Source organism: Zonotrichia leucophrys, chromosome 3, assembly GCF_028769735.1.
Source record: "Zonotrichia leucophrys gambelii isolate GWCS_2022_RI chromosome 3, RI_Zleu_2.0, whole genome shotgun sequence".
Taxonomy (NCBI): Eukaryota; Metazoa; Chordata; class Aves; order Passeriformes; family Passerellidae; genus Zonotrichia; species Zonotrichia leucophrys.
Window position 1 is genome coordinate 29,022,134 of NC_088172.1, and position 144,179 is coordinate 29,166,312.

At 40.1% G+C, this 144,179-nt stretch overlaps 1 protein-coding gene across 2 annotated transcripts; it reads left to right on the top strand.

The window, feature by feature from the left end:
* The first annotated feature begins 15,203 nt into the window (after positions 1 to 15,203).
* LPIN1 (lipin 1) lies at positions 15,204 to 65,745 on the top strand. Of its 2 annotated transcripts, XM_064707734.1 has the most exons (21): positions 15,204 to 15,328; positions 25,140 to 25,340; positions 26,645 to 26,740; positions 27,943 to 28,280; positions 28,638 to 28,757; positions 34,220 to 34,349; positions 36,637 to 36,946; positions 38,387 to 38,480; positions 39,825 to 40,012; positions 40,899 to 40,992; positions 43,312 to 43,381; positions 45,959 to 46,036; positions 46,159 to 46,251; positions 48,872 to 48,945; positions 50,939 to 51,083; positions 53,766 to 53,914; positions 55,556 to 55,642; positions 57,028 to 57,180; positions 59,013 to 59,127; positions 61,244 to 61,347; positions 62,182 to 65,745. In XM_064707734.1, the coding sequence occupies exons 2-21, from the start codon at positions 25,149 to 25,151 to the stop codon at positions 62,339 to 62,341; spliced, it is 2,790 nt and encodes a 929-aa protein (XP_064563804.1). In that variant the 5' UTR covers positions 15,204 to 15,328; positions 25,140 to 25,148; the 3' UTR covers positions 62,342 to 65,745. The 2 variants fall into 2 exon arrangements, with proteins under 2 accessions (XP_064563804.1, XP_064563805.1); XM_064707735.1 differs by lacking the exon at positions 45,959 to 46,036.
* Positions 65,746 to 144,179: the final 78,434 nt, after the last annotated feature.

Consider the following 144,179-nt stretch of genomic DNA (forward strand, 5'->3'; position numbering starts at 1 on the left):
GGAAAGTAATAGGATGTTTCTATCTGATACTAGCAGAAATAAAGCACTCAATGTGTACTTAACTACATTTAGAGGTGTGATTACTGTAGGAACCTGATTTAAATTACTTGAGTAATTCACAAATGACTAACTTTGTTTACAACACCTGTTGCATCAGTGTGATGAGCTAAACACCAGTCAGGTGATGTCGTGAGACTGAGTCAGAAGTTTGAGACAGAAGAGCTGCTTAGGTCACCCTGCCCATCCCTTTGCTACTCTGCTGTGCTTCCCTATAACTCGTTTCTGCACTGCTTTTTTAAATTCAAAGCATTTCATGTAACAGAGTTTTCATCACCAATTTCTGTATTTTTTCCCACTGTGAGATTTCCTTGCCAGGAAAGAACTCCTGAAAATGGATTCTCATTCTGCCACGTCACTTTATCATAGACTAACAGAATTCAAGGCTGCAAGAGACTTAGAGATCATCCGGTCCATCTCTATGCCTAGAGGCAAATTCAACTATAATTAAAACATTTCTGTCAAATGTGTGTTCAGCCTGCTCTGAAAGATCTCAGCCTCTTCCGCCAAGCCATACCAGAGCTTGGGTGCTCCTACTATTATAAAGTTTTCCTAATGCCTAAATATTTCCTGTTTCTTTTCATGCTCACTGCATTTCCACATCTCTCCCAAGGGGGCATGGATTACAGCTACTAGTGCTATCTTTTGCTTGCAATATTTTTATATAAGATATATATTTTTTCTCTAAGTGAGAGTATGAAATATAGACTAATCTGTTCTGCAAATATCAAGCCATACCTGTTATCTCTGAGTCTTCTGTTTTACTTCACTTTCTATCAGCTAAAAGAAATATCTTCATTCTTAAACATTTCATAATTAGTTGGGAAAAGTACAGTTTGGCTTAATGCTAACAGACTGGGCAATATAGGGTCATAATGACTCTTTAGGGGTCAAAGGGCATATTTTGCTTTGCGCCACAAATTAAAGTTTTCTTATAAATATTATTGAATTTTCCCTGACAGTATAGAAGCATATTATTTATTTGAGACATTAGGAGAGCTGTTCAATAATGTCCACACTCCCAGAAGCAAAAAATCTCAGGTAGCTTCTCAGGAGATCTGGATCTCTTGGCTACACTGGTGATACTAAACTAAACAGTGACAGTGCCCATTCTCTGGCTTTGATGCTACCTGGTGTGATCCAGTCACCTCTTGCTATTATTGTTATTAAGCTCCATCAACGCTAAAGACCAGTTGGCCTCCTTGACAGGCCTGTTGGAAATGCTCTGTGCTTGTTCCCAAGCTGGGAGCTAACAGCTGGCTGTGGCAGCACCTGTGCCAAGTGCTGTTTTTCCAGCATCAGGGCTCAGGCCAGTGTCCCAGTGCCTCCACCTGTGCCTTGACTCTGATTGTCTCGTACAGGAATAGCACTTGTGTCCTATTTCACTAGCTTAAATGCAAGGTCATCCTTTCCCCAAATTAGCTTGTTCTCTAAGGTCAGCAGGGTGCCTTCTGAGGCTGGTACAACTAAAGGAAAGATTTAATGCATTGTGTCTGCTTTGAAATCATTGTTGCTCATATAAGTTTGCTTTTCCAAGACTACTAAATAGGAAAGGCAGTTGATTTACAACAGTCACTCAAAAGAATGGACAAAATATAATTCATTAAATTATAAATTTTTCCATTAATTGCAGGTCTGAATGAAAGCTCCTCAGGGTTGTTTTTCAAATGTGAGCAGGAACAAGAGATTAGACAACTAAAAACATCAAATACTTAACTGCAATATTAACTGTACTTTCAAAATGTTGGCAGAGATCCTGGAGAGTCGCGTGGTTGTTGCACCAGTACACAAAGAATGTTTTACAGGACTGTCTCTGATCATTGTTTTTCAGAGGAACTGAATGCACAGGCAGCAGCACTCTTATAAAATTACCAGCTCTGTTGCAACACAGTGTTGACTTTTCTGCTAATGAAATGTACTGTTTGCCTGTGGCAGTTCCTAAAAATCTCAGATGTTTCTGAGATTTATTTTTTGGATTGTGGAATTTTGATTGTTTTTAAGAAAGAAAGAAAAAGAAAGAAAGAAAAAGAAAGAAAGAATGTGTGTTTGCAGCCATGAAAGCCAACTGTGTCCTGGGCTGAATCCAAGGCAGTGTAGGCAGCAGGTGAGGGAGGGGATTCTGCCCCTCTGCTCTGTTCTCAGGAGACCTCACAGGGGCTGGTGCACCCAACTGTGGGGGCTTCAGCACAGGAAAGATGTGGAACTGCTGGAGCAAGTGCAGAGGAAGCCACAAAGGTGATCAGAGGGCTGAAGCACCCATACTCTGCAGACAGGCTGAGAGAGTTTGGGTTGTTCAGCTTGGAGAAGAGAAGGCTCTGAGGAGACCTTATGGCACCTTCCAGTACCAGAAGTGTAGTAAACCCCTCAGGTTTAGCCAGGGCCCCTTGGAGAATAGAATGCTGACACAGCGGCAAAGAAGTTTCCTGTCTCCAGGGACATCCGCCTTGTACCTTATCCCTATAGCCATGTAAGGCAATATTGTGTTAAACCCTACTATTGGTCACTTATGGTCACTCTAACACCTTTGCCATTGGTCAGGATTGGATCCAGGCCAAGGGTATAAAAGTAGCATACTGTACCCCTACTAACTCGGAAGAAGAAGAGCTGAGACCCTTCATGGACCCCTACAATAAAGCCATACTCGTGGAACAGCCAGTGTCTTCTGCTTCTCCTCTCTCTACCGTCTGCTGGAGCCTTAGGCCAAGGGAAAAGCTACCTAGCAAGCAAAGCTGAAATCACAAGAGCTGCCTAATCACTAAGAGCTGAATATCTCCCTGCTTGCTAGGGGCTAACCCGCGGCCTTGGTCTGAGAGCGAGCTGGCTTCTAGCACCCAGTCCCCTTGGGGACTGAGCTCTGGAGCTGTAACAGCTTGCATAGGATAAGACCAAGCAAGGCTCATTTACAGAAGGGACAACAAGAGAGCTGGAAAGGGACTTTTTATGAGGGCTTGTAGGACAAGAGTGAACATCTTTCAGTTAAAAAGCAGTTTCAGTTTCAGTTGAAAGAAGGTAGGCTTAGATTAGATACTAGGAAGAAATTCTTTACTGTGGGGATGGTGAGGCACTGGAACAGGTTGGCCAGAGAAGTTGTGGGTGCTTCATCCCTGGAAGTATTGAAGGCCAGGCAGGATGGGTCTTTGAGCACTCTAGTCTCATTAAAGGTGTCCCTGCCCATGGCAGGGGAGTTGGAACCAGACGGTCTTTCAGGTTATTTCCAACCCAAACCACTCTATGATAGCTCTTAAACACAAACAGGCACATGCAGCAGGAAAATGCAATTATATTGAATACAGCATTTGCATACAGCATGCATCTGTATTTCAATTATTAATTTAGCCTGGAAGAGTATTTCTGATCATTTAATTACTGGGGCAACAGTACCAGTATTTTTATTCTGCTTCTGAGAATAGAAAAGATAGACCACTTGTTAAAATAATGGACCATGTGGAAAGAGGTCTGTTCCTAATTGAGATGCTAGTAGTCCTTTGTAATGCCAAGTAAGTCATTTAATCAGTGTGTATTTCAATTTCTTAATTTGATAAATGGAATTTACAATATCTTCTGGTCCATAAGGTTGTTGAGAGACTTGGTAAATTCTGTTTGAATACTGTGGTGCAATCCTTAGTGGAATGTTCCAAGTGCAAGACATTGTCATGAACAGAGAAGGCCTATGTGCCAGACCACTGTCTTCCTCTGATTGTGCCACCTCAAACTTACTTGTCACATCCCCCACATGAAATTATATCCTAATTACACATGTACCAGAGTGTGTGAGTGTAATTACCAGTGTAATTAACAGTAATGGAACCCTTAAGAACTGGACGTACCAGAACTAGGTGAATTTCTTTCTGTAGTGCTTCTTTTGCTATTTCTGATTGCTCCCTATTTGTAATGGTTTCATAGTCCTTATTCAAATGGAAGAAAATTCAGAAAAAGTATCATTTTATACCTTTTCTATTTGCTCAGTAGAATTCCACAGAGTATTCTGAGTGCCATATAACTTGAGAATTATAGAGAGCAGAATGTTTTTCCTTTTTTCCTGATAAGCATTTTTGTTTGAAAAATGTTGAGATTTGAATATGAAGGAATATGGGTGTTTTGAGAACACACCGCCAGCAAATCTGGCCATAACTTTTCTAGGCAAGAAAAAGAAATCTTTCAAACCTTGTTCATATCATCATCATCATCATCATCATCACCGCTGTATTTATTGATATTGTAGAGTTAGTCCTTACAGAACAAAATTTCACTATGGAATAAGAAATATTATAAAATGCACTTCAGAATTTCTCCTGAATAACTTTTCCTTTTATTTATATGTGTCCCTTCATCTCCAGCAACACTGAAAGCTTACCCTACTTAGTGGGTATTAATTAATGTCAATATATCTTGCAACTGTGGCTTCTTTAAAAATGAAATCACCGTTCACTCCTACTTCTGTGCATTCATAAAGAGGTTGTCACAGCAATTGTCACCTCAGCTGAGGGCTCTGTCTCTGAAAGTCACAGCAGTCACACTGCTGAGGCCTCTGTGCTGCCTGTCTGCAGAGGAATTACTCATGGAATGTACTCATGCCTCTGCTATGCAGACCCTGAGCACCAGGCTGCTTCAAAGGGGATGAAGTGTGCTCCTCTTGTTCTACAGAACTGCTTTTCCTGCCCTACTGGGTACTAGAGGTCTTCCTGTACCATGAACACATCTAGGGATGATGACATATGAAAAGATCTTTGGCATCCCCATCCTGCAAAAGAATAAACAGACACTGTTATGGTCTATGCTTCTTCAGAGGTCACAGAATTTGCCAGCTTCCGAGTTCTCTCCCGCTCTACTAGCAGAGGACTAAATCCTTCAGCAAAACCCCTGAAAACTGAGATGGTGGAAAAACAATTGAGAAAATTTCTCGGTCAAGATAAAAAGTGAGGATGACACAAAGGCTTACAAAGGAATCTTAGGAGAGATATTCACTGAAGCTGGGTTTCAAGGACCATGATTGAGGTCTGTATATATTAACTTCTGTGCATGGTTAATTAACTACATTATTTTTAATTTTGTTTCTTTCAGATTCCATTGATGAAAGATCCTGGTTGGATTCGAAATGTCTGGACACGCAATCTAAATGTAGGAATTTAATTGTTCATTTGCTTTTTAACTCCCATGCCTTAGAGCAGGCCCAGCTTGAAGCCCAGTGGTCTTTGGTAAAGCAGGATGAGGAGTGGTTAATTCTTGCCCACGTTCTGGTACCCAGTGCAGAGTGTCCAAGTGGCACTCTTTGGACACTGTGTCACCACTATAATGTGATGTTATTATTCCTGTGAAAGGCTGGGTAGCTCTGTGAAACTGGTGGCCCTCATATGTGGGCAGTGCTAGCAGGATAAGGATGGAAAAAACATAACAATTTGGAAATTTGGCACTTGACCTGGACAATAAGTGCAGAGTGATGAAGCCTATGGCAAATGTGAGATGCAAGACATGTCCCAAGCCAGGGAAAACATGCCCAGACACCCCTGCTGCTAATCTCCTGGAAGGCAGAGAGCACATCTGTGAGGTGGTGGTCTTGGGACACAGCCATGGATTGACTGGAGAACGACTCAGGAGAAGGAATGAGAGGGGGAGAACAGCACTTCCCATCCCAGTTATAGAACTGCCACTGCTGAATGATTGGCTGAGGAGGCAAAAGAGGCAGATCCAGGGAACAACCTGATGCTTGTCTAAGTGACTCAGGACTCTATTCCTCAGAGTGACCTACTCTCACAAGTGATGGTGGGGCAGAGTATTTAGAGGCTGACTTGATGAAATCACAGGTAAGTCCACAGCGTTTCTACCCAGCACCAAGCAGAGCTGTGCAGTCACATCCGCCTAGTGAGCTACTGGAGCCACTGTCCAGCTCTGCGTAGGCTTCACTGAGGCATTAGCCTGGGTGGAGTGTGATGTTAGCATAGCTACACTGCTAGCTCATGTAAATCCCACCTGGGGCTTCCAGACAACCTACACAGTGCAATGTAGGAGATTCTCCATGCTTTCCAGAGGAATCTTCCTGATCCAGGAGCCTGTGGAGACTTGCTTGTAGCTTGTTGGTGTGGGACCTGGTTGGCAGAGCCGGGCAGCCTCTCAGTTGGGTCTGGCAGACGTAGGAAGGTATGTCAGCTTCAACAAACTGAGGATCTAACCTTCATGCTGAGATTGATATTAGCAATGTCACGCAAACTGGACAGCTACATAAGCCAAACAGGCAGTCTGAAATTAGGGATTGCTGTTGGCAGGAATTGGGTTTGGACATGCAATTCAGTAGCTGTGCTTTGCAGACATAAAGGTATTTGGGCGTTGAAAATGCCAGTAAAATAAACAGAGAAGGAACTCCAGTTAGCAAAGGACAGCATAAAATGTGAAAATTAAACACATGTGAAGTGATACTACAGATGTGATCTTTTCATTCCAAACTTTGGGAACATTCAGATCTGCATTCAGGTGAGATTCTGAAATTTACAAGAACATCTGCTGGGCGATCAAAACATGCCATGTAAACTTGTGATGCAACTTCGAAAGAATGGAGGATAATACATACCTGCAGTAAGATCATACTTTAAGAAGGATCAGGTTATGGGTTATTTGGGCAAAATTTTTAATTTTTAAAAATCTCTCAGTACTATGGTTTTTGTCCTATATTTCTCATAAGCTAGTACATAAATACATTAAAAAGAGGAGGAGGAAGAATTTTGTAATTCTAACCACTAATGATAAAAAAAATCTTAGAGATTGTGCAAATAAAAGAGGTGTTTGCACTAAGCTGTGCCAGTATCTGCAGAGAGTATCAGCAGTATGAAACAAAAAGTGAGAAAAACATATCAGGCTGAATTTGTCACAGGAAGCAGAATTACACAGAACAAATAACAACTGACCTGGACAAGGTAGATAAGCAATAAGCATGATCCCACGCAAGCAACATAAAAAACATGCAGGGTGAATGAACTGGGCTGTCATCTAGGGCTGCAGGGGAGTGACATCTGATATCACTGGGATGACTGCACAGCGAGGCTTTTTGTTAGTGTCCAATTGCAGTGTGGGGGTTGGAATGGGGAAAACAGTCTCTGAAGAGTTCACATCAGAAGCAGACATGTACCTTGACATGACTCTGACCTACCTGTGGGTATGACTTTGTTTTTTATTCTATTAAATAGGATTATTTTCTTTGTTTTCTGACCAGTCCTTTGTCTCTTCTTGTACTATGGCAGAGCTTGATAAAAGCCACTGCTTTCCTGTTCCTAGTCTTGCTTTTTAAAAAAAAATCTTCACCTGTTTGGAAAAATGAGCAAACCCTTTGCTTGTGTAATACAGAGTTCACTGGCTTGAAGGGGATTATGTTGCTCTGTCTGAACTGAGCACCAGGACTGATACTTTCAGACTCTAAACTCACTGGGGTGGGAATTCTCTTTGTGCATGATACGACCAACACAATGTGGCTGATGTGTGAGTAATAAAACAAGCTGATGTTGTTTTTGTGGGCAGAAGCTGCTGGCTTTGAGAGACTGTGCATGGTATGTAGATTTGTCTGAAGTAGATATGAAATGAGGGTAGCAGGAATGAGGCAAAGTACCTGATGAATTCTCACATTTGCATAATGGAATATGGAAAGCATACAGGCCACCAGGACAAAGGTTTTCTGTTCCAGGACGTGCTGTACCTAATGAAATGGATTTCCCTAATTTCACCAAAGTATATTAATTCCATAGAATTACACAAAGTCCTTGTTTTAACACACAGTTCTGCTGTATTTAAGGAACAAGGCTAAATTATTTTCACAGTGTGGTAATTCTTGAATGCACCTATTTTCTTAAAACAACTCTGAAACATAATGTTTTTAAACAATTCTTGCATATATGCACAAGAGGTGGTAAGCTTTATTCAAACAGTGAAGAGGAATACACGGAGACAGAATTGACCCATTTATGTAAGGGCAGGATCTAAAGAGCTACATGTAGAGCAGGCAGGCTTGATAATACATTCATTTATAGTATCTTTATACTGGAATAACTAAAATTGGCTCAACTTTTTCAGTTCAACAGTGAATTACATTTCCTTCTGATGGATCATTGTCTCTTGAGAGCTATTCAAAACACATCATACTTTGTGACCTTACACAGACCTAATAAACACCCCTTTAAGACAGATGTGTTTCACTTGCAAAAACTGTTGTGCATTTAGACTTCAAGACTCTTTTATACTGAAGTTTTCATTAGAGTAAAATTCTAATTTTTGCTCAGCTTTTAACATACTGGCAGAAATCAGAGAAAAAAACTTACTTTCAAACCACAGACTACAGTTCCTCCTTTGGTTAATATACCCTTTGTCACAGCGAATCTAAATTTAATTTTCCAAGTAATTATTTTTAGACTGATGGAGATGAAATGTTGTTTAATTATAGCTCTAAAATAACATTCACTACTCTGTTCAGGGATTTTAGTGCTATAACACTTCTGGAGAGACTACACTCATTTAGACACTGTGAGTATTTTGAGGGAAGGATTTACTGAATTACCTGGCACACTTCTACCGCTCATAGAAATTTGAACATGAAACTGACATCAAGTACCATTTTCATGATTTTGCAAGCTAAAAAAAATTAGAAATAAATTACAAAGTTCCTGCTTTAACATAACTGACTTACAGGTTCCAGCTGGAGTTTTATACAAGTTCTCAGCCTAAATCAGGAGAATGATGTGCTCAGATAAAAGAAAGAATACAGTATTTACTGATTAATTACCTACGCTTCATGCAAATAATTAAAGAGAATTTATTGTCTTGTGATGTGCAGGATTTAATTCTGTGCCTCAGCTTGTTCCTTCACACAATTTTGATTATTAAATTTATATATATAACAATATATTTTTAAGAACAAAAGAGATAACAACAATAAGATTGCCAGCTTACAACAACCAAGACTGAAAAGATTATTTGCTTAAGCAACATATGTTTTTAAACATTGCAATTGTTCCATTTAGCTCAAATTTTGCCTGATAAAAATTTATCAAAAGAATTCAATGGATGGATAATTTTAATTCAAAACAAGCAAAGTGGCTCAAACTGTAATCACTAATGTCCTCAATAAGGTAATTAAAAGGAAAACACTTCTAAGACAGATTATCCTAATCCAGTATCTCACCTCTTCCCTCAATTTACCCAGTTCAGAGCCTTGAGGTTAAAGATCAGAGAGATCTGAAATCTGTGCTGCCACATTAAGGTGTCTTCAAGTCTGGCACAGAAGAAGGAATGAGGGGACAGTGTGCAAAGATCTTAGGGCCAAGCTCCCTCATACCTCCCTGTTACAGAAAGCTGTGAGAAGGGAAAGCAGGAGCCCTTCAGGTGGGGCACAGGACTCACACCTGCTGCAGAGACTGAACTGGGAAAAGTACCTTTTTAAATGTTACACACAGTTGTTTTAAAAAACCTAAAAAACTGCTCTAACCTGGTTATATTGTCACTTCAAATGTTCAAGAAAATAGAGCATTAGTGAGAGAGAAAAACACTAAGTAGCACGGGGTTGCATTTTCTCACTTTTTTTTTACAGCAGAAATAATAAACCTTTCTTTACTTTGGATGAAGGGATGAAGATGTGAACTTCTGGGCAGTACTTGCAGAAGCCTTCCCCATCAGTTCACTGGTGAGGGAGACAATAGCCATAGTCTTCCTCTCCTCCTGACAGGCTGTTCACAATCCTCCATCTGCCTCTTTCTTGAAGGGAGAGTAAAACCCTTTTCATCCAGTTTATATGACACCCAGAACTAATTACAGTGCCTGGGAGGATACAGAATTATCTCACTTCAAAGCCAAGCAAACCTGCTTCTTGTAATGCCAAGGCAGGGACAGAGAGCCCCTGCATTCACCAGGAGCCACAGATAGCACAGCCTCCCCTCTACCCTGGTCTGCACAGAAGTGAAGAATTTTCTCTCACAGAGAAATGGCTAATATGGCTACTTGTATTATAATACACATTTTAGGTACTTCACTTTCTCCGTGGAGTTATAGAATGAACTTCAAGCTGACCTTTATTAGCACTTAATTCTTAGCCCACCAGAAGAAAAAGCTTTATACACAATATCTATTAATCCTCTTATTATCATAAGTGCAGCTGTTACATCTTTGCTACCTACAGTTTCCCAGTAAGGTGGAAACAACACAGTGTACTAATAAAGATGTCCAGTTTTGCAATCCCCAAGTGATAGCTTTCAGAACTTATTTGCAAGGATAATTTGATATTGGTAGGCACTCTGGTCTGGAAATTTCAGAAATGAAGCTGAGAGAAAAGCAACAAACTTCTCAACAGGAGTTAGTTTCCAAATATCTTTCTCCTCTTTGGGATTAAGATTGCCATTTTAGTTTCTAAGCATTGCAGGTACTGTGAAGAAAAGATTACACCCTGGGAAACAGACCAGCTTTGTTTGAAGTACTCAAAGCATGTTTTGTACTATTTTGTTCTGAACAAATAATACCAATGATTTTGGTTTGCTGTGCTTTGAAAACAGTATTCTGAGCAGAAGCTTTGCTAGCCATATATCTTTGCACAGATATATTGGACTGATGAAAAGCTAGATTTTGGGCTGGAAAGAATTTTGTCCATGAGAGGATGGATGAGTTCTGTTATGATCTCTCATTTCTTGTATGCATGTGCACTTAGACACCAGTATGTATTTTACCTGAGCAGGATACAGGTCTGTGCTTGAACAAGCATATGCAGGAATTGTGGTCTTGGCTGAACAAAGAACATGTTGATGATTTCACTGTTATATCCTTAACCTCACATTGTAATTGCTTTGCTTTATCAGGGCTCAAGCTTTTCTAAGCTTTTTAAGATTATATTTAGAGAGCTCAACTGTGGCTGTTTACAGATTTGGAGCTAAATTGCTTTCTGATGAGATTGGACTGGTACAAGTGTAGCTCCAGCAGGGTTGATATATTTAGCCTCTCTTGTTCCTAATTTAAATACTCCTACACTCTTCTGCTTTGATGATATTTGGATCATAGGAGTCAACAGAACTTTCTGTTTCTCAGTAGCCAAGTATTTTGTAGCAGAGAAATTACTTTTGACTGGGGAAAGAGATGCTAGGTTATAAAGAAAGCATTGAGGTTCTCATGGGTTTGCATGGTTAGATATGGATCTAGAGAAAAAAAGAAAGGCTTTTCTGAGAGCCTTCACCATCAAGACTTGTTATATTCTGAGAAGCAAAAAAAGACTTCTCAGTGGTTCATTTCCTAGACATCCCCTTTCCCCCTCCCTTTTTTTTTTTCAGTGAGGGGGAGGAAAGGGTGTATCTGTCACAAAACCAAGTCCAAAAGTACTTGGTTCAAAATCAAGTTTGGTTATGCAGTGCACACAGTGATGGCACGAGTGATGTTATCATTACAGATGAGCATTTTGGTACATGATCAATGCTTCCTGCCCTGCCTCTAATTCCAGCTGCAACAGTTCCTGGGCAATTGCAATCCCATATTTGATCATTTGAAAAAACAATCCTCTCAGTTTTGCTTTTCACTGGTCACTGCCGTGCCTCATTATTGACTGAAACATTATTCTACTTCCTCCTGAGGATGATGTCATCATCTCACCTCTTAACACAGAGGTCAAAGAAGAAAGGTAAGAAATTATGTCAGAAGTGTATTCGTTGTGCAACTATCTGCAAATTATTACAATACGCAGGAACTGTGATGATACAGAAACCAAAATCCCAAAGTTAAAGCTGTCAAACTGCAAGGACCTCAGGGGGACAGATACAAAGCAAAAGCAGCAGAACAATCAAATCTGGCAGCATGTCAAAGTCAAAGGGGGGAGGGAGGGAATGTTTTAGAAATCTCTGCAACTAAGTAACATCTAGATATACTTTTAAAAATTGGTATCCAATCAAGCACTTAGAGGCAGATTAAATGCCAGTATTTACAAGCTGCAACAGCCTGCATTACTTTGCCTTCAAATGAAGGATGAATTGAAGTAGTAGATAACTGAACTAGAAGGAAAAAGGAAGAGAAAAAGAAAGGGGGGGAAAAATTCAGTAGCTTATCAGAGGCAGCTGTAGGTACTGTATAAAAATATCTATTCATGTTAGGAGAGAAATTCCTTTGTTAGGATGGTGAGATGTTTAATCAGGTAATTACAGAGTCAGTCAGGCTGCTTTTTGATGTTTACCCTGGAATAAAACTAGACCAACTCTTAATTTACACTACGTGAGCTACTCTGAGTTCATTACTTATATAAAGAATGTCAGCACGACTCCAGAGCCATCTTTGCTTATGAGTTAATAATAAATTAAAAGCTAAAAGCTCATCTTTTCTATTTACTGAGTAATTTTTACATGCACATTGGGCATTCATTAACAGTTGCAGTCATTCATAACCCAGGTCCTGTGTGTCTGAACATCAACCCTAGTTTTAGTGAGGGAAAAGCCAGACATTACTGCTAATGCACAATGGTTTGAATGGTTATTTTGCTCACTGGCACCAACTTTGCTAGTAAAATCTAGCATCCTAAGATAGAATTGAAGGTTTTTGAAGGCCTTTTTCCCCCGTGCATGGACTTACATTACTTTTTCTAGGAATCTGTTCTTGGATTTTATTAAACTCTTCTGTGCTTGTCAACTCTTTTTAAACCCAGTTTTATTAATTTAGAAGACTACACAACTCAACTTTCTTCATAAGTGTGTTTTCATAGTAACTATAAGCCCAGATCATAAGCTAGAACTCCACTGTGCCAGAACTATACAAACACAGAGTCAATATGTAGCTTATAAGGTCTTTGAAACAAGAATAAGAGTTAGGTAATAATGAATTAATGTACATTGACCATCAAAGGAATGGAAAGAAAAATGTCCATGAGCAGGTCCTTCAAAATTTTGTGGACAGTTTTAGATCAAACCTTGGTAAACAAACATCTGTTGACCAACACAATGCCTCCAGAAAGAAACCTGTCAAAGGTGAAACCTCTCAGGAAGAAAACAATAATACTTCAGAACTTCATCATTCCTGAGTGTGTTTTGGAAATGACACTATCAGGGACTTTGCCCTTTCTAGGGCTATACTCCCTCTGCCAGCTAGTCTGTGGGTAACTCCAGATTATTTTTTAGGAACCATCCCTGACCTATACTATCCTCCAAACTCTGCACTGGGCTGAGTTAAATCCAGAGCCATGACCACGCTAAGGCCTGGACAATATCAAAGTACTGGTTATGTACCAGTGCTTGGTCCTCTAGATAGAAATAATTGGGAAGAGTTATGAGCTGAAGTGAGAATTTCAGAATGAGTTGGCAGAGGTTGTTCCAGGGAAGTAATCTGAGGAATACCACTCTGTACACTGGTTACACCATGAACAAGAATAGAGTGAAAAAGCACAGAAGGATGGTGCCCTGTTGTTAAAGGAAGCTCACTGTTGCTGTGCAAGCATTTGGCACTTCCCACATCTTGTGTGTATTGTGGCTGTATTTACTCTGCTCTGTAGGAAGAGAAAACATGACCTTGCACATGGAATCATTTTAAATGTAGAGTATTATTCTGTGGGCTATTACATCAAGCAGCAGATGGTTGCACATGATAAGTAGCTAAACACAATACAGTACTTCCAAAAATGAGAACCTAGCTTCTGGATTTCTGAAAGAAGCATGGAAGGGTGGGTGTTGTTGAGACTGCGGAAAGACAGTGTTTTTGATTCAGTATGTTATGAACATATTTTGACTTTAGCATAGTAGTAGAAGACCATAGTGGACCAATACGTTAGAGGAGTCCTCCCACCTAACATGGATGGTGATGGCTGGAGATTTCCACTCCCTCAGAGGGAACACAATATGGGATTGTATTCTGCACAAATGTGGTGGGCAGAGCACTAGTAGGATCCACAGTCAACACAGATAAAGCTTCTTGTATTAACAGGCATGGGATTATTTACCAACATTTCTCATTGCCCACTGACTGCCCACTGGCAGGAGATTAGATATGAAATGCCTGGAAATGAAACTGCATTTGTGTATTACTTTCTCTTTGGGAGTAAGTGTACACCTTTCCTTGTCATGCCTGGGCAGGAACTGTCTTCACTGACTTTTCTGTTCTAAACTGAAGTGTACTCATTAGTGAAGTTACCAGGAATGGAGGAGAGAACAAGAGGTTAGGATTGGAGTCTTGAGTTTGTACCAGGTTTTATAACTCAGTAGCTCTGTCTTAGCTGTACAAAGACTGGCCAACGTAGAGAGAGAACTAAGAGAGCTTTAGAAGGAAGATGTGTCACAGAAAAACAATTTGAAGGATTATGATCTGGTGATAACCTAGAGAAGATTCCACTTAGATTGCTTTGGAGTGTAACCAAAAATTTAACAGAAATGGAAGGCTTAATTACTCTAATTACTAATTATTCTTCTCAAGCTTCAGCTGCATGGACATTTTGAGGACTACAACATGGAGATGCTGGAAATCCACCTCTCAAAATTTTTTTTTCAGGCCTAAAACTAACAGAGTGCTTCAATAATGACCTTTTGATCAGGGTTTTTTTTTTGTTTGTTTGTTTTTTGGCTATTTTTTTTTTCTGTGTAATCTTTGTCATCTTTTATTCCTCCGTGTAACTCCGTTTCCTGTTTGTTTGTAATGGACATAGCACCACCCTCTCCTGAGTTCTGTAAACAAGACTTCAAAAAGGCCTGGAAGATTCCTTCATCAGTTTGTTTTTAACATGGACATCCACTTCCCTTTTTAGCTGTGTAAGGCGGTCAGTGCAAAGAGAGGTTACAATACGGTTTACATAAAAGGAAATCACTATCAGGTGGAAAAGCTTTATTTCATCGCATTTATTTAAAGCGATAAAGCGTCTGACGCTGGCAGACGTGTTCCCGATGGCGATGAATGCCAGGCTCTGGCAGCCCAAGCGACGCCTATCGCGGCCGTGCCTTTGCTTTGCCTGAGCCGAGCCCTTTCCCGCTCTCCGTTTTTCCCAGCTAGGAACCTGACTCGCCGGGATCACCCCACACCACAGCACCTCGGCCGCGGGATCACCCCACACGAGCGCGCCACGGCCCCGCCCCGGCCCGCGGCGGCTGCGGCAGCTCCGGCCCCGGCGGCGGGCGGGGCTGGCCGGGCCCCGCTGTGTCCCCGCTCCGCCGCGCCTTCCCCGGGCCCCGCGCTGCCTCCTCCCGGCCCCTCCTCCGGGGCGGCACCGCCGGCCGGCCCCAGCGGCCCCGCAGCGTCCCGCGGCCGCGGCGCGCACAGAGGCGGCGGCGAGCGGAGGTGCGGCAGCCGGCCCGAGGCAGAGGTGGGTGCCGGGGCTCTGGCGGCCTCTGCGGGAGGAGGGAGGCCCTTCCTCCTCCGGCTGCCCGCGGGCAGGGCAGGCAAGGCCGGGAGCCGCTGAAGGCTGCGGGTCCGTCCGGCCTGGGTATCCTGGCGGGGCTCCGGGCGGCTGCCCGCATCCCCTGCCCGCCTTTCCCTGCGGAGCCGCCTGGCTCTGGGCAGTGACAGCGGCGCTCGGGTTGCTGGGCGCATCGCGGCTGGACACTGCTTTGTGCACGGGGTTCGAGGGAAGATGTGATGCTTTCCAGGTGTTCCCTCAGAGGGAGGCACCCTGCGTGGGGATCTCGGGTTTGGGTCCGTCCCCCGCCGAGCTGTGTGGGCTGGTGGTGGCCAGTGCCCTTCTGTGTGCTGCTGCTGCTTCCCCTTTAGCTCCAGGAATTTTGCTTCTCTTTGCCTGGCAGCTGCTCATGCAAATCGCTGCATTATGCCCCTGCTTCACCAATACTTTCCCTGAGCCTGAATAACGACAGCAGTAACAGGACAGAGGGATTTAATGACATAGCAGAGCCTGGCTCGCAGCAATGCAATGGCTACACGGGAAACTAAACTTTCAGATATTTTGTATTTTTTTATGCTAACCCCCCCCAACAGTTTTTATTTTTCTGTTGATTAGAATATCTCCTCTACCTTCAAGAAGCAAAACTAAAAGCAAATGTGTCTGGCGGGGAGGAGACAAAACACTGCAATATTGTTACCCCTGTCAAATAAAGGAATTGTGTAGAGGTAGTATCCCAGTTTTGATATTGCAGATCATTTGTCTTTTCACACGTAAAGTCATAAGCCTTGATACATCTTTTGACCTCTTATTTGGCTCCTAGTCTGGAGGGTGTTTAGAAATGGTTTATTTTCTGGATAGCTTTATCTGTGTCCCTGCCTCTGCTGTCTGAGGAAGCAAACACTGGTAAATGCTTAGTGTACACACATAAGGTTTTGTTGTCATCAGCGCACTGTTAGATAGGTGAACTCCTATTACAGTAAAATGAACCTGCTTCCATGAAGAGAACTGGAAAAAACTGAGGAGACAGTGAAGGCAATCAGATGGAAATTGCTCAGTATAAATATGTTACGATTTTAGGCATAAAGTCATGGAAATAGCTTCTAATAGTTTTAGATGATTTCTGCTTTTCTTATAGCTCCAGGTCGGTAACGCAGATACAGACTACCTGATAATATCTGCTTACCTGATGCAGTGGGGCCTATTTGTAAGGGAGTTGGGAAAGTTTTAGTCTTTGACTCTTTTCCATACCTGAGCATGTGCAGATGCACAGATTTGTTTATCTGTGAGCATATATATACACACAACAGTCATCAAAACCAGCTGAAGTACAGTAAAAGCTTACTTTAAACTCTAAAAATGCAGAAAATATAGATTAGATATAGAGTCTAATGAACAAATTTGTTTTTCAATCCTGCTGAGAGAAAGCATGCCAAGTCACATGAAGTGTCTGTATAGAGTAGAACTGCTGCTGTTTTTCCACTCTGATTTATGTTCCCTCACTGACATCAGAACAGTAGCACAGGACAGCACAATACATGACTTACCATATTTTCTCAGCTACTTCAAAAGTTCTTGGTTTCAAGTATCAGTTTCAAGTATTTTAAATTTGTTGTAAAGTTTGAACTCCTTTATGCAGTGTCAGTCCAAAGGGGCCCAGTCCTTTGTACATTCCCTCAAAGTGTCTCCATGAGGAGGGAAGCACTGCACAGTTGGGAAGTTAAGGTGCAGTGAGACCAAGGGAAATGTGGTCTCAAGAAGTCTCTGGGAAAGGAGTAGACAAGTCTTGAGATACAATTTCAGGACTGCCTGGAATTTCAAGAGGTGTCCCTTGTACTGTGCACTGCTGACTCTTAGTTTCTCTCTTTGTTTGGCAATAGCAATTGTATGGGTATGTGGTGAGTCAGATCATCCCACTGATCCAGCTAGAAATTATTTTTTCTGGCTTTAGTGTTACTTTTCAGTGCTGACAGAAGGGCAAGATTTAGGAGAGTGGGGACTGTGGTTGTACCCTTCAGCTGGCCTTGAAAGAATTTTTCCTGGACTCTTGGGTACCAGTTTGATACCCTGACTGTGGGGTTTAGGGCCAGATCATTTGTTTGAATGTGGGGATTCATTGCAGACAAGTTTTGAGTCTTCAGTTTGAATTTTTGATTTTAGCTGCTCTCAAGAAAAGACTCTGTCCTTTACAGGGACATAACGAAGAATTGCACCGAGCAAAGTTTTAACTAGTTGAAATACAGTTCAATACCAGAACCAGAGGAATAGTCATGTCATATTCAAAGTCCATGTCTGTGAGTGGGTGGTTGGAGGGACAGGCAGCTTGGAAGATAAGTTTGACATTTGATCCATTTCACTCTCTGGCTGTTGTAAGAAGTCACAATTTTTGGCACTGGCCTTTGGTAACTTGGAATAGAAGTCAAATAGTTCCTAATAGAATTAAGCCCAGAATAATCCCAACCCTGAAATATTCTGGAGGTTTGACTGGCAGGAAGCATAATGCTCTTTACTCTGGAGTAGAGCCAACCACACAGTGAATTTTGCTTTCTGATGTGGGACATACAAGTGAGCTGCACCTGTCTCCCTACTGACCAGATGTACTGTCAGATCACCTGCAGGAATGTGGTCTGCCCCATGCAGCTGGGACTATGGAGAAGTTTGGAACAAATGTGAGTATAATTGGACTTGGACAGAGTTTGCCCTCCTATTTACAGAACAACCAAAGTCACACTGCTCAGCAGAGTGCTCTAGAGTTCTCCCTAAGCAGCTTGTCCAAACTGGGGGCATGGCTGCTTATGGTTCCCTTTCAGGTCATGCGTCCAGGTTTCCTTTCCCAGGAGAAAGGAATATGCAAGGAGAGTGTTTGTGTCTCACTTGGGTGAGCTTGACCTGCTGCAGGTCAATCTGCCTGCAATGGGAGCTACACCCTCTGAGATGAAAGCCTCAGTAACTTGCCCAAAGTTTTGAGGGGATCTTAGGAAAGTGAAGCTCTAAACTGAAGTTTCCCAAAGTCCTATGCAATGTCTTCATGGCTCCTCTAGAGAAAGTAAATCCAGGCTCTAATTTTATTCTGGAAAATGTACAACTTTGGGGTTCTGCCTGGGCACTCACTCAGAAAGGTAGGGTGGGAATTTGTGGCAGTGACTTTAGGTTGGATTGATATAGGAACTCACAAATAGTTAAGAAAAAGGCTTTTGAGAGTTCTTAATGATTTTCAGTTTCCTACCTGAAATGGCTTAAAATACTAAGGGATTTGAATGTGATGATCAAACAGCATTAGTGACTTTACCGTGTGTTGACAGCTTACTAATAAATAAAAGTACATATTAAAAAAAAATAGAATTAGAGTTATTAACAGCTTTTATAGTTAAGAAGTCAATGTTACTATGGTTGTAGTAACAGACATGAAGAGCTAAGCTTAATTTTGAAAATATTCATCTACAGAATCTTCATCTGAAATATTTTCTTATCTTCCCTACCTTTTTATCATGACTCTTTTTTAGAACATAACCTCTGAAACTGTTTTTCATGGTAAGGAATATGTCAATAGTAAAATTCCATTAGCTGCAGTAGAGGGATTAAGTTTTCAGTACTGCAGACAAAACTGAATTGCTTCAGAGTCAAGAATAGAAATACTTGACATGCAGTAAAAGAATGTTCATAAGCGCTAAGTTTGAAGTAGTAAAATTTACTTATTTTTTGTAAATGAATAATTTTCTTGAAGGGACCATAGTCTGATTCCCAAATAGTACAGTCTCTCAAGCTTTACATCTTCAAAACAGAAACCAAGGGCAGGTGAGGGGACCAGATGGACCAGGTTTGTAAAATTGTCATAGTTTCAGTGTCAGCAGCAGAGGTGCAGTGATGTATTTTAACTGAACACTGGCCCATCAATTTTTATCTTCCCTTCACCATTTCACAACACGTATGGAAATTCTTACGAGGAAAGTTGATTTGTTTTGTGCCTATGCCCATCACTTCAGCCATGGACCAGGATCTCATCATCATATCAGGTATCAAAAGTGTAGCTGAAATATCTTTCTGTATCTTTTGTGGGTTTTTTTTTTTTGTTTGTGCTATGTTTACCATTGCTGTAAACCTTCCTCTCCCGGCCTACAAAACCAGTCCACAATCATACACAGAGCCTTAGAGAAGGGGCTAAAAGATGTTGTCATCTTATTGCAGGGACTCCATACTGTTGTCTCCTTATCACAAAAGTTTCCTACCTTCTTGGTGTTTCTCCTGGGCAGTGCCTCTAGGCACTGCCTCTTTCTTCTTCACAAAGCAGCCAACTAACCCCAATTCTCTCCTCAACCAGCCAACCCACTCTTTTATAGCACTCTTCTTCTCACTGGTTACAGCTGTGGCCTGGTAAAGTCAGGCCTGTTCCTAATCTTTGATAATTGGTCCACCTGCAACTCCTAGGGATAATATTACTTTATATACTACCTTTATTTTCTTATATTTTGTACCCCATAGAAAGAGACTTAAATGTTGCCAAAGCTCATTCTTGGTGACCAGACCAGCTAGCACCATCTATTCTACAAAGCTCTGTAAAGCTTTAAAAGAAGGTGACTGCTTCTCAACTGGCCATGGAGTAGTGCCCAGTCCATCTTAGCTCTTTAGCTGTGCCTTGGAATTGCTGGGAGAGTGCTTATTGGCTTGAGCCTAAAAGAAACAGATTTTGAAATTTACCAGAAGCAGATTTTGAAATTTAAATAGATTCAGTAGAGATGTCCAGGTTGTAATGGTCAGGTCTGTGATGGGATGTGGGTTGATTTGCTGCCTTGGGCACAGGCAGAGCAACAATGTCTTTCCCAAAGGTTGCAGTTGCTTGTTTTTAAACCAGTCCCAGCAAATGTTTGTCCTGTTTTCAAAATGTTCTGCATTGGAAATTTCATATCTTCCAGAGGAAATGTGGTTTACTTTTTAATTATCCTTACAGCATGCCACCTAAATCAACTGTCTGTTTTTAGAGCATGTTGAATAGCACTTGCATCCCTTAGTAATTTGGATATGTGTGGATATCTAATCTATTGTTCATTAATGTTGTGGCATCTGATGAGGCACCAGGTATTGCAAAAAGTGAAAAGGCATTTAGTTCCTACAATTTTCAGTGTTTTATTTTGAAAATTGCAGTAAAGAAAGATGAAATTGTAAGGAGAGGAGCTGAGCTATGAAAAAATCCCCAGAAAAACAAGCAACCAAATCCATGCCACAGGGGGTGCTATTACTGGCTTTTCCAGTGGAATGAGGACATAGTCTGGTGTACCTGTATGAAAGAAGTGGATTATCTATAACAGTGTGTTTGATCTTACTGTGGCATCCAGCAGAGTGGGTCTTTAAAGAATTATTTATTTTCTTAGGTCAATCTTTGCTAAATTAATAAATCAGTTAATAATAAGGGAGATCACCAGCTATTTACTTTTTACGTATTTTTCCACATGATGATAAATTCTGAAAAATGGCTGCTTGTCTTTAACAATCAAAAGAGTTGGAAATTTTCTAGGCTTTCTGGGAGGTGATGCTAGTTAGATTTACATTTAAAATTATACTAGAAAATACCTTTAATTTTATAATAGATGCAAAATGTAGAGCTGTGAAATGTCTTCTGGCAAAGAACAAAACTCAAACCATTTGAGAATCCTGACAGAAGCAGTACAGACTGTTCTCACTTGCATGCTTAGATCAAAGGATTCTGAATTTTCCCAGCACGAAAAAATATTCTGTGCCGTGTCCACTAGCATGGTATGAGAGCAAGAGTTGTACTAAACTGAGTATAATGAACAGGAGGCACTGGGGTGTAACCCATGATGTAAACTCCTGTTTACTGCTGAAGTTGCAGCTGCCTGGTCAGTAAGTGAAAGACTTCTTGGAGTGGCCAGAGTGAAGCATTGCTCCAAAACCACATCCAGTCCCTCTGGGGTTTGAGGAGTGTTGGTTTCCTGGAGTGCTGACATGGCATGGATCAGCTTTATATTCAGAGTACAAACTCACAAACCTCAGACTCCAAGCAATCTCAGCTTTGGTTGGCATGTATAAAAGGTAGGATAGAGGCCTGCAGCCATCACAGTCTGATTTCTGAACTCTTCCCCATTTTAACTACTGCATCTTTTATTCTCTATTCCCTACATTTGAAAAATAAACCCATTTTTGTAGGTTTCTTGGGGAACTGGGGTTTGTGTGATCAGTCTCCCAGTCTGTCTTTGAATTCCACAATGACTTTGTTGCATATGCCATGTCCAGCCCAGCTTGAGAGGAATGTCCACTACCAGCTCACAGGTGGAATGTGACACTTTTTTGAAGTATAATGGATAAGAGATTGCCAGTGTATGGAAGCAAGCTGTGCTGAGCTGTTTGGCTTCAGAGCTTGTGGATGCTGTCCAACTTTTCTAATTTGTGAGTATGAAAATAATCTTTGTGTCCAACGACAGGGCAGGCAGAGTAGCTAAGACTTCTTGTGAGCAAGAATAGTTGCAAAATTATCTGTTTAGGATTTTAGGAGCCCAGCTGGTGTAACTTGTGCAGAGGATGTGTGAGTCCTCATGTTTGGATTGTCTGCCCAGAACTCTCCCAAATAGTGGGGGTTTATAATAAAGACTGTCCCAGCAGCTCCTTCTCCACCAAGGGAGTCATGACTGTTTTGCACCTAGAAGTTTTGTTACTTCAGCAGACCAGGCATTAACTGGGGTGAACTGTGCTGTGGAATTTTGACCCCAGCTGTGGCTGTATTTGCATTTAATTTAGCTCCATAAGAAATGTGTTTGTTTTTGTGCTTTAGGTTGGAAAAATCACCAGTAAAAACTGAAGTATTTTTCCACAGTAAAGGGGTAATTTTAAAAGTTTGCTTATGTCTGTCACCCTGGAGGCTGAACTTTGATTTGTGTCTGTGTCATACCAACTTTTTTAAGAGTTTACTTGGTGGCCCCCAAGAGAGTTAGGGGGCTAAGACCTAATGACTTAGTAGAAGCAGAGGCCAAGACAACTAGTTTTATTTATTCTTCAGAACACTCAGTTACTTTTTGGGGGGTATAGAGGAAACAGCTGGGATATTAGAAGTGCACAGTGGTAGGACAAGACGCAGTGGCACAAGCTGCTACAAGGGAAATTCAGGTTAGGTATCATGAAGAAAAGGGATACATAGGATCAGGAGAGCAGAAAGGCTGAGAAATCTCCATCCTGAAGACACTGGGGACTCTGCAGGACCAAGGTTGTGGGCAGCCTTGGGCAGATATTTGGACCAGGTGACCTTTAGAGGTCTGTTCCAGCCTCTTGTTCTGTGACACAGCATAGGGTGTGGTGTGAGTTTCAAGTGCTGTTCTCTCTGAAACAGCTTGTCACTAGATTTGCATTCAGGAAGGTGATGTTTCTAGTGTATAACAGGAGCCCAGAAGTGCTGATTCCAGTTCAGTGCTGGAGAAAGGAATATAATTGCCATGAAGTTTTTGTGTATTGCCTTTTCAGTAGGTGGCACTTTCTGGATGCCTGAATTGAGGGCTGTGCAGAAACAGCCCTCACTTCTCCAAACACTGTGTAGGGATTATTCTTCCATTAGTAAACATCTGTCCTGGTTTTGGCTGAGATAGAGGTTTCTTTCTAGTAGCTGGTATAGTGCTGTTTGGGATTTAGGATGAGAATAATGTTGGTAACACACTGCTGGTTTAGGTGTTGCTGAGCAGTGCTTACACTATGTAAAGGACTTTTGGTGGCTTGTGCCCTGCCAGTGACAGGGCTGGAGGAGCCAGCCTGAGAAATTGTGAGGGGACACAGCCAGGGCAGGTGATCCCAGCTGGCCAAAGTGATATTCCATACTGTAGACCATCATGCCCAGAATAAACTGGAGGAGGAAACTGGCCATGGGCTGCTGCTTGTGGAATGGCTGGGAGCTGATCAGTGGGTGGTGAGCAGCTGCCTTGGACATCACTTGTTCTGTATGTTGAAATTCCTTTGTTCTTTTTATTATCATTTATTATTACAATTTCTATTACTTTCTCCCCTTTCTGTCCCATTAAACTGTCTTTATTTCAGCCCATGAAGTTTATCGCTCGCACTTTTCGGGTTCCCTCACCCATCCTGCTTAGGATGGGGAATTGTTGTGAGCGAGTGACTGTGCAGTGCTTTGTTGCTGCCTGGGGTTAAACCACGACAGCATCTTGTACACTGAATACTTAGAAAATTGGAAAAAAAAAAGAATTTAAAAAACCAGATTTTTTTAAAGTTAGTGCCTAGTTTTAGTCTTAATCTTTTTGTGGTTTCATTCCCCAGTTGTCAGATGGGGAAACCGTGATTGCTTTTCAGGGACAATGCAGTGATGACTACCATAAATAATTCTTCCTTCAGAGCACAGTTTGTGTCCTGACCCATGTATTGCAACAGAAGCAGAGAAGAAAGCAAAGCCTCAGTCCACACAAAATAGAGGGACTTTCGAAAAAAAACAGAGGTGTACATTAGTTAATTAGAACAGTGATGCATGGAAGAAAACTGCCTTAATTGTAGCATTTCCTAAATTTCTGATTTTTTTTACTCTAGTGCATTCATGGTATTCTTTAAATGGTCTTTTGTTTATCACTGTAAATCACAGTTACATTTGGAGCCATTTTACAGCATCTCATACATCTTTTTTGTTGTTTATGAAGGGACACAGCTGAAAGAGTCTCTATTGTGGCAGATGCTGCTGCTGTGCAGTGATTGTCTCAGGCTCTGAGCTCAGTTCTGTTCTCATCACCCTCAATGGGAGGGAGTTTCAGCATTGCCTGCCCTGCAACTGTTACTTTTGTTGATGTCCAGGTGCTGTAGTACAGCCTAGCAAAGAACTGTGTGTGGGTCTTATGCTCTATCCTGTGTGCACAAGGACTTTGATGAAACTAGTGCCTTGGAATCTGCAAGAGGGGCTGGAAAAATAGTGAAAACAATAGACACTGGAAGTGTTTAAAACCTATGCTGTTCAGGAAGGTATCTGCTTAAATTCACCCATATTTTGAGAGCCACTGAAAGACTTTCTTATCTTTTAAACATGTCTAAATATGCATGGTAGTAATTTCTGGGGAACTAAATATATTGAACAGGACATGTATTAATAATGTGGAAGCAGCAGACTAAATGCTAAATAAATGTAGGAGCAGGGGAAGTAAAGCAAAGCACTTCAACCATCAACATAAGTGTAATTTTTAATAAAACTGCAGATATTGTTTGAAAAGGCTGTTTGAAACAAGAACAGTAAAGTTGAATTAGGAAACAGTGTTCAACATTAATGCATAACATATCTGAATGCATTGTAATAGCCTTTTAATGGGAGAAATTGCTGTAAGATGAGAAAATAGACTTTGCCTTTAGTGTGGTGCAAAATTAGATATGCTTAAAGCTATTCACTTGCCCTTCGTTTAAAAGCCTGTGGAAATACACAAAAAGAGTATTTCTGGTGTTGAGGCCATAATAAATGTTAGGAGGAGGTGTTATTCTTGAAGTAATGTTTTTCTCCGCAGAAATAATTGGAGTCATTTGAGCTTCAGAGTCTCAAAGTTTGACAGTGGTTTTGAATTGAACTGATTTTAATGAACTTTTGAAAGTTGTTACCATTTTCTGACTTAAGAGGTCCCTTTTGTGTTTCAATATCTCTCTACAAACATGCTGTGAATAAATTAGGTGGGAAATTCTGATTCTGTGCAAAATTGTTAATTTGTGAAACAGGAGAATACCCATTGCAGGATTCTCTATTTCTTAAATGCCTCCAGAATACAAAGCAGGGATCAAAATCCAATTTGTTCCACCTTTTGCCTTTCAGGTCCAAACCATGAATTACGTTGGGCAGTTAGCAGGACAAGTGTTTGTGACTGTGAAGGAGCTCTATAAGGGTCTAAACCCAGCCACACTGTCAGGATGTATAGATATAATTGTGGTACGTCAGCCAGACGGAAATCTGCAGTGTTCCCCTTTCCACGTTCGCTTCGGGAAAATGGGAGTTCTGCGTTCCAGGGAGAAAGTGGTAAGAAAATGTGACAGTTTTTATATGTCCTGTCTGTGAGTTAACTGTAATAGCATGGAAGATACTGAAGTTCTTTGGTCTGCTAGTTGAGGTTTTCTTTGGACACCCTTTATAAAGAGCCTGAATTAAGACAAGCTTCAATTAAAATGATTGTTACTGATTCTTGCAGTTCAGAGCATAATTTGTAAGACATTGACTATAATAAAAACTAGAACTAGTCATCAAATTTGTAATATTTATCTTTAATAAAGCAAAATTTCAAATGTACTAATTTGTAACTATACTAGATTTCATTAGTGACTCACTAAAACCCCTTTTTTTGTTCAATAACATGTTCAATGATAGTTCCAAAAAACGAGATATTAGTGAAGTAGTATTTTCAGATAATAGAACCTTGAGGTTAATTGAAGCTAGAAAAAAACAGTGAGGATCTTGAAATAAAAGTAACTAGGCTGAGTGACCTGCTAGTGTATCAGATGTGAAGTTACCAGTGTGACAGATTATTTTAGAAAGTAATTTTTCACTCAGTAGAGTCTAGGTTCTAATGTGGCTAGAATTTTCAACAGAAAGATCCTAAAGTCAGCATGGATATTGTTCAATTCTTACTTAGATCAGAAAGAAATTCCAATATTTAGAATTGGTAAATGTTGAAAGACATTACTGTGCCAGCGATGTACTGTGTCCTGAAATAGACTTGCAGACTTGTGCAAGTCTCCAAAAAATTTACAGCGAAAATGGAGTTACTGGCAAGCATGGTTGTAGTCAAAGAGAGAGATCTTCCTGAGAAGAAATGGAGGTAGTTAGGGCTGTACAGTGATATGATAAATGTGTGGAAGGAATTTTACATTCAGGAATTGAATGTAGAATTATTTTTCTCATTTGTGCTTCTCATAGTGTAAGGAGAAGTCTCTTTAAGGAATTTGAAAGACAATAAGATAACATATTAACATATTAATTTGCATTTGGAAGTTCTTCTAGCACAATTAGAAAATGGGCTATGAATTTAAGGAGCAAATCGATTTGTTTGGCAAATGAAGTATTCAGAATTGCATTTAAAAAGATTCAGAACTTTATGTATTGACTATAAAGCTTTCTGAGTAGAGGAGCAAGGTATCAATGAGCTGAACAAGTTGGAAAAACATTTTTGTAATTGATTGCTTTGTGAAGGAGTACTGAAAGAAAAAGAGTAGGTCAATATTTCCTGTTTATTGTAATGTTTCCTACACTTCCCTGAGAAGCATTTGCCCAGTGCCAGCAGCAGGACTGTCTGTCTTTCATATAGGAATGTATTTATTTCTTTACAGGTTGATATAGAAATTAATGGAGAGGCTGTAGATTTGCACATGAAACTGGGAGACAATGGGGAGGCCTTTTTTGTGCAGGAGACAGATAATGATCAGGTAAGAGTGAAAATTACTTTTAATTTATTAAAAATCTGATGCTGGCTCTTCAGAGTCAGTATTGATATAACAATCTTGTTGAAAAATATGCTTTTATCCATTTTATAGTTTTGAAAGTTTCTGGACAATATTCTGCTATGGAAATTTAATGCTCTGCTATGACTTCAGAGTTTTTTTTTAATTTCTAAGAATTGAAAAAGCTGAAGATAATCACATGAGTGAAAAGTAAATAATTTGCACGCCAGTGTGTGAACAGAAATGGCAACGACAGAGTTCACATATTTCAAAGTTGTGTGCAAGAGATTAATGTCCAGGGACCTGTTTTTGCAGAAATATTTAATTTGAACATATGCACCAGACTGCCAGTAAAAGTGCACATGCTCTGTAAACATCTGTGCCCACATTAATTCTGGTGCTCCTCATAAACATGATCTCACAACTATTATTCATGGGGAGCTATATTTAAATGAGAATGTCTGCTGTTGAGCTGTGGTTAAATACTGGTCCAAATCAATTATGGTCACAGTAACTTTGAGTAGTCCACATGTAATGTAATGTAAAAAAACTTTTGCAGGCATTTTTCTTCATATATCCCAAATAATTTTTTTCACTGTCTGGAGTAGATGAGTGTTCAGATTTCTGTGCTGAGTATGATATTAGCAGTATCAGGTGAGATTTTGTGAATGTGCATCTCTGTACCTTTAAAATTTTTGTGTGTGAAATTATTTGGTGACTGAAAACTGCTGGAAATACTTCCATGAATGTCTAGAGATGTATATATATGATTGAATAGTAGGGTGTTTCTGTGACCTAATTACAAACCATTGACCTTTCTGACTGCTATCTGTCATCTGTGTTGTGAAGGGGAATTGTATTTTACAAAATGTTCAGGTTCTAAACTAAGATTTTGTTTCTGCTCTGTACCTTACATAAGGTGGACAGAAATGTATGCTGTAACCTGGCCAATATTAGATGCTCAGAGGATGCTGTATTAAGAGTATTGTCCCTGGTTTGTCTAAGGAGATGCAGCTATGGAAAAATTTCCATATGGCATAGAAGCATAATGAGCATCCAATGTCAAATCCTTGTTATTTTTCCAAGGAGTAAATGACTAAAATTTGGGAAATTTGTGCATAGGTTGCTGGTTGTATGAGTGGTGAAAGAGCTAGCATGTTTTATGATTTGAATTTTTTCTTTTTCAGGAGGTGATTCCTTATCATCTCTCCACATCTCCCATTCTGTCTGAGGGGACTGCCTTAATGGAATCCCAGCTGAAGAGGAATTCCATAGACAGGATACGAAACCTGGACACCAATGCATCCTCACAAGTCCCACCCCAAGCCCATGGATCCCAGCCTTCTACTGAAACATCTCCAGTCTGTAGCTCTGTGAAAAAAAGGAGGAAGAAGAGGAGGAAGTCAACTCATAAAATAGACAGCTTAAAAAGAGAAGACACACATGGAGACACATCAGAAGATGAAGACATGTTTCCCATAGAGATTAGCTCTGAGGAAGAAAAAGAGCCATTGGACAATTCAAGGTATCATGGTGGAATTGAGATATGTAATGAAAACCTGAGTTAATGTTCCAGTCCATGCCTTCTAGCAGTAATTTCTAAGTCAGAACATATGGCTGATGAAGGTGTTACTTGAAAAATAAAGCTTTAGGCTAGAAAGATATTGGGAATGTTACTAATTAAAGTAATGAAAATAACATTAAAAATATAAGAATTCTCTGTGGTGTAGTGAACTAGATGGTTTGAGTCAGATAACATTTCTTTATCTCCTTTTAGTTCAGGTTGTACTAATTTTTCTCTGCCATAGGGTTTGTTAGCTGAGGTATATGAAAATTCAGTAACCAAATGTTTTTTAAATGTCACTTCTTTTCCCCTGTTTAGGATCCCTGTTCCAGATGTATTTGTTGATGATGTATCTGACACAAAGGCTCCTGCAGTTTCTGTGCTTTCTCAGTCTGCACCTTACGCTCATTCAGATGGAGAATGGTCACCTCTAAAAAGGTACTTTTTTCTGATAGTACAGTTCTAGATATTACCCTTATTCTAATTTTTCCATTAGTGTCTTCTGTGCAAGTACTATATGAAGTCTCACTAAAGATTTTGATATCAAACATGGTCAGTGACCATTATTAGATGAATACTTCTATATTTTCAATAAGTTAGCCTACCAAAACATTGGGTTGGCTTTCTCCTGGATACAGCAAACACATACATAAAAATGCAGGTCCATAAATTCTGAAGAATATTTTTATCTGTTAATGTCACTGTTGGCATATAAATACTCTAGAGACGAGGAATGTTTTGTGCAATGAATATTTGCCTGATGCACACACCCTGTAAGGGCTTCAATGAATGTAGGTTTATAAGTCTTTAATATTTCAAGTGCAATCCTGTTAAAAATTTCCCAGATAGGAATTAATATATAAAAAGAGGACTTTTTAAAACTAAAATGAGCTTTTCATGTTGCTTTTAACATAGATATGATATATTTACTGTGTGAAAAGAACTTATACAGTAATTTGCTTATTTTTTTCTGCATGTGTATCTGTATGCATGTGAATACCTTTCATGTCAAAACAGAGCAGTTTGGACCTCCCTTTTTGTGTCTGTCAAAAAGGGACAAGTTTTTGCTTGATGCATAACACTATAGTTCCAGTTAGGTCTGTGTGTGTGTGCCCCATGCACATGTGCTCCACATCCCCCATGCAGACTGCTGGAGTGCAGCAATATTCACAAGACCTTGTCCTAACAAGTCTTACCTCAATATCCTGCCTCTGTAGTTGAGGGGCAGAGGAAGGGAGTGTGAGGAGATTATTTCAGGGCAATGGCTAAATGGAGCTGTTTTGAATTGCATTCTGGAAGAAACATTGTCCAGTGCCTGTAAGGCTTAATGGGATTGGCATCACCAGGCTGCTGATAGCATTTGTCAATACCCTGCCCTTTCAATGGCTTTTGGAACTGTGTGTTCTGTTTGTTTCTTGATTGTAGTATCCTGGGTTTTGAAAACTCTCAATGTAAAGTCAGCGTTTGTGTAACTAATACACAAAGAGTTTGTTAATCGGCCCTTGTGAATATAATGACACCCTGTCTGTCTTTTCTCCCCACATGCTCTGCTGCCCAGTAAGGCCATAGATTGTAAAGGGCAAACCACTCTCCTCACTGTTCCTGCAGATGGAGGCCTATCTAACTCTTGTCCTCAACAATCTTCTCACTTTTCTCTTCCAGACAGGTAGAACAGTTGTCCTCCCTCTTTTCTGGACTGCTTTTTAATCCTTTTAACACTTTATTGCATTTTTACCACATTAAGACTATGTGAACTGCTGTTGTATGTATAGCTATACTTATTGCTCACCCGGACATTTGAAAGTGACATTGGAAACCACTTTGTCTGCTTGCTGCTTTGTGTGCATTGAGTAGCAGTAATGATGAACCATGTAGTACCTTGATGAACCATCCATTGAAAGAGAATGGCTGAAGCAAAATTATGTCAGTGAAAGCCTGGGTTAAAAATCAAGTTTATTAAGATGACAAAACCCCCCAAAAGGAAGAACTTAGTGAATTCATTCCTCTGAAGACTGGCATTTCCACATATCTTTTTACAATCAGTGTATATTTTGATGACATTTTTATCCTATGGTTTTCCTGAGTCGTTTGCTTGTGCATAGATTCCTGAAAGCAAAACAAAAACCTCAGAGAATAAGTGAGCAATAAAAAATGCAAACCTTGTAATGGGAGGAGCCCCGTGCCAAAAGAAAACCCTCTCTAGGCCTTTGCAGTAGTGTAGGATTCCTCTTTTCCACAGAGCTAAAAGTGAATACAGAGACTTTCTGTGTTATCTTAAATTCAAGAAGTCTCAAGAGTCTGCAGTCAAGCTCTTTCACTCCATTAAGTCAGTGGAGAGAGGTCACAGCAACGTTAAAAATTTAAAGTAGTCGAGTATGACTTCTACAATTCTCCATTAATGCTGGGAAAGCTTTGAGTAATACATCAGGCTAAATTGCTCATTGCTTATATCAACATAGTTGCCATACTAGGTGCCTAAAGCTGTATCAAAATTGATAATCTTAAGGTTTTCCCAGCTTCTAGGTCTGCCTTCTTTAACCTGACCATGTTGCAGCACCAAGTCAAAGTGAGATCCTGGGATGTTCAAAACTGTTCTCCTTAGCATGATGTCATGGCAAGGAAGGGCAGGAGCACAGGTTAGGATGGAGCAGTGCTGTGCTCTGGGTGGCTTCATGAACTTTGTTCTGGAATTCAACTGTCTCACAGACTAGACAGACATTTAAAGTGCTGTAACAACTTGTCTGATTGAGGCTCTGTGTTTGCAGCTGTTGAAATAAGAAATGCTTGGTGGGCCTTTCAGCATTTTTTTTTCCCTTTATGAAGTAAGGAATGCTATTATGGCCACCTAAGAGGTGCTTCACAGGCTCTCAGTCATTGCTGTGACATTGGCATGATGTAGGCCTCTTTCCTTCTGATCATCTTTTATCACAGGTACACAAGACTGGGCTTTTTCTCAGGTCATATTGCTGCTTTTTCAGGTATCTCTTTGCTTCCAGTGCAAAACACTGCAAAGATCATTGTAGTCTGTTACTGCAGAACTGCCAGCTACAGGCCATGTTCCTTGTTCTTTGTCATTAGATTAGATTAAGTGCAATCACAGCTGTTAAAGAATATATAGGACTGTGATACAAATATTCAGCATCTGTGGGATGTGAATCAGAGATGCTGATCTAAATACCTGAAGTTTCCCTTCCTTCTTGTGTACTGTTGGCAGGATGGGTGGCTCTGGTTTGATCTGCAGTATCTCAGCAATCTGTGCTGAGGCAAGGCAAGGCAATTTCAGCTGGGCTGAGTCAGTGCATAACTTAAGGACACAGGAACTGCAAGACACAGTTCAGCCCAAGGCAAGCCCAGACCATTGGGCAGCAGTTGTAGCAAGAACCTGCACAGAGCAGAGCTCTGCTGCTTTAACATACCCACATGCGTGAGTGCTTTAAATACCCAAGTGCGTTTCTTTACTTTCATTGTGTCTCTGAGAATAGAAATCAGTGCTGAGTAACAGCTTGGGCTCTTCACCACTCAGCTGTGTGTACAAGGGAACTGTATTTTCAGGGAAATTTATGGAGAAGACCATGTTTCCTTCCACCCCAAATCTGCTTTCTTACTGCAGAGTGCAGAGGTTCTACCCAAGCTGAAGCAATAACTCCGTTCTCTCAGGGTGTCTGAGTAAGTGAGCTTGGACTGAACAAAGACAGATTGGAGTTTTTTCTAGATAAATAATAGGTATCTTGGAGGTTAAAATGTTTGTAGTGCACAGGTTAAGAAAGACATGAAGTGACAAGGCTTCCTTACATCTAGGTATTTTAGGCTTAAAGCAGCAGTAGGAGCATTATTGCCTACTGAGATTTTCTGAAGTACTCAGGCTACTGATTTCCCAGGTTTCAATGGCCTCTAAATATGGAACATACTGCAAATCCTACAAACTTTTCAGTGGAAGATTTAGAAGTTGCTTAAAAACCCACTAGGCAATTTTTTAATCCTTAGAGCTTGAAAATACTTCTAAAATTACATTGTATTGATTCCTTTGTCTGTCAAATTATAGGTTATACCCTGAGGACAGATAAGAAATCGAAATTCTTAGGCCCTAAAAAGATGGCTTATAAATTTTATAATTTAATTAGGTAACATAAATATCTGTAGCTAAAATGTCCTAGTGTCTGTCCATATTCAAAGTGTATTTTACTGCATAGTTGAAAACAGTGAATACTGTAGATAAATAAGTTGCTGTTATTTCAGATGTGAATGTGAAGTAATTTTGGCGTGAACAGTGAATTCCCTGCCAGCTGGCTCTACAGAACATTGAAAAAGGGAAACGTCATAACACCTTTCAGTAGCTAAGAAGGAGAGGAACTTTTCACTCGGGCATGTAGGGACAGGACAAGGAGCAATGGCTTTGAGCTGAAAGCTTGGACTTCTGGCAAGAAATTCTTCACTGTGAAGGTGTTGAGGCGCTGGAACAAGTTGCCATGAAAATTTGTGGATACCCCATCCCTGGAAGTGTTCAAGGCCAGGCTGGATGGGGCTTTGAGCAACCTGGTTTCATGGCAGGGTGATTGGACTAGATACAATGAAGACATTACAAACCATTCTATGATTTTACGTTTACATAAATTCCTCATGTTTGATTTATTCTTTATCTTTTCCTAAATATACTGAATATCCACACCAGTTTGGCTGTTTCATAGAACTGTAGAATCACAGAATGATTTAGGTTGGAAGGGACCTTGAAGATTATCTCGTTCCAACCCTCCTGCTATGGGCAGGGACATCTTCCACTAGGCCAGGTTGTTCAGAGCCCCATTCAGTCTGGTCTTCAGGGATGGCAAGTTCACAGCTTCTCTGGGCAACCTGTGCCAGTTCCTCACCACCCTCTCAGCTTTTTGTCCAGAAACACTCTCAAGTAATTCTTCCCAGGGCTGCTCTCAGTCCATTCTCTGCCCAGCCTCGTCTCAGGCATAGCACCATGCACTTGGCCTTGTTGAACTTCATGAGATGGAAGCCTTTTGTTCTTAAGAATGAAAGTAACTCAATCTGCACCTTTGATTTAGGAATGTTGTGGATTCTTTTGTTGCTTTTAGATTTTAAATCAGGATTGGATGAGTATACTGAGACAGGTTACGGCTCAGATAAAAAATGCAAGCTTTGTTCAGGAGGTTCTGGGGGAGATTCTATGACCTGTGTTATGCAGAAAGGCAGAGCAGATAATCTGAATTTTTCCTTCTGTCCTTGAAATCAGTGATTCATTATTTATTAATGACTGACTTGACATCACGTTCTTGACTTGACCACATTAAAAATATGCTATAAGCTGATAATTCACTAATTAATTTATAAATATTTATTATCAAGTAATTATCAAAACAAACTGTTGAATATGTTTCAGCTGAAAGGGCTCAAATTCATTCTGTAGCTCTCCTGCTTATTTCCTTGTAAACATCCATCCAATGATTGAGCTGAACAAGTTAGAAAGGAGTCAACTGGATTTCTGAGATTAAAGTATTACTTAGTCAGGATATGATGTCTTGTGGATGTGAGTAATTTCTGCACTTTGCATACATTATTCATTGCTGCTGCTGCTGGCACCACCTCCATTCTTTTTACCATGCAGAAAACCAAAAACCCTCCTGAAATCAGGTCCAGTGTTCTTGTTCTATCTTTTTCAGCCTCTCAAATACTACTTCTCTGACAGCACTTACTGAAAAAGGGACGAGACCTCTGAATGCCAGTGTAAGAGGATCCTGAACTTTTAAACTATTTTTTCTATGCTTTCGTATCTTCAGTTGGCTCTTGATTATTTCAGTCTTCAATTCCTTGTATTGGTGGACAGCAATTTGGAAAGCACTCAGTGCTTTGTGGTTACTTTTGCTTTTGTAACATTCTTTGTTTGTTTTTTTCTTTAGCCCATCAGACTCACGTCCTCCTACTCCTCAAAGTGACTCAGAATTAGTCAGTAAACCTACAGACAGAAGTGGACTGAAGGATAATCCCCACATGCACTGGGCATGGGGAGAGCTACCCCAGGCTGCAAAGGTATCCAACATAAGTTCTTCAATTCCTGCTAGCATCTCTTGTGCTTTAATAGGGCATGTATGCTTAATCTACTGCAGACTGATGAAGAGGAAATGGATCCTGGTTTTACCTAAAATTAGAGTGTTTTATGTAAGATAATTTAATCCTTCTCCATAGGGGGTATGGGAAAGTACCTTATGGCATGGATATTCTCAATACTGATGATATACAGTAGACAATGAAGAAGTAACTGAGACCCAGTCTTGTAAATGTTAGTAGCTTAAAAAACAGAAAAAATCAAACCCAATGTCCTTTGGTAAATCACTCAAATTCATAAATTATCTTAAATGGAAATTAGATGCCTGGTAATAGCAGTCAGATTCACAAAAATGAAAATGGTCTGCTTCAGTACAAAAGTATCCAGAGACACCTGCAGTTCTGTATCTGTGGATGTGCAGACATGCTGTTCTCTTGGCTGATAGGACTGGCTTGGTGCCCATCTCCTCCTGGAGCCATTTGTCCCAGTTAGGTGAGGTATCTGTAGCCAGCAGCCTTATTTCCAGTGCTGCACAGAAACTGTGGGCAGCTGCCCACACTGCAGGCTGTCAGGTGCTGGCTGGCTCCTTGTGACAGCTCCTAAGGAGTCACAGCATTCACATTAGAGTATGCATGTGCACCAGGGTGTGAGAGGTAGAGGTCAGGTTTCAGTGGAATGCTGGGATAGTGCAGAGTTTGGCACCTCCTGCTGAATGAAGGCTTCTCTGCAGAGAGCTGCAGGAGAGATGGGCTTACACACAGTATTAAGAGGAAAAATTGCTGCTTTGCAGGCCAGGGAAGTGGACATCCTGTTCAGAAAGTCTTCTATGTTCTGGTAATGGCACCAGAATTATAGTGGCACTATTGTAATTTGTTGTAATTAATTCTCTGTTGGTAATTAGTGAAAAAGAGAGTGGGAATCCAGAATTTGTAATTTCTTTAGAGGAGCTCTGGCCTGTTCTTTTAATATATCAGGTGTCTCATCTCCTCTGCCCTAGTCTCTTCCCTGTGTACATTACAAGAAATTTGGGAGCTATTTTCTGTTGCATTACACTAAGTAGTTTATTAGTTGTTTTGCACTGGGTTCTGTATTAATGCACTGATAAGTATATTTGATTCCTCATGGGATTCTCCTCTGATATCACATGATGTTTCCCTCCCCCAAGAAAGCCCCGATGGAAATGGTTTGTCCCAGATTTACTCCTCCCCTCACCCCCTCCTCACTTGTATCCCATTGGCTGTGGCCCCCTTCCTCCTCCCCCCTTCTCCTGAGCTTAAAATCCCCAGGGAGGAGATCCCTGCCTGCTTTTCACCTGGGAAGTCACTGGGACCACCTGGTGTCTCCTGTTTAGGAAATAAAATAGGACTTTGTTCCCAAGAGAAAAAGAGCACTTTCATCTTCTGCTTTTGTCCTGTGTAGGTTTGTAAGGGCTAAGGTCCATAGCTAGCTGGATTGGACCTGAACAGCCCACCAGGATCAATCTCAGGATTTTCTGCTCAAAGAGAACTGATATAAGTGCCTGGGTCCATGCAGGAGTTTCAAATTGGCTGCTGCAGTCTAGAATGGAGGGTTTCCTGCTAGGAAATTTAGGTGGATCTTTCATATAGCAGTCACACACCCTGGTGTGTATTGCAAATCTTACTCCCAGAGGCTTTTCTCTCTGCATTCTCTGTCTGTGTCCCAAGCCATTCTGATCTTGTCATACCTGAACTGGGAGTCATACTTTGGCTTTGAACTTCATGTTTGTTTGATTGCTATGATGTGCTGCTGCTGCTGTAGTTCGGCTCCTCTCTTTCCCTCTGTAAGAACACTTTCTGTCCCACACTCAGAGAAAATCTGGAATTGATCCTATAAAGTGATTTAAATTTGAAATCTGGGGATTAGAGTGTCCTGGTGCTCTGAGACCATTTTGATTTTGCAAGGACTCCAGTCTGCACCACCTTCTCTTGTTTGTCAGGTTTGCCTTCTAAGGGAAAGAAGCCAGGATTTTCACAGGAAGAGAGGAAGGCAGGGTGAGAGGTGGGATTTGCAGGTAAATGGAAAATGAAGACTGTAGAGCACATTGCAGAACAAATTATTCCTGGCCTTGAGATGCAAATGAATTTTGCACAAACACAGCAGAGAGGTCTTTTGCGTATTGTAGTCTCTATCTCAGTGGTGGCTTTCTGCTGTGATTGGTCATCCTGACAGTCTGATCTCATTGGAGTGAACAGAACAGGTTAAACTCTGGCTGTTGTGTTTTTTAAGTGATCTGTTAATTTTTCCTCACAGGCCAGTTCTCTACTCAAACCAAAGGAACCCAGCATGGCAGATGTAAATCCTTCTGAAAGTACTCACTTTCGGGTCATCCAAAGTTCTCCTGTTGAGGAGTTTAACACAGTGTCTCCTTTGCCTGCCCTTGGACAAGCAGATGCAGCAATTGCTGGTGAAAGTGAGCCCTTATCAGCTGAGACAAATAAGCCAGAGACAGAGCTGCCAGGAGCAGCTGAACCCCCATTGCCTGCAAATGAAGAAATAAAGCAAGCTGCAGCTTGCTCAGCCCAACCGACTGGCAAGATGGATTCCCCTTCCAGAAAGAAAGGTAAAGGTGTTGATCCTGCACTTTTATATGCATGACTTTATCTTCAGATTTCCTGGTGATAAAGCATCTTATTGCCATATAAATTAATCCATGGCCTGAAGGCACTTTCAGATCAGAAAAGGAATAAGCCTTCAAAACCCGAGTTATGCATCAAGCTGTTCACATGAGATATGTATTAGAAGATTCTGAAGGTCTGAAGTTGTTGGCAGCTCCATGCATATGAGCAAGACTACAAAACTTGCTCCATTTGACAGATTCTGGGATTTCACTTTTGTGTATTAGCAGACTGTAGTTCTGCTGGTTCACCCAAGTGATGTGTGGCTGGTAATTGTGGAAACTCTGCTTTACTGCAAAGTTGTGGTATGTCTTTTGCACATTGAGCAGATTTGCCATAAAATAAGGTGCTTTGTTTTACATGCTTTTCAGTTCTATGTGGTACATATCCTGTCCTGAATATGTGAAATATAACTTCATCTGTCCTAATTTCTGGGCTCTATTTCCATGGTATTTTATAACATGTGAACAAGTGTTACAGTCTTCACATGAAATTTATTTGCTTACAAATGTTCTGTTTTAGAGCACTGATTATAATTATTCCCTAATTATGTAAGCTCTATATAAGCCTATTTTGTGCAGCTGCCTTTTAATCAGTAAACATACAAATTTCTTGGCCTCTTCCCCATGCATTCCACTGTCTTTGAAAACAAAAAATGATGTGTCTCTCTGCTTACTATTCAGTGCTTGTGTAGATTTTCTGATTGCTTTTGTGATGCTTAGTGTTGGAAATTGAGACAGTGAGAAGTTGTGGGTTTGAGAATGAATCCAAATTAGTTTTTGACCTTATAGCAGTTACTTATCTGTCTACTGGCAACAAGAGGACAGTGGTTGGTCCTAGTGACAGGCCTAAAAGGGGTGTGTTGTCCCCTACAGTGGTGCATGTGCACACACAACACATCAGCTGTATGTGCTTTAAAGTGAGTTGTCTCCATAACGAGCCAGTTATAGTGTGTTAGTGACTATATTTTACTCTGTTGTTTCCCTTTTTCAAGGAGAGGTGTAAGATTAGTTAAAGTTTAAATGTTCTGACTGCCATACTGTGATAATAGGCCTATGCAAATACTTAAAAGGTTTTCCTTTTGCTGTTTTCCTCTGGTGACCACTGACTTCTGATTCACAGTAGTTTTGTCTGGGATAGGGAGTCTTTGGCATGTCTCAAAACTAGTCCTCTGCTGTCTCATTTTGTTAATTCATAGTTTGAACAATGTATATAAACTACTTTTTTGGTATTTTTGGCAGTATCATTTTGTACAAATACAGTTCACAAACTGTTATAACTTTCTGGTTTCTCAGTCTTAAAATTAATAGCTGAACAGTAATAACAGCTCTGTATTGTTACTCAGAAAATATGAATTAATAGGCTTATTTCTTCTGTCATTACAGACAAACGGAGCCGGCATCTTGGTGCTGATGGTGTCTATTTAGATGACCTCACTGACATGGATCCAGAAGTTGCTGCACTTTATTTCCCCAAAAAGTATAAGCCTTTTTCTTATATTTTTACTTTTTAAAAAGCTCTTTTCATCTTCTGTATTTAGATCAAACTCTTCATTGCCAGCCAGATAAGATGCCTTTTTCAGGGTTCAAGCTGAGATGAAGGCAGAAGGAAAGTAAAATTTTCTAGAGAGGAATATTAGAACTTTTGGAAGGTGCTGCATTTTGGCCTGAGAAAAGTGCTTGCAGCTGGTTTTCTGTTTTGGTCAATTAATCATCATATATTGATTGTGGATGGTTATCTAATATATGCTGATGTTTGTGAGTGTTACTCACATGTCCTGAGAGAGCAGTTGGCCTTGGGATATATTTATCCCCTGTCCTGACTTATTACCATAAAGAACATCTCTTACTGTTAACAGTATTAGCAGAAAATTATTGTTCTAATTATTGCTCTAATGGATTTATGTGGTTGATTCACCTATAAATATGAATGTGAGAAAATAAGTTTTGGAAGATGAATGACAGAGTTATATATGAAAATACTGCACCCTGAACATACAACTTCCAACTTGTTCTGATCTTTATTGGAGCCTCTTGCAACATTTATAGTTCTCTTTCAACGTATGCTCTAGTCACTTGATGAAAGTCATTGAGCAACAACTAAAGTAGCTTGTGTACTTCATTTTTCTTTGTTTGCTTGCTTAAACTCAGCTGCTGTAATATTAGCATTTCAATAAAGCTGAGAAGGATTAGTTGTATGGGGAAAATGTTGGATTGAAAATTTCTTTCTCAAATGCATTCATATAATTCTGAAGTGGAAAGCAGAGTTTGATGAGCTTGAACTTTCGTAATATTGATCTCATCAGATTTTAAGTAGGTATAATAATTTATTGTTTCTGAAAATTTGAATCCTAGTAGTTTACATGTAGAGTGTTTTATTTATATACATGACACATAAATACACAAACATACACATTATTTGTTTGGGTTTAACTATCAGTTTATATAGTTAATATAGATATAATAATAAATTTACATGCTTGTTCTTGTTCCTGTGTGGGAATAGTTCTACTAGTATAAACTCTGCTTATTGTATAATTATTTTGTCTATTAAGATTATACAGTTTATTGTCTTATTTTCCTAGCTCATATAAATAAGTGAAGCTATAATTATACATGCCTAGTTTAGACAATTAAGTAGAAGCAATCTAATACTGGAGGGCACACGAGGCTTATATTACTTTATTTTGTTTTGCTGTAAAACTTAAACAAAGGTTGTTTTTTTTTTTTTTTTTCTTTTTTATTCCCTAAGCTTGTACTTGTTAAAGGGAGTGAATTTGGGAATGAACACGTGAAGACTGAATTGCTGATTTTTCTGTTCCAGTGGGGATAATGCCCAAAGCAGGAGCACGGCCGATGTGGGGCCGCGGTCGGCCAGTCACTCTCCGCAGTCTGTCGGGAGCTCGGGCGTTGACAGCGGCGCTGAGAGCACCTCGGATGGAATCCGGGATTTGCCCTCCATTGCCATTTCTCTCTGCGGAGGCCTTACTGAGAACAAAGAGATAACCAAAGGTACAGGATGACTGTGTGAATGAATTGCAGACATGTGCTGGCAGATGGGTTTGAGCTTCCCAGCCTGAGGCTGCAGAGCCCTCCTGTGGCTGTGCTCAGCACTGGCGTGAGAAAATAAATACTGGCCATGTAATGATAAACTTCCTAGAACCTCTCATGATTTTTAACACATTTGAACAATCCACTATATATGAAAAGTTTTGGAAGTATTTTATTGGTATTTTTACTTCCTGATAGTGCTGTGTTTTGTATCACAGTAGTGTTAATGATACTTTTGCCACTTAGTACAGTATATAGCTAGCAAACTCTCAGCTCTTAGAGTCAGGAGTGAAAAAGGTGGCCCACAAATAGGGACATGAGGAGAAGGAGTTGAAAAGTTCAGCCTGATTCCTGCCCTCCCTCCAGTTTCTGGTGTAACTTTTAGATAAATCACAATACTTTGTGCCTTAAACTTCCAGTGGCATAAAGTGAAAATAAATGTGTTAACACTTGCACTTTCTGCAGTAATGTGGTGTCACAAAATCATATGAGCCTGAAGCCACAGGCTGCTGCTCACAAGCTATTTATTAAAATGTTTCAAATATCCTGTGATTTATTTGAGTCATACTCTCATCTGAATCACTTGTAAATTACATAATTTTTCTAAAAGGAGATTTTCCTCCCTCGCAGTTCAACCCCTGGGCTTTCACTTTAGCTTGTATTTTGAAAGGAAACAAAGAAACCCTCATCTTGTGAGATTGAGAGTCTCTGAACAACTTCTATATTGCAGTTAAATCTCAGCACCCTTGTAATGAAGGTGAAGCCAATGTGTGTGAGAGGTTTAGGCTGGCCCATCCCAGGCATCTATAAATGCATGCTTTACAAATGTAACTTCTTTCCCCCACAGAAGAATTCTTAGAACATGCAGTAACATATCAGCAGTTTGTGGACAATCCTGCTATCATTGATGACCCTAACCTTGTGGTTAAGATTGGAAATAAGTAAGTATACTTCATATTACTGTTATAACAAAGACACTTCTTTGTCACTTCAGTGCATTACATCAGTATAACTATAGCTGAAAACCAGATTTTTAATGTTTGTAGCTTGGATTCATCCAGAAAGAGTTAACTCCCTAGTGAATTCAGGTCCTTCTAGTTACCTTTCCTCCTTTGAATTGAAAGTGAAGAGCAGTTTCAGATGCCCTCTTACTGACACAATTTGAATTTCAAGAAGCTGTTATTAAATGCTAATAGTATTCACATTCAATTGACAGAGTAAAAATGAAATACGATATGAACTTGCTAAGGCTTGCCCTGAGCCAGTTTGAATAATTAATATTTACAGGGATACATCAGTCTGCTTCCAGTCACTCAGTACCAAACAATTTTTTAAAATATACTGAATATTTTGCTAATATGCCTCTGTGGAGGCATTGCTTTTCAGGATTTGTCAAACTTCACCCACTGAGTATGAGGCTTCCATTTCTGCAAGGCATTATTTTGTATGTTTGTATTGCTGGCAGCAGGGCAGTGCTGTGATCTAAGCCAGATGCAGCTTTTGGGGGGATTCTTTAACTTGAGAGTTCCTTGCAAACAGAGGAGAGATCATGGCTTTGTGCTGCTCTTAGAGAGATTTGGCTACCCTTGTTCACAGCCATGGCTCATGCAAGGCTGCTGTACCAGGTGATAGTTTATATTGTGGTCAGCCTCATACCTGACCTCAGCTCTCTGTGGTCTGAAGTGAATCACTCATTGCTTCCCTGACACTGTTCTCTGAATCTGTTGGTAGTATTTATCTGCCTGCTGAATTTATTGGGACGAGAGGTGACCTTAGTGAGGATCTTGAATATCATCTTCTCTTAATGTCATGTGAACTTCATCTTCCCTAGACAATGGATTCTCTAATTGTTTTACTGTCTGCAACAAAGGGTTGAGCCATGTTCAGTGTGTAATAACAGGAGCTTGACATCCTACAGACTACAGCCCCTAAGTTTTATGTGGCTCCTTGATGGAAAAACAGTGAAAAAAGCTTGCAGAAGTATGGCTTATGCTGTGATACAGAGGAATATAATAAGGACTGTAGCCGGATGGATGCAGCCAGAGAGCTGTGGTCAACAGCTCTGTCCAGATGGAAGCTGGTGTCCCTGAGGGCTCTGTCCTGGGGACTGATGCTCTTCAATATCTTTGTCAATGACACAGACAGTGGGACCGAGTGCACCCTCAGTGCATTTGCAGGTGACACAAAGCTGAGTGGTGCAGTGGAATCAACAGAAGGAAGTGATACTATCCAGAGGGACCTGGACAAACTTGAGGAAAGGGCCCACAAGAAACTCATGAAATTCAAGAAGTTAAAATACAAAGTGCTGCAGCTGGTTTCGAGCAGTCCCAGATATGAGTACAGGCTGGGAGATAACTCATCGAGAGCAGCTCTGTACAGAAAAACTTGGAGGTTCTGGTGATTGAAAATCTGGACATGGGCCAAGAGTGTGTTTGCAGCCCAGAAAGGCAAATGTGTCTTGGGCTGCACCCAAAGCAGCAGGGGCAGGTCAAGGGAGGGGATTCTGCCCCTCTGCTCTGCTGAGACCCCACCTGCAGTGCTGCATCCAGCCCTGGGGTCTCCAGCACAGGATGGACATGGACTTGTTGGAGCAAGTTCAGAGGAGGGACGTAAAGGTGATCAGAGCGCTGGAGTGCCTCTCCTGTGAGGACAGGCTGAGAGAGTTGGGGTTCAGCCTGGAAAAGAGAAGGCTCTGGGGAGACTTCATTGCAGCTTTTTAGTACTTAAAGGGGACTTAAAAAAAAGAGGGAGAGCAACCTTTTGTATGGTAATAGTGATATGATATTGGGGAACAGTTTTAGATGAAAAATTCTTTATTGCTATAAGGATGGTGAGTTACTGAAACAGGTTGTCCAGGGAAGTGGTGGATGTCCCTGGAAGTGCTTAAGACCAGATTGAATGGGGCCCTGAGCAGCCTGATTTAGTGGAAGGTGTCACTGCCCAAGGCAGGTGAGTTGGAATTAGATGATCTTTAAGGTCCCTTCCAACCCAACCATTCTGTGATTCTGTGATGACTTGAGTAACATATGACAAACACCCTTTCTGCTCAAGGCCTAGCTTCTATTGCATACCCTGAAAAATGTATGTGGTAAATACCTGTGAGCATTCTGTGGAATAAGATGGGACTGTTATTACTAGTGCAGGTCAGAGTTTGTTCTGTGCTTCATGGCTTTAACCTGCCAGGTGGTGAATACCAGGTAGATTGTGAATTGGGGCTTTGGGATTACAAAATGCTGTAATTGTCTCCCTTGCATGCCCAGGTACTACAACTGGACGACAGCTGGTCCTCTTCTGCTGGCAATGCAGGCATTCCAGAAACCTTTGCCAAAGGTGAGATTGAACATGAAGGCTGGTAAGAGGAGGAGTTTTAAAAGGTACCGCTGATTAAGGGAGGGAAATGGGTTGTACAAGAGAATTTGCACATCAGTAAAATCTACCCACATATAGCCATTCATTTATCTTACGTTAAGGACTGAGTTTGGTCTGTGAATAGTGTTTGTTTGCTAGGCTAAATTTATTACAACTATTTTGAAGTAGGAAAACTTCTTTTTTATTTAATTAATAAGGATTTGAAACATAAATTTTATTGACCCATGTTAGTGTTTGCTGTAGCTGCATACTTGGTGTTTGCTTTCTGTTTTATATCTATACTGCATATATTATTAAATAAATACAAATAATCTCAGTGAATAAGGTTTAAATACTAGATGAAGAAGGCCTGCAGCTTGCTAGCTTTTTGTTTCTCAGTTGGTTGTTCATAACCCAGGTAGGTAGTGCCAGATAGCTGTATGACTCTGTGTTTTGGCCTATATAAATGTGCTGAAGAAGTTAGTTCAGTGCCACGTGACCTGGTGCCACGTAGGTGCTCATGCCAGAAATACTGTAAATGTATATAAAGAAGTAGTATAACCACTACCCCTATTTTGTGTCCTGGTTAGACATGGATTTAATAAATTTTTGAACCTAAACTTTCCTCCTGCCATTTGCAGCACTTCACATATCTTTGGGATATGTGTGAATTCAAATGCTATCTCTGTTGCTATCACTGTGGACTAGAATTTTCTCCAAAGCCCAGAATACTCTCTGCCAGTGTTTCTTTCTTAGTGCCACGTTACCTCTATATGCAGTCATGTACAGCTGTGTGGTACCATCCCAGTATAAAATAAATTGAGCCTAAAAATCTCAAATATCTGGTAAACATTGCTTGAATTTCCAAGATGTCACAGAGCCAGATGTTTTGTGCATTACTGCAAATGTTCTGGTAATCATCAAAAGTGGGATTCATCCCATGGAACTCCAATGCCCACAGAAGGTACATAGTTACCCTACTCTATATTTGTTGGGTGCTCACACAGTGTGATTCAGATCTTGATAGGTGCCTCTTGGGTCTTCATTGGCAATAAAAATAACGTAAGGTAACTACATTTTAAATTAAACACTTCAAAGCCTGAGCCAGATGTCTTGGATTTTGCCTAGGATGTGTAAATGGAAAGAAGTGCTATAAAATATTTTTCCATAATGTTACAGCAGATGGCAATTTTTTCAACAGCTTTATACTTATGTCATTATTCATATAGGTTATCAGTTGAGAAAAATCTTCTATGAGTGTGTAATTCAATGTGCTTGGATTTTTTTAATGGTTAATTTATATTCTGAATGCTGATAACTTTCTTGAGAGTGCAGTTTTAATTTAGTGGAGAAGCCAATATTTATAGTTTGAACAATCTGTATGTTTGGAAAGGTTTGCTTGGTTTACTGTACCTCTGAAACTAAAATGACTCATTTATGTTACCAGTCATCCTACTGGTTTTCTTCATGACTTGTTACTTAGAGTTTTGATTTGCTGTAGTAATGAGGTTAAATAATTGAAATACTAAGATACTTTAATAATAAACAGTTTATGAAATATTTGAAAATGGATCTTTATGCAAAAAGAATTTACTGGTGTTCTGTAAAATACATTTATATGCACATTTAATTGTAAGCATGTGAATTCCCCCACTGAGTTTATGGGATATCTGCTTGAAGTTCTTGATGTGGTTGAGATTCCCCTTAAATTGTTGCTGTTGTTCTCAATTGTGGCACTCCATTCTCTGTAGCTCCATCTGCTCCCTGTTTTTTTTTTTTTTTTGTTTGAAAATCTCAACTTTATTTTTCTGTCATATCTTTTTTTCTAATATACTTTAGATGACATAGTGAAGAAAACCTATGGAAAGATTGAGAAAAGGGATCCATTGTGCCACATATTATCTGAACACAGTCTCCTCTTAATTGCTAAGAGTTCTTAGTTTTAAAAATTTTTTTAAAAATCATTAATCAACATCACAACTTTCTTTTGGTGACCTTACTTGCAATGGAAGCTGTCATCTCAGAAATACAGTGTCCAAGCTGGTCTAGGGTGTAACAAACCCTGTTGCCACTTTTACCTTAATATTTTCCCATTCATCTGTTGCTTCTCTCTGAGTGAAAGAATTCAGCTCTCCTTGTTACAATGCATAAGGCTCCAGTCATTATGGATTGAAAGAGCTTTTCTACTGGTGTCTAGTTTGTAGAACCAATGTAAAGTAGAAAAGGTTTATAAAAGAAACTATTCTAACATTTTCAGTCAAGTTCATAGCATGATAATTCATAAACTCATAACTCATAAACTCATAGAAGATAGCAACTTCTTTACTTTTTGCTAAGCTGGTGATTGAATACAAACTTCGTAAATAACTCTTGCATGTCAGTTTGTTACTGTTTTGCATGATGCCTCCTTTAGGAAGTGATTTTTTTTTTAATGTCTAATTTGTACTAAACTTAGAAATAGCAGATTCTCCATTCTAGACCTTATACTAACATCTCTTTATGCTTTTTTTCTTCTTTGATTTGATTTCTTTTTCATTTTCCTTTTAAAAATACCATAAGTATTCATGCTTAAGTTACTTCAGAGCAGCTCTGGATACCATTAGATTTTGCTTTAGTAGAATTTATGGTCCACAGACAGTATGTTTACTTTTATTCTATTTATTATCAGTTAAAACTGTGTGTTTGGCACTTTTTCATTTATGTATGTCAGATTGTCCTTTATTTTGGGCCTTTTTTATGTTACCATCCATTTATCACAGGCAACTGTGGAATCTATAATGAGGGACAAGATGCCAAAGAAAGGTGGAAGATGGTGGTTTTCATGGCGAGGGAGGAACAGCACTATTAAAGAGGTAAGTTTAAGAAGCAAGCTGAGTTTCCTTCTGCTTGCAGTGGGAGGCCTGGGATCTGCATACTCATCCCTCAGAACTTCAGAGGGTAACTTGCTACTCAGTTTGGCTGAGGGTGTGCACGTTAAACATGTTCTGAGTCTGGTTTGCTTTGACTTCTAAAAGCTTTGGATCAGACCCTACCTGAAACATTTGCCTGAAGAGTTTTGATTTATTTTCATTACACAGATCTGAAGCAGTAGTATCTAATGTATTAAATCTCTGTTTGGAAACCTAGAATCAGAGTTGTGCCACTAATTTAAAGTTTTCACTCAGATTACCTACCTCTCAGCATCTTTCTTTCGAAGGTTGAAGAGCAGGCATATTTATGAGTAGAGTGAGCTGTAAAACTCAGCAAAACCTAAGATGCCAAACTGACTATATATATTGGTTTGAAAATATTTTTGAGTTTGTTGTCAGAGCGTTAGAAGTTTGTGATAATAATCTTAGTCATGGATGAACATTGGAAAACTAAAAAATCCAAAGCTTTATGTGAAATATTGTTGGCTAGTAAAACCTCTTCATATTAATTTATACTACTGAAGCATTAGTACTTGAGGGGAGAAAATAACTTTTAATACAATTTTATGGTTGTGCCTCTGTCAAGAACTCCTTTAACCTTGCATGAGCTAACCATTGTACTGATCTGTGGGTGTCGATTTCAGAGCATGAGATTCTAGTTGTTTGAACTTTTCAGGATTTTCTCTGGAAGTATTTGATTATCTCTTGAGCTGTGGTGACTTTAAATGGAACTATGTAAAGCACTATTTAAAAATCTTGTGGAATGACTTTGGTAGTGTTCAGCATCTACTCAAGATAAAAGCACTTTAGCAAGTTTTACTGGATTTAAGATTTAAATGATTCTCTGAAAGGTAATTTGTGGGGTTTTTTTCCTTCTCCCAAGTCATACTTTACTTTCTCAGGTGAAATCTAGCTATTTGAGGTGTATGAATTGCGTAGCTATGGAGTCAATCCCAGAACTTCAACAGTGCTAGATGTTAAACCTGATATCTCTCTACTTCTTCCCTGCAAAACTTAATCTTAATTATTGTTCTGAGTTCTATGGTTGCAGTTTTTAGTTCTTTGTACTGCCTTTATTCTTTAAGGGTTTTAATTTGCCAGCAAACAAAGGAGACAAACACACAGTTGATTTTTACCAAGTCTGTTGTCATGGTTTGACCAGGAAGGAGTGGGAATTCTGGGAAGCTGTGGTCAAACCAATGAAGGTTTTGGGTTTCATACTGACACCTGGTGTAGCCAGTGGGGTTTGGACACACCTCCGAGAATACACAGGGGTTAAAAGCAAGGCACTGCCCTGGCACTTCCTCTTTTGGACATCGTCGGGCGAAGAGGTCAGATCTCTCCCCCGCCCGGCCCGCTGCGGCTGGGCGGGGGAGGGCCAGCCATGCGGTAGGCCTGGGGCCTGGACAGAGGAGGGGGTTGAGGGGGCTTTCAGGATGGAAGGGTGGGGGAGCCCCAAGAGACATCGAGACATCGGGCAGCCAGCCCCACCCCCCCCCTCCCCCCAGGAGAGCAGCCAGCCAGGAGGAGAAGGAGGGAGACTGCCCGGCCGGAGCGGCAGCGTGTGGGCAGCGTGCGTGGGAGTCGCTCCGGGACCGACAGCAGAGACTGGAAACTTTTAACCCTTTCTTGCATGATTGGGGCCTTACAAAAATGCTAATCCTCCTCGAAGCTGAATAAGAAGGGAGATGAGAGATGAGATGACTTGGCCCGGAGATTGTGGAGATGATTGGATGGGGAGAGATGATTTGGAGTGGCCTTTTGGCTGGACTTTTTCTTGTAGCCATGGACTCAGTTGTTCCTGTGACACAGACTGCATTTAGGGGGAGGCAGTGCCTCAAAACCAGGAGGGTTCATTCGTGAGGACCCCCCGGCCCCAGGGGGTTGGAAAAATATGGGGGGGACAGTTGTCCCAAAAGCAGAGACTGTGCCTTTTTGGAGTGAGACAAGGCATCCTTGAAAGACCACCCTAAAAGCAGCTCTGGCCATGTCTCGGTGGTGAGAGCACTGAGCATGGAAGGAACATGTCACAAGCGGCAAAAGGACTTTTTTTTTTTTTTCCCGGGCGGTGCCGAAGTGACAAGGAAGCATCCGGGATTTCAGTGTGTTTCCAGGAGAAGCCTATGGAACAAGAAGGACTCCTTTCCTCTTCATGAACTGCAGTTTGAGTATACTAAAGTGTCGTGCCGGGCTGGGCAGTTGGTGTTTTTGAGAGAATGTATTGGATTGGGAAAGTCAGGTGGTGGGGGAGGAGGAAAATGGTTTTTTTGTAAGGTTTTCAATTCTTTTCTTTTTTTTTTCCCTTATAGTCTCTCCCTATTTTCCTGTAGTTAAAGTAATAAAGTGGTCTTTATGTTTAAGTTAGAGCCTGTTTTGCTTATTCCTGGTCACATCTCACAGCAGACACCAGGGTGAGGCATTTTCATGGGGGGCACTGGCTCTGTGCCAGGCTCAAACCATGACATCTGTACAAGGCAGAATTTGATTTTCAACTATTTTCCTAAAAACATCTACTTTCTGCTCAACAGGAGATGCACAGCTACTCATACTTGTATTTTTACAGGAAACAAAACCAGAGCAAGGCATGAGTGAGAGTGGACTTACAGAAGAATCTTCACAGATGAGCAGGGCAAACAGGTACCCCTCAAAATCATCTGTACCTGAAACAAGCAGTAGTGGTCATTTAAAAATGAAAGCAAGTTACCTCAGCTATTGAAACAAAGAAATACTGTGTCAGTGAAATATTTTAAATTTGTTACTCATTGGACCACAGAAGTGCAAATAGGAGGCCCCTACCCGTGGCAGGGCTGCAGACCTTGTGGGTGCATTCTGGCATTTCTGTGGTTTGGCTGGCAGCTCTGGGACTCACATTCCAGTCCCTTGGAAACACACTCTAATTGGAGCAGTTCTCCAAAGCTACATGTATTTCTCTAGAGTTTTTAAGGGAACATCATAGATGAGCCCAAGCTGTTGTCAGATCCCAGTTGCTTAAATTTTTTTTATTTATTTAGATTTATGGCCTGAAAAATTAATTGGTTCCTGCATATTTTGGAAAGTTAAGGGACTTTCCAGAGTGTTTTTCACAGGCAATAGTCACGGTTTTCTATTGCTTCTTTCCAGGATTGCAGAAGTCTCTTCCTTCTTGTGCTCCTAACAATCACACTGTACAGCCAGAATCTCACCTTTGTGGGTTCCATGGCACGAGTTTTAGCTTGCTTTAGAGGGATGAGTTAACCAGGGACAGCTCTCCTACCTTGTCCCTTTTCTGTGCTATGCATCTTAATGTAAACACATCTTGTTTGTGCTGGCTGCAGTTACAGCTGAAAAGGAACAGATTCAAATACGCTTTATGCTCGTTAAGTGAGGTTCAGGGGTCACCCTCCTGAAACAAAAAGCTCTCATTCTTTCTGGTGGTCAGCAATTGCAGTCCAGGCAAATGTGCTGGAAGGAGGATCCCTCATTCTGTAGGAGATTAGCTGTTGCCTCTCTGAGACTGAGAAGCAGAGTTAATTGGAAAGGTTGATTTTCCTTTTAAGGATGACAAGTGACATATAGGTCTGTTTCTTACATGGTTGTTTAAAAACAAGGTTTAAAGTGGGATTAAGAGTGCAAGCAGACTAGATTCTGAAATTGGTATTCTTTGTTTAAATTTTAGCTGGCCTTAGAAATCTCTCATTAAAAATTTATTGTTTGCAAGCAATATCACAAGTGGGATGTTGAGTAAAGCTTTTGAGATCACATATCACAAAGGATAAGATAGGCTTTTAAACGTTGCTAGTCATGACATGCAGTACCTTGATATTGGGTCAACACTACCAAACATACCTCCAGGTGTGATTGCAATAAAAGGCCAAATACTGATTGTTTTAAAGATCAGATTTGTAGGATCTGAAAGAGTTTTAAGTTACACCTACAGTGACAGGATTTTTTACTGTAGGAAAACATTCTTTCTGAGGTAGAATACCCTTAAGAAGTTTCTGAAAAATGTTTGTAGGAGAACAAAAGTAATTATTCCAATGTGTATTTAAACAGAGTAGTGTGAGGGAGCTCAGGTTTTATGACTTTTCATCATTGTATTCTGAACAGGGTAATCCTGCAAATCCTGGAAATGAATAATCCTGTTATTTGAAGCTGCTCATTGAAAGAACATGAGGAGTTATTTTGTATAATAAAACTTCCATAACCTGCATTTTTTTAAAATTAATTTTTAGATTTTTTGGGGGAGGAGAGAAGAGGGACAGAGAAATCCAGCATACCAAGTGCCTCTTTTGAGAACAGAGGATTTTTAAAGTTACAGTATCTAATGGGTATTATTTTTTCATCATATGAGATTTTTGAATTAATATAATACATTAATTAAATTCAGTAAATTTAAGTAATGAAAACTGTTATAGCCATTCACTTGCCTGTAACAATCCAAGTTTGAATAATGGGCAATGTGTGAATGGAAGTTTGGTACTTCATTGATAAATTAAAACCCATGATATGAATGACCTCCTGTGAGACAGTATTGGTAGCAGAGAATCAATGACTTATTTGGTGACTCACTGTTAATGCATTTTTAATGGCTACTGAGATGCATTTACGGGCATGATAACGGGCATCATTTTCTGTGTGTGCAATGTTCCAGAATAAAAGATGAATCTTCTTCAAGCGATGAAGACCCAAGAGCTGCCAAACAAAACCTCGGGTCATTGCAAGCCAACTCCAGTCATCTCTCATTATTGTCTGGAATCAGTTACAAAAAATCACTTCGACTCACTTCTGACCAACTTGTGAGTTAATTTTACATCCTTGTCCTGAAATGGCATTTCTAACACAACATAAATCTTTACTGTTTTTCAGGCTTCAAAGCTTAATTGCTCTTACATCTTGCATTTAATTCTCTCTCATTATATTTTTCAAAAAAGCCTTTTCCCTTCTCTTTTCTGTATTAAACATGAATGTTGTTCCTTGCAGCAAGTGCTGGGGTTTGGAGGTGGGATCTCATTTAGAAAAATATCAAATTCCAAAGTGTGTATTTGTCACTTGAGTAAGTGTATTGGAACCACTTCCTTCCTTGTAGTATGTGAAATGTGTATATGTTGACGGACCTCTCTTTCTTCTCCTTCCTCTCTATTCCTTTTCTCTCATTTATAGGCAGATAGTCATATTTTGCATGAGTACAGTTTTCTGTTAGTAACTTCTGAAAGAGCTGCTTGTGAATTTATAAGGAGCCCAGGCTATTGATTTCTTTGTAGCTTATTAATTTCTTTGAAGCCAATTCTCTTCCTCTGTGACAGAGGTGTTTTGGCTAATGATGACAAAACTGTTGCAGTTTTGTGTTCTGCACATTTCAATTTGATCTGGAAAAATGGGCTACTATAGGGAAATACTACTTGTCATCTTAGGTACAGATAATTAATTTTCTGAAGGAATCTCACATGAGGCGTACAGCATTTAACAGCCCATCACTCACTGCCTGGATAATTTGTAAGAAATGCAGTTTTTCCCAAGAGACAGATGAGATGTGTTGGGTATTTTCTGTTGGAAAGAGAGAGCAGGGGTTACAAAATAAAGTGGGACTTTACAGTTTCAGAAACCTTGCAGAAATTAGCTGAAGTTAAATCTGCTCTTAAATTAGTTTAAAAGTGGGGGAGATTCACCAGTTACCCATGAGTTCTGCATTCTCACCTCCTTTTCACTTTTTAGCTAATTGAGAAGTTGCAAAGAAAGATAATGAAGAAAAAGATACACAAAGAGTGTTGAATTCCTACAGGTCTTGGGAAAATGAACATCTAGCTTCTCAAATAGAATCAAATCAGTAGCCTCTTGCCCCACATGTCACTAAGTGGCACAGGAGACAGTGAAGAGTAGCAAAGTAGGAGAGTTAAGGATAGTTAGTGTAGGCTGAAGGTTAATAGTTCATTTGGTGTGAGAGATGTATTATTTTACAAAAAAGATAAAATAATGAAGAACACAAATCTCCCTAGCAGAGGTCTTAATTAGAGTTTATGCGACTTTTTCTTACATTTCTCTCTGCATATCTTTCTTTTGGAGTATCTTTGTTTTGGAGTGGGAAGTGCCCATAGATGGTCCCTATTCCATCATTTGTTACTGTTTGTGAACATTTAGGGATTTTTTTTTTAAATTTACATGACTGTGAAACAGAATTTTTTTTGTTTATTTGTTTTGTTCTCTAAATCAATGCCTAGTATACACCACACAGGGTAAACCTCTGATGTTGTCTTTTAGAATACCTCTTCTGAAAGCAATAAAATTCAGTGTGACCAAATTGGGTTGACTGGTTGGATGGCAGGTGCCCAGCCATGCCACTCTGTCACTTCCCTTCTCAGTGGGACGGGGGAGAGAACACAAGGTGGATAAGCAAAGAGAAAAACAAATATATTCTCTGCTTCCCACCAGTGAGGGATGCTCAGCCACTTGCTAGAAAGCAGGGCTTCTGCTGTGGGAGGCAAGCATTGTAAAATAACAAACGCCCCTTGTTCCTCCTCCTTTCCTTAACTTTTATATCTAAGCTGAGGGGACAGAACCAGTCCAGATAACCCAAATACCCTTTGGTGAATTTGGATTATCTGGACTGGTTGTGTCCACTCCCAGGATCCTGCCCACCCCCAGCCCCTTGATGGGGAGGGAATGTTGGAGAGACAGTGCTGCTGCTGTGCCAGTGCTGCTCAGCAGTGCCCAAAACACCAACACCTTTCCAGCTGCCAGTGCAAAGCACAGCACTGTGACAGTGGCTGTGGGGAAATGAGCTCCAGCTCAGCCAGACCTATTACAATTTCCACCCCATTCCTTACTATTTGTATCACACTCAGGTCCCACATAATTGATATGTCTTCTAACTGTTCCATTGTATTTATTTCTCATTATCAAAATCCCTCCTTACCCATAAGATCAACTTCACTGCATTCTTAAATCATCTCTATACCAAACATTCATTTCATGGACTACTATCCTATCCTTTCATATATACATACCACTTTCCCATTCTATGGGCTTCCTTCACCCCTCCAGATCCATGACTTGGGCTCCATTGTGTCAGGATGGATGGTCAGGAGAGGTGAGCAGCATACCTGATTGCTGGCACCAACACTGGTCCAGCTTAGGTGATCATATAATTTCTCTTTCTCCTTGCAAAATTCATTCTTCATGAATTCATGTTGTTGCTGTTAATTTGCTTCCTGCAGCCTACAATTTACACCACAGATTTTTTCCCCTAGTGGTAGATCTCCTTGGGGCACATCCTGGTTCTCCCTATCCTTCTGAATTACCCCCCAAGTACACCCTGGTCTTTGGGCAAAAAAATCCCACAAATGGATTTGACTTTATGGGAGGAGAAATCCATACCAGCTTCCCCAGCCAAAAACAACAAGGCAATGCTCATGTGCAGCTTTTGCACTGTGTCCATTTCACATGCTTAGTTTGTTGATCACCTTGCTGCTAATGTCTTGCAGAAAAGCTTAAAGCTCAAGAATGGCCCCAATGATGTGACCTTTAGTGTTACAACCCAGTACCAAGGCACTTGCCGCTGTGAAGGCACCATTTACCTATGGAATTGGGATGATAAAGTTGTTATTTCTGATATTGATGGGACAATCACACGGTGAGTGCATGAACAGAGAGAGACTTTATATACAAGGGTTTTCTTCTTTAGTTTAAAGGAGAATATAATTAACAAGGAGTGTCAATCACAAAATCTTCATATACAAGTGTTTTGGGATGTTTTGTTTCTTTGTTTTGGGTTGTTGTTGTTTTTTTTTTTTTTTAAATATTTTTAATTTTTACATTTGGCTTTCAAACAATACAACAATCTTTAGTTGAATTCCTAATTTAATAGACACATGCCATATGTACCCATTATTTGTTACCTGTTGGTGTTTCACGATAGTATTGGAGGACCTTCTGCAAAATCCTGACCTTTTTGTTGCATCACACTCATGATGTAGGTAGTAATTAAAAGGAGTAATTAAATATGAAGGAGTAATTAAAAAAAAGAAACATTAATTTTGTTTTAAATGGCATTCCGGGGGATTCCAGTGCTAGGCATATTACTTAGAATACTAGAGACTCCAAAATCAATGTCAGAGCTAGAATCTGATGGAAAGTTTCAAATTAGTACTTGGGGTAAAACTCATAATTTTGGAGTGACCAAAAGGATTTACTGACTTGCTGGTTTCTATTTATTTATTGTATTTAACACTAGGGAAGACAATTGTCCGTGTAACAGGGAAAGCATGAAATAAAAATACAAGCATTGTCTTTTGTAGTGAGATGTTTAATTGTTTTGAAATTAATTTATTTCAAAATCAAACTTAGCTATATCTAATTAGGAAAAAAAAGGAAAAATAATTTTCAAGAACAGTCTGTGGGAAATTAAAATACTTGATTTAGACTGAAATTCTCTTCTTCCTTGTGATTTATCCATTGTATGTCAAACTTCTCATTTGATGCCAATGTAAATTAACATCTCTTCCCATTTAGCTTTCTTAAGCTTCAATAAAGTGAGTGGGATCTATTCTTTCTGCTGTTGATCTGCCCAGAGTTATTGAATCACTTCACCTTACAGTGCTGGTGCAAATCCTTCCTGAGCCACTGCCCAATGTTTCTTCCTCTAAGATGCAAGTTATTCAGGGTGTGAACTTCTTACTGTGTATCTGTACAGTAATTTGTCAAGCAAGATGCTCATTTACACTATTTGTTATTATAGTGTAAATATTTTTCTATCATATAAAGCCAGAAATACATTGAAGCCAGAATGAACATTTGAAAATAGTTTACACCTGACCAACTCCTGGCTTAATGTGGAGAAGTTAGTTTGAAGTAAGCAAAAATGTGACTTACCACATACTTTAAATTTCTCATAAATGTCCGTTATGGGTAGGTGTGGTTTATTTAGAAAACATTTAACATAAATCTCAAAAATTATGTTTAGCATTGGTGGCCTCCTAGAGGTCTGAGTGATGCTTGTGTGCTGTGACTTCTGTATTACCTTTTGGGGCACAAGCTTATCCATCTTGGGCACAGCAGCAATTTAAACAACATGGCCAAGGATGAGCATGTCAGTCTATCTAAAAAAAAAAAAAGGGAAATAAACTAATTCTCTTCTGATGACAATCAGTTCCTTACAGAATACCTTTTACCATTTGCAGCTTCCAAGTAAGTTAGTGGGATTTGTATTAGACTTGACTGTTATTATAAGTATGGGGTTTTTTCAGCTCACTTATATTGTTTTTCCTTTATTTAGGTCAGATACTTTAGGTCATATTTTGCCAACTCTTGGCAAAGACTGGACGCACCAAGGGATTGCAAAGTTGTACCATAAAGTGAGCCAGTGAGTATTCAGTAAATCTGCATGCATCTGTGGCTATTCATTTGCATGTAAAAAATTAAATTTCTCTAGGCTTCTCTTAACCTATAAGGATGTCAATTTCATCAGTATCTTCTTGCTTTAGTGATGCTTACACAGTGTAAATGTCTCCTGCATGATATGCAGAGCAAAACCTGCTTTGTGACAACAAAAACAAAAGCCCTCTATCTGTGAGTTTTTCTTTTATTGCAAGAATGTCAGCTTTTCTTATATATTTAAATTATCATGAATGTGTGAGGAGTCTCTGGTACATGTCACAACTCCCCTCTTAGTTAATCTGATTTGTTCTGTGTACTAGAGTTCTGCTAAGGTTCGTTTATTGCTTTTTATTTTACATGGATGATGAATTATAAATTATGGATATTGGAATCTAAATTATGCCAGAGACACTTTTCTGCATGTTAGACAAACGTGTTCACAGAAAAGACAGGACAGTCTGGGCATTCACATGCTGAGTTTTTTGTACAACCTCTGCATTACATTTGGTGGAAATGTTAATTAATTTTTTTAATTGCAGTTGTTATTTCTGTGCCTACCAGCATTATCAGTTGTTAGGGCTTTGATGATCATAAACATAGGGGAAAAAATAGATTTGAGTCATGTTGGTTTTCAAATTACTGAGTTAATTATGTCGTGGCTATATTACAGCAGAACTCCATATAAATGCTTAATAGTTAGATCTAATGACCATGCGTGTACTGAATACAGTCTGTCTTTGTTTTATGAAAATTAATTTTTCAATAGGAATTGGAAAGTAAGATACTAAGTTGAGCTAATATAAGATAGGATTCTGTTCTAACATGAGCAGAATCAAAGGCAACCTGTGACTTACGCTAGAACTTTCATTTCAGTGTCAGGTTAAAGATTACTTCTCATACTGTGTTGCTCAAGTTGTTCCAGCTTTAGAAAATGTGTTACTGCTGGACATCTTTTTTTTGCAGAGGCCTGAGAGGCAGAAATGCAACACTGTTAATACAGCAAAGGCCAATATACCATTGTCTGCTTCATGCCAAGTGTTTTCCTCTTTGCAGATGGCTTTCCAGTTAATTCTAAGGACAATGGTTCTACCACACAGGAGTGGAAAGATAACCATAAGGAGTCACAAGTCCTGAGAGGAGCAGAGATAAATGAGCCCTCTTCAGGTGTAATCACTAAATGCAGCGGAGCTAGATGGGTTTTAATTCCCCAGTTTTTTGGCATAAATGTTTTTACTTCTTTTAAATTAAGTCTAGGTTAAACATACTATTTAACAGCCACGATTTGATTCATGTAAAAGTAAACCCTCCAAATTATTACTGTCTAGACACCTGCTTTATTTTTAAAGTAGTTTCTTTTATATCTGCTCACAGAAATGGATATAAATTTTTGTACTGCTCAGCACGAGCTATTGGAATGGCAGGCATGACCAGAGGATACTTGCACTGGGTCAATGAAAGAGGAACTGTGCTGCCTCAGGGGCCGGTTTTGCTGAGTCCAAGCAGCCTATTCTCAGCTCTTCACAGGTAATGCAATTTTGCTTCTACAGAGACGGAAGTGGAGTCTGGATTATCAGCTTTTTTAAGTAGGAGTGCTTGAAGTAATTAATAATTTAATTTTTTTTACATATTGGTGCAAAATTTAATTAAGAAATTTTGTTAGAGAAAGACCAAAATTCAGTAGATACTCAATATCTATTTTTGCCTAGTTTATATCTTAGATGTATATTAAGGCACAGCTGTGTTCACTGTTTACCAGTAGGTACAACTTGGTGACTTCATGTGTTTAACATTGTGTGTTCATATTTAGAGAGAAATGTCCACATTTTTCCCGTATTTCTGTGGACGTTTTAATAGCAATCATTCTTGTCTTTACCTGTAAGGTGTTCCAGTTGGCATAAGTATATTTTTGTGGAAGGTTATTTCTTGATGGTTTTTGAAGAAATTAATGTGAAAATGAAATGAACTTTTTATATGCCTGACTGCACTGTGGGATTCTGTGAGGACAATGTTATCTTTCCTAGGTGTTGAACTGTGGTGAGTGAATAATAACAGCACAGATTATGAATATTGTACCTTCTGCCTAATTCAGCAAAGCATGTCAAGTGATTACTGAAAATATTTTAAGCTGTTAAAAGCTGCTGTGACAAGATATATTTCATTAGAATTTTTAATGGAAGGTTGTTCAGATGTTCTCCTGATTGAGTGACATGCTACAGGCTGTCTTACCAGTCACATTCTAAATATAAGAAACCATGGAGGTATTAGAGTGCACTTCTCAGACTGATTAAGTAATAAATGCAGTGAAAAGTAGTTACTGCTATCTTATACTCCTTGTATCTAGAAATGCCTTTAAAATGATACTCCTTTTGGTACCTTGTTTAGACTAAGGAATGCCCATCTTTCAGTGTACACTATTGTAACTGCTGAGGTGTGTAGGCAATAAATTACTTCACTGTTTTATCCATACATTTAATCCTTGTAGGTTTGAGATCAGGTGTGTGTGACTGAGGAAAGGTGGTTTTATTCATCTTTTGCGCATTCTCAGGCATTGATTTATACATGGATCTGCTGTTCCGAAGGGTTGCTTTACTCCTATGAAGCTTCTGTACTATTCACATCTTCCTTGACATTTGTGTTGGTACTAGGATCTTGGATTCTGAGCTTCTTAACTTTTTTTGTGTCGTGTTGGCATCTTCCTATGTTATGGGAACTCCAGACTCTGCCACCTGTTTAGTCCTCTTGCCAAGAGAAGTTGTTGTGAAAGGGCTTTTGCCCAGAGATGAGAACTCCTGTGTTCATTAATGAATTCTCTATTCTGCAAGAAGTAGCTGAAGAGAAATAGAAGATTCCTTTATTCCTTAACTTTTGCTAATCAGCAGTGGTGGAGAACCTGACTCTGATTCTGTCTTAACAGGCTGAGGTGCTTCTATCACATATGGTGATAGCAATCCTTTTAAAAATAAAATTAAAAAAAAAGCACCATAAACAGTGAGGGCTGATATAATCTATGAGCCATTCTGCAGTTCTCAAGAGGCAGTTTACTTGGTGAGAGTTTATGTCTCATAAGGATTGATTTAGCAGATACTCTCTGTAATCCAGTATCCTTGCTCAGTAGCCATCATTGTAATGTGGGCTTCAATAGAAGTTACCTTGTTTCAGAGGATTTATTTTCTGTGCCCATTGTGTAAGCTTGGGAATATTGTTTTGTCTTTATGGGCAATCTGACTTCTAAAAAATTTATTGGAGAAGAGTGGATGCTATGCAGCAATATATAGAAAATGTTGAATAAAGAAGATAACATGGTTTGTGGTGTATTTCATGTGTACTTATTCAGCTTCCCTTTTTTATCTTTTCAGGGAGGTCATAGAAAAGAAGCCAGAAAAATTTAAAGTTCAGTGTTTGACAGACATCAAGAATTTGTTTTATCCTAACACAGAACCCTTTTATGCTGCTTTTGGAAACAGACCTGCTGTAAGTAATAGCTGAATTTATTTCTATTGCAGAGAACAGAAATGTTGCTGTTATTTCATGGTTCTGTTGTATTAGAACCTAGAAGCTTTAAATGAAAATTAAACACATTTTATTAGGCCCTGTACAAAAGAAAGTATTAAGGTTCTTCCTCAAAAATACCATGATGTAGGATTGAGATGGAAGAGCAGCAAAGTAACTAGGTTATATCTGCATAAATTGGCAGTTAAGCTTGTGTAGAAACAGTGATCTCATTTTAATCCACACGGATACAGTGGCAGTGAGGTAACTGTGGGCAGACAGAAAATATTCCAGATTAATACTGGTGGGATTTACGCTACTATAAGTACACTTGACCTCGAATGTCCCATTGAAGTCAAAAGGTTCTACTTTGTATGGAAAGTGATATATTGGACATAGAAAAGGATGGAAAGTGATGTATTAGACATAGAAAAGGAAGGACAGATCTGTCACCTGTTGGAAGACTGGATATTTGGGCTATAGAAGGCTCCTGCCCTGGACCAGAGAATGCTGTTAAGCATCTAGAGGAGGAAACAGTCTCATGGGCTTGGGCTGAGGGGGAACCCTGGCATGTAATTACTCCTTCTTTAAAAGCATCCTGTCAGAGCTTACAGAGCTCCTCACTATCCCATTGCTGTATTGAACTGTTATATTATAGGCAGCTTAGTTTCCATTATCCAGGCACCTTTAAACATAGGATTATGAAATAACATTTTAAAAACTTCTTTGATGTTATATTACCGATAATAACTACTTCTAGTTCCATTTTTACTTGAACCTCAGGGAAACATGCATTAAAATAATGAATTTATTTCAATACTATTTCAAGTAAAACAGTAAGTTACTGTTTCTAAAGTAATTACTGGTAGCTCACTCCCATGCTTGCTGCCAAAGTGCAGGCTTCAGGTGTGCAATGTGCCACAGGTTTTGTATAGCTCAGGATCACAGCTTTCTCAGTTTTCTGCTCTGGGTTTTCTGTTGTTTTTCTATTTCGGTTTTTTTTTGAAGTTGGTTTTTTGTTGTTGTTGTTTTGTTATGTTTTTCATTTTGATTGTTTTTTCCAAGAACAAACTCAGAGAAATTTCTGTACACATGGGTGTTACAGGTGTAGACAGTGTGTGGACTGCCATGATGCTGAATTCTTGAGGTGATGCTGAATTCTCGAAGTGACTGCTCTTCTCTTTTGTTCAGTTACTTAATTTTTTGAACAGTCTTTACAATATAGAAATAATAATAAACTTTGTGGTTTCAGTAATGTTCCAGTTTTTCACCATCTTGGCTTTTGAAACCATGATTTATGTTAGCAAAATGGAAATTGATTTTGCTCTGATCTTCTGGGAGATATTTTCAACTTTGGTTTTGTTGAGCTTTTCTTCAGAGCAGATCAAAACTTATTTGTTTTCTTTAACATTCTGAATTTTGTAGAAGACATTCTTAATTCTGATTTCTAATTGTACTTCCCATAGTTGTATCTGCATTACCTGCTGTGGCTAACTGCTGCTGTTTTAGCATATATTTCTTGCTTTCCCTTCTTTTTCCCTTGTTCTGACATGGAGTATGCCATATGAATATGCCACAAATCTGAACTCAAGAGCTAAGTGATGGCTTTAGTATAGACATATTTGTTATGAATTTTGTGACCTTGCCCTTAAAAAATAATTCCTGTTTTATGTGTCAGTTACATTTTAACCTCTGTGCACTGTTGTAACATACTTGGTACAATGCACACAGGACATTAAATATTCTGTGAAGGAAAAATGAAGGTGTTAATGTGCTCTTACACCAAGTGTCATTAGTTCTTTACTGAATGTTATTATTGTGTCAAGGGAAGTTACTGAAAAAAATGAACATGATTTTGATTAACAGTTTAAACTGAAGTGGCAAACTTCTTATCTAGCAGGAAGTTGTCTGTTTCATGAACATTTCATTAGACTGACCTCATTTGTAACATAATGGAGAATTTCAGGCACACAATAACTAGGTGAATTTAGTACCAGTTCTGTGTAAATATGTTCTTTTGTGTAATATATTACAGCAAGATTACACATGATTTTGCAAAGGCAAAATCATGATTTTTCTTCTTTTTTCTTCTTTTTAGGATGTTTATTCATACAAACAAGTGGGGGTTTCTTTAAACAGGATATTTACAGTCAACCCCAAAGGAGAACTTATACAAGAGCATGCAAAGACAAACATCTCATCGTAAGTAATCTCTTGTCCCTAACACTTCGTGGACTAAATTCACTTGCTCTAACTTATGACTCAAGTTGCCCAAAGATCCATTCAATTTTAGTAATTAAGATTCTTTATAATTCTTCAAACAAAACAAAAAAGATTTAGATTAAAATACAGACTTTTCACTTCCCTTCAGCTAAACTGACAAAAAGATTTTTTTTATATTTAGTATAATAAATCCCATCTACTTTATTAATGTAAAAGATTTAAAAGTGGATGATTTAGTCTGCATAAAAATGAGACTCACTAGTTTGCTGATACCATCTGCCTTTTCAAAATTTCCTTTTCCTGGATCTCCTGTCTAGAAGAGCCAGAAAACAAAATCTGAAGAGAGAGTCAAGTGCTTCCAGGAAGACGCTTAGGCACTGGTAACCCCTAGCCCTGGAATGGCTTTTAGTAATGTTAAGTGTTGGTGTCTTTAATTGAAGGGCAGCCATATGTGCATAAAATATGAATAATCAGTTGAGCAGGGACCTGCTTGAGCCAAGCTGGACAGAAATGGAGAAGCAGAATGTGGTGTTTGAATATTTTAGCAGATGATCTATGTGTAAAATGGCATCTGTTTCTCACTAGGTAAGTATCATTTGTTAGAATGAACAGATTAGAATGAATTTCTTATCCTAACTCTGAATCCTTTCTGGAAGCTGGGCACCAAAATTAAATTTAGTTTTATTGCTTTGAGGAGGGTGACTTGTGCACTTTGTCTGTTTGTAAATGTAGTCATGCCTTAGTGGTTGGGATGTTTAAAAATTCAAAATAAAGATGGTCTGAAGTGGTTCAGCATTCTTTTTTGTTTTCCAGCTATGTCAGACTCTGTGAAGTGGTAGATCACATTTTCCCTTTGCTGAAAAGAAGTAATTCTTCAGACTTCCCTTGTTCTGACACCTACAGCCAGTTCACCTACTGGAGAGAACCTCTGCCACCATTTGAAACTCAGGATGTACATCCAGCCTCATCTTAATCACATCTCCAAATTGTTGGTCTCACCTCAAAGACTGGGTTGGCTTGTGTTGAAAGGACACCACTTGGCTTTTGCTGTTGACAGTTCAGTTGGGATCTGTGAAGTTGTGAGCATTGTATTCTTCTGCTGTGAGCAAACTTAGGAATGCTTTTTCATACCTACTTAGGTTTCCAGACAAGAGGAGTCTTGTTAGGAATAGGAGTTGCTTTTCTAGGTCCTTTCCCAGTTCCTCAAATTTTGCCATGCACTTTCATTATATAAGGTCAATTAAAAGTGCAGTGATGTTGGGGTTGCAGGTAATCATGCCATAAGGTTGTAAAGTGATTCCACTTCTGTTCTGCATCACTGAAGCCATCTTCCATCCTGTCAGAACCCCTTACCAGTAACGGAGCTGAAAGTGCTCACCATTCCTGACATTATCTGGTGGCACAAACAGGGATTACAATCTATATATCAAAATCTTTCTCTCTGAAGGAGCAAATGATTCCTCCTCTCTTCCTTTGCTTGACCAACAACTGTTTAAGAGTTAATTACTGGTCTAGGTCCTCAGCAGATGTAAATCAGTGTAGCTGTCAAAACCAATTGAGCTGTGTTTGATTGATTCCAGCCTGTTTTGACATAGGACACTTCTGAGGAAATAAATTATATGTATTCTAAATAGAAAGTAAATGAAATAGGATGGCCAGATTCTTCCAATCTTTCTCAGTTTGGGAACTATCATACTTCAGGAGTAGCTTTTTGGATCAAGGTCCGTATTCAGGTGGAAGATACAGGCCGCTGTGGATAGTGCCCACCTTACTGAAGTGGGTGATTTTCAGTAAACACATCTTTCCCACACACAGTGTGCTGAGGTTGAAGATTTTTTACTGAGCCAAAAATAATAAGGATTTTGTCAAAATGGAATAGTTTTGTTTGAAATATTATTTTGGTTAAAATGTGAATTTTGATGCTGGTGAATGACACATCTCAGGTTTTTACTGTATGGATGTTTTTGCTTTGTTTTGTATCATAAAGAATGGATACTTTTAGTGCAATTTACTCTCCTTTAAGATAATGAAATCTCCTTTTTTTTTTTTTTCCATATTTATCCAGACACAAGCTGTAGATATTGCTTTTGACAGCCTTAAGACTGAACTGTGTGCACTAAAAGCAATACTGTGGATCAGTTGATAACATTTTCCAAATGGTCTGCCTTTATACAATGTGGTACTTAAAATATGGACTCCAAGTGCCCACATGCCAAATGATTTTAAATATGTTGTAGATAGGAAAGAAATTTTTTTTTCCTTTTGGATTATACTGAAAAGTCTAATTGTTCTCTGAAATGCTGAAAATGGCATCATGGGCTTCTATGTATATTGTATTTCAGTATGACTACACTGGTGGTTCACAAGCTGTGGTCTCTGCCAGCTTGTGATCTGAGGCTATGGTAAGTGTTCTGCAGCTGCTTTCTAGTGTTTTCATTTAAGAGTTTAATAACAGGAAGGCAGAATGGTCCAGGAGACATTTTAAGATGTGATTATGGTTGTTCATCACCCAGAAACTTGGAAATGGCTGCTCTGTTTTACATTTCTTTTGTAACAACAAATTCTAGTTTTGCATGTCAAGAGAGATCTCAATGTAGATAGGATGGGAACTCTCTGGTAGGGATTTTCTAAGTTTTACTGCTGAAGACTTTATCTGGGTTCTAAGTGGGCCAATTTATGATTTCTCTGTGCCTTCAATAGTAATGAGAACATGTGCAATGCTTTACATAGCTGCAGTGTGCAGTGGAGAGCCCTCCAAGGTCTTCCTTTCACATGAACGTTGCTACTTCAGGAACGGTAAATATCTGCTTTGGACATATCAGGATTAGACACAGAGAGGAAGAAATGTGTGTTTGACAAGTGTTTGACAACCCAGAAGTGATTATGTTCTCTTGAAAGTTTAAAGAAAATGCAAATATCTTTTTACTTCAAGGTGTAAGAAATATGGGGTGGATTCTCTGAAAGACAATCAGTGGGGAATGCAGATTGCCAAACTGAGATGGTTGCATCTCTAAATATAGCCACACTTTCCTTTAATTATCTATTAATACTTGTCATTAATCATTGAATAAATGGACAGATGTACTAGCTGCATCCTATTTAAATTCATTTTTGGTAAAGGCCTATTTCAATCCATTTATTATATAAAATATATAAAATAAAACTAACTGTTCTCTTCAGTGAGAGGCTGTCAGTTTTGTGGTTTTTATCCTTAACAGTAGTTAAAATCTATTTTCCCAAGATGGTACATGCAGCAATTCCCACCAGAAAATATGGTCCCTGAAAGTTCTCCACAATTAAAGCCTGTGATATATTTATTTATAACTTAATAAATAGGCAATCTAGAGTTGTTTCTTGCCTTTAGTATTTAAAACAAAATGATAATGTGAATAAGGAACTGTTTTAATTGTCAGATTGTGGCCAGAGTGCAGTGCTGGTACAGGTGACCCTGAGGTGCTGCAGAATCTGTCCCAGAGTTTTTCAAGATTTGATTAAACACAGTTATGGCTGACTTGATCTAGTGTTGGTATCCATCTGCTTTAAGGCTGAAGTTGGACTGCATGACCTCCAGGGGTCCCTTCTGACCAACTTTTCTGTGATTCTGTGACGTTCAAAGCTTCGCTTCTGAGTTGCTGCACCCCCCTTTGTATCTGAAATTGAAATATAGCTGAACACTGTCAGGAGTGTGTGTTGCTGTAACTTTAATCAAATTTACTGACAAAAAAAACCACTTACATGAAAATCAAGGGTTTGACCTGCTAGAAACATCACCATACTTTTCCAGAACGTATAAGACATTTTGATTTGGTAGCTGAATAATTTTAGGGTAATATTTAAACTGGTTTGTTAATTCATGTAGCAGAAAAATATATTTAAAAAGTGCTACTCTTTCTGTGAAAGAAAAAAATCAACCTTGCTTGCAGTGTAATGCTGGTTTTTGTTACAGAAAGAACATATTAACATAAGTATGCAGACACATTAAATCACAGTATATTCTGTTCATACAATACACAGAAACTAGAATATGCAGCAGTGAGGAGTGACTAATGTTTATTTTCTTGATGCTGATGACCACACCACCAGCTGGGTCATGGGAGGGAAAGAATGTTGTACTTGTGACATTAGTTATGCTGAACATAAACTGTTACTGCTGTAATTTGGGGAAGGAGGAGAAAGAGGTATTGGATATTTTTTATTTGTAGATATGGTTGGTTATTATTTGAAAGACTATTTATATACAGTGTTTACTCTGTATATGTATGTGCTACTGCAGTGATAAAAATAGTTTTAACACTTCATTTTGATCTGCTGAATGCAACAAGAGTAGAAATATATATTGTAATAAAGGCAAAAATAAATTTTTTCCTGACTTTCCTATTTTTCTGTGTTCTTTGATAATGGCAGAGTACTTTTGCAGAACTGCTGAATGTGTAAAGCATCGCTTTTGTATCTCCAGTCTCCACTGCCTGTTTCTTACTGGGGCTCTCCAGTGTATCTTATATTACTTTTGCTGTTCAGCTGCAGTGTTTTACCAAGAGCCTTTTAAATCTGAAAGAGTTTACTGAGGGAGATGGGGCCAGGATCTGGGCTCTGGTTGTGTTGGGACATGGGAACAGCACCTTGGAGCCAAGAGCAACCAGACGGGAACTGGAGCAAATTGCAGCAGTCAGGAATCCTACCCCAGCCCAGAATTTTTTGAATCTTCCTTTTGTCTAATTCCTAGTGTGACCTAAGCAAAAGCTGTCCCTCTGTTTTGAGTGGGGATGCTGTCTTCCATCCATGGCAGTGAGACCAGATAGCCTGTTTTGTGGGCTTCTCTTTGACATAGGCCATCCTGCTGGGGAAAAGCCAATAACCTTTTTTCCTCCTGTCCCTGAGAACACAGTGGTGCCTTTTGCTGCCCTGCCAGGTTTGCTGAGCAGCCTCACTGCAGTGCAGTGATAACTGCCAGGCCTGTGAGTGCTGGTATGGAAACAAAGATGTTTGGGGTTGATAAGGCTCTGCGGCATCTCAAGTTCTCTATTAAAAATACAAGAGCAGCCGTATTTGGGCAGCCTGCAGTCACTGCTTCTTCAGTGTTCTCTATCTTCTGTATGTCTCTGCCTTGTATAAACATTTACCCTGGAGCTCTGGAGACTGACTTTGAAATGAAGGTACCCTTTTAATTAAAAGTCAGAGAAATGGTGCTTTTGCATCAGCAAACCAAACTTTATAAGGACGCTCTCATTGCTCCTGGAAGATCCCATTGACACTAAAGATACAGCAGTCTGAGGGAAGAAGCTCCTTAGGAGCAAAGAACATAAAGTTGTTTGGGAGGGCATCTTTTTATGCCATGAGAAAGGTAGGGAATATTTCCTGAATGCTACATTTTCATCCTTATAAATAACTTTAATTCAATATGCATTGCATGTGCCATCAAGTACCTCAGGATAGTTCATTGCCAGAGTCAGAAGATGGTTGATGCTAAGAGCTAGTGCCTAAAAATATCACTAGTGTAACTTGCAGCCCTTTATGAATGCATGAAAAGGTGAAGTCTGAGGGTTGTTCTTAGTTTTCTTTGTTTTATGTTTATTTTTTTTTCTTTCTTTTCATAAAACTCCAGCAAAGTACACTGGTGAAGGGAATATACTCACTGTGCCATGACCTCAGGTAGTCTCACTCTTGTGCTTGCAGTAAAATACAGCCTCTCATTGTGTTCAGTAGCATTTTGGAAATATGCAATCAAAGGGCTACTTGTAAATGGGAGCCAAGAGACGGTGCTGAGGAATTACAGCTGTTGGATGCTGTGGGAAGAGACCTTCATTGAGACCTTTCCAGCCATTGGGAAGTGAGGGAGAAAAATAAAGGTAAAATGGGAATTAAGTTTTTTTTTTTTTCTAAAGGGAACTAGAGAAGGGGAACAAAACCAGAACAAGTGGCCAAAAAGCACCTTCTTGTGCCTACCCTTGTGCTGACCCTGGGTGGTGCTGGGTCGGGCACTGAGCTCAGCCTTGTGCCCCCTAAGTGCACAGCCTGTGATCTCCGTGTGTCTGTGCTGCACAGAAGACATCAGAAGGCCCTTTTGGCTTCATTTGCCAGACAGAAGAGAATAACATTGAACAAAAGGAATTGTATGCTCAAGTGTCCAAGGAGTACTGCTAACAGCAAAACAAACTTGCAATTACAGCTAAATTTTAAGCTTATGTAAGGACTCGGGCTTCTTTATTATTTTTTCATGAATTTGGGAAACAAAGCTTTCACCTGCACTATCTGCACCTCAGTGGTACCATGCATGTATCCTTTTAATGTAGCTTGCTTCAGTGAATAAATACAGACATCATCATTTTCCAGCCTATTTTAGCAAGTGTTTAACTCATCCCTCCCTGTGCTGAAACTTATGCATATTCTTAAACACTTTGCTGGATTAAGCCAACTAATTCCAAGAAAACTCTGTATTGGGGAGACAGAGTTTCTGAGCTGAAGAATTGATCTGACTTTACTAATGGTTACCCTTGGACTGGTTTTTAGCCTCCAGCACTGTCAGGTGTTCTGCCTACTGCCAGCAATCTATTTATTGATACAGGAAATCCATTTTGCCTTGCCTTGCTTTTAATGAGTTTTGCAAGCAAGTGGCCCCTTCCTGTGACTCATTCTGTGTTTTCTGAGCAGGAGATTGTGGTTTTAAGTTTCACATTGGAAAGTAACCGCTGTGTCTGCTTTCCTTGTCTGCTGGAATCTCAACAAGAGGAATACATTTTGGAACAAAGAAATGTAAATGGAGTAGAACAGTTCATGTTTCTTTGCAAAATTGTATAAACATCCTTCTTTTCAGGACAGTTAAAAACACTAGTGAAAAGTGAAAATAAGTCAAGTTTTAAAATAACAGCTTTATCTTAGAACATTACTGTTAACACAGGCAAGAAAAGATATTTCCCCTGCTATCTCAGTATGTGTTGGCCCTTCGATTTATAGGCAATAAATATTTAAAAATTAAACGGTGGAGGTCTTTCTCTAATCTTACTGACACAGGATCAGCTCCATTAGCATGTGGATGGCTGCTCAGATATTCACAGTTATGATTGCAGTCTGAAGTCTGAATAGGGAGTGCTACAGATTTCCATCCAATTCACAATCCCTTTCATCCCTTCAGAATACTGGAGGCAAAGAGGTAGGAGATGTGAATGCATTTGTTTTTGACTTTTGCCAAAATATGGTGGCGGAAGGAGAGAATCCTCAGCAGGCTTAGACCGTTGGCAGTGAAAACTCAGATTTACGTTAAAACCAGCCATAAATACATCAAAACCAATGACCAGGACAGTTTCCATTCCCCATTGCTAGATACAACTATTTATATTTCAAGCTCGTGGCTGTCTGTGCAGATAAATTGCTGCCCAGTGAAGGGTAGGGATCCTTTTAGGCACCCGCACCAACGGGCTGGCTTGGCCGCTGTCCAGCTGCCTGCCTGCTCACAGGGCACTGCTGGCCCTGCTGACCCTCACACTGTGCCCACACCTTGCCTGGGTCAGTGCTGGGGGCCCTGGCTGAGGCCACAGGAGATGGGACAGACAACTGTGTGCCAGGGCTGGGATGCCCTGACACTTCGCTGACCTGTCTGTGCTGTACCTGGGAAGAGCCAGGCCTGGGGCTTGGGCCTGGCAGTGGCGCCTTTCCCCATGCATGTCCCAGCTGACTGGCAATCACATATTGGGACCTCTCTTTCCAGAGGCTTTGAGATGAGCTGAGCTGTTCCTTTGGCTTCATCTGTAGCTCAGTTCAGTCTCAAGAGGAGGCACTCTCTGGTCCTGAACTGCTTTGAGCCTCTGTCTGCTGGGAACTGGGAACCTGGGCAATAATAACATGCTAGAGAAGCTGCAGTTCTGCAACAAGGCCAGAAAAATCTAAAACATTTGTTAGCAAAAGCTTCTTAGACATGGATTGTGGAAAACTAATTGCTTTGGAAAAAAATAAAACAAAACCCTGAGCAAATAAATACATTGGGAAAGCAGAAATTCAGATGATCATGCTTCAAATGTGACCTTCCCGTTACCCCTCTCAATTGTCAAGTTCAAGCTGGCAGAGACAACAGCTGGGAGCAAAAAATGTGAGGCTCAGAAAGTGAAGCAGCTTTATTGGGAGTGTACTGAGAGGAAAGAAATAGGCTCCATATTATCCTGCACCTTTCCTGTAGGGATCCAAATATTGTGTAAAAATACAGTGCCCTGTATTGTGAACTTTTTTCTGATCCATGTATTGTGTGAATGGAAATGAACACATTTCTATTTCTCAAAGTATAGAAATAGAGGGGTGGGGTGGTTTTTGGAAACATTGTTTTGTGTCAGTAACAGATTGTTTGGAGTTACAGTGACTTAGGGAGCAGTTCAGCTGTTCACACACACTTTGCTTTCTCATGCACTCTGCACAACCTGAGAGCCTCCATAGGTATTGCACTTCTCTGCAAAGCTCATTTCTTCTCTTGCTCTGCACTGCATTTCTGCACATCATTGGCATGGGATCACTTCCATTTATTTTGACCTAGTAAATTCTTGTAAATGAGGGCTGTGGTTTTAAGGGTGTCTGATCTGATCTACTGGGTTTTTTTACTGCCTAAACAAAAAAGCCACTTTCCCTATTTTTTCCTCCTGATTCTCCACCCCCAACCCCTTTCTGTACTCCTGATATTTTGTTCTACATTAGGAAGTTACATGGTCTCAGAGGGAAGAAGAATCTTATGCTTCTAAATCTTATGAAACTGTTATCTCAATTTTACTATGGCCATCCCAATTCCATACTTGGCCTCTTTATTCTTACAGTAATCATCATATAATTGTGGGCAGACCTTATAAAGTGACATTCCTGGTGTCCATCAGGGAACTTGAGAGCATGGGATAACTGCATTCAGATGAGAACCTGAATGGTAACACACCACATGTAAAGAAACTGTGGGATCAAAACCACCTGCCTAAAAGGGAAGGACAAATACAAATGCAAAAACCTGGAGCCAAGTAAGGAACTGGATCCAGTCTATGCCCTGGCACAGAAATCTTGTGTTGACTGAGCGAATCCTTCACTGTGCTTTGTGCCTTATGTCTCCATGCAGAAGGAGGGGATGATGGCAGTTCCTCTGTCCCAGGCATGCCCTGAAAGCAAGGCTTTAATGCCTAGAGAGGTTGCTATGCGAAACTGAAGGATCATGCAAGAAACGTATTTGAACCACCAGCAGTGGCTCAGCTTCTGAACACCTGACAGTCAAGTTATATCCTTGCTGAGCAAGAGAGATGGAAGAATACTGTCTCCATTTAATGTCAGGAAACAGAACATCTTGATAGCCTCAGTAACATCAGCTTTCATTTCCTGAGACTGTTGTCAGGGTCCCAGGTGTCAGCCTTCAGTTTGCTCAGAACAAGGATTGAGAGGAAGCAGGGAGCTCGGGGCAGATCCTAATTCATCAAGTAAAAGCTTCTGGCCTTCAAACTCATGAAGGCTAATGCCTTCTGATACTGTGGTAGCCTGTAGGATGCCTCATCATCATCATGTGGTAACAGACCACCTACAAGCAGAGCTCAACTAGAAAAAGAGAACCATCGACCAGAAAAACCCAGAAAAAAAGGTATTGCAAGTATAAGGCTTTTTGGATTTTCTGGAAATGAGCAGTGGATTAGGCTGGTGCAGAGAAGCACCAAATTAGCATTAGTCTCTGTAACAGAGAGCAGTACATACCAGGGCATCCTGACTTGTGTGAGCTAACATTTGCTCTTGGGGTCGCTGCCTGATGTCTGTTTGCTTGCTCGTTATGTCCCAGCTAATTCTGCAATGCGAGTCTAAATCCTTCAAACCGCACATCCAGTTTGTAATTTAAGCCTGCATAATTTTATCTCTCTTTGCTTACACCCACTGTCTCCTGGTTTATACAGGCCACTGCTGGTTTCTGTAAGAATTACTGCATTGATTGATACGTGAAACAGGAAGGTAGGATGTTTTAATGTGGAACAGTATTTAGAGAGATGCAGCATCTGTGTCTAAAGCGAGAGATAGTTACAGGGTTAGACAAGTAGGCCATCAATTACCGGAGACTGAGGTTAGGACCATCTGGCTGTTTGAAACAACACCAGGTGTTAGCAGAAGCAAATTTCCTGTGTTGCAACATAGGAGCGGCAGGCAAGAAGCAGCCCTCCAGAGTGAATCTCAGCCACAAAAGAGGCCGCTTCTCATTTCCTTCTTTAGTGCTGTCTTGTGGGAAAAAAATCACTCCAGGAGCCTGACACACCTGTGTCTCCTGCTCGGTGCCTCCCAGGCTGCTCCGGGCAGTTCCCAGCCCGGGATGGGGACCCCTCCTCTGAGGAGGGCAGAGAGCAGGGGGATCCTCACAGCTTTGGGGTTTGCCAGCTCCTGGCTTTCAGTCACAGCTGCAGCGTGACCCTTGCTGAGGAAACTGAGCACCGAAGTCCTGGTTTGTGTATCCAGGATCCATGGTCTCCTCAGGCCCTCCCTGCTGCCAAACCCACAGGACAAGGGATCTCCATCCACGTGCATCCCTGCCTTGGTGTCCCTCCCCGCCCTGAACTGTCCAGCAGCCAAGGGTGGGCTGATTGCTGGTGGAGTGCCAAGAGGTGCAAAGAGATGACTGTCACCCACAATCTGCTCAGCACATGAGCCATTTCCAGCCATTCAGGGCTACTGGCCTGTAGTTTCAAGTATATACTATGGATATACTTACATAGTATATATATATACTATGCTTATACTATATAAGCATAGTATATGCTTATATACTCTGCTTATAGTATATAAGCATATACTATAGTCAGTATATGCTTGGTATATGCAAACAATATTGCTGCATAGTCCAAGTGTATGTTGTTAAACCTGAAGGAGTTTCCCATGTGGTTGTACTGCTCCAAATTTTCTCATGTATACTTGATAATATTATTATTTATATTAAAAGGGAGAATAAACCATAATGCTAAAATTCATCCAACTTAAAAGTTACATAAATATCAGGAAGCAATCTCCCACTAAAGTTGTACTTACTGTACTAAACTTCAAATGTAGTGAAGACTTGATGGAGGCTCTGGCAAGAGGCAATGTCCCAGGCAATTGTTCCCAGGAGGAATGCCAACTCAGCAATGTCCTCTCACAACAAGCAAGTAAAAGGTTAAAATCCAGGTAAATGCAATCTCAGTAACTCACAGCAGAACTTTAGATCAGTTTTTCCTAATTTCCATTTCTGTCACAGAGACAAAGCTCTCACAAGTTTATTTTAAACTTTAATTATTATACTTTAATTATCAGAGGGACAGAGGGAAAACCCCTCTGATTTGGTTATAAATGCTAAACTTACATGAATTCCTTGATAAAACACTTCATTTAGGGACCATGGCAAAGGTTGCTAAGTGACAGCGATGCATTCTGTATCAGAGCACTTTCAAACCCCTATTGCTGAGGAGAAAATGAAATAGCTGGAGACAGCAGCACACAGGCAGGGTGGGAGGCTAAAGGGCTCTGGCTCGTAAGCAGCCTGGGCCTGTGTATTTTTAGCTACCTATTAAATGCAGGCTGGTTTTCAGAAGCTTTGAGCACTTATGCCATCCCCTGAATAATGGCAACAGTGAGGTGTGCAGGTCACTGGTACCCAGGCACCCTCACGAAAGGGGATAATAAGGTGTTAGCTCCGGCAGGATTTGAAACCGTCGGCTATTATGCAAATCAAGAGGGCTCACACTGTTCATTAAAATGCAACGAGATGAGTGTTGACCTAGGGATAACATTTCCAAAATGTCCTTGTGACAAATAGGGAGGTAGAATTTTGGCTAGTGAAAATTTTAGTGAAAATTTCTAAGCATCACCTTCAAAGAGGGCATTTGGTGGGCAATGCTGCAGATAACAGCAATAACCATTCCTGAAAATAATGCTTTGATTGAAATTTGTACTTTAGAAATTATGGAAAATTTCAGATGTCTGGTCAAAGCAGCTTCCTACTGATTTACCTGTGAAAGTAATTGGTATGTATGAGCAATAACCTCATGCATGACCTTCCATACGGGTAAGCAAAGACTTATTAAATTCAAGAGGTGTAAGCACATAAGTCACATAAGACCTGCCTATTTTCAGGAGCAGAGTAGTAATTTTTGTGTTCCTTTCTTTGGTGAAACATTTTTTTGTATGTGACTATTTAATATTTTGCATTTTGGAATAAAAAAGTCATATTTATTTTAATGTTGTGTACTACAAATACATATTTTAGTCCTTAACTCTTTAAAATGTTTTATAATTTTTTATGTGACAATCTGTCAGTCGTTGACTTGACAATAATTTTACTTTAAAAGGAAATCTTATTTGCAAACCAAATAAAATGCTAACTTCTAAAACTAGGTGAAAATGAGACAGAGGGTTGGTTTGACTGTTAAATGAATGTATAAAATTAACACACAACCACAGGTTTCTAAGATTGGGCTAGAAAGCAAAATATCCAGAAGAATGTATTGGCTGCATCTATCCAGGACACTTTCTTTGAGTGTTTTGTGTGGCTAGGTGCCTATTATGTATTTCTCTGTTCTCTTTAAAGAGATGCATCCATCTCTTTAGCATTTCAAATTCCACTCTCTTCCTCTGTATTTTATCTTTACCTTCCTTATGAGCTGCCTGTTTTTCATGCAAGTCTCAGGACCTGTTTCTATTTCAGAAGGACATGGGCTGGGGATGTGTTGGGCCTGATCCCTCCCATATGCCCATCTCTGTTGTCAGGAGCCTACACTGTGGGGCTGTGACAGGAACCAAACAGCTGCTCATGGCCCCAAGGCCGACTGCAAGGCTTTCACAGGGACTTTACTATCCCCTTGAAAACTGATGGGGCTGCTCCACCTAAACCAACCCTCAGCCTGTCCAACAACCAGTCTTGGCTGAGCAACGATGCACTGGGTTTGTGCAGAAACATGGCATAGCATTGCTTTGCAACAACACACATAAAGTGACCTTTGTAAGGCCCTCACACAGGAGCCAGGGGACTGGCTCCATTTGCAGCTCCAGCCTGGCTTCACACGTATTTTCAACCCCGTGCAAGAGCATTCAGAAAATTTGGCTGCAGACAGCAAAAATATTCTGGTAAGAGAACTGGAGCCCAGTCCAGCTTGGACTTGGCTTCAGTCTTATCTAAGCTGCAGGGTGATGGGTCTGGCACAGACCTGTTGTGCTGGATGAAATGTGAATGCTTGGGCAGCCATCACCTCTTTGGCTTCTCTTGTCACTGCCCAGCACTGTTCTGATGGTGCAAAGCTGAAACTTGCACATTTGACAGAGCAAGGCCCACCTGCCAAGCAGCTCCTCTGCTTGGTCAGGTCCTGTGGGCACGTGAAAACTGGGCTGGCAGTGGTTGCTCCATGGTAGAAAAAGTCTGGCCAGCAGGGATGTGAAGCTGTCGCATCCTGAATGAGCTCCTGCAGTCAAACTGCTGGTGCCCCAGGAAATACTTTGGGATATTTAAATGCTCCAGGCAGTGCTGAGGATGATTTTGGCTCCTTGGCTTTTGAATAAGTTGCTGGGGCTTAGGGGCCAGGGGACTGTTTCAGGTACAGCTTTGGGCTAATGCCTAAACAAGTGCTCTGCAAACACTCCTGGTGCACCTCCTGTTTGTCTGGTCAGGACAGAAAACTTGAAGCTAGGATCTGTGATAAAGCCTCATTTGTAGGAATAGCCAAAAGAAACCAGAGAAAGAAATACTAACACAACTGTCTTTTGATCTGACTGAAAAATGTGTTCTCAAGAATAATATGTGAGAAAGGCATCGGAATTTTTGCCTGTTTAAAATCTCCTATTGTCTTCTAAGGAGCAAATACTTTGGTGTATATTTTGTTTAGCTGGATTCTTTTGCTATGATGGTCTGTCTACACTGACTAAGTTCTTGTGCTAATGGCTCCATGATGCTGCATTTCAAGATTATAATACTTTTTTAGCCCACTGATAAAAAAAAATTAAAAAAATAGAAGAAGCAGCTGTATAAAAGCCAGGTATTAGCTGTTATTAAATAAAAATAATTTACAGCTTACCACAGTCAAAATGAATGAGATTGACTCACTCATGGGCTTTAGGACATTTTCTCTAGTTTTTGTTTTATGAGTCTGTACATGAAGGATGTTAGCTCAGTTGGAGATTTTTTCTTTTACTCCATGCCAAGGTTTTCAGAAGTGACTAATGACTTGGGGTGCTTAACTGGAAACATTGTAATAACGCCTGAATTTCAGAATGGCTGAGCACCCATCATCTGAAATTTAAGTCCTTTTATGGTCGTTTAAATTCAGCTCTCAGGACTGAGATCCTCTAATTCATCAGGAGCTCTTGAAAAGCTTAAAAGTTATGGAAATATATTAAAGAATTTAAGATGCAATTTCCTCCTTAAAAGCCTTCCCACGCCAAATTTTCCATGTCCCAATATGTGTGGAATTAGAAGAAAGAAATTGGCAATTATTGAATGCAATATGCCTTGAGTTTATGGTAGAGAAAACATTGTGTTCATTTCCTTACCACAGTGTGGTACCCCTGCTTTTCTGATAAATTGTGATAACCATAACCTTGTTCTTAAAGAGCGTTGTGTCAGTTCTCTAGATCTTCAGCATAAATCAGTGAAGTGGTTGAGGGAATTCAGCCTTTATTTTGCAAAGCTGGACACAACTTTGTTGTCTTTTTACTGGGAGGAATTAGTCATGGAACATAGTGAGCACAACAGGCTTGGGATACCCAGGAATGAGCATCACACACAGGATGACAACACTCTTTATTTCACAGACTTTCTGGAGCTGTGCTGCCAGAAACCCACATAACCCACAGTTGTATAGTGGGCGCATATTACCTTTATTAACATTTCGCCTTTGCAGATACCATGTCAGATGTGTCTTTGATATCCACTGGTGCAAATAACCACCAGTTAAATTATGGCATCTGACACCAGGTGGTCTTATCATTTCATTGCTCACTGGGAGGTGAAGCCTTCCCTCAGGTAACTGGAGAACTCTGGCTGATCATCTCATAAAAAACAGATATTGCATCAGGCATAGAATAGAAGGAAGTGAATCTTTTAAAGGAATTGTAACTGTAAGCTTTTACTCTGTTTAGCCAGGCTGTTACCCACAGCTTAGATTAGATCTTATCTTTTTATGCTTCCCTACAGGTTTGCTCCGATTGTCCCCCCATTTTCCAATAAACACTCTCAGAGACCACTGGGCAATTACTGAGGGAGTCCCTGGGAACTTTTCCCAGCACATCTGATCCGTGGCATGCACGGTCTGCAGGACTTGCCCAGGATCACATGCTCCCAGACACACAGGGCACATGGATGGCTGTTCCCAGAAGTGGATGCCAAGACTAGTGAGGGGCATGGGAACAACCTTGTGACTGCAGCCCACGGCAGCAGTGGGAGACTGAGAGCTACAGCTCGACAGTGAGAAATGAAGCAGCATGTTTGGTCATGAAGTGAGAAGCCCAAATGCATGTCTAAAGCATATGGGACATCCCTGAGCACCCAGACTTACAGTGACAGTGCTGCACAGAGGTGCTGCAAATCCTTTATCTCTGCCTGACTGACTTTTCATTACCTGGTCCTGAGAATTTAGCTCCAGGCAAGGACAGAAGAGTAAGTTCTTCTTGGCATCTTCTACTTTATTTTTATAGGTTGTAGCAACTATGATTTCCTCCAAAATGCTTTTCCACATCCTACTTCTCTGCCCCTGGCCTGTAATCCTACACTTATTCCTGCACTGGCTCATTCCCTTTCCAGTCTCTGTTTTCTTATAATTTGAGTGAGTTCTCTCCCCACTTTCAGCCAGGTGACCCTCTGCCTTTGTGGAGGACACACTGGAGAGAGCTTCTTGTGCCTTTTTTTGTAACAGTTTGTTTTATTTCCCCTCATTCAGATGACCCTACTCCAGTCTGTTATATTGAAATCCAGCAAGTCACATGGGAATCCCCCAGCGTGCAATCCCAGCTGTGGCCAGGATTTCCAGGACCTTGCTGCCCTCATCGGTTCCTCTTGTTGGGTGGGCTCCACTCTTCCTGACTGTGCCAGATCCTCTCAGGTACAAGGTCTGAGCAGCCAGGCCTGTTGTGCAGCTGAGGCTGCACCATCTATAGCGGCAGCACACAGTTATAGAATCAGAGAATATCCTGAGCTGGAAGGGACCCACATCAAAGTTCAGCCCCTGACCCTGCACAGGACAGTCCCAAGAGTCATACCATTATGTTTTTGGCTTTTTTCTTCTTTCCCAAGGATCACGAGTGATATTTTTTTTTCTTTCCTCCTGTTTTGCATCCTCTGAATTACCAGTCCTCAATGAGGCAGACACAACAATGCCAAGGGCAGCCTAATGCCACATGTCCCTGCATTATTCCCCCTTCTCTCCCTCCCTTCTCATGATGGGATGTGCTGGAATGGTTGCAGGAAACATAAGAGAGAAGCAGGGTTTGTGAAACTTTCTGGCTGCCCAGCTACCCTTCAGCTGAGGGTGAGCAGCTTGTGCTCCTAGAGATACCCAGATGCCCAGAACCTTCTGTTCATGGTACTTGTCCTTCAGCTAAAATATGTGATGTCTGTTCTAATAAGAGCAGACCAGCAAGGTATGTATGTCAGACATCATGAGCTTTGGGACATGAGAGATTTGCAGGTGTAAAATGAAGCCGATATTTTTATTTTTTAAATTAAATTAGTCTAACAGTTTGGACAACAGCATTGCACAGGGGAAAGTAAAATTGACTCTACTTGTACAGAGTTAGCATCCAGACTGGGTGGAAAGTGGACTCTGCAAGGAGGGTCTGAGAGATAAGTCTGGAGGTGTAACCAAATCAGCAACTTATTGCCTGGCTCATCACTGGGGAATAAGGTTTACCTCACTTACAAGGAAGGGAACAGGACGCTGGAGCTATTCCAGAGGAATGTGACACCGCGGTCTGCACCAAGCATGGCTTGATATGACCTCTAAACCTCCAAGGCCACGTGTGCAGCTGCTGAGGAAGCAGAAGTGCACTGGTGAGCACCGTGTTGCTGCAGCCCCACTGGCAGTACCCGGGGCAGGGAGGTCCCAGCAGAGTCACAGCTGCAGGGAAAACCTCTGATACCCCAACCACATCCCACCTTGTTCCACTTCTGCTGCCAGAATGATTTTGGTAGCTAACTAGATGGTTTTGTAGGTCCCTTCCAAAACAAACCTTCCTATGGTTCCATGATAACACTTTTTTTGTCTTTTCTGCCTGTCCATCCGTGGCTGTGCTGTGCTGACAAACAGCACAAAGGTGTCTGCCTGCCAGCTCTGACAACACAATACTTTTGGGACGTCCCCCCCAGCTCCATCCCATCCTAGACAGCACCACCCCCGCTTCCAACATCCCTCTCAGGCACTCAGGCGCCTGTGCCTAATTGAGGCAGCGGCTGGTTTTAATATGAGCCCGGGACTCTGTTTTGGGGTTTTTTTTAGGTCCTGAATTGCTTTCAATGGGATGGTGCATCATTCCCCCGAGCCCGGCCCGCCGTGCCGCGGGAGTGACGGGACAGCCTGTGCAGCCTCCAGAAGATGGTGCCCTGCTGTTAGGAACAATGCTGCGAGCACAGTCATTCCAGTTCACTGGCACAATGTCACACAGAACGCTTTGTGTCTGTCAGCACATTCCTGGAAGGTCACAGTGAATGATGAATGCTCCTGTGTAGGAGCTGAGGAGGGTTTGGGTATTTTTTTTCTTCCCTCTTTTTTTTTTTTTTTTTCTTTTTTTTTTTTTTTTTCCCTTTTCCCCATGAATTGCATCACTTGGCAGTCTCTTGGCTTCATTCATTTGACTCCTGTGGTTACAAACCTTTCCCAATTGTTGTGAGCCTGCTTCCTCCACAACCCCTCTGTGGCCAAAGCAGGATATTCATGACTGACTGCCCTGGAGAAGCTGGATGACTTCCAGCCACTTTCCACAGCAGAGTTGCTCACTTCCCTCCCCCCGAGGGCTGAAATATCCTGTGGTTCTGGTTAGCTTTCTCTCCGGATGCACATCAACTAAGGCATATGCATCATCATGTGATATCCAAGGTTGTTTCAGCACAGCTAATTGTGACAGAGGCTTTATTTAGATGCCATGTATAAAAGGATGTGTATAGCACTCCAGTGTGAAGTCAGAAGGATATTTGACTTGATCCTGAATGAAAAGCTAATTTTAACTGGCATGTAGTATTGGAGTTCTCCATTGAGCTTTGCACATATGTCTAAGATGTTTAAATAATTCCAATAAACTATGATGTCATCTTTGTAGCTCTGTTGCCATTTCCTATGATTTGGTTCATGATTTCTTTCCACTCTGAGTTGCTAATTGCTCATGAAGCTTGTGCAATTGAATGGGGCTCCTCTATTTTTTCACACCCCCTTCCCCCATGCAGAAAGCACGCAGACCTGCTAGTTTTAATTGGGGAAAAACACCTACAGCTAAATTCAGCATTACTTCTCAATGGGAATTGAGCAGCACCTGAGTAGCAGTGCTCACTTGGCACAGTTCAGCCAACCCCACGGAGGGGGATTTTGTTGGCATGGGGAGTGTCTGGATGGGGAGGAGGGGTCTGATATGCCAAAGGGAAATTGAATGAGGAACACCTGCAAACGGTGCTCACAGGCCTGTTCTCAGGCTCATGTGGGCACACATTCTTCTGATGAATGAAGATGCATTCAGTGGTGTGGATATTTAACAGCCTCCAGTACCCCTGCTCTTGTTTTAATGAATGCAGCACGTTCTGAGAAGGCACCACTGGTTCTCCAAGAGTACATCTGTTGAGGACTCATTGTCTGAAGCCATCTGGCAATGTCTGTACTCCTAAACTCTCTCCCTGGCCTTCAAAACAGGGTGCCTGCACCCAGCCTGGCCAGTAAACAGTGCCTGGTCTCATGCCTTGGCTGTGCCTAGGAAGGGGTTGGAGGATGCAGGCCATGCTCAGAAGTGGTCCTGGCATTGCTGTGACCATTCTCTGGTGCAGATGATGGCAATCTGTCCTTGTGTCCTTGCTCTACTGAACTGCCAGGTTGGACAGGTTCCTCTGGGCTGTACAGAGTTCACCTGTAGAACTGGAAACCTTCATTTTGGAAATAAGAAAAACATCCTTGAGCAGGAGAAACTAGATAGGGCCAAAATGGAAAGTCAGTTCTGGGTGAGGAAAAGTGTCTGGATTTCAATAAAAAACTAAATCAAGCAAGAGATTAAAAAAAAAAAAAACAAAAACAAAACCACAAAAAAAAAAAAAAAAAAAAAAAAAAAAACCAACCAAAAAACCCCAAACAAACAAAAAACCAAAACCAAACAAGGACCAAATGAATTTTGGGGAGTCAAAGTTTTTGAACTGAGGCAGTTCTTTTTCCAGAAAACTGCAAAAAAACCCACATGTTGCTGCAATTTCATTGGCATGTAGGGACATATTAATCAAAACATCAAGGGGCTTTTTCAGCAGCAACAAATAAGGACATTTTGCAAAAGCCTTGGTGAAGACAATCAAATTGCAAAATGTAATGGCTGCATAGTGCAAAGTGTGGGATGAAAGGAAAAGAATCCTGAGGATGTTTCATACTTTATATATTTCCAGAGAATTCATCAGAACTTTCAAGTTGCGGAAGAAATATCAGGAAATAGAGAAGTAGAGGTTTTGCAAAACCTATGAGTAATTAAAAAAACCAAAAAAAGTACTTCAGTCAGAAAAAGAAATCAGAACTTGTGTGGGTTGATTTTTGTTTCATGAAATCCCTTGGTTATTATTTCCCAGGTCTGCATTTATAGGATCAGGTTTCTTCATCATTTCCCTTTGTGCAGACCAAGAATTGTTCCATATACAAGCACACAAATATCATCAAATCCTCTGGGCAAGAGTCACTTCAGATCCAGTCAGCATCTCTAGCAACCTGACAATAACAAGTGGAAGCAGGTTGGCCAAGAAACAAAACAGGATTGAAATCACCTCTTTGTTTCCTCTTCAGCATTTCGTGGTGTCACTAAAGGGCATTGCTAGCCAGATCCTTATCCCTGCATTGCTCTATCAAGCCATGGGGAGCTGCCCTGTGTGCCACTTGTGAAAAGCACAAGGAAGTACTGATGTCTGCAGGGCTTTGGATAAAGGGCTGGAAGCACCTAATGCTGTGAAACCACATCTGCAGAGTGTTCCAGAGGTGTGGCAGAGATCCATGCAGACATGACATAACCAGCTGGAACAGCCCAGCTCCACCAGAGGATGCACATGCTCATGCAGAGTGCTGGGTTTGCAGCTGGTGGCTGTAAGTCCACTGTGTCTGCTTTTCATGGGTTGGCTATAGCTCTCTCCATTGTGTCTTCCTGAGGGTGGGAGATCCTTAGGTCTCCTTGCCACACAGGAACTGTGCACCCAGATCCTCTGAGGGGTTGATCACAGAGTGACAGAATGGATAAGGTTGGAAGGGACCACAGTGGGTCATGTAATCCAGCCTGCTTGGTCTAGCAGGGTTATCCCAGAGCACATGGCACAGAAATGTATCCTAAAGTGTCATAAATATCTGCAGTGAGGAGACTCCACAGTCTCTCTGGACAATCTCAATCACTTGCACAGTAAAGTTGTTCTTCCTTATATTCAGGTGAAACTTCCCGGGCAAATGTATTTGTGTATGATGCCAAGTATACAAAAAGCTGTGAGAAGGGCAGCGGTGCTGTCTGCACCTCTCTTCCAGAGCTCTCACAGAGATATTAGTATAATTACTCAGTGATAAGGACTACAGCTCCTCCGACTGCACATGAGAAGAAAGCCTGCCAAATCTGCCTTTTCCATCTGTCCAAGAGCAAACCTCAGTGTGCCCTGATGCAGCCAGAGGAGCCTGTAGCAGAGAAGATAAGGAAAAGTAGTCTGCTGTCATTCTCAGTGCAACAGGGCTTGAGTACTCATGTGTCACTGTTTGCTCTCACCCCTGATTGAAGGGAAATGCCTCCTGATATTCAGGAACTTGAGAAAAGTAAGGGCTCTAAGGGTCTTCTCAAGGTATTTTGATGTGCACACCACATCATTTGAATGACAGCAAAATTGTTATCAACATCTCTGGGGTGACACCCAAATGCACTCATCACTGGGATGAGGGAAGGAAGGATTTATTACATGCCCACACATGTATGAGGAGAAAGGGTTAGAACTTCTGGAGTTCTTCAAAGTAGGTGGCTTGTTCTGCATGCTGGTATTTGACCCATGCAAATAAAAACTTCCTGTCTATTTTGGCTTTTGCAAAAGCCACTTCCATACCAATGTTCTGAGCACTTATTTGGGACTGAGATCTCCCCTACCACAGACAGTGCACCTGGAGGTTCCCTGGCTGTCTTGATCCGTGATGACAGCACAGACACCTTGGAAAGACAACAAGACTTTCTCTGCTATGGTCCATAACCAGCACTGGCAGAGGAAGGCAGCATGGCAGTTGTTTCCTCAGCTTCTTTCGCTGAGAGGATGCAGGTGGGCAAGAACAAACATTCTCCACACGTGCTGTGTCTTGCTCTTGGGTGGTGCTGGACTCCTATGTCCTGACTTCCTCATGTGTTTGTCATAGGTAAAACCCACACTTGGTTTCAGTTTTGTTCTTCTGAGGTCCCTGGGATGGGGATGGCCAGGACACTGCAGGATGGATGTGAAAGCTATCAAACATGATTTTCAATTACCAGTAGAGTAAGTCCAGGCAAATCCACCATTGAAGTCAACAGCGGTCTTTTTAATGGCTTCAGCTGGGCTTGGGTTCTTCCTCTAATGGTGTGCCTATGCAGGGTTTGAAGACTAGGATTCATCCACCTAAATGTAGGTATTTGATGAAGATGTCTGAGGTAGAAGGGTACAAAGAGACAGATGTAGTCATGCAGCAGGTCAGACTCTGATTGAAACCATCCCATGCTGTTAACGGTGAAGAGTCAATAAAGGAGCTTAATCTTCTGATTTGGTGCCTTGAACAGTGCCCAAACCTAGTGGGAAGAACAGGTATCTCAGTACCCAACTGAAGCAATGGGAAAATTATTACATAATTTTCGCCAAATTTACAAAGATGAGGGTAGAAATGTGCACGTGTTGTTGGGTCTGACTGAGGGACAAAGAAGGAATATAATAAATTAGAAAAATTAAAATGGAAATACAGTTTTATTTTTATGCTTTATTCTAATGTAGCTAGAATGTTAAAAATTTATCACCTGAGATAAAAGACTTAATCATTACTAAACCCTTTGGCAATTGTTTTAATAACATTAATCAAGATGAGCTCATTTAGTGCTAATAGGGGTGTTTTAAGTACTTTTATAGGATTTTCACTGAAATTCAGAATTAAATAATTGGGCCATTATTCTAAAGTGTTTTCGTCATCCCTCAGGGAAGTCTCAGTATCCTGGATTTCATCTGCTTGGTTTTATTTCCTCTCAAGCATTAATTCTGATTGCCCTTGACAATTTTGAAGCACCTCCTCCCAGTTATAATTTGACCCTCTTCTGGGCACTCTGAGGTTGGTTGCCCCTGATAATCTATTTTGTCAATTGAGTCATGGACAAGAATGATTTAAAATACCACGTAATTAATGTGATGATGGATGATGAGACAGGAAGGGTGTTGATTGCCATTGACTAAAGGTTCTGATGAGTTGAGTTTTTTCCCAACACCCAGACTGGATGAGCAATTGGCTAATTAATTGCCCAATTCCACCCAGTGTTTCTTTAAGTGAGCTTAGTCTTTACTAGGGGCTGTAGCCTTTGCAATCTCCCACACATCGGCAGTTCTGAAGGCATTATGGAAGGAAGGCAAAGAGTTATGGACTTAGGACACCTGCCTGAATTTATATTTTAGTGCCAGCTGGTGCACCCAAATGTACCTGGAGCACCCATCTGATGGCAGGAGTAAGATAGGATGTAGAATAGACCTTTGCCTTCCCTGACAAGCAGTTAGATGCCATGAGTGATCTGAAACAACACTAAATGTTGTGGGCTGCCTCATTGAGCTCTACAGCTGTGAATTCATCTGAGATTAGGACTCCATTTGTACATTAACCAGGTATCTAGACTGTCACAGTCACTGGAGATCTGGTCAATGCAGTCACTGGCACCCAGCTCATCACTTGGCTGCTCAGCCACTCTCTCTGTGCAGTCAAACACGTCGAGTCACCCTCCAGACTCTGGGGACTGCATGGAGCACATCTCTCTAACGCTGTGGATCTGGGTGCCTCAGGCTCAGTTCTGCTGACTGAAATTAGATGCCTCATGCCATGGTAGATGCCCTGGTACATTGCCCAATCCTGGCTGGCCTCCAGCTCTTTCTTCAGATAGAGGCACGTCGTCTCTGCCAGCCCAACGAGGACATCTCAGACATTCTATGGCACCTAAAAAATTGCAAAATGGCTGTATATGGGCACCAAAGTGCTGCCTTTTGTCACACAGTGCAGGATGCAATGCTCAAAGTCATTTCAATACAAATGCTAAAACTCTCCGAGTCATCTGTATAATAATACATTCATTTATATGACAGTCATATTGGAAGGTTTTATTTGACCTGGTCGAAAACCTTGTATCAGCCATCCCCAATTTTGATAAATCGTAAGAGATGTTGTCATTTCAATCTTACTCAGCAAATCTTACTCATATACCTAGGCCTCAAAAATGACAGTAGAGGCTAACTGTAATACATTTAAACATGAAATAGTGCATATTTTTTCACATTCTTAGACTTTTCATAGTTTTATGACTGCTGCTTTCTATTTTTTGTTTTTTTCAGAATAACTGAAAGTTTCTTCCTCTTCATTTGTCCTACTGATTCAAAATAGTACAGGCTGGTAGATATATGAGAGGGTAAAAAGTGGAAGAAAGCATTCTTACTTTATATCTTGTCTGGAAAATAAGCGCTGAAATATCTTTGAGAAGATTATCTTCAGTGCAAATATCTTTACTCCAATCATTGTATCAAGCACAATAAAAAACTTAGATTACATGCAGCAAAACTTCAGTTCCATAAATCCCATTTTCCAACACTTTTTGTGATAACAAAGATCAAATTCTGTAACCAAAATGTGTGTATCTTGTATAATATACATTTTGTTTGCTTTCAGCATAATACAACAATACATTTAAGACAGACAGATTTAACAATTTCTAATTTTCCATTCACAGAAGGAAGTTGAAAAATTACATCAAACAATATGACTGAGAATACTTATTTTCAGGATAGCTTAATCATTGTGTAGGATCATTAATATGTATTTTTACTCTGTAGAACATCTTTTTTTTTGTGTAGAGCATCTTTATTTTGGGATACTTTGTGATCCCACAGATAGGTCTCAGGTTTTGCAGCACACATTGGACATGGCTTATGACCACAAAGAGCAAATATATAAGGAAATCAGAATCCATGTAAAAATATATGACATGTATCCTTTTTACACTTATATAATTATAATAGTTCAGTCCTCTACAAAACATTGATGCATTAAGTTTTCATTTTAGGAGGTCAGACTCTGTGCACATGGGCGACCTAACTCTGTTGCTGGCTGCAGCTGACATTTACATGTCTCCACTACAGCTGCAGGTTACTGGTCTAACAGCACCTACTGCATCCAGTCCTTGAAATTACTTAATCTTCCAAACATCTAACTCAATTTGGAGTGCTAAGCCAGAATTGACATAGAATTTCAGCTGCAGCAGTTATGAAAAAATGAAGCTGAAAAGTTGACACTTCCTGTGCCTTTAATTCATGGCAGTGTTGCAGCAAACAAAAGCTGGAATAGCTACACTTGGACATACTAGTTGTTCATAATCTGGTGGGCCAGAGCTGAGGAAAAGCAACTTGGCTAATTGTAACTTTTTTTTTTTTTCCATTTAATAGCTTCAGAGATTCCAAGACACTCTGGTTATCTAGTCTGACCTCATGTGGAACAGAGGCTTCACCAGGTGGTTCCTGCACAGTTCTTCCCTGGGCCATAGGGAAACCCTCCAACCAGCTATATCGGTGAGCATTACCTCATGCAATGTATTGGGCTGTATCCTCAGTTCATTTTACCTCCTTGTAAATCCTGAGAAGTTTCACTTGGCAGCCCAGGGATTACATGAATGAAAGAGAAATCAGAATTTGGTTCGCCCTTCCTCACAATATGGTACGCAGTGATAACTTTTCTTTATTCTTCTGAATAAAAAGTGTAAGATACATATTTAGATATTGTGTACATTGCTTTATTCTGAAGTGCATTGTTTTGATGGACTTGTGGATTTTGAGGTAAGTGCCCCCTTGGTCCAGTATAGATTTTGATGCTGTTTAGATGACAAGGAAGAATCTTCAATATTTTTACTGCAGTTTACAGATGTGTCTGACCTTCTGCCTTGTACATTTCATCCCTAATATTGAATACTGAATCCATCACTTCTCATGTAATCAGAGAAAAACCTCCAAAAGACTTAATTTAAGAATCTACCATATCGCTAAGCAGCTATTTTCAAGCACCTTCAGAAGCTCCGTGCCTACCTCCAGAGGAAGAGTGAAAAGAATGACATTACAGATTGAAATTCCTTAATTGTAGTTAGATTACATATTTATCCTTCCTCCTCAAAGCAAAACTAGCATATTTTAAATACAGCTAAATCTAATATGACAAGAAATAAAACTTAATAAAAATTCAAGTGAAGTCACTATTCTAGGTAGTATTCTGATGCTTAGAAAAACTGCATCAGTGCATCTAATTATAACTAAATAACAGAAAAATGCTGTTATACTGTAGTCAGCTGGGAAAAGACAGCTAATGTCTAGGACAGCTAATGTCAATCAGGTTACTGGGTAGATAAATCTGGGTTTCTGCCAGCCCAAACTTTTGGGACCTATATTTGACTGAGATCACCTGTTTTCTCTGACACACTTATTTGCATATCTGTATCTTGCACATTATGTTGCAGATCTTTTCAAAAGAAAAGGATGTAGTTCCTTTAAGGCCTGATTCTAAAGTGGGTATATGAAAATGATCCATGATGCTATTATCCCAACCACACTTCCCGAGTGATACTTTCTAATATCAGAAAAATTTGTTGCCATGGTGACTGGTCTGACCTGAAACAGTTCAGTTGATGCTGAGCTTCCTTTCCCTTCCCCAAAAAAAGGAGCTAAATATAATCTTTTGGAAAGGCAATTTTTCTTTTGATTAGTTAATGGCAATATCTCTCGACCTGTTGTTTGTGCCATATTGGCTTATTAGCGCTCTCAGTTAGAATAAATAGAAAATTTAAAGAAAAGCCAGCTTGAAAGCAGGCTACAGTTTTAACTGGAAATTATCCTTGTCAAAGGATGATGTGCTCACCCATCTCAGGTCACCATCTAATTTAGCTTCCTCTGAATCGAAATGGAAAGTTCAAATGTGACATTAAAATCCAAGAATTCCAGTTCTGGGTGAATTTAGCACTACCTGCCACAAATAAAGTGGACAATGGCATACTAAATGTTACCTTTGATCCCTAGTAACTTACTTAATTTGCCCCATCATCAGCATGCATCTTACTTTAATCCTCTACTGGATTAAAAATTGACCTTTGCATGACCCTCAAGTTAAGAAATTTTTTTCTGAAAATTTTCTTTTCTTTGAAAGGGATGCTGAGAAGGCAGAAAAGCCAGGAGTGGCATCCCTCTGCAGCTCCAGTAGCAGCTGGGACATGCTGCATTAATGGCAAAACAAGGGCTGAAATCCACAAAAGGCAGCACTGAGAAAGAATGTCTTAACAATTTTTAAAGGCCAAGAATGAAAATCACAGGCCCCATAATCAGCACCAACTATGACTTCTCTGGTTAAATTTTCTAGGTACCTAGGGAAAGGCTCCAACTGTTTAGTGTTGTCCAGCTTGCATAAGGGGCGTACCTGGGGTTGGTAAGGGCAGTAGCTTGAGGAAGTTTATGTAAATAACCTGGAGGCGAGGGCAGTCTGTCTTTAGAATGTAGACCAGACAGGTACCTCAGACTTCCTATATTTCTGAATTTATATTTTTTAATAACCTCAGTTATTAAATATTATTAAATATTTAGTAACTTCTGTTCAGGGATATCAGCTGCAGTCTGGGAGTGGAGTTTGGGAAAAGGATCTTGGGACCTTTCTTGCCAGCTGCTTCAGAATGAAGCAGCACTGCCCACTGTAAAGGGATGTTGGGCCTCTTTTTCCTCACCTCTCCAGTCACCTCTCATAGGTCATCCTTCCCACACTAGCATCCTCCCACTCCTGACTTAGTGCTTTTACAATCATGTTCCAGACTTAGATTTCGTCTTACTTTTTCTTTTTGGGTCAGGGCTTTTGCAGGTCTGGTGGAAATGATGTTCTTACTTTCTGACAGGATTTCAAACTGTGAATTTTACCCTGTGCTTTGGAGACAGACTTACTGGCATTTACTGGTGTGCCTTTTAGGAATCAATTAATCCAGTGTGTGTGGGCCTCCAGGTCTGAACAGGGACATGAGGGTCTGAATGCAGCACAGTGAGCTCAAAGAAACACAGGAAGTGTCCCCAGGTCTCTTTTTGGGATATGGTGTATGCCAATGTCAGGAAGCAGGTAACTTGCTCTGTGTTCTTGGCACATCATTTCACCTTTCCAAAGTCTCTTTCACAAACACCAAAAGGCCAAAAGGGGGCTCATTAACTACTGCTCAGAATATGTCCACTGAAACAATGCCTGAATAGAAAATTAGGTCCTTAGCTGAAAGACTTTGATGAAGAACTTCTGCATTGCTGTAAATTTTCCCCTTTTGGATGGAAAAATTCTAAAGCAGAATTGTTTGGCTTTCAGCCATGTTTAGCTTGCAAGATTTTTGCTTTGCTAGATCTTTTTTCAGGAAAAGATCATTCTGAGCACCAATATTTATACAAGACATTTCAGAAACTAGCAATGAAAAATGATCTTGAAATGCAAGAAGCAGTAGAGTTATAACTGGAAGCACAAGCAAGAGAAGATTTGTAGGGAAAATAAAGTTTTTCAGTATATCATCCTATATAATTGGGGGGGAAATATGGGGATATAAACCCCCTCTCAGACCTCACTAACTTACAGAAAGGTCCTAGCTGGCAATAAAGTGCAAAGAAGTATGCCTTCAACTTCTCCAGAATTGCTCTCCAGAGTCTCTAATTGCTCTCTTTCACACACACAAACATACACAAACAAGTTTTAAAACCACTTCTCTTGAACAGGTCTGCAATCTGCCAAATACCATGTTCTCTGAAAGGTTACAAAGGAACATGGGATTCCTCTTACCCCAACAAACTAACTGACTTTGACAGCTAAATTTCCCTTTAAATATGTTTAGAACTTCCTTTATATAGAAGTGTGAGTCATTCTGACAGACCTAATTTGTACTGAAAAATGAATGTGTTAAACTTATTAACCATTCAGGTTAGAAAGAGTGTAAACAGTAGACTGATGACATTTGCACTTGGTGTTCTACACCCTGTGTGCCTAAAAGTGAAATTATAAGTCAGTGAAAGACATGTTAGAAATTGTAGAAATTTGCTAGAAATTGTATCTTAATCCTTTTCTGCTCTTGACTCAATGTTTTCTTGATATTTCATTTTCTATAATGAGGGGAATATGTATGAAAAAATGGGCCGTTTTTAGCAGCGCTGTATTTATGGGAGTTTATTCATATTTCCATCAGAACTAAACAGTTTTTGTTGGAGCTAATAAAATGCTCCACAATAGACCAAAAGATCTGTTTGAGTCTGAAGACCCATAAAGTGATACTTAAGGAGACGTTGAAGTTCCAACCTTTGTTTAGAGTCCTTGACGGCGTCTGAATCTGCCTTGGTTTCTGTGCTAAAAGCTTTCCTGACTTGTAAATAACAGTGAGTGGAAAGGATGTGGTATTCACAAAGTCAAGTGTGAATTACTTGGGAAATCTCTCAATCTCCCTTTGTTCTCAGGTAAGAAAAGCTCTCCAGAAGGTAATTCAGAGGTGAAGCCTATCTCAGGTGCTCACACTCAATGTTTAGTATTCTTGGGTGAGCTTGGGGTGTGAGAGAACTCCTCAGTCCAGCCTGCACATGCCTCTGAGCTGGTATGGGAGAGCTGGCAGGTCCTCCAGGCAGGGAAAGTCAGGCAGGAGTGTTCACGAGCCCTCTCCAAGCTCAGAGCCTTCTGGCCGTACTATTGGATCAGGCGCTTAGGACTCAAGCATTGCTATGAGGGAGTGAACTGAGTGAGTCAGCTTTTGGCTTTGACTGGTCTCCTAGATCACTAACAGGGACACATAAAACTGGAAGATCATGTTTAAAAATTGAATTGATAGAATTGACTTCTCCGTGCCCCTCATAATCAAAGAGTGGACAAGATCTTAGACAGTGAGAAGACGTGCTTATTGTGCTGTGATCTTGGATGTCTTTGGAAACTGGTTGATGGCACTTTGGATCCAAATCGGCCATTGTTTCAGTGGGTCAGGCACAGTGTGGGAGCCACTAGCTAAAGCTGAGGCTAATTTTGTCAATATAGACCTTTTCCTGTCTCCTTTCTTCAACAACTAGCAGTTGAAGAAGCTTTAAGAAGACTAAGCATATAATGTAGGGCACAATATTTAAATTTTCTTCATGTTTATTTTATGGAAAATTCTGTATTGCCAAAAAATTGAAGTATGGGGAGTATTGGGAGATATTTGTAAATTAGAGATGTTTTAAGAGTTTACTTAGAAATCATAGTCTTGTCACTCATACTTGAAAAAAATCTTCATAGCTCATCATCAAATCCAGCAAGTATATCTGTAGTCAGGAAGGAAATGTCTGCTGAGATTATTTTCTAGTGCTATGCAGACCCTCTTCATTTCTCTGGATTGTGTCAGGAGTGTGAAAGAGAGGATAATGAGAATGAAGATTCCCTGTCAAATAATAGCACACTAGAACAAAAGAGGATTAGGGGTGTATGAAAATGAACACTCATCTGATCTGAATGTGCCAGTTCTATGAACCCTTGTACGGCTGACAGCTTTGGTGCGATGTACTCTGCAGAGGACTTTGTTTTTCTTCCTTTGCTGACAAATTTCTGCTGGGAATCTCATGCATTATTATATTCCATGGCAAATGGTTTGCAGCCCATGGAATGAATAGTGAAAATCAGTGACTCATTTGGAGCATTTCATCCTCCTTGTGTGTGTGTGTCTGTGTGTCTGTGTGTGTGTCTGTGTACTTTCAGAACTGTTCCATGTCTTGTGCACTGCATTTGCCATCAGATCAGACTGCAGTTTTCCAAAGGCCTCGAGGATTAGGACTCCTGTAAAACCATGTATCAGAAAAAGATAAAATTTTTATACAGAAAGAGTACAAGCACACCAAGCTCATGTAGAAGTACAAATGAATCTAGGTATTTTGGATATATTTTCATTTGGATATGACTATCTTTTTGGATAGAGCTACAATAAATTATTTGTTTCATATTTTTACTGCAGTGAATCAGAAAAGATAAATCCAAGTGAATCTTAGTGCTCTTGTTGCCCTGGGAATATAAAACTGATTTCATGTGGTGCAGCCTAAGATAGATTGTACCAGAAAACAAAATGAAACCAAATATCCCACCCAATATCTAACAACCCTTAAAAGAACATTTCTAGGGTTGCAGATGCAGAGATTTAAAAAATAACAACATACCAGAATTAATGTCATCTGTGGTTTTCCATTCACTTTCTTAGGTTACAATATTGAATTAAATAGTTACATATGATTTTTCCCACTTTGCCAGAGGGGTGAATCAGACTTGTGCTGTGAAGGCATCTGTTGTCTGTTAAATCCCCTGACTCATTTGTTGCACAAGTTGGAAGATGTGAGATGAATGAGGCGGGGGAGAGCAGGGAGAAAGAGGATTGTCTGGTGGCTGAGGTAGGTGGATGTCACTCAGGAGAACTGGATTTCATCCCTGCCTCTGACACAAAGATCATATGAGGAACTGCAAATCCTTTAAACTGCAAAATCTTTTAATTGTTATTTTCAGCCACAAAGAAGAAGATTGATCTTCCCATTGCACAGATACGGATTTCAGTTCCTTCGTGGACTTCCCTGTTACAGCCAACCAAGCTTTTTCTGGCCCTCCTGCTTTTTCCTTGCTCTAGAGAGCATATTAGGGAGTTGAGTCCCCTCAATTCCATGCCAGCACCTTGGCCTTTACTTTACAGGGTCTTTGGCACTTCCAAAGCTCAGGACAGGGCAGATGTTTCCTGGAGAGGTGAGCATACAGACTGTATGCCACAACCAATGGAGGACCAGTCTCATGATCTTTTCCTCAAGTTTTGGGAAGAAGATCAGATTCTGTTCATATTCAAGAGGTTGGAGCTGATGTCCTCTTCCCAGCAGTGCATGTGTTCTATCCCATGTGGGTAGCTCAATGCTTACCTGCATGAGAATGAAATTGGCTGCTACATGTAACGTGGATGCTAAAAATGTTACACATGTATATTAGCAGGGGATGGGACATAGTCAGGGAAGGGGCTGAACGGAAAGATTTTGAGCTTAGTTTGCAGATCTGAAGATGGTTGTGTTTATATTTCTGCTCTTTAAGCAGAACTCTTGTTGTAACCTGTTTTAGTCCTATTCCAGTCCTGTTACAGTCCCATGCCCAGCTCCTCACTTAACAACATGGAAATCTCTGAAAATTCAGGTATGCCCCATGTGGGGATTCATATCTTTCCCTTTCCCAAAAGATTTCCCTCACCAAATAGTGTTGGTCAGTCAGTGTTGGTCAGCCCTCAGACTTCTTTCCTTGACCTTCATTCTTCTGCACTGGCATCCAGTTTCTGCAATGGGCTGCTCCTCTCACCCTGTGGACCCCTGAGCAGTTTCTTTGCTCACAAGCAGTACCATCTCTTTCCTCAGCATGACTGTGGCCACTGCTTGGACCTATGGCTCACCTTACAGTTCCTAGGCTCCAGCCCCTCTTCCTCTTCCAGGCTTCCCAGTGTGCTAAATTCTTCCCAAAACAGACTTTAGGACAGAATTTTTAGTGGAGCATGCAGCAATAGGACAAGGGGTAATGATTTTAAACTAAATGAAGGCAGATTCAGCCTAGACACTAGTAGAGTGATTTTTTCATGAGAGAGATACCCAGAGAAACTTCTCTGTAGATGACTCATCCTTGGAGCATTCAAGGTAAGGTTGGACAGGGCTCTGAGCAACCCAACCTAGTTGAAGATGTCCCTGCATATTGCAGGGGGTATGGACTGGATGGCCTATAAAGATCCTGTCCAACCCAAACTATTCTATGATTCTGTATTTTACATGGATTATTCCCGGTGTCTATTCCTTGACAACACCTTGACCTAGAGATCTCCTTCAGAAGTCACATTTTCCCACATACTTTCTTTTCCTGACAGCTTTTGTTCTCCTCTTGTCCAGCAGGAGGTAGATATCTCCCTTCTCTGCAATGCTCTGTTTCAGCAGGGAATGGACTGAGAGTACAAGAGATATCAGTTCCCTGGGGCCACATCAAGTGCCCAGGACTGCTCCAGCTCCAGACATATGGAGACAACCATTACAGAGAAAAACTGATTTCATTCCTATAACCAATTCTGCACAATACTATTTAAATAAAAAAAAAAAAAATCTTTTTCCAATGACTGTGAAGCACATATGATTCAGCATATACAGAAACTGTAAGGAGCTGGGACATGCTCAGTGAAGACAGACTGCCTGGGGATTCTGGCTGTTAAATTCTGGCAAGTCTTTATGAAGTATGTGCAAACTACTTGTCAAAGACCTGTACATTTTTAGGGTGTACATGTCTTTCACAGAGAATAAAAATGAGTAAATGAGGTTTATCCTTAACAAAAGCCACAGTCTTCCACCACACAGAATTCCTGCAAAACGCAGAATTCCAAAGCTTTTCAGCAACATTTTTAAAAACATTGTTTAGCAGTTTTTTCTTTTTTTTTTTCTTTTTTTTCTTTTTTTTTTTTTTTTAAGTCTTAGCAACTTTTAAAAAAATAAGGTAGCATGAGAGATGACAAGTGTGAAATCTCAAAAGGTTTCTCCAAACTTCATATAAAAACCTGGTTATACAGAATAAAATGTTAGGCAATCTTAGCTGGGATGAAAGGATAGATATACTGCTGAAGCACAAATGGACCTGTTATGTAGGTTTGTGTCCATTATTGAGCCAAAAAATTGTCTTAGAAGTCAATTAGACTCTCTCTAATGCTTGTAGTCAGCAATCTGACTAAGACTATAGGCATGCAGATACAAACCAAATGCCATCCCCATTCTTCAGTGTCTCTTTTAGGAGTCAGATCCTTATTCCCTTGTTCACTGAGAAGTAAAACACCTTAAAAGGAATGGAAACAGCAAATATATGGTATCCTGCTGCATTTACCAAACTGCACTGGTGGTTTAGAGCCTCTCAGTGGCAGAGCCTGGCTATGTGCAGCCTCTGGAGGGGTGGTACCACCTCTTTGGCATGTGCAGCTCAGTTCTGGGAAGCCACAAATGGGGCTGTTCACATCTGTCTGGCTGTGAAGCTCATCTGAGAGGAAGAGGAGAGGGCGATCTCATAGCTCTACCACTAAGTAATTTTTGTTATGGAAACCTATTTTTAATTTGTTCCATACGAATCTTGGGAAAATGAACCATTCAAGAAGTTTATCATAATTCTAGTCTAGATAAACAGCTCAATAAAGAATGGAAAATATGTATTTTGTCAGAAGGCACCACTAAAAATATTCACATATGGCAATGATTTCCTCAGAATTCAACAAAGGGCTGGCTCAGGAGCCTTCTCCTGCAGATACAGATCAGATTTATCACTGCGGTAATGTCACCTGACTAGTTCGATGTTTAAGCTATGAGTCAGTAGAGCAGAAAGACACAGATCTCCAGCATGTACAGTATTTACCCTCTCCTTTTCCACTCACTGGAGTTGATTTTGTTTTTAACATTATTAAGGAGTGATTCTTCATAGCTAAGGTTACAAATGAGTTTGTCTTAAAAGTTTGTTTTGGCTTCTTCCTACAACATACCCTGCCACTCCAATGCTACAGGAGCTTGGAGACCATAATCCCAACTGAGAACAAGATAATCCATCTTTTAAAAAAGTTAATCAAATGGAAGGCTTGCTGGATTCCATTTCTCAGAAAATGAAAGTGCTCCCACACCAGAAAGAGAAGTCCTCTTTGTTTTGCTGCTTTGTCCATCTTCAAGGAATTAGCAGAGACTTGCTTTATTTCTCTGCGGCAAATTCTGAAGGTTTCCTCATCATCCTGAAAAGAGATCTCCTGTTTTACTCATCACAATTTAAAGACAGACATTGGCTAGAATAAGAAAAAAAAAAAAAAGAAACTAATAAAAAAAAGTGTCAGTGTTAGCTCTTTGAGCTCTTTGTAATGGATGAGCTGAACAGACTGTGGATTTGAGCTCTTAAAGCCTGCAGGGCAGTGATGTAGATATAGATCCACAATTTTTAAGATTTGTATGAAGAAGATGATAAGCCTAAAAAAAATGGGACTAACTAAACAAAGCTTTAAACTGAGGCCACTGAAGTTGCAGACTCCTCTGTTGAGCCAGTGTGGCTCTGTATGTGCTGTACAGCTCGGTACCCAGCATGGTTCCTGCTGGGAGCAGCTGGGATCTGGAGGAGGAGCAGGGCAGAGCAGCAGTCAGGTCCTGCAGGGTCCATATCTGCCAGTCAGGGACCCCTAACACCATAAGAGAACCTGCCTGCTCCTGACACACAACCAGAGCAGCATCCTTCTGCTTTCTCCACTGAAACTGACTGTCAAGTGTGAGGATAGCACATGGCCTTCCTCTACCCATCCTTCCCACATGGAATTGAAAACTTCTCACGTCTAAAACAGAAGTGCCTCAGTGCTGAGGCAGGTCTGAAATCAAAAAAACTTTAAATCTATCTCTCTTGTTGTTGTATTTCCTTTCACCTAGCACTGCATGAAACAGGCAATCTGAGAGGAAAATTATTTTCTGATGTACCAGCATTTATACAAAAATTTGTTAGAAGTTGTGGGAGCTTAATACACATACATCCTATTTGTCATGTACATAAACATTTGCCATTGTGGTAGATGGCACATAAGTAGTTTTACTGGATTGGTTTCCCTGAACAGCATGGAGAACATCCAAATTCAGTTTTAATGTTTAAATATTTCGGTTTAGTTTAGTATATTATTGTCACAAGCTGCAGAGATCTCAGTCTAGGCTTGCAAAGAGTAGGGTTTTCATATCTAAGGGCTGCTCAATCAGCACAACCCTCACATGCACCCCTAACACTTCTACTAACATACCTGGGACATGCCCCACTTAACAGGTGCAGTTCATGGGCAGATTTTGCATAAAGTCATAGAGAATTAGGGCAGAAAGTATTTCAGGAAACTATATATTCCAGCCTCCCAGCCCTAGATCACCCACACGTTTGACTCTTGTGAGTTATTAAGGTGACCTGTTTCTAAAGATGCCTCACAGCATTCCCAGGCAGTCCATCACACAAGGCTCATCATTTTTGTCTTGCTTCTCCTTTGCACTGTCATTTAAGCTCATGATGCTGTTTTCTTTCCTGCCCCTGGACACAGAGAAAAGAATACTCCTTCCTCTTTGCAGCTGCTTTTCTTTGTTTGAACACAGTTGTTCTGAGACCATTCAGCCTCCTTTCCAGTCTATGCAACTACTTTTTTTCATTTTCTCCTGGTAAGCCTGGTAGGCAAGGTCTGACACACATCTTCTGCTTGAAGTAGATCAAAAACCTTGGACATCGGTTAAAAAGAAAATAACATGGCACCACCATTGTGATGGGGTCAGCTGGACACTGCTCAAGCAGAAAACAACTTCAGTTGAGTACTTCAGATGTAATAGATTAATTGATATCAAATGAGGCAGCACTACAGATTTTTAGCCCAGAAAGTGTTATCCTACAGTAGGAAGATTCCCTTTGCAGAAGTGAGAAATGGACACTAACATCAACATTAGAGTTGAAAGTAGTATAGCTGAACAATATCAAAGATAGACCAATTCAAGACATGTCACTGTCTTAAAGTAGTGAGCTTTAGAAATGAGGAAGCATTATTAACTACTCTTCCTTGCCTTTGGTTTGTAAGCCTGCAGGAATAACATAACATTTCTAAGATATCTCCTGGAAGCCTCTGTGAAAGAGACTGAAAACTGAGATACTTGTCTAATCACTTGGCTCTAGAAATAGAGTCCTTGGGAGAACACCAAATGTTGTAATTACATTTCTAGCATAGGTGTCATAACATTTTGTTTCTTTCTGTGTGGAAAATGAGAAATTTGCAGTTGTTGATGAGTTCTTGGATAGGAAAAAGGTGATTCACCCAGGAGCCTGAACAGTCTTTTCTCAAACATCAAGGCTGAATCATCCCTACTCATTGATGTGATGGATTTCAGGTTGTTGAAACAATTGTCTGAAACGAAGCCAATTCACATTGCAACGCTGTGCCATACACAGCAGGCCCAGGGGCATCTTAAGATTTGTCTAGGCAGAGAATCAGCAGAATCTAAGCTGAGCTGAAACATCAGATGGAAATTAATCCTCTGAGGGATATTCCAGCTTATCATTAACTTCCACCAAGTTCACTGTGAGATGCCAGAACCATCAATAGTTAACATGAGAAATATCAGATAACCACTAGCGAGTATTTGTGGGCATGTGCACTGGCATATCAGATTGCTGCGGCACTAACTTAAAAAGATGTTTTGCTTGCTATTGATTAGAGTTTAGAGGAGGGAGAAATACTCAAGACAGAGCTACAATTATGTGTGATAGATCTCAAAGTAGCTCAAATATTTACTTAATACATGATAATTTAAATGAATTAGACATTAGTTTATAATTGCAATCAAAATGTGTTTTCCCTAAGACTTTAGCTGTTCTAATGATTCTTTAAGTGTAAAGAAAAGCCTGCTGCTTGATTGAAACATGTCCAAAAGACATCACAGCTGACAGGAACTTGAATTGGTCTCCTGCATTCATTTCTGATAGCAGAGGCAACATAATCTGACAGCAGATGTTAAGCAGGCAACATTTCTCTTTTGCTCCTAGGAGCAGCTGACAAGAATCTGTAGCCTAACTTAAAACAAATAAACAAACAAATACACCACCACTAAAGTGGTCCAATTAAAACTTACTTCTTTCTTTGTATAAAAATATAATTTAAAAACTCAGCAGGGGCAATTAACTTGTCCTGATAATTTGAAGAAGTGAGTCCTTAGATATTTTGAATTGCTTGATTAATTTTAATATTTCTGTTCCCTCTATTCTATTATTCTTGCTTGACAATTCTGTTTAACTGTGCCAGAATGATCTACAGTTTCTCAAGCTAAGGACCCTGGCAATGTTTTTTCCTTTTAGGCAGAAATATTTGATTATTTTTTTTATCTCAAGAGCCTCCTGAACCACTCTTTGAGCTTAAGTACAAATCTCTATTTACCTCTCCATTGTACAATGATATATTTATAATTGATCCCCTGTAAAATGAGTTTACTTCTAAAAAGGGGATTAAAACCTCTTGTCCCAGTCCTGGTTTACCTCAATAACCAGAGGAGTTGATGGCTTAATTTTTAGAGTTTTTAGCTGTCAGCAGAAGATTTTGCCTTCATCTTAAGATATCTTAAGTGTCTACACCAAGGGGTCTCTTTGTGCTGGAAGAGTATAACTTCAATGATTATGGAAGGACAGGGCTGTAAGAGAAGCCTAAAGAGAAATTTAGATGCCCAGCTAGTACCTGCCTGCTATAGGGTGCACTGAGTAACTCTGCTGGGTGTACTAACAAGCCCTTCAGTGACTACAAAGGGAACTTGGGCACCTCTAGCAGACATCTACTTTCATTTAGGTGTCCTATGCTTGAGTAGAACTCTACCTGGAAGGCTCCAGTCTGTATTTTGGACAAGACACCCACTACCATGGGAAATCTAGAATATGTATGCACTGCATCCATATGGACTTAGAAGACATGATGCAGACCATAGGAGAGAACTCCATCTTTTTGGAGGAACAGCAGCAGTGGCAGCAGGCCAGGTGGGCAGCACTAGATGTCCATGTTTGGGCACATGAGCTGAGCAAGTAGGATGGGATTTCATCACTGAGGTGTAACTACCCACCACTTTTTGAGACATCTTTTTGTGATCCAGGGATCACAGATGAGATGAAACACTTGTGGGAGGCATACATCCTTCTGGAGATACGGGTAAAACTCATGAAGTGTTACTAGGTGCTGATGTCCAGGGAATCAAGTCCTAGTCTGAGAGCTGATTTAGGTAGGTTAATCCCAGTCTAATTCCCATCTGGAGAAGGGAGAACTAAAGCCAGGTTTCCAAGGTCTCCACCCAGAATGGAGTTCTTCAGTCCTAGGAAGAAGGATTTAACACACATCCCTCTCAGCATCTCCTACAGAACTATTTGCAAAGGCTCCCATCGAGGGCCAGCTCTCTGTGGAGCCTTTTCTTAAGCATAATTTGTCATCATCTGCTCTGTGGAGCACACAGAGGCATCCAAATTTGGTGCTCTTTTTACTCTTATATTCAAGAAAAGTGAGGCTTTTTGTTCATTTGCTTATTTATGTACTGCTTAGGATGCAGCTTCATCTTTCTGGTGTCCCAATCACAGGCACAGAATTACTGCATTAACACAGCCACAGTTAATTATTATGAATAGGGGAAACCATGGTACATGAGCCACAATGAGCTTGTGCATGGAACAGAGGACACTTCTAGGATCAGGAGATCAAACCCAATTTTTGAGTCCATACCAGAGATGGTGCTGATTTAATTTACAGTAAATTAAACATATGACTTTGGTTAATATTTTGTTATTAGAACGACCTGTTCCCAGAATCCTGGGTATTTTTTAATTGATACAAAATATTAATTAGCAATTAGTTCATTAGTCAAGACAAGAGTAACAGTGACTACAGGGTACAGGAAGGTTTATTAATATTTTTCTCAACTAAGATCGCAGAGATGTACTTGTCTCATGGTCTCATATTTTTTAGACCTGGTTCAACACCTTCAGAATATGAGTTTTGTCTTGCAACTAAAACAAATTTTTCCTCACCTAAAAATATTTGAAACAATGCAATTGGATTTTGGTTGCAATTGCAACAAAACATTTTTATTTAGGAAAATTCAAACATTATAAATGATCCAAAACAGATTTCAGTTTTCACATTTAAAATCAAAATCACATAAAATAAAAAAAATCTGGCAGAAATATAAAAATCTTGAAATAATTTACACTCTTCCTCCAGGTCCTAAGGAAAATAAAAATCCAGATTTTTCCTGGCTCTCTCTTTGTGTTTTCAAGATGTCAGCACTTCCTCTTCTCTTCGGTTGCAGTGAAAGACTTTGAGCCTCTGAGCAGCACTGAGCCTGGGCCAGGGTTGTTAATGATGCCGCCCTTGCTAGAAATCCCCTTCCTTTGTGCCCTGGGTAATGTCAGAGCACAGAGCAGCCAGGGGGAGCACAAGCTGCAGTTGGCAGAATGCTTCAGTTATGGTTTGTGCTTCTGTCCTGGTGATGCCTGTAGGTACATTGCCCCTGTGAGTTCTTGCAGGAACACTGGATCATTACCTCTTCTCTTAGCTCACCCACTGCCCTGGAGACACAATTTACAGCCCATAATGCCTGCACTTTGGTGATGGAATGACCCAGACACATTAAATATTATTATTATTACTGTAGAGCACGACCATATGAATAAACTCAGAAAACACCCTCTTCATTCTACAGTGACAGATCATGCATTTTGGGTGATTCCTGCGTCCCAGAATCATTGTCTGTAAAAAAATGATGACCAATAGCTGTACAGTGAGCTATTCATTAAAATGCCTTGCTTCATTACTCCACTGCATACCTTCATGTAATTCCACTCCAAAAAACCCCAGACAACCCCTAAACCAGGGTTGCACCCAAACCAGCAAAGCCTGTTTAAAATCTATGGCTCACAGTGCATCCTCAGAGTAATTTTGGGATGGTATTCATGCTTCATTTAGCTCTGCATTTTACTCTCCAAGATTTCTAATGAACATACTCAGGATTTAACAGTTTCCTTTCCAGGAAGGAGTGATATCAAAATAAGAAAATGTTAATATTCACAAAAAAACAATGTCCAGGCTGGCCTCTTTAAGTAAGTCTCGGGTAGCTTTCATGACAATACTGCTAATCTTCATTTAAGTGATCAATTTAAAATATTTAAATTTTGACTGTAAGTTGGATAAAAATGTCTTTGTTTCTCATATCTGTTCTAAGATAGCAGCATATTATCACAACTGAAAGTTGTAATTGTGAAATCATGATGAGGATGCTGGTCTGAAAAAGCAGGGGGTTTGCATTGTTCTGCATCCCTTTCTTTGCCTGTAGAGACTGTACTGACCAGTGATTTATTCCATTAAACCCATCTGAGGCATTATTGCTTAGAAATGGTAAAGTTGTATACATTGTCCTCTAGCACACTGTGCATACACAAAATCTAGAATATTTTTTATTACCTATAACAGTAATGCTCAACAAATGAACAGTGAGTGTTGGGAGTCCTCATTCATTCAGAATGTCCTCACGAACCAAATAAAAAATCAATCCTCTCCCTCTAACAGCAGTCACATAAAGGAAGTGTTTAGGTTCATAACCAACAATAAGAAATGCTTCTTTACTGTAACTATCATCATGGACTTTTCATGGAGAAACCTAATTCAGTGAGTTTTCAGGGAAGAATATTTGAAATGAAATGGCAAAAAAACAGCTAAACACCCCTTCCTCCCTTTTCTTCTTCAAATGTACATCTAGAAATTTCTATGGCTAGGTCATCATATGAATTTTGGGTAAGAGGATAGCTAAAACCTCTGATAAAAAAATGCAAATAGGTCTTCAGTGACTTTATTCAAAATTATTTAGTGGAAATCTGGGTTAGGGCATATCAGACCACAGTAAGTATATATGAGAGTCATGGCGAAGAAAATTCCAGTAGTTAAAAGCCTGAATTAAGGAAAATTCTTAAGCTAAATGTCAGTAGTAAAAATTGTAAGCCTAAGGTTACACATATGTTCATGTGTCTGGTTGAATCAGGACTTTGGGTTTATATTTATAGGACTGAATTTCAGATATTTTTTCCCATATTTTTGTACAGTAATAAATAGCCACTCGAACTGATATTCTCTCCAGTCTCCATGTAAATGTCACAACATTTTTCTTGCAGACTACAGAAAACTTATGAATATTAAGAAGTTACCCAACTCCTAAATGATACACAAGCCAAATACCAGTGAAGCTACCAGGACACCTAACAGATTGTGTTGTTATGGTCCATTCAGTCTGCCTTTGTGGTATATCATTTACATGGATGATTTTATAAGAACTAGCCTCTGTGAATCAAAATGAGAGGACCATCTAATATTAATTTTAGTTCAGTTTAGCTGAGGTGATCTCACATACTCCAATTCCATTGCTGTAAGTACAGATGATAAAAAACCACTGCAGATAGTGACAGAGAGGCATTTTCAAATTGTTCTCCTTTGGAAAGGCAGAAACATTTTTGTTTTGTTTTTTCATTCTGTTCACATCTGTCATCTCAGTAGAGATGATGCAGCAAAACAAATATTCCTACTCATTTAATTTCTGTGGTCTAATATTTGGCCATGACTCCCTGGCTAACTCCTGCAGAGAGAGATTCCCAACTAGTCTCTCAGTGAAGCACAAAATTATTCAGTTGTTTTGGTGTGATCAGACTGGGTGCATTCAACTTGATGTAGCTAGAGGTAAAATAATATGAAAGTCAAGAGAATATTCCAAACAAAGGTTTGGAAAAAGAAAAGTCACATGAACTCTTGGACAGTCAAAATGCCAGGATTCCATGATTCAGCACGTTTTAAATCATGCTCAAGCTTTCATACTACTGATTTACTTTTCACTTTACTTTTCTGACCAGAGCCCGCAGCACATAATCTATGGGATTAAATAACTCTTAGTGGTTCAATCATTTGGATTTTTGAATCTCTGGAAGATTCAAACTGCAGAAAATCACCAAATTCAGCTTCAGTTTCCCACCTCTGTTTCTCCAGGTGGATGGAATTTTTAAGAACTGAAATTTTTTAATAGTTTGAAAGATCCTTCTAATTTCCATTTTTACTATATAGATCGTTCTAATTTCCATTTTAACTTATAGATTATTCTAATTTCCTGGCTAGAATATACATGCTATTAACCCATTGCTTGGGAGGAGTAACTTCTAGCAGTAACAACATAAACCTAAACATCAGAGGTGTGTTAGGGTTCCAGAAGCTGGGACCTGGGCTCTTTGCAGTGCTGTAGCTCCTTTGACGCTATCCATATGACTTGCACCAACCTCAGTAGTGCCATCCAGCACACAGGAAAACCAAAATGTGCCTATGACCTGACTGAAGTCCAAATTACTTGCTATCAAGCCTCATAAAACATCATGGCTCACTGAGATCTCAAGAAAACATATTCACATCACAATTATTATTCCAGTGAAAGTGCCACCCTTCCTAGCAGACAGCCAAAGGGCTGGAGGGATGTTGGCTTGAATTGCTCCATCTTGATACTGGTTTGCCATTCAATAAGGCCCCCTTTCAGTGGAGTACCTGAACTCAGGGGACAATAAGATTGTCAGGGCATCCCTGTCTCTTCCTCTGATAAATTACATTTTTGAATAAAACTGCGTGGTGAAGAAAACCAGCTAATTCAAGATGTCACAGGACCAACATTAAAGAAATGTTCCTTTTGTGCAGAGTAGCTTGATCTGATGTCTGACTGCAGGAATCCTCTTCAAAAGCCCCTCTGGGAGAGAGAGTCCTTACAGCCAGGGTGCCACAGCCTCCCGTGGCACCTGCAGCCTTGGGGCACAGCCAGTTTGGTCACACAACTCCTCTCCCCAGGCTTTTCTTTGGAGGCTTCTTCATCGGGTAGAGACCAGAATGACCCCAAATGTATCAAAATCAGTACACAATTTTAGCTCTACTTATTTAACCTAGCTTCCTGTCCATAATTTGACAAAACAATTTTTTCAAGAACAAGAGCCCAGCAGCGCTCCAGCCATAAGAAAGATACTTGCTTTTAAATTATTTTATAAAGTGCCAAAATACTTGTGAAGCGATGGGCATAGTTTCATACTTTAAAAATAGAGACTAAACCATGTGGGCAGTTTAGAACAAGAGCATGGTATGAGGGAGAGATGATAGAGAGAAATGTACTGCTCATGAAGCATCTTTCTTGTTGATAGAAGCTGGCTAGTGATACCAAGTAGACATATGTCTGGATAAATGGTTAGCATCAACATATTTCACTAGTACTTAATTGACATATCATTATCTAGGCTTCTTTTTATATTCCTCTGCTGTTAGGGGTGGGTCCTCTTGGAAAGAATTTCTATTTTTCTTAGTGCTACTTGTTACAGTAGGGGAAAGACGAGTCATTTGGCACCTTAACCTTTTCCAATTACACAAACAGCTCAGCCTTCCCATTCAACCAGGGAGTGAGAAGGGGCAAGAGAAGGGAAAGTTTTGAGGCAGAAAGTGGAAAGTTGGTAAGGGGTGGAAAATATCACTTAGCTTAATAGATGTGGTAGAAAAGAGAAAGAAAAGGGTTTCTCAAAGAAAAGAGACAAAACAAAAGGTCTGAAATAATTTAATGTCAAAGTTTTCTATTGTAATTTCAGTGAGGTATTCAGATGCCATGGTGATGAGTACAGCTGAAATATCTAAGCACTCTGGGATAGAATATATTCAAACAAAAAGGATAATTAAAATAGTGCTTATTTAGAGGAGGGATAATGCCTCAGTTCCAATGCAAATGAGCATAGTTAAAGGATCACTTGCCTTTTTATGAAAATGAATATTGAAAGTTTGATGAGAAACTTGGGAGAGAAACATTCTGGAAGTCAAAGCAAATGCAATCTCTATATGCAAATGAAATCAATTAATTTTAGCAGCCATGTATGAGTGTAAATGAGAAAATCAATGATTTTCAAAATCTAGTAATTTGATAGCCATTAGTCTCATTAGACTTCCTTTTTAAAGCTTAATTATTCAAAAATACAACCCGATTGAAGTGTGGCTTAAAAAGGACACATTCTTAAATTAATTACAGTGGTGATTTTCCCTGCAGCATGAGGATACAGTGCCAGTACACAGCTTTGTAGATAGAAATATGTGGCGTTTTATTTCTGTATTTTGATGAAGAGTCCAAAAAATCTCTGCCGATCACCTATGAAGAAGCATGTGAGTCAACCCACTGAAGCCCATGGAAGACGTTATTTTTACCTTTTGTGGATCAAGTCCTTGATTTCAGGGAGAGTTTTGGTGAAGAGTCCAAGCAGAGCAGGGAGGTGACCCTGTGCAGAGCTGGCCAAGCAGCACAGCACCCCGAGGGCTGTGAATGTAGGCACTGACTTGCAGGGGGGTCACCTCTCCTCAGCTGTCTCTGGGGCAGGAATTTCTGCCCATCATCCTCATAAAAATCTCCTGGCAGCAGCACTTACCCAGGAAATGGTGCTGTGACATTTGTGCTATTTGTCAATCTGGAGAAGATTTAAACAGATTATGACTGTAAATTTGGTGGTTTTGAGAATTGTCTGTGAACTTGATGAGCTATAAAGACATCTTTAGTCCTAAATAGCACAGTATACATTCTCCCCTCTCCCCCCCCCCCCCCCCCCTTTTTCAACCATCCAAAATAGGATTTACTGTTTGCACACTTTAATTTATAATATGCCTCTTTTCTGAGCGTGAGGTGCTGGTCTGGCTTAGCTGAGTTCATCCCACTGTACTCAGACACAGGCTAAAACAGATGGCTGCATCCAGACTGCCAGCCAGCCATGGGCCTTGGCCTTTGCTAACTCCAGAACTCTGCCAGTGCACAACTGGGAATTGTTTGGATGAATTCTGCCCAGCTCAGGATAAAATTATGCCAAGGCATTTTAAAAATTTGTCAGCATTTACAATGAAGTTCGTATTCTCAGGACACACCTTGGCACCTTTTCATTTATTAGTGCTGATGAACTTTACTAAATAAATTATTCTCAAATTTAAAAATCCATTTCTCATAGGAAGAACTGTAATTATCCAGATTCCTGGCTACATTTCTTCACCCTGTATGAAGATATGCCCTAAGGCATTTCTGAGGACCATGTTATGACAACTCACTCCACTGCAGCAACACTTGCCTATTGCCTCTCCTCTGTCCTCTTCCACCCCTTGCAGGTCTCCCCTGACTTCCTTCCCACGCTCTCACCTCCTACTCAAAATAATCAAGATCCAAGGAAGATGTACTTTTAGAGGCCAATTAAACACAGCAGGGCACCAGCTGAGATGAGGAGCTGCAGTGAGTGAATTTAAATCAAGCTGTGGTTTCTGAGAGATGATCTATGTACCACCACTGGAATATTTGTTAACAGTGGCAAAGGCTTCAGGCAGATCTGCACATCACCAGGGAGGCCAAGCCTTACTCAGATCATTGTGTGACCCAGAGCTGTGAGTTTAAAAAAAAAGGAGAAAATGTTTAAGTTATAGCTTGCGAATCACAAACATGCCTGCAAAATTTTGTGCTGAAATCTTCCATGTGACAGGCAAATGAGGAGCAAAAGGGAAAGAGGCACAGTTGGCAAATCACAATGTTCACATTTATATAACATGTGATTGTAACAGCTCAGGATTCCAGAGGATTTAAAAAATAATTCTCTTTTACATAAGGCAGCAACTTTTCAGCAGTGGCATTACCATCTCATGTCTATATTCTCTCTGCTTGGCAGAGACAGTTTTCAGACACCACTCCACTGAAGCAGAGATGCTGTAAAAAGGAAGGAATCAGCACAACCCAATGGATTTTATTCTAGTCACAACTTTGACGATAACTCAAAATTTCAGCCCCTAGAACAACTCCCCCAGCTCCACTTTGCCATTCTTTCACTGCAAATCCCTTGGTCTCCCGTGGTGTGGGTCAGGTCAGGAGAGCTGTGTGCCTGTGTGTGCTGCTGACCCTGGTGTGAGCCCTGCTGCTGGCCAAGGGCCAGCTCTCCCCTGCCCTGCCTTTGGGGCCAAAGCTGCATCTGTGCACAGCAGAGCTCGAGGGTGGCTGAGGAGAGGAAGTAAATAATTCATCATCTGTCTCTGCAGCACTGAGCTAGGAAATAAAAGATCTTCTCTTCCCAAATACCATCAGGTCAGCTGGCCAGAGGAGCACCCTTCAGGGTTGTTCATGATGCCTTATGGCATTGAATACAGTGGGGATTTTGCTTTTGTCTTCTGTGCCAGCAAGCTGAGAGTCTGAACAGACATGGGATCCTCCAAATTAGTGTCCCAGTTTGCAGTTTGCTTGACTCTGTCTCATGGTGAGGGATGTTTTATGCATTACATGTCCTGCACTGCCCATACAGAGACACTTTTACTGTGGGCTGCAGATAGACAATGGCTTTCTCAGACAAACAAGATAAAATGAAATTGTAGTGGCATATCTTTTCCTGTCTGCTGTGATGTTTGCAGGGCAGGAGTCACAGCAAGAGAATGTATTTCCAGAGCATGGACTGTCCCAGAGCTCTATGTACAGGTGCCGCCAGGAGGCTCTGCCAGTGCACAAGAGTCACAGCAGGATTTTAATCAGCCACAGCAGAGCAACAGAGCACTTTGCAAAATGTCCTAAAGACTGAGCATGTGTCCCTGTTAGTGCCCTACCTAGCAGCAATAGCAGCAGAAGGATTTCAAGGTTCTGCCTCTTTCCACAACTCTGCCCCTAATAAATGATTAAACTCAGCACTTACTATTAAGTGCTGGTGGAATTTAAATGGGTTGCAGTGCCCAAGCTTGGCTTCTCCTCCTTTTTGGAAGCAGAGCTTAAGACAAGCTTATAAAACCTGAAGAAATGCAGCTGTGACTAATTCTTGGCTGCAGCTGGAAGGAAGAGAGAAGGAAGGCATAAAGGGCAAAAAGGGTTTTCTTGAGCACTCTCTCTGGCCTGGCTTCTGTCTGCTTATCCTGCTGAAAGTAGACAAAGTGACTGCATGGCCCATTCCAACAAGGTCTACAGAGAACCTCAGGTACATGGCCTAAGAGTTATAAGAACTAATAATATGAATCATAAAATTAAATACTATGATTTCATTCTGCAAACGATTTGGAGACATAGTTTAAAGGAAAGACAGAACACAAAGAAAAATTGTATTGCGTGGAATAATTCTTTATGAGCTTTTTGTACTTTAATATGGTATAAAATTCATATTAATAGGTGCCATTTTTATGAAGAAATTTATAGCCAAAATATGGCAACTTCTTTGCTGTAAGAAAGTTAAATTTGATGATTTCATTTTTTTATTTGCATGGATATTTTGGTGTGAAACAGTGAATTATTTAAACTTGAGACCTTTTATAACATATGCTCTTTTATTAGCCACTTTGTTCATGATCAGTTTTTCTGTGGCATCAGTAAAAAAAATGTGGTGTCTGTCCATGGGCCAAAATGACATCTGTACTTTTTCACTAGCATCAGCTGAAGAATGTGTAGCCTAGAGACACAATTAATGCTAGGCTGGCCTCTTCCCCAGATTAGTGGTCTCCTATGCATAGCTTTATATACCATATGTGAAGGGCCAAATTAGTCCCACTTGGGTCACACTTTCCTTGATCACTTCAAGAACTAACTCCACAACAGTGGGTGTTTGTAGAGATGTAATTTTCCATGTCTGAACTGGTACTTACCTACAGAAGGATTTTTCCATTAAACATTCTGTCTGAGATGTTGGGACATGAAATACACCAAGATACATTTAATAATAAAAAATCTATCAATATTTAATATCCTTTCTGAGACAAAAAAATCAGGGTGTAAAGGCCGCTGCTATTTTCCTTCTTTGGCCAGGGCTTTTTTTTTTTTTTTTTGTAAAAAAGTACCCTAAACTGTATTTGCATACAGATATGGGAAGTTACCAGCTTTTTCATTGTGGCTTCAGCAGGGTTCCTCAAGGGCAATGCCAGAGTTCTGCTACCTAGCCTAAAAGGACATTGCCAGCACATAATAACTAAATGCAGTTAGGCATACAGAGATTACTGGGCATGTGGCAAATCCTGATGTCTTCTTGGGTAAGGGACTTTTTCCACTCTTGTTATTCCTACCCCTGGCAACTCTGCTATGGGGCTGAGAACTGGAAAGTAAGAGAACATACTGGGTTGTTAGCTAGGTCTACAAGTGCATGGGAATGTTACTATATATAAGCAGAACAGAAAAAGAGCACAGTATAATAATTTGGGCTGGGAAAGGGCCTCTAAGATTAACTCCAACAGTCAACCTAACCCTGCCAAGCCCACCACTAAACCACATCCCCAGTGCCACATTTTCACGTCTTCAGGGATGGTGGTTCCACTGCTTCCCTGGGCAACCTGCTCCAATGCTTGACAGCCCTTTCAGTGAATAAATGTTTGCCAATATCTAATATTAACCACCCCTGGTGCAATTGGACATAATCTCTTCCTGTCCTGTCCTCTCTCTCCTTTTGTCCTCTCTATTACCTGGGAGAAATACCCGATCCCCACCTGCCTACAGCCTTCTTCCAGGCAGTTGTAGAGCGTGATAAGATCTCCCCTGAGCCTTGCTTTCTCCAGGCTAAACAGTCCCAGCTCCCTGAGCTGCTCCTCATTGGGCTTGTGCTCCAGAGCCTTCACAGCCTTCCCTGGACACTCTCCAGCCCCTCAGTGTCTCATTGTGAGGGACACAGACCTGGACATAGGATCTGAGCTGTGGCTTCACCAGAGCCAAGTACAGGGGCACAGGCACTGCCCTGCTCCTGCTGGCCCCGCTATTTTTGATATAAGATGGGATACTGGGATACCACAGGGCCTTCTTGATCACCTGGGCACACTCTGGCTCGAGTTTAGTAAGGATGATAGAGCATGAAACAAGACAGGAGATGGGATTTCCTAGTTTGTACATTAGAACTTAATTTGTACTTTCCCTCTCATCTTCTTTGCCTCTGAACCAGAATTCATGGCCATTTGTGATGTGTTTTGGTTGAAAGTGACGGAAGGGATTCTACTAGAAAATCTAGTACATCTACTAGAAAGAATCTAGTACATCTAATCTTGTTACATATTTGGGTTATGTTCTTTTGCTTATGTGCATAGGATGCATGGGCTTTCCTGCTGTTCATGTAAGAATCTCAGTAAAATATTCTGATGAAACCTTAAGTACATTATTATCATGACATATTTTGGAAGATAATTTAGAAAACAATTTAGAAAAAAGTCCACAAATGAATCAAGATATGTTTCTGTTTTTGTTTTCTGCCTCTAAAATCTAAATGCAAAAAAAATTTAAAGTATTAAAATATTACTAATATTTTAAATATTAAAAATTTAAAGTATTAAAATATTTATGGTATTAAGATATTACTATTTTACTGAAGAACAAAAATATTTTTTAAAAATTGAATCTTTGAAATGGTTTAAAGAAGCATCATAAACATTAAAAATCCTGTATAATAATGATATTTGGTTATTATTTTGTAGTATTATTATAGGGTGTGGGTAGTGGGTGTATTGTTTTGTGTCTTTACAATACAATTTATGTCTTCAAGTCTGGATTGTTTTCCAGGAGAATTTCTGACTTCCTTATTTTTTGATGACTCAGCAATGGGATAATTGCAACATATGGGGAACACTTTTCAATCTTAAGTGATTTTATGTAGTCCAAAGGTAGATTTTTGACTTGATAATATGTGTATGCTATTATATACAAATTTATAACTCTTCTGATTATTATTAAAATTTATGGTAAAGGAACAATTATTTGAAGACCGCGGTCCTGTGTCCAAACACCATCATTTTCTCAAGCATTAAAAACAGTGCACACTGGTGGAGCATGGTATCAGGTCTGGGACATAAACTGATATTCTCTTTAGAGGCAACTAGAAATCTGTTTTGTGGTAGAATCATGAAGATGGTAGAAAATGAGAAATAGTAAGAGGAAAACCATGAAACCATGGAAAGTTATTTCTTTAAGGTCCATAATTTAGAACAGGTACTGTAATGTTAGAGAGAAAACAACAGAAACCTTCCCTCCAAAATTCAAAGGAAGACATGAACTTATTTGTTATTTTGTACCATAGATGTCCTTAATGATTAACATTAAATAGCTTTGTCTCCAGAGGAAGAAAGATAGCTGCATGACCAAATCACTGCCTTATGCTCTTGTTTTTTTCTGTGATCGGTCCAATCATGTATGTATTCACCAAAGCCATTAGAACTGCAATGGTAATCAGAAAGAGGAAATGGTCTCCATCTATCATCCAGTTTCTAACAAGAAGAGGTTACAGACCATTTTAGTTACAGTGCATTAATGCCTATTACTACCCTAATGAAGATTTGTGTTGCTTTCCCAAGAACCTTGAAGCTAATCTTTGATTTCCTCCCAGCTTTCAAAGAAAGACCAGTTTTCACATGACTTCAGCCTGTTGGAGCAAACAAAGAAATATTACTCTGACCATTATAAACCATAGTTTCATCAGGGAAATTAATATGAAAAACACAAGGTGAAGTCTAGTTATTTCTGTGGCTAAATCCTCTGAGTTTGGCAAACAGTGACTGACTCAATCCCTTTGATTGTGCCCAGACTTTTCTCCTAGCAGCTGTATCTATACAGCTAACACATGGCTAGTATTAAACCATTGCCTATGAAACTATTATCACATATTCAAGTCTATGTTACTGTGAAATATTATAGTAACCATATGGCCATTGCACATCTTGCCTAAGTTAGATTTCTACTAACCAGGCTCAGTATTATGTCAAGTACCTTCATTCTTACAGTGTAACATTCAGGCTGCAATGGGAACTCCCAAATGATCTTGGCTGATGACTTTTTGTGATGTGTCACATGCCATTACAACTCACATATCTCATAGTGAAACTGGCTCTCCTTTGAACACTGTTTGCTGTGTTTATCCTGTCCTGCTGAGATTAAGTCCCAAAGGAGCTGCGTGCAGGGCTGATTTCATGTCCCAGAAAGAAAGGTATGTCACAAAACCTGCTTTTCTGGTGTTCTATGTGACTGCTGTCTTGGGCTGGACACAGTTAACATGCAGACATGGGACTGAACCTTCCCTTACTAATGTGGTGTTAGCTCACCTGTCCTCTCTAAATAGTGGGTTCAGGTTTTCTCTCTGGTTTTGCCTCCTATAGAACCGGGTGTTTGTTCAAACTGAACACCTATTCAAATATCTTGCTCTATCAGACAGCCTCAAATGTCTGAGGCTCCCAGCACATGAGAAGTAACTTTCCTGAGATTTTTTAAAGCATCTGTTGGAACACATTCATCCTTGGTAATTACTTGACATTTGGACACAAAGAATTCTAAGGAAAGGAAGTACCTTAGTAGACTTAGGAACATTTAAATGCATCCTAAGGAAAGACCAACTTGAGTGTTATTTGAAGACCTTTAATTTTGTTGGCAAGGCTACTGGGAACTAAAAAAGCCCTTTACACTTGGAAACAAGTTTGCCAGACCATTTCCTTTGCGTATCTTGTTCTGCAGGAGTCACAGAATATTCCATTCCTGCATATTTTAATAACGCCAAGGGAAAAGGTGTATGTGGAGTTAAGGAAAGCAGCTTTCTGACCAGCCTGTTTCTTCCTGTTCCCGTGGTTTATGTGTAACAGTGGTGACACACAATTCTTCCTTCCCAGGGAAAGGATATCTGTCACAAAAAGAAGTTCTGTGGCTCTCTGAAAGATTGACCTCTTTTACAGCTAGCTTGGCAGGTGTTTGTTTTAATTTTTAGACATGTGACTTACAAAAACTAAAATGGGCTGTAGGGATTTGACCATCATTCTATTTTACATCTGCTTTCATCAGCGTAGCTCCATGACCTTGATTCGTGCTGGCGTGAATGAGAAAAGAATTAGGCTCTGAGTTTCCATTTTACAATGCAGGAAAACGAACATTATTGTAAAGAGAAACAGTTTAAGGACACTGTGGAGTATGTCTATATGGAGATATAGATCAGTGACTTGGATTAACATATGGCAGTCAATTCAGTGCCCAGTAGTAGGTATTTGAAGAATAAAGAACTTAATTGTGAACAGCTGTTTCCACACACTTAATAAAGTGTGCATGGCCAGTTCAAGCTCTATAAAGTGTAAAACATAGTTTTATAAAACACATACTGGGACCATGCACATTTTTCAGAGAGTGCATCAGCCATTCTGACTGTTAAGTCCTGTCTATCTTTTGATTTAAGAGGCAGATCTCTGTAAATATTTTTCTTGGGTTTTTTCTTTTTTTTATAGTGTAACAGGCTTGGATGACACCTTAATATTTGTAAAAAACATCGCCATTCTTATGCAAAAGGAGCACTAAGTTGTTATTACTATCATAGGTGTCTTTCCACCTCAACTAATCTGTTTTGTGATGTTAAAAGGAGGAAAGAATATTGGCTTTAGGAATGGTTTTATTTCTGCTTGGATTATGGCTTCAGAACTACAAAGAATGTCAGTATCTCAGGGGAGCCAGGAGGGATCAGAAATTAATAGTATCTAGTTAATCTACAACTTATCAGCAGGAACTGAGAGTCCTGGGCACTAGAAATGTCCCAGAGATGTCATGCATTCAGTTGTCAATTCCATGCTTTCCTCTGCACTAATGATGATTAACAAACACCAAAGTGTGTGGCCACCCAGGGAGGTTTGAAGGGTATTTGGGCCATGAGAAACTAATGTCTTTTCATTCCTGTTTTGAGTGCAGGAGTCAAGGGGCTGAACAAAGGCCCATTTCTACCACTGTCTGTGCTCTAGAATTGGGTCTCTGCCTCCAGCGGGTCCCAGCTCTGGTCCTGCAGAGTGGTCACATAAAATTCCTGTTTTCAGATGAGTCCCTCCAATGTAGTAGGTCAAAACTGCAAGCTGACACACATTTTTGAATCGCTTCTTGATTGCAAAGAGCAGAAATTATTGTACCACTTCCTTCAGAGGGCAAGGACTTTCAGGTCTGACTTTAGGCTGGTTCAGGGCAAAAGTGGAGAAACTCTGCAATGGATTAAGCAATCAGAGTGAGACAGCTGGGTGAGAGGAGGCAGCTTTATGGAATAAGTTGTGCTACAAGTTTTAAAGGCATTTTGAGAATTAATGTGATTTAGCTAAGGTTTGGCAAAATTAGACTAAACTCAACAAAGGTTTCATAGCAGGAATTTCCACCCATTGAAATAAATCCCATATAGAGAGAACCTTCCTTAAAGTTTGCACATCACTACCTAAAATGCATAAACATTAGTTTACATGAATGCACAGTGTTCTGCCAGTCAGCACCAAGTTCACACAAGAAAAAATAAATAATAAAAAATAAATCAATAAAGCATGGACAAATGAAGATCAAAAGGATTTTAAACAGTCTATAAATTTCTTCCATTCACTGACCAGTACCCGTGCTCCTATTTCTTCATTTGGCCTTTAAGCCCAGAAGAATAAACTTGCAAATCTAATATAAATAAATGAATAAACAAAGTGGGCAAGTTTTTTTTCTTGTTATTTGAGTTCAGCTCTCATATACATCTTGTTCAATGTCTAAACAGCTAATGCTAAATGAATATGAATATTAGCAAGTACAAAGTCAGGCAAGGCCAGCAACACTGAAGGACACTTACTTGTTGACATTTCTTAGTTAAGTGGTCACGTGCGTGGCTCTTTGAGCTCAATTGTCTTTTAGTTTAGACTTTTAGATGCAATTTACTGTGTTTATTTTTAATAACAGATGAGACAACTCCCCCAGTTTCCTGCTCTTGATGTCTTTATGCAGATTTTCAAGAAGCTTGAGCTCTTCAGCACTGCTTTCTGGCGAGGCCAGAGGGCTCCGAGCTGCCGCAGGTCTCCAGAGGGGACGTGGCACTAGAGGGCGATGCAGACACAAACTTGCATCAGCATTTGTGTCTCCATTTGTTAGAAAGCAAAACGAGAGGAGTAGCAGATTAATTAGAAAGTTCTTGAAAGAAGTGTTTGCTACTGCTCTGTTATCCCTGGCCTTCTGTTCTTATACCTTCTCTCTGGATTCTGCTAGTTTAATTTTTGTACCCTAGGTCCTGCGGTAGGTAGTTCTCCACATTCCTCCCTTCTGTGATTATCACGTTTTGCCCTTCAGCCTTCAAGTGATCTGAAACATGTGTGTGTAACTCCTAAACAACACTACTTTTCTCAGGAGCCTTACTTCTCTTTTCTGGTCCTTTCTTTTTTTGCTTTGGCCTTTCCCTGATCTTATTAATTCTTCATCCATTTTCTGTCTCGTCCATCCTGTCCCTAAAGGAATCATTCCCATTGTACGTCCTGCCCCAGCCTGCACTAAAAAAATGCAAAAGCCATAAGGATGAGCAAATAAGAGTAGGAGGTATGTAATCATATGTGCTATTGATTAAGACACAGGAAAGAAGAGGCTGGATCCTGATCTTTGTGCCTAAGGTATCCATCAATGGTGCAGTGCACAAATAATTCACAAATACCACAGTCAGGCTTTCCTCTAACCTGGGTAAGTGTTGCAATACTAAACTCCAGTGTCATGTAGCAAAGCTCCTTCAGGAGGAATGGAGTGTCCTTTACTGGTCCAGTGATGATCTGAGGAGCAGGTAAAAACAGCTTGGCCTCTGTCTGAGGGAGGCTGAAGGCTGGACTGTTCACTGCCTAGCTGCTAAGGTTGTGGTATGAAATCGGATGGGGTCATAGGATAAGCCTGGCAGCTCCTGAACCAGCAGGGAACCGAAGATCCTGAACTCTAGGGAAGATGTCAGAATACCCTGCATGGACTTTCCCCCTTTATCAGCTCAGGGCTGCTCTGTGTTCCCACAGTGTTCACTGTCATGTGTCAAGGGCAGATGGGATGGAGGAAATTGTTTTCTCTGCTGTGTGCAGGCAGCTGCCAGAGGTGCTCTGGTGCTTGGCAGGCAGGAGTGGTTTGTGCCTGTGACTGGCAATGGGGAGCTGTGCCCCTGGCTCTGCGTGCAGAGCTCTGGTGCTAGCAGCTCTCTCCTTTGGAGGCTGCCAGCTTTCCTGGTTTTGAAAGCACCGCATCCCATGAGAAATGTTGTAAACTGTGCTGATTAGGGCATGTGGGATTAGTTGTGGGTTAGGCTGCTCTCAAGGAAAATTTCTTGTGATGCATATAGGCAAAAAGAGAGCTGTCACTCAGTCATCTGCTTCAGTCCATACAGTTTTTATTATCCTCCCATGGCTTCTCTAACCTAGCACTCTAATGACTTGGAAAAACATCCTGGATTTGTTACTTGAGAACCCTTTTCTCTTTACAGAAGATTCAGGATTATTCCAGGGAAAAGGCAGTCTGTCTGTAGAGCTGTCAGCCAGCATGCAATACTCTTTCTCTAGAAACAGAAATGCCACAAATCCCCCACAGGTGACTCCAGGCTAGACATTGTCTCCATCCTCATAACTTTGTAAAGCCACTTGAAAGAATGTAGGAGGGGAAAAAGAAAAAGAGAAATGAGAGGGGTGGGGAAAGACATGCCTCTAAGCCACCATAATTTTTTAAGATCATGCTGAAAATTGCATCAATGAACACCATTGTCCTGCAAATGGATGACTCATCTTGCATTTGCTTTTTATGGCTGCATACCACCAAATGTCCCCACTTGCTCATGTAGTGCTGCCTTCTCAGAGCCTAATGGACACTTTCTCAGTTGCCATGAAGACAAAAACTAGCCAAATGACAGAGTGCTCCCAAAATCAACAAGACAGGTCTCAAAAGCATAAATTTTTAATTATTGAGGTGACAAATATTTCCTCCTCCTCCAGAAAAAGCAATCTTTCACCTCATCACTGTGGGATGTGATTCCAACTGTATTTCCCTGGAAATGACATGATGACAGGAGGGTATGTGATGGAGAATGAGAAGGTATTATACAAACACACATTCAAATTCATTATCAGACAGTGGGACTGATGACTCAGAGTTAGAGAAAATGAAACAACCAAAGATCATGTCTCAGTCAGTGCTCATAACAAACTCGAATTCCCATTTGCACAGCTCATATACATGGGAATTACATTGCATGCTTAGAATCAATTTGCATATGCTGTTTCTACTCAGTCACACATCAAATAATGTATTAGGAGTGCATTTTAATGCACTGTATTATCATACAGCTTGAAATGCGGTCTTCTGTTAATGTGCCTTTTGAAGGCTTTGTGCATGCATCTGAGTATGCTCTCACTTGCTCCCCCGTCACTGTTCCTGTTAGCATAAGGTCTTCTACCTGAGAGACCAGGTTGAAAAGAATTTGGGAATCAAGAAGTTTGGTGGAAGTAACAGATAAATCTGCATATTTCAAGCTGAAGGTTTAAATCCATTCTTTGGCATCTAATATACAAGCAGATTTCAGAATCTGGGCCAGAGGCCCTGCCAAGGCAGGTTCACAATTGGTCTCCATTTGGCCTTGTCCTCCAAAGAGATCCAGGCCCTTCATTAACTGCAGAGCAATGATCTCAGAATGACCAGCCCAACCAGACCTGCTTTGACAGTGTAATGTTTTTGCTGTGACGATTCACTAGTTCTGCGCTTGCTAAGTACCAAAGAACTCCAGAATGTGCTGCATCGTTAGCTGATTTTTTTTATCACCAATAGTAAAAACAAAACATGACAAATATATCTGTACTGTGTTTTCAGTGACTGGAAAAGTGAAAACCAACCATGTCCCCAGCTATGCATCAGTTCATCAGACTGACTGAGCCAAACAAAAGTACATTTTGAAGTTCAGCCTTTCTCTTGCTATAATTTCTGGTGGAAAACTTAGGAGTCAAGGAGGGGTTACCTTACTTTCTATTCAGCTATTTTCAACAGCCATTCTTCCTCTCCTTACCACAAAGTGCTTGAGACAAAGGTTGCCTCATGTGCCTAAAGAGATGCTGAGAGCCACACAGGCCTTTTGAGCTGTAGGAAGATGAAAAAGTGATGGAGGTGGCTCTAATGTCATTCTGTGCAAGTTGTCCTTATGCTGTCCCTTCAGTGTCGCTCTCCCCAGGACTGTGCTCTTATCTTGTTCCCTTACCTTTCCTCCTCTTCCTGGGAATGATGGGTGAATTTACACAGACACCGCACATCATGTCTGTGCACTGTATTCTCTTCTTATCACTGTGTATCAGAATTTCCAAGTGGCTCAGAGGTGAATTAAAGAGCATTTCAGAGATGCAAGCTAAACTGTGCCAGGATCTGTTTTCCAGCTAAAAAGCCAATAGGCTTGTCTTGTGAATTTGACCAGTTTGGAGTCTGAATAGATGTTCATCATCTTGGGCTGTTAAATAGTTTGGTTATTAAACTGGACTTGGTATGGATTTTATTGTTCCATCATCCATGAGTTATTAATGATCAAAAGTTATGTGCTAAAAGAAGTGGTGGTTTCCATTAAGACTGTGTTATACCAGTGTTTACAAGATACAGGCTTGAGATAATTGTTTCTCTTTTTGGCTTTGTCTGAATGTTTTTTATGACTTGGACTGAGTTTAAATATTTGATGTATGCTAGGAAAATAGCAAAGAGGACCACATCAAAGGAGATGAGAGAAACTTGGCTGTTCCAAAGATTGCAATAGACTTTGGTATCTTTGAGCAGCTAGCAGGCACCTTCAAAAAGCACCTGACTGTAGAAATTTTAATAATAATATTCTATTGTACCCTCTAAAATTCTGTAAATCAATAGTACTTTTGCAAAACAAACATGTCATGGTTCTACTGAGAACCATCATGTCACAGTTTAAATTCTCAAATATTCTTTTCTGTATAATTTAAATAATTTCTATTAGTGTGGATCCTTCCAGGGTATACAAGAAATGCTAGTTATTCTAGACACAGTGGAATGAGAACTTTATTGTAAAATCTCTCTGCAGTCAAGGTCTCACCCTAGAATAAAACTGGATTTCTGCAATTCCTAAACTGTTATTTAAGCATATCACCTCTCTAAAAGGTAATTCATTATGAAGTGACCTGAGCAGAGCACAGTCAACTTATTGTGTATGTCAACCAGTTTCCTAATGTAGTGTTCTCTCATTATCAATATTATTTTCATAAAAAGAAAGTGCTAGTCTAGGTCTGCACTATGTGGTGCTTGATTCTGGAGTAATAAACACTATTATTCCAGAATAACTCTATTCCAGCTGTAAAGAACTGAGAATTAATTTATATAATCTCCTATTTGAATGCACTAAATGCCACAATATACAATATCAGAGTATCCACCTCCTTCAGAAGGAGGGTGTGCATAGGTAACACTTTAAAAAAACATGACATATGCTGACTGTAGGCACTATATTCTCCTAATTTCCTCTTGTGCACTGGTTGCTATTTATGTGGGTATCATATCATGGTGGCGCATTCTGCCTCTGACCTTTGGGGAATAAATAAATAAATAAATAAATTTCAAACATGGTTGCAGAATTTTCTTGAATAAGTCAAGAATGGTGAATATTGACTAATACTGGGAAATCCATTTTAATGCATTGAAGAAAAGTTTCCTTGAAAGATAGCCTGTTGACTGTATATAATATTTTTCTTTCCCACAGGCTGAAACATATGGGGTTTAGCTGCTACTCTAGGAACAACACATCCATACTGCACATATGGCACAATGATGTGAGCAGCACTGAGCTAGGACACCATCAAGGAAGATGTAGAGTGGTTTCATTTAAACATGAGCACACAGAGATGTGAACAGCAGGGCTAAAATATCAGATGTTTGGATACAAAATGCTATGGGAAGGCAATGCCTTTGCTGACCCTCATTGTATTAAATACAAGATGAAGGGCAAGAGCTCTGATGGGCCTTGTGTTGGTGCTGACCAGGGCAGATCCTGCTCATGAGTGACTGAAGGAAAAACCTAAAGGAGAATGCAAAGCAAGACCTGCCCTGGGAATTGCTGCAATTACTGCTTTAGCAAGTTGCTGAATTCAGGCCTGTGATTCTGGCAAAGATGATGTTGGCAATTTGTTCTCCTGCAGTAACATGTTCAAGCAAGAGAGCTTGATGGCCATTAACTGATGGGAGAGCACCTTTGGGTGAATGAATCTTTCTGAATGGGAAACAGGAAGGAAAATTCTTCTAACTTAGAAAGAAATGAGTCAGAAAGAGGTAAGATGCTTTTCTGCAGAAACTGGAAAGTGTTTTGCGGAAGGAGAGCCCTATTCTCCAGAACTGCTGCTGATCTGTTGAACAAGCTTAGGGAAGTAGTGTAGGGTGGCACTTCATCTACCTCTGTTCTCTTATCTATCCAAGAACAGGGCCATCAAATGAAGCCACACAAAGAAAGGTTCAGAAGAAGCAAAAGGAGATGGTTTATTAAGGTATTTGGGAAAACACTGGTTATTTTAAATATGCAAAAGTGTAAGGAAGGACTGAGAAAATTAGCAGAAGAGAAATTGCTTCAAAATACTTATAAATGCTCCTCATGAAAATGTTTATTGAAAGCAGAAAATGCGACTGGTTTTGCATTTGCATGAGCAACAGAAGGATGTTGTCAGGTGTATCTGATGAGTGAGAGAGGGGATGAAATGGGGCAAAGAGGACTCCTGGGTCCCTGGGAGGGGCTGGGAATCCAAAGACCTCTGTTCAGGTGAGCACAATAGTCCTTGTGGACACCTGCATTGTTTGTGGAAATGGTGGTTACAAAGAGGTCTAAAACATGGCCTCAGGAGTTGGCCTGTGCATGAAATCATTCTCCACATCTCCCACATGCTTCTCCTTGAGTATGGTTTTGACTAACACTTCTTTGGGAATTCTCCTAAATTTACTAGTGGAGAATTAGATTACATATCTGCTGTAGAATTCATATGATAGGTAAGTATCATGATGCCTGATTTCGAGTAGGACTGATTTTTCCTCCCTTTCTTAGGCTATAATTGTATAAACTTAATTACACATCCCCTGTCTTTAAGAAGTGAATACACAGGAGAACTGAACACTATTTTTGATCTGATAGATTTGATTACAAGAGGAAAGATTTAGGGACAAGTGATTGATTTTTCAAAGATGCAGGTTCATTTGAACTGAAACTGTTATTGAATTTTAATTGAGAAAAAGCAGTTACATCTTACTGATGGGTTTTTTATTGTTTTTTTTTTTTTTTTTGAATATGCACAAAATAGAAAAATGCTACAAATATCCAGCTTTTTTTTTTTAACATAAAAAAAAAACAAACAAAAAAACCCCAAGTCTACCAGACCCTTTATGTCCCTCTCTTTAAAAAATGAAATAAAGCACCACTTTTTTTTTCTCTAAAATCTCATTCTGCCAATATCTCCTTTGGACCCACACAGCTGATGGAATGTCAGGTGCTGAATATCCTTAAATAGTGTTAACTTAAATATCTAGAGTTACATAAAAGGCACCTGCAACATGAAAGGCAACTTTAATATTTTTCCCCAAGACTTGCATGTGCAAAGGAAAAAAAGGTGATTTATTTAACCTGGAACAGAATGTCTCTTGGAAGACAGATAATTTTTAACAGAAAGCTCAAGATTGCTCATATTTTGCCTCTCATAATTGTGGATTGTCAGTGTAAAGATAGTTAAGGTCAAAGTTTAATGACCATACAGATTCATCACCAAATGTTTGTTTACCATCCTTAGAAGAAGATTCTGTCTGCTGTTCTTGGCAAGTCATGCCTCTTTAATACACATTTTCCTCTCCTCTCAGAAATTTACCCCACCCACTAATGAGCTATTAATCAGAAATCAGTGCACTAGTATAAGTCAGTGGGAGATGAGATGAAGATCTCTGGAGACACCTTTCATCCCATTTTACTTCTTTTATGGGGCCTCAGCTTCTTTTATAACAGCTCACTATTTAATAGCCACTGTCACTTTAGCCTGGAAGTTCAAAAAGACCTATAAATTCCTTGACACAGCTTATGTGTCACAGAACAGGAAGGCTACAATAAAATATGATAATAAATTAATAATCAATAATAGCTGACAAGGTTTCTTCTTGCTCTCCCCTGTGATCCAGCTTGTGCAGTTAAACCATTGTAGGGTTTGTGTCTCACAACAGAGGACTGCAAGGCCGAGCTGGAATTCTGGGGTTTTCTCCTAAAACGACCTATAAAGACATTTTTCATGCCAGCTCAACAGCTCAGACTGTTATTTCATAGCTTTAACCTCTCTCTAGTTAGATTCTTATAAGAAGACCCAGAAAAGTGAGAACTCTCTTTATGTACAACAGCCTATTAATTTAGGAACCTAGTTACAACTGCTTGAACATCAAAGGTCTTATTACTGTAATTGACATAACTTTTAGCCAATCTGTAGATAATTAATAGCTTTAAGTGTGTGAGGGGGTATTTTTCCTAAGGAGGCAATGAAAAGACATCTCAGCACATTCTCTTTTAATCTCATCCAAATGTAGAATAGGTTAGAGATTTCTGGTTGCTGTCCTGCTTACAGCTACCTTCCATTTTTTGTCTGAATACAGGAAATGTCCTCTCCTGATTGCGGTCTTAGGATCTAATGATATAGAAGTGAATCAAGGGCTTTTCCCGTGAGCTCAAGAAAGAGCATCTTGAATTACTTTGTGCCTATCCCTTGCTATCCTAAAGGAGTCTCGACGTCATCCTGGGAGTCTGGGCAAGGTTGGCAGTTCAGTACTCCCCAAACAGCATGAATGAAGAACACTTCTTTGGATATGTGAGTTAAAATCAATTTCTCTTTTTCACTGAAACATTCAGCACTATATTAAGTAGTAAATATCTGTTGCACAGATTTCATTTCCTCTGTCTGATTTGTTTTGTACCCATCAGTGCCTAAACTGTATTAACTAAAGAGCCTCAGAAGATTTCCTATTCTGCTTTCTTTTTTCAGAGAGCTGTTGGTATGCTGGATCCTGCATACCTACCTGCCACTGTCATGTCTTGGAATGATAAACACTGCTCTTTTTCAGCAGGTGTAGGGACAGCAGTTAAGGAGTGTGACAACGACTTTTGAAGCACCAAGTGCTAACAGAGATCTTCAATACTGTCTCTGCCTCTTTCAAGCTCCCATGGCTGCTTTATACCTAAGAAGTGGCATAAGACCTTTCCTTGGCTTTACTGTTCCACAAGGTGTGAATGATTCCCACGAGTGAATTTGAGCATATCACTGGAAGAACTGGATCACAGAATGGCTCTGTGGAAATATTTTCCTGTAAGATTTGAAATATCTTATTTACTGCCTTACAAATAAGAATCAACACCATTCCTCAGATTTCAGTAAAATCGTTGAAAGCCTCCTGTACAGGTGGGTGCTATATGGTTTCCATGTGGGGAGGAACACTTCACCATCTAATGGTTTGATCAAGAGGACTGTTGTTCCTAGGAAAGGTGTCTAAGCCAGATTATTTCAGTTGCTGCTGCTAATAAAAGAGGGCTGCAAACCCATGGAAAGTGATGGTAATGGCTACAAGTGAGATTAAAGCTGAGCAAGCTCAGAGGTGTGTTTTTTGCCAAGACAAGTTTATGGTGGGTGGTAGAACATAGGGATTAATTTTTTTTAAAGGACTGTTGTTTGCATATGTGCCTCCTATATTAAAAACAGAAATTCTTCAATCTTATGATAGATTTTTTGAACAGTCAAAAACAGAATACAAAATATGTTAAAAGTGAGTTTGAAGGCTTCGAAACAATGGCACCATGGTTCTCTAAATGTAAGCAGTGCTGTTTTTCTCTGCCTTGAATTACTTAATCAATTAAAATGTTGGTCTGCATGATACAGTTTGTTCAAGTAATTTGCGCTGAGTTAAGAAAATCTTCAGCTTTATTGTAATAATTAATTCAAAGAAGAGACTTATTATTTTGTTGAACATTTTCTTCTATGCTGGGAATACTTAATAAGTAATTAAATGTTATCACTGCTATTAAGAGCACATTGATGTTATCTGATAACCGTGCGTGGGTTTCTGCTGGAAACACTGCATGTTTCTAGAGGGTGGAAGGAATTGCAGGCACCCTGTGGTGCCCCTCAGCTCAAGCACACCAAGGTGTGGACGTATCCCAATGGGTGCCCAGTCAAATGCGGAATTTCAAGCATAATACGGCACATTCCCACATTTACAGTTGTGGATACTTTGAGTGCTTCTAGAGGGAGCCTGAACCTCTGTGCTCTCTAAGCATCTAAGACAAGACCCAAGATAATAAACTGAGCTGAGCAAGACCTTGTTCTCTGGCTCCAAGGCCAGAGCAAAGGTAACCATGCCCGCACCATTAAAGACTCTCCTTTTCCTCTCCCAACTGAAATACCAACTCAGCTACTGGAAAGGTTTCAGGCGCATGCCAGTGCCATAAACAAGGCTGAAAGACCACTAACTGTCTGAAAATGTGCCAGAGTCATGCCAACAAACAATAAGGAGGGATTTCTGTGTTCCCTTGTCTGTACCCATGCCCTAGTACTGTTTCCTTCACAGCCATGACTTGAGTTAGGAGGACTACATCCCACCTGATTAATACAATGAGTCTCACCTCTCCAAAGTCACCATGCAATAGATTATGAGTTACAATGTGCTACAATTGCTTGTAACTTCAGAAAGTTTAAGCTTCAGAAAATTGTATATACTGAGCACAGTAACCCAAAGGAAGTGGCAGTTTTAGGATGCTGCTGCTCCTACAGGGCAGGAAGACCACACTTTTATGCTTTCTTTGTCTCTTGATTTTTCCCACAAGTGACTCTGAGAATTATCACATGTTGCTTCTCTGCTTGGTTTAAACTTTACTATGAATTATGAGGCATTATGAAGCCTCATTGTGCTCTTTTTAATTTCACCTGATGCATTTCTTCTTCCAGCTGTCTTTCTAATAAAATCCCCCAATAACCCTCCTGACATTTATAAAAAAAGAAACAAATGAAATGTTCTGGCTTATTTATGATCATTCACTCTGTGCTGGTCCATTGCCATTCCTTGCAGGGTTGTGTGTGAATTAAACTGTACACTACTCAAGACCAGTGTATTTAGACAGCTACTCACCCTGTGCTGAACTTACAACTGCAATGTTAGAGTCTGGGTTGAAGCCACACAGAAAATTTGGCCCTTAACACTGTTTCAGAGTGAAAGATGATGTTTAGAGAGCAATGCCGAGACACTGGACTGCATATCCAAAACCCAGTTTTACAAACTACAGAAACTTTTATTATTTGAAATTACTCCAGCCAAGAGTTACATTATTGATGACATAACTTCAACACAGACAGTGGCTTGAACATTCCCAGCTGGAATTCCTACTCCCAGCAGTCAGATGTGAGGCTTATGTAAAGATGATAATCACCTCCTGACTGCTGACTTTTCCTATCCACTTAGGAAAGCATGTTCCTGCAGGGCCTGAGTTAAAACCCAGGTGAAGTTTATGGGACACTTTGTACTGATACTTTTGAATGTTGCATCACTTTTTTTTAATCTCAGGCCATCTTAAGGCATGTTTTTAAACTAATCACCAAGAGCCTTTACCTATAGCTACAGTTGGAGTGACAGAAGCAGTCAAATAACCACAATGACATATTTTGTACCACTGACTACAAGCACTACTTTGGCCATAGGTCATGACTCATTGGAATCATGTGAAACCTGCCACAGTGTGCAAAGTTTACCACAAGTAAGAGGAGTTTAGGCTTTAATTTCTTTGGCTAGCACACTCCCACAGTGAGTTCCACAGCATCCAGTGGAACCTTGGAAATCTCAGCATCCAAGTCAGCTCTTCCAGGAATCAAAGAAATTGTTCCAGGGAGTCTAAGTATTTGACCATGAAACTAGTCCGACTCCCCACTTAACTGAGACTAGACGCTCAGGATGTTTGTACCTTTGGACTATGATCCACAAAATAGGCCATAATAACCAGCCAGCTTACTGCTTTGAAAAAATTTCCTTCTGAAGTCTGCCTGTGTTCTGGGATGCTCTTTATGCAGTCCCTTTATGGCAAAGCAGTAACAGGGGGGAGTATGGCCCTGCAAAATACAAGTCAAATGAATTACATCCAGATTGCTTAATGCCTTTGAGAAGTCACCATGGAGGAAATTGTGTATTTTAGGCTAGTGTGAGAGACTTTAAAGAAAAACATATTGCTTACATTGCTTTTATATGCTGTCTGTCATACTGCATGACAATCTTTAATGCAAGAATGAATATGAAAGTTTTCCTTTAGTCACAGCAGCCTTCATTCTTCATGCCTAAATTCCAGTGACTCTCTGAAGTCCTCAAGAAAATGTCTTAATCACAGCATGCCTGTTTATGCATCATGGTATTGTGTCTGGTATTTATCATGGCGTATCTGTTTTAGGGTAAAATTGCATATCAGTACTGGACTTCATGAACAAATGAATAGACAAAGATTTCAAAATGTGACCCCCAGTACAAGAAAGATACAAACCTCTTAGAGTGAGTACAGAGGAGGGCAAGGAAAATGGTGAGAGGGTTGGAGTACCTCTCCTGTGAGGAAAGGCTGAGAGAGCTGGGATTCTTCAGAAAAGAGGACTCTGTGGAGACATTATTGTGACCTTTTAATATTAAAGAAAGCTTAAAAGAAAGATGAAGAGAGACTTTATATTGAGGCTAGGACAAAAGGGAATAGTTTTAAATTGAAATAGAGAAAATTTAAATTGAAGATAAGGAAGACATTTTTTACTGCAGTGAGACACTGGAACAGGTTGCCCAGAGAAACTGTGGATGCTCCATCCCTGGAAGTGTTTGAGGTCAAGTTGGGTGGGGGTTTGAGCAACTTGATCTCGTGGAAGTTGTCCCTGCCCAGGAAAATTGACTAGATAATATTAAAGGTCCCTTCAAACCCACACCATTCTATAAAATGTACACTGCTTAACTGAAATGAGCATACTGCTGCTGATCAAATCAGTTTACATTCTATTATTCCTCTTACCTTTTCAAGTTCTTTGTCTCATTCAGATTATTTGAGATGTTTTCTATTAGGTCTTGTTTGTATAGCAGTTGGTGCAATGGGGCGAGTTCTAAATAAGATCGAAAAACATTATTAGTAGTCATTTTAGTGTCAGATGAGATTTTGAAGTAGTTACCCTTGACTCTATTTGGAAATGCAGGAGAAATTTTCTTGTCCCGAGTAGACTGTTTGCAGTCACTGGCCAGCTATGAACATTTCAGTCACGCTGGATGGGATTAATCTCACCCAGTCTAGAGCCATGCGGCAATTATAAGTACATCATACAAGCTGGTTATGTAAGCTGCATCTATTCCAGTACATAAATTGAGACAGGCACTTTTTTATTTGTCAGTATTGGGAAGTGTCCCTGACTAGCTCCTAAAATACACCCAGACTTTGTTTTGGAGAGTGCTGGCTGACCTGGGTCAAAACTACACCAGGGATCAGGCTAAAAGTTAGGCAGTATGGACAATTGCATGCCAGAGGATGAACACATACACTGGCTTTAGAGATGTTATTAATTTAAAAGTAACTGGAGGTATTGGTGTGAGATGGGCACTTCCAGAGGTCAGTTCATTGCATCTATTGATAATTGTTTACAGCAGATGGAATCAAGCTGTCATTGGGAGTATCTGTGCTGACTGGAGTGAGGCCCTATGGAGGAGCTAAAATGTCCAGTTTAGCATAGAAACATCAATTTCTGTCCATTGTTTCCCATGCATAGATGGCATACTTAGTGCCTTCTGCTGAAGTTTGACAAATACAGCCCATAGCAGCTCCACACCCTTCTGCAGCAGCAGCTGCCAGACAAGCAGCTTATCTCCAATTGTTCTAGAAGTGTGTTTTGGGAAAGAGAGTAATGGTCCTCAGGAAACTAGCAACTCTGGCATGAGATGAGGTCTGTGCTTAGCAGCAGTTGTATGGTAAGGATAGGCACAACACACAAACAGGGAGCAGTGCAAAGGGAGTAATATCAAAAGCAGACATAATTTAGATTCAGACTTCAAATGTGATATCAAATATATATAATATGCTAACTGAAAAACTGAAGAATTGGTGTGAAGTAGTGGACTGCACAACTGCATAGAAGTGGGTGTGCATGCAAAGGTTTACTTTTTCAGTGTAAATGTACTTTATTTCACTCTTGGTGAGTTGCATGTGGATATCTGCACTGTATAATTTACTCATGTGTTCTGCATTCCTCAGTGATATCAAGTAAATTCTTTGGTCAACTCCTATAAACAGTGCTTGAATCATAAATGAATCAGACATCTCAGATGGCCATTAAGCTTGTGCCTGTGGAAATATGAACGTTTTATATTTGCTGGCATGTGGAAAAGGTCATTATTTATTCTTCCTAGCCAGATAGATGTATGAAATTTTACTTGCTGGAATGATTCCTTGGCATTTCCTAATATCATGGAACATGCTAAGTATTTCTTTTTTTAACAGAAGACAAAAAGGGAATATGACTGTGTTGCAAATGTTAGTTGGAAACAATTTGAAAGAGAGAACTAAATGTCCATGTTTATCCAGGAAAGGTAGATGGAAACTTGGAACCACAAAGGTGTTTTCAACTGAGGAGGTCTGCATGATCCATTAAGCACTACTGCATCATTTTCTCAAAAGACTGGGGCCTCATCCTCTTCCTCTGGAAATTAATGGCAAATCTCCCATTAACCTCAATGGGAATAGAGTCAGGTCATAAGTCCAAAACTCTTCTCCTCCCCAGGTATCTAAAAAGAGCTAAATGATTAAAGAACTGCTTCTAATCCCTCTGAAACTGATTCTAATGTAAGAGGTGGAGATCTGTTTTCCATGAGACTGACTTCAGTGGGCAGATCTGTTGATAAACTTTATAAAAACCAAGATGCGTTTTGTCTGTGACTATCCAGGGAATAAAGCATTCTGTGAAAACCATATATTAAATGAAATTCTTTTAAATTCTGTGCTTTCTGCTTGTGAATAGGTGAACATAATGACAAACAGCCAGAAAAAGTCTGGAAGTCTTGATAGCCATAACATCCGCTACTAAATCCTTCACTGATTATTATTGGGAGTGGTCTCACTGAAGCAGAAAACTTCCCATTCCAGAAGAAGGGGCTCTGTGGTAATAGATCTTAATATAGTGGCAGAATCTTGGGAACTGATTCAGATTTTAGCTGTGTTGAATTGCTCTCTGTAGAAGCCTTTTATTTTCTGTTAAGGAAGTAGGGATCCTGGAGGGTTGATAGTCTTAATTTAGCTTTGTTAAGAAGTCAGAGTTCAATGGAATGACTGTATTAGTGTCATCTGAAAAATGAAAAAAAAAAAAAGAAAAAAGTGAGAACTATATTTTCTTGAGTAAATATAAAATTCCTTCATTCACCTCATGCACCTCATACTTTTCCCAGTCTCCTGCTGATTTTCCCTCTGTGCTTAAGACCCAGGTGGCATGAAGCAGTCCAGGTATGAAGGTGACAACCTGTTTGCTGGGAAATGAACTATCCCATGCCAAGTGCATGCCCAGCACAGGAGAGAAAACAATGCTGTGCTGCCTCTGAGCCTTGTGTAATCCCCCAGCTGGCAGCATCTGGTGCATCAGGTAGACTAGTGGAAATTCTATACTTTTTTTAAGCATTGAGGTTGCCAGACTGGAATTCACAGATTTTAAGGTCAGAAAGAATGCTTAGGAACTTCTCACATGGCCTCCATAATAACAGCCTTGAGGACTACACAGGCACTGTTTAATCCATCTTGTATCTTAAAGAAGAGATAGTTATTGTTAATAAAATACTGAAAGTGTGGAGTATTTTGATAGGGCATTTCTATTCACTGAGTATCTACCTTACAATGTACTCTAAGAGATAAAAATAGAGGTATGGGAATGTAATTATTGATCTTGTTTTTGATTTGGCATAATTTTTCCCTTTCTACTTAGAAATCTGACTGTGTACTTCCTTAGATATTTCTATGATAAAATCTTGGTAGGAATTGTAATACTCTTCTACAGACAAGCTATTAACAGCACAGGTAAATAGGAGCTTTGATGTTCCCATAATGAGGACAGTAAAATTAATTAGCTAGTTCATAAACTCAATTTAAACTTGCCTAGATTTAAGGGTATTATTAAAGTACTCATGAGAATGCTATTATAAAAGTTAAATAGTGGAAAAATATGCATTTCATTTTGAAATGGTGAGAAAATTAATTATATGTGAAAATACATTGCTCTTTGTATGTGTTTAGTCAAAGGATAACCTTAAGTACTCCTCTGAGATATTTTTGCTATGTTCCTGTGTCTGATATACCTATTATTTTTCAACATATGATATGAATATTAAGTTATATAACTTTTACATGCTTTTACTGTATATAACCCAAGTTACATAAATTCCAGGCCTTCTGACTGTTTGCAATCTTTAAAATGTAATGAGCTGAAAGATTAGCTTTGAGCCCTGGGGCCGGATTGATGTTTTGCTTAACCATTCAGCTGAGAACAGCTTTTAGAGGGATAACTCATGCTGCATCACATCAATAATAAAACTAAAGACCTAGATCCAAGCAGCTATGAATGGGAATTAAGTCTCTCAGAATGTTATAAACTTAAATGAAACAAGTCTTAAACAGAAGGCAGCTGCAGGCACTGGATCTAAACTGCATTAAGATGACATAATATTCTTTTGGAAACAATAAGGCTTCCATTGACGTGTTCTAGAAGACAATCCCTCAATGGAAACGAGTAACTAAATTAACATACTGTGATGAAATATGACTCATACTGAAATACAAGTCTCTGTGGGGTTTCCACATCTGAGAAACATATTCATAAGTAAGACTGTCAAACTGAATGCTCAGTTTCAGGGATATTCTCTGATTAGCTACCATTCAGAGAAATACAGAGGAAAGACTAAGATTTTCCACTGATGGCAGTGGAAGTAGGACAGGGAGAACAGGAGAAGGCTTTTATTAAACACGTGTTTTTGTTGAAGACACTGCTTCTATTGATAATGTTTGTGCAATATTTTTCCAAAACTAATGATATGGGTTCTCTGTTCTTAACAATACAGATTATTAAGTCTCTTTTAAACCTTTTGGTGCGATAATATGGCTGCATAGGGTGCCAATATCATGTGTAACTCTCACTGTTTATAATTCTCAGTTTTGCCTTTATCAAGCACTGTGTTGTACCAGTTTAGTAATATTGCTGCATGGGAAGGAGGACCTGTCTTGAGAAAGCAGAAATTTGTCTTTGAAGGCAGAGATGTGTTTTGTGTGTTACCAGCTCTGACGGGCTGCATTCAACCAACCAAGGTCAGGTTGGGTGTGGTCCGAGGCACTCCATCCAGTGGGTGGCATCCCTACCCATGGCAGGGAGTCTGGAACCAGATATAATTTAAGATCCCTTTTAATCCAAAGCATCCTGTGATTCAGAGCATGCCTGTGAAATACAAAAAATTAGAGAGAAGTTGTCACATTTCTAGAATTCATTTGTGTGTGAGAGCACATGACAATAGAGATCAGCCAAGACAAAGACACTTCCAGGCCTGTGCTGAAGAGGACTGTTAGTGCCTGGGAAGCCTGGGAAGCTTCAGTGGTAAACCTAGGGTAGTAGGATTCACACCTTCATAGTTAGGCAGCAGAAGACACAGGAAATCTAAAGGAAGAGAGCTCATGCTGTATTGTGCCCAACATTAGTATTTACAACTATTGCATTTAGACAGGACATAAATTCCTGACCTTTAGGCATTTGGGGATTACAGGGGACATTTTATGGACAAAATTATAGCATTCACAAGCTAAAAAATTCTTGTCTCCAAGTCCATCCTCATCTGTTACAGTCAGGCTGAAACTCCTATTCTTCAGAGAACAAGGTCCTGTTGTTAGGGTGCCTGTCTGCAGTTTGAGTTCTTTTTCTCCTGGATTCACCCAGTTTAGCTGGTCAGTGAGCTGCCTATGGCAACTTCATTTAGGTTTGTAGTGGGTTGACCCTGTCTGGTTACCAGGTACCCATAAAAGCCACTCTGTCACTGCCCTCCACAAGTGGACAGGGGAGACAAAATATAACAAAAATTCATGATGTGAGCTAAGGACCAGGAGAGATCACTCACCAAATACCATCCTGGGAAAAACAGACTCAGCTTGGGGATATTAATTGAATTTATTACCAATAAAATCAGAGCAGAATAATTAGAAACAAAATAAATCTTAGAACCACCTTCCCCCTACCCTTCCCTGCTTCCCAGCTCTAGGTCCTCCTCCCTGACAGCAGCACAGGGAAACGGGAATGGGGGCTATGGTCAGTTCATAAAATGTTGCTGCTTCTCAGGGAGGGGTCCATCCTTTGCTCCTCCTTCCTGCTTCCCATGGTAGACAGCCCCCCATGATCTTCTGGAATGAATCCACCCCACAGCAACATGAGCTGCTGCAGTTTGGGCCACTCTTTCATGGGGAGCAGTCCTTCAGGCACAGCCTGCTTCAATGTGGGTCCCCCACAGGGCCACGAGGCCTACCAGGAAACCTGCTCCAGCATGGGCTCCTCTCTCCATGAATCTCCAGGTCCCTGCCAGGATCTTGCTGTGGTGTGGGTTTGCCACAGGTTCATGGCATCCACCTGCTCCAGCCTGGCTCTCCTCCATGGGCTGCAGATGGATCTCTGCATCCCTATGGTCCTCCATGGGCTGCAGGGGTGCAGCTGCTCCACCATGGGCTGCATTACAAGCTGCAGGGAGTCTCTGCTCTGGCAGCTCAAGCACCTCCTCTTCCTCTTTCTCCACTCACCTTGGTGTCTGCAGAGTTGCTCCTCTCACCCTGCTCTTCTCTGGCTGCAATTACAACTGTGCAGTAACTTTTTTCCTTCTTAAATACATTATCACTGAAGTATTACTGTCATTCCTTAGTGTCTTAGCCCTGGCCAGCAGCAGATCCATCCTGCAGCTGCCTGGCATTGGCTCTGCTGGATGTGAGGTAAGCTTCTGGAAGCTTCTCACAGAAGCCACCCCTGTAGTTCCCCCACTACCAAAACCTGGCCATGCAAACTCGTAATACAAGGTGCTTAATTTTTGCATGCAGAACTCAAAGAGTGTCTTTGGTCAAATATGATGCAGCATGGACTCAGGAACAGGGTCACAGGCATGGCCTTTCCTTGCATACTGTTGGACTGCGTACAGCTTGTGCAGGGCCTGTCTGCTACCGAATGAGCAGGATGGCTGGGCCCTACCAGGGCACCTTGGTGCTGCCAGCTCTGCTGGAATCTGGTGGCCTCATTCCCAGGACCAACAGCTAATATAAGGAGAGGTCATGACTTAGAGAGGGTTGAGGGCTGCTGTGAGTACATCGTCAAAAGGAAGCCTAAGAACATATGGTCACACTGGTCAATGGGATGAAGGGCACAGAACAGACCAATTGCAATCAGGGCTTATTGCTTTATGCCCTCATACCTTCCATGCTGCTGAGCTCAGAAGTGCAGTGTGGGCTTCTGAAGTATTGTCCACAGGCGAGGAGGGGTGAACAGGGAGCATGCAAACAGTTTGGAAATGTGTCTGTCCACACAGCAAGAAGAAATATATCCAAAGGGGAGCTGGCTTGATGTCATTGCAATGTTGCTCCCTGTCACCATGGGAAGACTGATCATTAGAGGAGTCTACTCTTGACTGTCACACCTAATCTTGGGAAGTTTAGGCAGGTCAATCTTACATGTCAGTGACTTCACAGGTTATACCCAACAGAGGAGAGCAGTCAATATGCTTTAGGGTGGAGCAACTTTTCAGGGTGACCTTGACAGGCTGTAAACCAAAATGTGTGCCATTTTAATGGGGGGAAAGCAAGAACAAGCAGCAGCACAATGCCACAACATACTTCAATTCTTTCTTCTGTCTGCTGTTCATAATATCTACAGACTCAAAATTATAAATTTTGAGTCTGTCTAGTCTTTGCTATAGGACTCCTTAGACAGAAGTACTGTTTGTGGCTGGTTTGTTAGAGCAAATGGGGCTACCAATGCTAAAATGTGAAGAAACAGCAACAAGATTTTCATTTTGTATTCACAGAATACAGTGCTGCAGAGCTAAAACTTGGTTTCTGCTTTTCTGTGGTTTTGGTTTTTTTTAATTCTTACTAGAAGTAATGTGAAAACTGCAGCTGGCATAAAAAAAAATCCCTTGAACAAACACCATAAGAATATTTTAAGTAGGAGAACAATGAGGTGTCAAGCACAGCTGTGCTTTATCTTCAGGTCTGCAAAAAACTGAACCAAATTTACATTCCCTCAATCCACTTGGAAATAAATATAAGGGAATATGCATATGCTATCCTGAATGCAAATCAGATTTGAATGCATGCTATATTTATATATATTTTCTGAAGGGCAGAAAACTAGTTCTTTCTTTGCAGATCTATTGCCTTGTTATCTAGAGAATATCATACATGAGGCCCAGGAATTCTCTTTCTGGACTATAGAAAGTGCTATAATGATTTCTTATTGCTTATTAATGTAATCACATCACCTTCCACTTTAATTTACAATAGATACTATCTAGAAAGCCACTGTTGGTAATATAATATTTGTTGCTACTTATAAAATATTTCAGTATGTGAAAGAATCAGCCAAAAAACCAAAAAATCCATAAAATCTTGATTTGAGAATACTTTAAAACACACAAAGCACTCTTGATTATGTTAGGGGTGCTGCAATTGCAACAACATTTCTTGTAATTCTTTCGCAGATTTTCTGTCTCTTGATCTTAACATCAACAAACGTAGTGAAAATGAAACGTAGCATTTGGTATGCTGACAAAACTCTGCAGCTGTTGAAAAACCCCACAAAATCACTGTTGATCTTTGTATGTAAATGCCTGCATTCCCAGTTCCCCATAACTATATTTGGTTGGTTAGTGAACTGCCAAAGGTTTTACTTTGGAATCAAAGCTGCCACAGATAACTCTTTGTTATAAAACCGAATTATGCTAAATTGCATCTTTCAACTGTATTTCAGCATATGGCTGTTTGCAGTAGGGTAGAAAGCAATTTAAGCTGTCATTACTTTTCAGCTCTAGGTCACTGGCTCAAATATGACCTAATCAGTAAAGACTGTGAATCATTTCCATCTGATGGATGTTCAGTAGCTTGTGTAAAATGCGCTGGTAGACACAGTGAAGTTTATTGGGAAAAGGTGCCCACATCAAAAAATCCAATAGTACAAGTCAGCAGATCGGCTTCTACTTTTAGAAGGAAGAAAGAACTGAACAGAGCTGGAGGCAATTGAGTGTTTCTCAGATAAAAACTCATCAGATTAACACTATATAAGATGGAAGCACAACTCTTTGAGACTGGGTGATGTGGACTTATGGGATCTAATTTTTAATACTATTTCCATCACTCATTTGCTATATGATGATGAAGAAGAAGCCATTTCAGTGATATTTTTAATCTAAACCTAAATATGTCACTGATCCAGGGAACAAGTTTTTCAAGACAGACAATTTGATATCTCCATGTCCTTGGGCTCAGATACTGTGCAATATTTAAATGTAAAACATCTATATAACACTAATGATGGGAGATAATCTAATATTGGTATTTTACTTGGCAAGGAAAATAACTGTATACAGCTCCTTGCTTACGATATTGCAATTTTCACATCTTCCTCACTGATAAACTTTAATTATAAATAAGCCAATATTAGATTTTCACTGAGATACACCATTAAAATCTTGGCATTTATCACACACTGCAGCTGAATTTGAAATGGGACTTTCATCATTCTGAATATATTCCAGTACCCTGGAGGTGTGCCGGAGACTGTTTTAGATATAGCAGGGAGATATTCACTCCTTAGGTTTGCTTTCTGCAGCTTCCTTGAGGGATAAAATGGCTTTGTTCTGTGTTCCATGTGAAAGTACTATTTTTTGTGATATGCCTTTGTTAGCACAAAGCAGTTTGTCTCATATTCCAAACTGAGTAATAATGTGGCCTATTCTTGAGTAACCCCATCACACTCAGAGTAATCATCACACTGAGGTATGATCTTCATCTCTTCCTCACCACAAAACCATCGACATAAGAACAGTTTTCAATTTCTTCTTCCAAAATATATTAATCTAAAAAGCATTCCCTCTATAAGAAAGACTTGAATCACCAAATGCCTCGGTACCACATGGGAGATACAGTAATTGAACATTATATTGAACCAATCTCAGGTTTCTACAGAACATAGGCAAAATTGAATTTTGTCATTTTGATGGATAATGCATTGCCTTGGCTCACAGTCACATATCTACACAGCCACTTGCTCAGCCCCTCACCCAGTGATAAAGGGGGAAAGATGAGAGAGCAAGAAGAACTGTGGGACAAATAAAGAGAAATCATTTACCAGTTACGAATACAGGTAAAACAGATTCAGCTTTGGGAAACACAACTTGATCTTTGTAAATTGATATAAATATCTGATTACTGCTTGAGATATTGGGAAAAAAAAACTGGAGAAACAAGGAGAAACGAATGTTTACACACTTAGGGAAATATCCTTCCTGCTCTATTCTCAGGCTCAGCGTCACTCCCTCACTCCTGACTCCTCTCTCCTTGCTTAGTACTACAGTGGACACTTAGTTATTTAATTCTAACCACGAGTCTCATGGAGGTGTTATGGTCACAATACCACAGTTTCTATGCACTGCTCCTGCTTTCTCACTCTTTCCTTCTGCTCTGGCACAGGTCTTCCATGAGGTACAGTCCTTTGGGATTATGTGCTCTGCTATGGAGTATCTCCTCCCTCCTATGGCCTTGGGGTTGCCTCTGCTGTTTCTTGTTCTTTTGTGTTTGTTCATTTTGTTCCGTCCTCTCTCTCTCTCTCTCTCTGTCTCTCTCTCCTTCTCTCCTTCTTCCCTGCTGCCCAGTGCTTTCTGACCTTTCCCGTTTTCACAGAGGCCCTGCAAGCTTTCCTGATGGTCTTGGTTTTGGGCAGCCCCAACCTCTTCCCACAGAACCATCTGTGCTGCGTGGGTCACCTTCCATCCTGCTGACCCCCTCCAGGGCTTGCCAGGTACATATAACTTAGCATCTTCTTTCAGTGTTGGCAGGGGCAAAATTTAGTCTTATAGCAATGTAAAAGTGATCTATGAAGTAGAAAGATGTCGAAGGTTTAGGAAAGTTAGTGGGATTTGAAGAAATATATAAGACATCTGTGATTTGGATTACCTCTTCCTCAGAGACTTTCCCATTGTAAACCAGCCTGCAGTGACCCAAAATCTGGAAAGGACCAGTAACTTGAGATTAAAAAGCCCATACCTTATCAGGTGAGACAGAAGTATTCTGGTGTTTTCACAGCTGACTGTGGTCATATTCCTGAGCCCTTTGTGACCCTTGCTGAGGCCATGGTCTCCTGCATGCCCCTGGGGCAGCATGTACCCGCTTACCCACCTCTCATGAGAGCCTCTTCTGTCTCCATCCCACCTGCAGTATGGGACTGGAGCTCCTCTCCACCTCTTCCAAAACTAGCAGCTTGGTTTTTTAGTGCTTGGCAGAGTGGAGCCAGACAAAGGTACTCTGGCCATTTGTAACTGTCAGCTTTCAAATGAAGTAGCTAAATTGTCAAAACCTAGACTCACTTCATTGTTATATCTTTTGTTCCAAGCAATTTTAGAATTCAGCTTATGGAAGTCAAATTGTTTTTTGATATTAAATTATAAAGAAATGTATCTGTTTTCTACTGCTTATCTGTTTTCTCTCCAAATATATTTTAGAAAGTATTTGGCATAAGGCAAGCACTGAGCATTCTTGCTCTGAGAAAAATATAAAGACTTCAGAAATAAAATTATATTTATCCTTCAATGTCGTTTGCTGTGGTCTTATTAAAGCCTTATGAACTACCTGACTCCATTTTGACTTAACAATATTCCTTCAAACATCTCTCCTTTTATGAAGTCTGTCTAAGTTGTTGCCAGATGAGATTAATTCTTTAATCCTAATAGGTTTTTCTCTCTCTTTTTAAAAGCTTTTATTTTTTTTTTTTGCATTTTACCAGTCATGACCATGCAAATTGTGGTTTTCTGCCTAATTTTCTGGGACTTTGCTCTAGACTCAAAACAATCAGGACTAATGTTCTTTCTGACTCCAGTGGGGCAGAGGACATACCTATTTTTTTCTTTTTCTTGTTAGTCTCAATATATTTTCTTCAAGAAAAGAAAGGTATTTTTCATGTTTGTCCCTCTACTGATTCATTTGTTGTATGTTGACTGGGACATTTCACTGGGATCAGGAGCAGCTGAACAGTACCCTAGAGCCTTTCTTAACCAAAACAATAAAGCACATGCTGAAGTCTGATTGTTCTATTACCTTTTTAAAAATAACTTTATTAAAAGGAGATTCCTCTGTGACTCACTAAGCACAGTCCTTTTGGTGTCACTGAAGCTTATCTCCATTCAGCAAAACTGGGCCTGGCTCCATTCTAAACAAATACTTAATGTTGGCTGGAGACAGGGGTCTAACTGCTTTAGTGAAAGAGCAATGCAAAGCTGGTGTGTATATTGTGAGGCAAGAATATTTGGAGAGTTATGTCATTTGAAACTAGCCCAGTCTATGCCTTGTGTAATCAGTCTTCCTTCTGCAAGGTGAACTAGGAAAATCTCTTGCATAGTGGCAGATAAGGATTACAATATAATCAGTTCAAACCTTCAGGAAAATAAAGCTTTGAAGGATATGTGGCAAAAAATGTGAGAGAATGAAAAGCAAATGTTCATCTGCCTTGAATGCAGAATGGATGCCACAGGGAGAAAGGCTTTAGGCAATGTTATTCTGCCCTGTGGCAGTCAGTTACTATGACACATTGAAATAAACAAGAAATCTTCTGTCAAAATATTTTTAATGGCAAATTACATTTTTTCAGACTGAGTGTCTCTAAGAATAACATTGCTTTATTGGTTAAAGTAATGTATAGTAGTAACTAATGAGCTTCCTTTTGGCCATGTGGTGTATTTTGGGTGCCTTATGGAGCTGTTTGTGTCAAGACTTCGTGCTCTCCATGATGGATAAGTGTTCCTGTGGGTCACTGTGGTCTCCTGCCTCAGTCCTTTGCTGCAGTACCGTGTGGGAGATGAAGTCCAGCTGGGAATCCTAATTTAGAGACATACTAATGCAGCTGCCTGTGTGCCATTTGTGCTCAGGCTGACTGCAATAGAAATTCATCCCAGATAGAATTCATTAATTGAATTATCACTGTAATATCACTCACATTACAGCTGTTTTAATATACTAAAGTATACAACTACTGAAATTTAATAATCAATTTATTAGCAGGATACTTGGTACATCTTCATCATGGGACAGCTAATACTCTCCCAAACAATTCCCAGTCATAGGCTGGGAGGTAGCTTGTCCAAAACCAAATTCCCAAGAGAGAGTTTGGATATGACATCTTGTTTTGGATTTTGAGGATACAGGCATAGCCAAGCTGTGCTGGTTGTTTTCTGGGTCAGATAATTCACTCTAACATAATTTAATTTTTTTTGGTATGGATATAACCTTAGTCTTCTATGCCTTAGCCTTGACAATCCTCCAGTACATTTTTGAAATAATCTGACTTCACATCCTTATGTAAAGGAGAGAAGGAATGGCTGAGGAAGATTGAGGAGGATTTACTTCTTTTAATAACAGCTCTGGGCCCTTGCATGTCAGCAGCATGTGCTTTTTTTCTTGCTATCTACTTCCTACCAGGATGCCTTTCAGGGATGGTACAGGAGCTCGGACAGGCTAAAAATACAGTCCTGAAGGGTTTCTGGGACATAAAAATGATGATGTCTGTACTCTGAGGGCCAGCTAAAATTCTTCTCTTGCTACAATTTGGTCCATAACTAAATGCTGAATAAAAGTGCCCTTGAATTATGTGAGATACTTTGAAATGGCTGCATATCAAATCACTCTGAATGTGAGGCTGAAGAGACAAAGCTTCAAGCTAAAATATCTCCTGAAGAACATCAAAGTAGAGGTGCTATGCCAGGCTGGGAAGCTTTGCCCCTGACCTCATTTAGATTCCCAACAGGTCTTGTCCAACCTCATAGCAGTGTAAGGGGAAAATAACAGCAGTAGAGAGAATTCCAGGAAAGGAAGCAATTTCCTAACTGGCTTTACAAGAAGCAGCAGTCTCTCTGTTCCCTTTCCTTTATCCAAACTGTCTCCTTCATAGCAGTTGGGAGCAGACTACCTGGCTGTCAAGGTCACTTTTTGTTCCACTCTTCTCCTACTCAGTTATTCCATCCTATGGTATGATCAATCCTGCTCCAGCCAGGCTCTTTCCTTCTTCCTTAGGCTGACATAATTAATTTCTTTTTACAATCCTAAGAATACTTAATATGGACTGAAACACTCCTTTCCTCTAAGCTTAGCAACACTTCCCTGAGCCTGGGAAGAGAAGGCATTTTTTCTTTCTATATACTATTATTTTTCCCATCCTTAACACAGGTCATTTGTGATCCTAAAAGAGTCAACAACTGCTGCTCTCATACAGATGTGCTTTAATCTGTTCAATTATTCAAAGTCCACCTTAGTCTAAAGGTGGAAACCTCATTTCAAAGGTGCAATGATCCCTTTCCCTTAACAGTAATAACAGTGTAGTAGCACAGCTGGAATGAAGGTTAGGGAAATCCACACTTTTGGGAATGAAGGAGCTGAGCTTCTTTACTTACAGCACTATCATTAAAAGTGTATGCCTTCTCTTGGTAGACAGATCCTTAGATTAAACTGTGTTGTGTTTAATCTCTAATGTATCCATTCTGATTTTCTTTTCTGAGGCTTAAAAAAAAAATTATCTGCTCTCTTTTCCCAGGATTATGGGTGCAAAAATAGTTTACAAGTTCCATGTCAAAAAATCACGCCTTTTGATTGCTTTGTGCTTTATAGAAAGGCAGAAAAAGAAATGAAATTTTTTCTGGGTGAATCCCTTAAGAAGAAGGAATGATATAAGAAAGACAGTATTTTTTTGTGAAAAGAAAAGCAAGAAGACAAAGCTATTGATCCTTGTGTGACTAAAACAAGACTTCAAAACAATTTGAATTTGAGGAGCCATTAGTTGGTTAAAAAAACAGAGGAGCACCTAGAATTTTATCAAAGCCATTTGTGCCAAGGATTTAAGCTGGATTGTAAAATGGCTGATTGTCAAATAAATGGCCAGGAATGAATAATTGAGGAAATGGAGAATAATATCTCTTTATAGTCAGGATACCAAAAGGCTTCCAGACATTGCAGAAATTCTCACCTACTCCTGTTCAGTGAAAAAAAGCACAAGCATGGCTTTAAAAAAACTGTGTGGGTTATAAACATTGCCTATTAAGATTATTTCTGAGACAATCCCTCTCTGTTCCTATTCCCCTGAATATCAACTGCATGCATTAGGAAGGCAAAATCTGAAGAATTTTTTTTAAACTGCAGATGAATGTCATACCCCAGATCCTCCAGTGCTAGCAAAAATAGACTTTAAGTCCTTGGTCTTGACTTTTTTTTGAAGGCCACTGCTTTTGCATGCCTGCAGAGACACCAGCCCCTGCAAGCTCCCTAATCTGTCTCAGTCAAAATTACGTTACTCTGACTAGGAATTTGATAATTTGTCTTATCTCAACTGCTGCAGGTACAGTAGTTTCCCCTTCAGCAACTCTGTTGTGAGATTGGATAACCTTTAAGATAAGGGCATGATAAGCAGTTGGTGACAGGCTGAGAATGGTAACTTATTCCACCATCACAGGGCTGCTTCTGCATAATCCCCATCTGCTTATATCTCTATTTGTTTCCTACAGTTACCATTTACAGGCAGCACTTATGGTATGAGTTCTGTTCTATATTCTGGGAAAAAATATGCAAGCACATGGCAAATACAATCTCTGACAATGAATGATGGCATGAATCAGGCTAGAATTCTTAAAAATAATCTCGTTAGCACTTTTTTTTTTTTTAACAAAGGAAAGTTTTGTTTTCCTATTACTGCCTAAATTGCATCTTCTTTAATAATTTAAGGATACACTTGGTTCAGCATTGATATCATTTGAGGGGATATATTTCTGTACACATAAGGAGATTTTCAAAGCTCTTTTAAGAAGCTCATTTACTGGTTTCTTTAGTGCACTATTCTTTTCCTCTTTGTGGCAAAGGAGATGATATGTCTAAAATCCCTGGGTGCCTTTGAAAATCTTGTTGGCTGACATAGTCTAAATTTTGTTCATTTTTTCTAAGCAGACCTAGTAAACAAGGTGGTTTGGAAAATATTTCCATGGAACTTTCATTCTTCTGTTCAAAAGCTCAAAAAAAATATTTCTCTGGTATTTAGAAGTTCTCAGAAAACTTCCTAATGATAAGGAGAAAAATCAGAAGTCTGAAATGTCAGGAAATATAGTTATGTTAAACTTCATGAAGCATTTCCTCAAATTTCAGTAAAAAAAATAAACTCAAAGCATTTCCTTGTAATTTCAGTATCCATTGTACATTTTCCTTTCTGTGTTTTTAAAGACACCAGCAAATTTTTAGTGATATATCATTACATTGTAAATTTGCTTTATTTCCTCTGTTCTCCTCTTCCTTTCGAATATCTGTGCTCACAGGCTGTTTACTTATATAAACACAATTTTGGGCGAATCACAAAAGATTTAGATTTGAATTTGAATTTGGGAGTGATCCCATATGTATTTATATCCAAAATAAATGCATTAAAAAAGAAAAATAAATTCTTTTATCTACTTAAAATTAGCTTCAGTTTGGTTTAGAGTATTTGACTTGCTTGTGGGAGTGTAGATTTTCCAGCATTGTTCATTACAATCTGTAATTCTTCTCTGTCCAAAACCTTTTATTTAACCTGACCTGTAGTCTTCTTCAAGAAGTATACAGAGAAGTAAAAAAACCCAGAGTTCTTTTGACAGAGAAATAATAAGAAAATAGAATAAAATTGCAATTAATTTTAATTCACAAACTTTAATCTGCAATCTGTTTGTTTTGAGTTTATTTATGGGATCTGAATAGGTAGCGCAGTTTTTCTAGAAGAAACCAACATCTTTTCTGGTGTGTGAGGCTGAGAATTCAGAAAGTAAAACAGGGAAAATTGACCAAGGGCAATGAAACTAGCTTAGTTCTCATAGGAGCTTGGTATGCCCTGTTTGTGCTAGACATTTGGAAATATTTTTCCTAAAACCCTTCCAAGAACCAGTCTTGCATTTTCCATAATGGTCTTGAAAAATTGCTCCTTTCTAATAAATTCAATATATTTTTAAGCTTATTTTTGAATATTTTAAAAACCTTTATGCAAGACTGAAACCCCACACTATCCTCTACATGACTGCATCCCCACCAGTTACAGTAATTCTCTCTTTCAGTTTTGTAGAGGAGAGTGGAGCTGCCTTGGTCTAGGGCTGTTTGTGACTAACCAGCTTCTAAGCTCACAGAGGAAATATAGTTCCTTGTATTCAAGGTTCTGTGCTCCAGATGTGCTCCTCTCAAATTCCTGCATCCCAGGCATGGCACACACAGCTCTGGAGGGTGTCAGTGATTCATGGGCTGCTGGTGCTTGAAATTCAGGTGGAGTGGAGGGAGGCAGAACTGTGTGATTGTGTTCTACAGTGTCAATCACCTACTGGCAACCTATTAGACTTCTTAGATCTCTGGCTCAAGTACAGTTGGACACCTTAATAAGAACTGAATTAATTGGGCTCCAAACTGAAGAATAGAAGCACATTGTTCCAGAGGTAACAGATCATTGGCTACTGTAAATAGTGTAGGCTACTGGTTTAAAGAGAGAAAAATATAAGGAAACAAACTTAATGGTAATATTTTTCTTCTGTAGATGGCATAAGTTGAGAAACCAAAGCTTTGTCATCTGTAATTTATGCAGTCTTTAAGCATTAAAGGCACTTTACACAGATGTTTCTTTATTGGGAATAAGGGATGTTAGTAACCAAAGATCTATCTCCAAAGAATGTGTCTGAACCAGCCACTCATTTGCTAAAATCCACTTTTTGGTAGTACAGGTTGAAAATCTGGGCAAGCATAAAACCA

What these genes read in the sequence shown, in the direction of transcription:
- LPIN1 (XM_064707734.1), top strand. Translation starts at nt 25,149, where the DNA reads ATGAATTACGTTGGGCAGTTAGCAGGACAAGTGTTTGTGACTGTGAAG. An exon ending in GCACTTTATTTCCCCAAAAA is followed by an intron (nt 38,481 to 39,824) that starts GTATAAGCCTTT and finishes TTTCTGTTCCAG; the next exon opens with TGGGGATAATGCCCAAAGCA. An exon ending in TTGTACCATAAAGTGAGCCA is followed by an intron (nt 55,643 to 57,027) that starts GTGAGTATTCAG and finishes ATCTGCTCACAG; the next exon opens with AAATGGATATAAATTTTTGT.